At 41.2% G+C, this 144,179-nt stretch overlaps 1 protein-coding gene across 1 annotated transcript; it reads right to left on the reverse strand.

Annotated features, from left to right (window-relative positions):
* Positions 1 to 2,570: 2,570 nt before the first annotated feature.
* Positions 2,571 to 65,234, reverse strand: LOC134602489 (organic cation/carnitine transporter 2-like). Its single transcript, XM_063447415.1, has 10 exons — positions 64,487 to 65,234; positions 45,053 to 45,156; positions 42,537 to 42,691; positions 27,020 to 27,191; positions 23,569 to 23,692; positions 17,143 to 17,243; positions 14,449 to 14,663; positions 11,654 to 11,836; positions 4,501 to 4,636; positions 2,571 to 3,394 (listed from the first exon to the last, which is right to left on the reverse strand). Exons 1-10 carry the CDS (start codon positions 64,877 to 64,879, stop codon positions 3,304 to 3,306), a joined length of 1,674 nt encoding a protein of 557 aa, XP_063303485.1. The 5' UTR covers positions 64,880 to 65,234; the 3' UTR covers positions 2,571 to 3,303.
* Positions 65,235 to 144,179: the final 78,945 nt, after the last annotated feature.

The following is a 144,179-nucleotide window of genomic DNA, read 5'->3' on the forward strand; positions in this document are numbered from 1 at the left end:
GGAGGAGGGGACGAACAAAATATATATTAATAATAATAATGAAATTAAATAATAATAAAAAAATAATAATAATGAAATTAAATAAAAAATAATAATAAAAAAATAATAATAATGAAATTAAATAAAAAATAATAATAAATAATAATAAAAAAATTAAAATAATAAAAAAATGTAAATAATAAAAAAATTTTAAAAAATTGGCCATCCCACACCAAGGCTCTTCAACACACACACACACATACACACTGCATTCATACACACACTCCACTCGTACACACACGCTGCATTCATACACACGCTGCACTCATACACACACACTGCATTCATACACACTGCATTCATACACTCACACTGCATTCATACACTCACACTGCATTCATACACTCACACTGCATTCATTATACACACACTGCATTCATTATACACACACTGTAAATAAATATTAAATTAATATATTTTTTTTAGGATCTAATTTTATTTAGAAATTTACCAGTAGCTGCTGCATTTCCCACCCTAGTCTTATACTCGAGTCAATAAGTTTTCCCAGTTTTTTGGGGTAAAATTAGGGGCCTCGGCTTATATTCGGGTCGGCTTATACTCGAGTATATACGGTAATTGATTTTGGTAAACTAGGAAAATCGTCAGAGCTGCGGCAGCTGACATTTAATATGGATAAGTGCAAGATAATGCATCTTGGACGTAAAAACCCAAGTGCAGAGTATAGAATATTTGATTAGAGTCCTAACCTCAACATCCAAGGAAAGGGATTTAGGGGTTATTATTTTAGATGACTTAAAGGTTGGCAGACAATGTAATAAAGCAGCAGGAAATGCTAGCAGAACGCTTGGCTGTATATGAAGAGGTATTAGCAGTGGAAAGAGGAAAGTGCTCAAGCCATTGTACAGAGCAAGAGAGACCTTACTAGGATTATTGTACGCAGTACTGGAGGCTGTATCTCCAGAAGGATATTGACACTTTGGAGAGAGTTCAGAGAAGGGCTACTAAACTGGTTTATGGATTGCAGGGTAAAACCAGGAAAGGTTAAAGGATTTTAACGTGTATAGCTTGGAGGAAAGTCGAGATGGGGGGATATGATATAAACATTTAAATACATAAAGGGAATCAAGAGAGACATTGGTGCTAGGTTCATGTAAGTCACTTCAGCAACATGGGATGGGAGGTGGCAGGGAGGGGGGCACTGCAGGGTCCTGCAGTGCCAGGAAAACGTATATTTTTCCTGGCACTGGAGAATCCCTTTAAGGAAGTTATTACTTGTCATTCAAAAAATGTGATCTATATGATAACTTGTCCATGTTGACTCATTTACATAGGACGTACGACTCGTCCGCTCCAGTGAAGGTTACAGGAGCACATGAATGATCAAATATGGGTTGGTGAAACAGTTTGTCTCTTCATTTCAAATCTCAACATAATAGTGATCCCAGCCAATTAGATTTTATTAGGATACAACAAGTTCAAATGAATTGGAGGGGTGAAGACATTATTAGGAAAATAAATTTGAACTTAAACACCCTACAGCCACATGGATTAAATAGTGCTTTTGAACTCCCCCCTTTTTTTCATGGTAATTTACTTTAAATTCAATATAGTTTTACATGTCAGTATTTTTGTTCATTTATATATTTGTAATATACTTGGGATTTTGTTAATATTTTAAAATGAAAAAAAAAAACACAAAAGAAATGGCTGTGCCTCAGATATACAAAGATAGATTTAAAGGACCACTATAGTGCCAGGAAAACATACTCGTTTTCCTGGCACTATAGTGCCCTGAGAGTGCCCTCACCCTCAGGGACCCCCTCCCGCTGGGCTCTGGGATGAGGAAAGGGTTAAAACTTACCTTTATTCCAGCGCCGGGCGGGGAGCTCTCCTCCTCCTCTCCGATCCTCCCTTTCGTCTGAATGCACACGCGCGGCAAGAACAATGCTTTCCTAAGGACGCTTGCGTGCTCTCACTGTGATTTCCTGGCACTATAGTGCCCTGAGGGTGCCTCTTTTCTCCCCTCACCCCTCTATTTCCCCCCATCAGCCCTCTGTGTGTATTTTTGCCCCCTCAGCCCTCTGTGTGCCTCTTGTTCCCCCCATTACTCTGTGTGCCTCTATGTCCCCCCTACCCCCTTGTCGTTTCTCTCCCCCACCACTGTCCATTTATGGTATTTTCCCCTCTCCCCAATACATTCTTTGGGGCTACCAAAAGGCAGTTGGTGTTTTTGTCCAGTCGTCAGTTGATCAGGCTCTCTTTCTTAAGCAGATTGTTATCCTGCTTAGAAGGACCAGCTTGGGGATGTTTTCATCAATCGTTTGAGAGGGTTCCTACCACTCGTGGTCAAGGCCTAGTAGGCATTGTGGTGGGGAGAGACAGACAGACACGTGCTGCCTAATAGAACCTAAGCCCCGCAATCCCCCCTATGGACCAGTGGGGGTGATCCTGGTCCCGACCCCAAGGGCTACTTACCTTCGTGGGCAGCCTGCGATGCTGCCATAACAGTTATATTACATGCCATAGAGATAAAATGGTTACAGTGGCTAGTGTCCCTTTTAGAAAACAGGAAGTTAAATGACATTAAATTTGCTAACATGAATTAGTTATGCACCTCAATGGTGACCACGGTCTTCTTAGTATGGATTCTCTGTTATGAGGGAATTGGAAGATGAACAGAGGATGGCTGTTTATGTGCTTATGTAAGAAATTCATTTCGTGGCATGGGTTGTCCCAAAGCCCCAAATGTGTACTTGTCAAAACAACTGGGTTTTTCAAGTCCCATTCCACATGAGATTGTGATTAAATACCATACACAGGATAAATTTCCATAAAATATTTAATATTTACATTGCAGTTAATGACAACTGCTGTATAAAAATAGAGCAGCAATTATCTATAAAAAAAAATTGACATATTTGGTCAAAAGGATTTTAATAGAATTTTGCACGACTGTGTCTTAAAACTGCTTGTGAATAAAAAAAAAACCTACAGATAATAACAAAGTTTCATAAACGACAATAGAAAACCATTCACACAACCTTATATAATTAAGTTACTGTATTATGACTGTATTGTGCAAGTGTCACAATAAAGGCACATAAAAAAATTAGTACAGATGTTGTTTTTCTTTTTTTACTTCGTTATGGCATTGTTAGACTTGTTGTTCTCTTCTTAATAGCATTCTATTATTTTGCAATCATCGCTACGCCAGTCCAATTCAATTCACATGTTATTGAATATCTCTCAACTTGAGGACCAAAGATGCACAGAAACACAAACTAAATAGTAGAATTACTTATATCATAATTGTGAAGACATTAAAACAGAACCATTCTTGAATTCTTCTTTATGTACATGATTTTCTAGAGGGACATTTCTTTTACAGCAAATCCTAAAATAAAAAATAAAAATTAACATTTTTTATTTGAAGACAAAAATGTAAAATGTATCATTATAATATTAGTAAAGCCATCACATTCACCTTTAAAAATTGATTGCCTAAGCAAAGGCTTTGGGGCTTTGGTTTGCATACATGTAATAAATGCAGAATTTTAACTGTGATAGACATATTGCAGCCAAAAAAAAAAAGTGTCAGATCTGCTTTAAATAAAGATATTTGTACATCTTCCTGGGGAATTCTGTCCTATTTCACTTTATGAACAATTTCCTATAAGTGGACCGAACAGTTTGACAAGTGGGTAGTTTAACAACAGAATGCCAAGAGTGCCCTGGCCCCACTTTCCGGTAATGAGGCAGAGCGTTTTGCAATGGGTTGCCCTCTAAACTGTGTCCCTATTGCGAGCCGATGGTCAGTATAGCCATCTTGCAGGCCACTTATTGGCTGAGAGCATCTGCTGATTGCTCTTGCACAATGTATGCAACTCTGTGCAGAAAAATATGAACAGAATTGCCAATAACCATATCCTTATGCTTGTGGTCATTTTCTGTTCCAGACTCCACAGGCTTATAATCAACGTCTATGGTCCACAGTTTTTTTTCACTTTAGATGAGCCCCAGTGAACTACACCAGTACATCAATGTTAATTCAGTGAATCTCTCCTACTCCATGAATATTTTTCACCGTCCTGAGGTGGACTCATAACAAAACTTTGAAATTTGGGAGATTACGGCAGTTATTGTAATTCACAGATAATGGCCAATGTAGATATACCATGTACACTGAACTTTCCATTTAAAAAAAACTAAACAAAAAGCAGAACCTGCATTGCACTGCATTGCGGTAGAGAAATGGTGGGGGACGAGAGGGACCACAAGGCACCCTTAGTCTCATGGGTTTTGGACATAGACACATATAATAGGCTCCTAAAGCCTCTGATGATTAGGGTGAAAGAGGAGACTACAGGCAGCTAATTTTGAAACAAAGTGTGTAAATTATTCTATGTGTATATAATGGGGTATCTTCATATATGTGCTAGTACAAAACAAGCCAAAAAAATAAAGGGGCATGGATGGATTGTGAAAAGTTTAATACATTACCCCTTAATGTTTTGTGTTTGGTCAATAGTCTCTGGCAGAGGTCTGCCTAAAGTTTCTGGGAACAACAAAACTAGAATTCCCATGACTACAGTCAGACTCCCCATGAGGATGTAAGGCAATATCCTGTCATATGCACCTGGAAAAAAAGAAAGTGAAAAACATAAAAAAATTGCAGTAAAAAAACACACCAAAATTACAAAAAAGGTATATATATCTAGGGTGGGCCCTCTTCTGAGGTGGTGCTCTCATTGGCATTCCTGATGACGTAAGTGTTCGTTTTTGGTGAATAAACTAAAGAAACATTGCTGTCAACGCTGCCCTGTGATGCTCAACCCATGTGAGAGAGAGGACTCGCCTGCTGACTTTGTTTATAAATTTGGTTTAGACTCAAATGAGGCTATATCCCCAACCTACTCCAAGTTTACCCCTACATACCCCCACAAACGGTAACTTCACACACACTATATACGCACACGCACTCCAAGGATATGACAGACAAGATCCAGTAGACTGGAATATCATGCCACAAGTCTCCAGCTAAGTATAAGCCTCCAACTAGAGATACCACAGCTAAATAAGATATCACATCACTATTGTAAATTGTGGAGGACAGGCTGGACAGATGTATGTATTATTGGTAATACTATATATGAGTACCAATATGTATAAGGATTGGAGTCAACAACTGTAATTCTCAGAATCTCTGTAAAAGCATGTTGTACACCATGTGATGTTCTGCAAACAATTGCTGGATCATACTTAGAAGTGTATTTGGACTCAGACAATCGTTTCCCTCCCCTGTTAACCCTTCATTCTTTTTTTCTGTATCCCACAAAACTTAATAAAAATGGTCAAATTGAAAAAAAATTATTGCAGTCACATTTATTGTTTTTTTTTTAAATTTAAAATGTTAATTGATGAACATATTAAAGGGACACTATAGTCTCCCAGACCACTTCAGCTCAATGAAGTAGTCTGGGTGCCAGGTCCCCCAGGTTTTAACCCTTCAGATGTAAACATAGCAGTTTCAGAGAAACTGCTATGTTTACATTGCAGGGTTAATCCAGCCTCTAGCGGCTGTCTTCCTGAAAATGGCGTTCAGCGTGAACGTCCATAGGAAACTTCCATAGGAAAGCATTGTGAAAGAACGTCCATAGGAAAGCATTGAGAAATGCTTTTCTATGGACTGTTTGAATGTGTGCTCCATTCGGGAGCTGTCGTCGGCGGGGGAGGAGAGGTCACCAGCGCCGAGGGAGCCCGGCGCTGGATTAAAGTAAGTAACTGAAGGGGGTTTTAACCCCTTCAGCACCAAGGGAGGGGGGACCTAAGGGTTGTATAGTGTCAGGAAAACTATAGTGATTCTTTAACTATAGCACTAACAATTCTGTTTTCAGGGCTCATACTGACAACCATATTCAAGTTTCCATTTCACTTGTCATCATCTACCTGAATTAAATTAAAATTGTAATTTAACAAACCCTTTCCTTAGTCTTACATTTAAGCACTCAAAGCCAAACCTGAAAACAAATACAAAAAACATGCACATTTTTTCATTTAAATTACATTTTTTACATTTACAAAAATGTAAAAACATTTACATTACTCCTATGCCTGCAATGTTCAGTTGATAAATTCATTAAAACCATGCCTCGGGGGTAACTGCATACCGGGCGAGCAAGGCTTCTTTAACTGCGTGGTAATGATTTATCTCCTCGTCAGGTATGGCCCAGAAAGCTTCAGCTGCTCTGCCTGACAACTTGCCAGATAGAATGGTGACCCATTCGTCCGTGGGTACTTTGTGCAGCGCACACTGTCTCTCGAAATCTGCGAGATAATTATCTATTTCTCCCTCTGCTTCTTGAAACTGCTTGAATGCTGTGAGAGGCACCTTTTTCCGTTCTGCAGGGAGGGTAGTATTTGCCACAGCTGGGCTCTCTATTCGGTATTCCCAATTCTCCTGGGATTTGGCTTCAGCAGCCCTGAACACTTGGTTGATAAGATCCGTCGGAGGATTTGGCCCATACAACACCAATCTCAACCGAATGGACCACGGCTTTCCAATAAATCCTTTAATGTCAGTCTTTTCAGCTTTTCATAGTGATTCTTAATTTAGCATTTCATCTGGGGAAAAAGGACCATCTTACCGCTGCCACCAAATGTGGCGGCCACCCCGAGAGAAGAGGAGCTTCCGCCGCCAGAGATGTCCTTTCCCCCTAGTGTGAGTAATGCTGTAGTATTCCCAAGCAGTAATCCAAGCGGTAATGAAGCAGGTATAGCTGCTCCATACAATCATGAGATGAGGCTCTATGTTGAGTGTGAAGTGGAACTGTTTTAATGGAAACCACAACTGGCCTTATATACAAGTCCCCATGCAAGGGGTTTCTGATTACATATTCCAAGGGCATTCCCCACTGGACCTGAGAGGGGACTACAGTAAAAGTACACACATATGTACATTAACTCTCAGTTCCAGGACATGCATAACAAAAACACCCCAAAATACACACTTAACAAGTAGGTACCCCCTCAAGTCCTATATCCCCAGGTAACCTGGAACTGAGCGCCCAACATATCCAGAAAGCATTAACTGAGCTGAAACGCCACAGGGTCAGAGTTTAGACCGACCGCACCCGAGGCGCCTGCCCAAAAGAGTTCCATAGATTCAGGCTGAGTGGTCGGTCTCTGTCGGGAGTACAAAACACAATAAAATAATGAAAGTAACCTTTCACATATGAGTTAGTCATGTGCCCCTCGTTCAGCCGTTTGTTTCTACGTTTGATATTTGTTCGGGAGTTTGTTATTACTATGTTGCACTTATATGGTCAGTAGTGGGCACTATATCGATCTAATATACCAAATAGACACCTCAGTCAATCTCAGTCATAATAAAAAGTGCAAAGAAAAAAAGAAAGAAGGAAAAGGGAAAGAAAAAGAAAAAAGGAAAGCAATCCCCCTAAAATATAAACCAGTCTAAAGGAATGTGGATACACTTCAGTGTACACCAACTATACTGAGTTCTGCAGTGCTCTTATGGCTGTTCCCTAATCTTACATAATTGCAGAGAGAGGAAAAACTGCAAATCCCTACTTATTTGCCAGCCAGATAGTTGGTGTACCAAAAAGTAGAGAAATATAAATAATTAAATCAGACTGGGGAAGCGCAGCAACTAAGATGGCGGCCGCCGTGTGCATAAGAGGTAGAGGGACGACCTTCTCTCCTCACACGGCAACGGTAACCAGCGCGGCTCCCGGGCTTAAGCTCAGTGGACCCGCGACCTCCCGACCTCACCTATCCTGGCAGCTATCCAAACCGGCGGTGCACTGTGGGGGTGCTCCATCCACGCTGCCGACAATTGCTACGCCGAGGGGACGGAGCACAACACGGAGGACATTCACACCAGACATAACCGCTCTTGTCGACAAACAAGGTACTGCTGTACCGAAGCCAACCCCATACCCACCTTACACCCGGCTAAAATCACGGAGAACAAGACAAACCCAGCGTGGAGAAAAGCAGCAAGTCTTCACAGACACCATCCTGCACTATCCTTCAGACGCCAACCCCCTGCAACACCAATACTGTGGGGATATTTATGGGATAATAATAGTAAACAGTTGAGAATTGCCCACTATTTCAATTCTCAGATCCCAAAGATCGTTATCGTGTAAGTGAAATGTATTCCATATAAATAAAATCATAATTTGTTATAAAATTAGATACAATTTATTGTGACAATTTAAATAATAATAATATGTAACATGCGTGATAATAATCAATGAAAATTCAGTATAACATAGTATACAATACAATATGGTAATGTAAAAACATCTTCCAATGGCTAACAGCCTTAATTGTCAAGACAAGATTTATGACTGTCTTTCACAGAGACAAAGAAAAAGTTTCACACAGTTTGCAGCATAAAGCCATAAAACTTTAGCCGACAGTTAAAATAACCCTTTCAATGCTGGCTAGACCTCCTAAGTAATTAAGACCTATTCTCATGTGATTTTAAATAAAATAACATTTAAACCAGCTCATTTGTCATTTCCTGGAACCATCCAATAAGAGTAATCTACTATGTTCTATAAGCAGAATTTTAACTTGCCTAAACAGATATTTTATCTTATTTTAGAGCAAATCAATACACCTGGATAAATATCACAATATGCTAACATGTGATATGTCACATTAAATAAATAATTAATCTTTTCTATCTGCAGAATAGAATGTTTAATCATATACTTCTTGGTTAACTAAGATTTCTAAATATCAAAATCTGATCGTGATTTATCAAGTCATATATCATGCTATTAGAAAAGTTTAATTAATTTCGATTAATTAATTGAAGCCAGTATAATTACCAGTTGAGTAGATATTTTCATCAGATTAGTAGGTATTCTCAGGAATTTGAATGTCATGGGTCTCTTTCTCTGTCTCCTGACTTAGCCTGCTTCCAACTCTTTGCCCCCGACTGCTCACTCTCTTGCTTCCTTGCTTTGCTTTGCTTTCTCTGCCTTCTCTGCATACCTCTCTTCCCTTTGTCTTAACTTTTTTTTAAAGGGAGAATTCACTGTTCGTCACTAGGTGATAGACCAATAGAAAACTAGAGGTGTGGTTACCTTCCAGATAGCAATTTAAGTATTTGGTCTATAGAGGGCAGTCTCGTCCCACTAAACATTCCTATCCAGGAAAGAGTTAACTTTTCCTGGTGGCTATTTTGACGTAATTTACCTTATCTTTATAGTGGTCTATAACTTAAGTTTTCTGTCAGTTCAAACAGTTTCTTTGGGCTTTCTTCAGACTATGTGTCTCCAATTCCTGCTGTAATTTCTAAAACTGACAGTTTAAACTTAATTTCAACTTCTAAATTACAATGGGACGTTATACAATATTGAAAGTAAAATTAAATTATTTAATCTTCTCTGTCACAAATGTCTGGGTTTAGAATTTAGACAGTCTGTCCATCCCCCGTTCTCATTTCTTATCAAAAGGTTTGTATATACTAAGCATTCCTTTAGCTCTGGCAAAGTGGTTAGTTTTACAGAAAGGATAGAAATCTTGTCTCTTTTGTTAACTTGAAAATAACAAAATGGAGTCTGCTCTGTTTAGAGTGACTCAGAATATACACTTTTAATTTCTATCATAGCACAAAATGTCTGCCGATATAAATACCCTGACAATACAGCAGATCAGGCATCGGCTAACCAACAGACTGCTCCCTCCCGTGCGGCCTCGCGACTACCATGGTGCCGGCCCCTACCTGCCGTGGCAACGCCAGAAGCCTCGATCAAACAGGGTGATATTCTTATAGAAGAAACATACCTCACTTCAGCATGTACCTTATCATTCACTGTACTCTTATTCTAAGCCACAATAGCTATCACTGCAAACAAAAACGTTCTTAGCTACAGACTTAAGATCCACTAGTATTGTCATTGATGTGCATAGAATAGACGTGTAACCATAGACATACCCATGCCAGCTAGTCATATGTAGGTATACATCCTTAGACCAGCTAGCTGTAGCATTATCCAGACTAGCCATGCTATTAGAATAAGCTATATCTTCTACTAAGTGATGACCGCCTGAATGGTGCATAACATGTAGCACCTGTAACCAGCGTTGTGAAAGTGATGCTTTATTTTGCCTACTACACTAAAGCAGCATATCTATGAGTACTTAAATCGAGAGTGGTGGGCATGTTTAAGTACAAATCTGTATTACTCTTGACCTATAAAATGTGCCACTATCTCACATGTCACACATGTTCAACACTGTTTTTCTAAGCTTGCTAATGCTGTTGTGGCACTGCATGCATGTATGTTAATTCCTGCACAATAAAATAAAGAATAATAAAAAAAAAAAATTCAGACTGGGGAAATGGACAGTCAAACTCAGTCGAAATAAAAAGTATATATATATAAAGTAAAGCAATCCCCCTACAATGTTAACTAGACTAAAGGAATGTAAATAACGAGTGAACTTGTATATGACATTTTCCTAATCATCCCTAATTGCAAAGAGAGGAAAAACTGCATACCCTTACCTATTTAGTCTAGCTAATATAAATCAAGCTTTTTTTTCTCAAAATCCAGCTATTATAAATCAAGCTTTTTTCAAAATACAAAAGCTGTATAGAAAACAAATCAGCATGTGATGGGAGATTAAAAGCTTAGAGTCCTATTTGGATCAGAGACTGGCACCTAGGAGATTACGCCCCGATATCCCACCAGCCTGCCGTATTAAGAAAGAGGTGCATTTGGAAAAAAGGAATGGAATGTTCCTAGACTGTCCTTTTAAGCGTGGCCTTTCTGGTTACCAATTGAAAAGAAAAGTTGACAGAAACAAATGAGCTATTGGAAAAGAGGGGGTTGAAACTTTCAAGGAGGATTCTTAATTTGGCTCTATGGAATCTAAACTTAAATCAAATATTGAGAGACATAGAAGGTATTTAAAAGAATACAAAAATAGAACCTTCCAAAGAGATCATCAGGACTTTTAGGTCACTTGGTTATTACTATGAAATTTTGACTAACTCTAATGCAGGAATTTTTCCTGCATTATTTCAACAGGTGAACCGATCACAATTTCTAATTAATATTGAGTTTGCACACACACGAGTAAGTAATAAAAATGAAGTTTTAAAAGTTATTGTTCGTCATATTGTGTTCTTTTTGAGTTTTATATTTTGAGGGCGGAAACCCCTGAGTTGTGCTGACAACTCCTATGTACTTTAGGATTCTTTGTTTTTTCCTTTAACCCACATTCTAAATTTTAACTCTTGCTGCCTGTGACCTCTTAATGTCCGCTAAAAAGTTCATTAACTTTCAATGTTTACATCTCTATTAGCCAACATATAGCTGTCCAGCAACTCTAGAAGTACAATGTGAAGGGTCATTCACTAAAGCACAATTTTTAGTAGCCAAGTTAGAAAAGTTAGTGAATTTGATCATTTTCCTAACTGATATTTTGGCAGAAATGTTGTAATCTGGGTTTCCATTTGCCACAACTATTTAGTGGCACTAAAAAAATCTGCCAAAATGAGTTTCATAGTTCCGCAATAGCTGTATGTTACCGACCTATGATTTTGCTTGGTAATATGTTTGCTAGGTGTATTTAACTCTCATATTTAAGAAGTGAATTATTAATTTACCTAGGTAGACAAAAGAAGGTGAGATGACACTTCCAACTCGGGAAGACATGGAGCCCACTCCGACACCCATATTTCTGATCACTGTAGGATAAAGCTCCGCTGTGTAAACATAAACCATATTAAATGCTGCTGTAATTCCAAACTTTCCAATCATCACTAAAATTGTTGACACGATATGGAGATCTGTGAATTAAAAAAAAGAGAGAGAGAAATCGGTTACAGTCAATTTCTTGCTATTTTCTATTGTAGTATATGAATCTGAAAAGGCATCATGTTTAGAAGAGGCAATATTGTTCACATTCGAAGTAACATGTATATTCTTCCATAGGTTCTTTACATCTTGATCTACATAAGTCTCAAAGAGGTGATCCTTACATGTGCACGTGGTTTCTTCACTATGACACCAAGTACGAATGCGTCCGGTTTGTTAGGCTGTGCAAATGTTGCTTACTTTTTGATCAAAATGATATATTTTTTTAAATTATTATTTTTATGGACTTTGAGCAATGGTCCAAGTTTAGTATGTGAGCAATGGTCAAAACTTGGTTTCAATATTTTCACTATCATAACCTGAGAGTCATTAGGACAGGGATAGGCAACCTTTGGCATTCCAGATGTTGTGGACTACATTTCCCCTGTTGCCTTGCCAGCATTATGGCTGTAATAAAATGATGGGCGTTTTGGTCCATAACATCTGGAGTGCTAAAGGTTGCCTACCACTCCATTAGGACATGGGTCTAATTACGTTGTAGTGTGGAGAACTTTTATATGTAGAGGAATGTACAATCTATGTGCAGGGAGAACATACACAGGGTTATTTACTAAAGTTAAAATTCAAAGTAAGTTTTAAATTTGAGGTACAAAAAGAAAAATGAGTTGGCTACGGTTTCAGTTTTCCTACTCTGGCCTTAAATTTAAAATTCACTTTGAATTCCAGACAGTAACATACAGTAACATTTGTCAGAAATACATTTAACTTGCTGTTGTGCTTTGGGGCTAGACACATTAGTTGGAATTATATGAATTTGATAATTTTTTTTGTCGCTGTTTATTTGCTGTGTTACAGTTAACGAAAAGCATAGGACCTTTAAAACGATTACTAAATTTGTGCGATATCACTGCTGTCTAATAAGTCTTTCTGATACAGCTGTCCTCAATGACACTGTAACAAAGATTTAAGGGTTCCATGCATTTAGTTTAACTCGCGATCTCTATTTACTACCTTAGATATGGAGGAGATAAAGAAGACAAGACTTGTTGAAGAAACAACAAGTAGTCGAAATGTCCAATCCCTGATATTCCAAATGGGGTACTGAAATGTCCTACTAGAAGTCAGATATCTTGCCTAACAGATCTCTGTTCTCAGCTTTCTTTTACTCTCTCTACAGATTTATATAGAGAACCTGACATGTGATGTCATATCAGATCCATCCTGTGAACACAAAGATGAAACAGAAAAGATAGATCTATATAGTGGAGGCACACTTCTCCAGCTCAAAGTGCAACAACACCACGAGCAGAGATAAGAATTCAGCTTTCTCATGGATGCAGCTGTGCACTTTGCAATGACATCGGTTAACATTTCGACATCGAAATACCTTATAATGAAATCTTTGGTACACATTCACTTACATGTAACTCTTATAGGCATATGTAGGAAATAACCACCTTTCACCCCTGAGGCTCAGAAGACAATTCCCAGCTGTTAGAGGCTGAATAATACTTTTTTTTAGGAGGAGGGCATTTGTGATTATCATCAGTTTCAAAGTGAGACAGCCATGTGTACATTGTGACAACCAACCACTTTCTAAGTGGTTTGACCTACATTTATGTAGATTAAAATGGGACAGGAGTCAGATCTTGGTGGTCTTTCTAATTACCTATGTATACGTAAAGTAAGTAATAAGCAACGGTGGCTTTGGTTTACAGTTTAACAGACTGAATGAAACTATAACTTTATGTCCTTCTGCATTAAGCCTTCTTTTTTTAAAAAAAAAAAACAACACTATTGATTACATTTATGGCACGTTTTCTAGTATATATTAATGACTCTTCCCGGAATAGTTGGGATTTGATATGGAGGCTCTGGATTTGGTAGCTCACTGCCACTCGTCCAGGTCACACCACTTTATGCCACAAGTTGGCTTGTTTTACCCAATTTATGTTTTGTATTTTTTTTATTTTTGTCCATAGTACTATTATTTCAGTGTTGTAGTCTGTCTCATTTGTCCTAATTGGTACTTAATAAATTAGTTTATTGATTAAAAGTTAAGTTTTATTATGACTCTACCCTCTTAGTATTCCATTTTTCAACACCAGGTGTTGCATCCTCCTTTCTGTCTCTTGTTTGTTTAAAAGTTGACTTAGGCACCACACATTTAACGCATTGTTCCATCCTCATCTTTGCTAATCTAAAAGTGCTAAAAGGAGCCATCCTTTTCTGTTTGGTCACGGGCTTTCAGGACAGAGAAAATCACTGTACCTCCAAATTAGCAAAGTTCCCAGTCAGGCTAATGTCAGAATCAAAAGTATGAAATATAATGAAAAACGAAAACATGTTTCAAAATATTGTAGATGAGTTACTCTAATTTTAATTTATTCACATGGTTATGTAAAAGTATAAATAATGCTATTACATTACAAAATATTATCGTAATCTAACATACACTACAATCAATTGCAATATTATGCTGAAATCTGAACGTAGTCCACTACATTACAAATACCATCAATAATTGCCAGTGATAATGTTTAGGCTTTTGGGACGTGTGGGTATAAAATAAAAAAACACCTACCCGTAGGCACCAGCTGGATGAAAAGAAGAACAATTCCACCAAGAAGCATCGTGGAACACATTGAATACCGCCTGGCCACATTGCGCAGAAGCAACCACGCAAGTACGCATGATGGGACTTCAATAGCGGCCAGAAGGAAGCAATTTAAAAACGGATCACCATGTAAATTTGGGGTATTAAGGGAGACACCAAAATAACCAATGGAAATGGTCAACCTGTAAGAAATTGGAAGCAAGCACTGAATTGTTTGGAATATAAATCAATAACGTGAGAAGAAAATTATGACATTATGAAATCATGAACAAGGTGATGCCTGAATTTGTGGGAAGGGCTGTGAAAGTAAGATAGCTAGATATATATATTCCGGCTGAGATCTCAGGGGACAAGTTAACGCAGTGCTCTCAGCCAATTAATGTAGTTCCTATTGGATGAAATAGACATTGATAATACAGAAGTCTATCAATGTATACTGTGCACAAGATGGGGTCTATCACTGGGCCAGGGAAGACCCTCGACATGTTGATAATTTGGTGTGTACAATTTTAACTCTTCAAGGTACAACACAGACGTTTTGCGGAAATGGCAATGTTTAGCTTGAAGGGTTAAATATGTCTCTAGTTAAAAAACAATAAATTAGAGTGGCGCAAAAATTGCTGTCATACTGACTAGAGGCGCTTTGGCTCAATTATAAAACTCAGTCATGTGATGCGGAAGCTTATAGGAAAGCATTTAATTTCATATGAGAAGCATTCAATGGGGGAGCCTTAATATAATGAAGGTCAGGAGAATTATAGAGTTAGAAATACGGGTTTGTTTTTCTAACACTATAGTACTCCTTTACATAAAAACCCATTATTGTATTGAAAAAATTAATGGACTGAAAATCGGCAGCACCCCTCCCTGGTGGCACACCGCACTGCCTGTAACTATTTTTTCAGAAGCCAGATGCTGCCCGCAGGGGAGTTGACATCGGCACTGGAGGCTCACTTTGGGGTTAAACCGTTCGAGATCAGTTTAACCACTAGATGAAGTTGTTAAGGTGCTCAGAGTGCCCCTTTAAGAGTGCAAACTTAGGTACAGGACGTATGTAACCATTGCGCTACAGATCCCACACATTTTGTTCAAACATTACATGAAACAAGACTATATACCCGTATTTATCGGCGTATAACACGCACCGGCGTCGAACACGCACCTCATTTTTAGAAAGAAATTCCAGGAAATTTCCCCCCCTCCCATAGTATTCCCCCCCCTCATCCCATAGTATTCTCCCCCCTCCCCTCCCATAGTATTCTCCCCCCCTCCCCTCCCATAGTGTACTTCCCCCCCCTCCCATAGTGTACTTCCCCCCCCTCCCATAGTGTACTTCCCCCCCCCATAGTGTACTTCCCCCCCCTCCCATAGTGTACTTCCCCCCCCCATAGTGTACTTCCCCCCCCTCCCATAGTGTACTTCCCCCCCTCCCATAGTGTACTTCCCCCCCCCCTCCCATAGTGTACTTCCCCCCCCCCTCCCATAGTGTACTTCCCCCCCTCCCCTCCCATAGTGTACTTCCCCCCCTCCCCTCCCATAGTGTACTTCCCCCCCTCCCCTCCCATAGTGTACTTCCCCTCCCATAATTACTTACCTGTCCTGAAGCGTGGGCCGGCTTCACAGCTTGCACCGCGGTACAGGAACTTTAATTTCATGTTCCGGTTTTCGGCGGGACTGAAAGGAAGTGTGGAAACCGGAACATGAAATTAAAGTTCCTGTACCGCGGTGCAAGCTGTGAAGCCGGCCCACGCTTCAGGACAGGTAAGTAATTATGGGATATCGGCGTATAACACGCACCCACGATTTTTCCCCTATTTTCAGGGGAAAAAAGTGCGTGTTATACGCCGATAAATACGGTACATTAAATTAGATCCAAACTGATTTATGTGACAATATTAATTGAATCTTTTTTTCATTTTTTCATTTGTAATATCTATCAACCTATTTATCTACCTAACTACCACCTATCTACCCATTGTATAGTTGCTGCTGGTTTAAAATTAAAAAGTAGCTTTTAAAGTGTGACTGCCTTTACAGGAATGGTGTACTAGGACTGCATTAAAAACACTGCAGTGCCATTATATTACCATTTCTACTGATAACATGCATCAGAGCTCAGGGTGCATCGCTGTTCTATTGACACAGATTCAAAAGAACAGACAATGATTTGAGACTAAAGTAGTTGTTTATTTTACGCCAAAATTATTAGTTTAACACCCCATAGAGTAAAAATAAACTTCATAGAGTTATAGACCATTACAATTTACAAACTATGGAAATGGTAACTACCTCTAAATAATCTTTACTTTACTTGTACTTTACTCTTCACATCATTTGTTGCCAGTATTTTTCAAATGTGTTTTCCAATTCTTCACAATTCTAAGTTGAAGGCCTAAAAGCCGCACTTTTCCTTTAATGTACACTAGGGGTGCTTCAGCCATGTGTATTGCTGCACCTTTTCCTTATCACATTGACACTAGTTTGTTTCTCACAGATAATATTTTTTACGTAAATATCAAAAATTGGTGTTACTATGATTTGCTAAAATATATGAAATTAAAAAATTATCATTGTAACATTTTCTTTTTAATCCTTATAGATGATGAATGTGTTTCACATATGTATAACATATTCCACTACAAAATGTAATTCATAACTTACCAAATACATATAGTCAATATAGTGATGATGCGGACATTGCGAGTCTTCACAAGATCCAGAAAAGTGTGCCGTTTTATTGGGCCATTTTTAGAATCTTCCATCTGTACACAAGAGCAAACAGAGAGGAAATTGATATTTAGAAGGTCACTTATATGAATTACAGTATTTTTATAATGTTAATATTAAAACAACAAACATACATTAAAACAGCTTTGTAACCTTTGCATATTTAACAAAGACCCGCTGACATGGATATCCCTGCTCGGTCTCCGGTGGTCTGTGAGTGCAGATGGATAGAGTTTTACTTACCTGAAGCTCTCCCTTACCAGAAGATGCATCTCTGCTGTACTCTCGAACATGCAAGAAAATACAATATTCACTGAACTCTAGGCAGGATTTTCCATATAAGAAGTTTTTTCCCTACAGCCTTTCCAAGCATTGGATGAGTGAAATGGCAAAAGTTGAGGGTGAAAGCCCTACTTATTGTGAACTTTAGCTTTGCCTTAGCTATTACTGTCTTATGATATCCAAACACAGTCAACACAAGTATATCATAAAGATTTTATCTTTATGCAATACTCAAATAGTGACATGAAGTGACAAAGTAATTTATAAAAAAAAAAAAACAATGACATTTAAACCAAAACATTTTATTGAGGATTCAAGTTTGGTGCTCCAAAATTCAGGACTTGTGGATTACTGGAGTTGTACAACAAGAAATGACATTGTGGGGGCAGAGCCAGCGCACGCACAAGCTAAACGCACTTTGAGGCAGCTCTGCACGTTAATCCCGATTTGTCTGGCTTTTTACCTTACCTGGCACGTATACAGGGGACTGGAGGAGATAGCTGGGTACCAAAGCACCATGGGAAATAAAAATAAAAATAGCAAGCACACCTGGGCTCGGCTTCCCGAGATATCAGGGGAAGCCGAGCACAACCCCGCGGCTTGAAACCTCCAAGATTGCGCACAATGAGGCCTACACCTTGACAAAAGCATCTATGCCAACCCTCCAGCTCTATCTTGGCCACATCCAGTGCCACAGGCACATCCTCAGATCCAGGAGGCTCGGCTCCATGGTTAATGCCGATATGGCACCAGTCTGAGAAGAGGGCTCCAGTGGAGGAAAGCATGGAAGGCAGCAGACTAGCGCAAACGGCTAATGATGCTGCACTGGAATCACTACAAAAGCAATGTACCAAACAGCAAGCGCAAAAAGCCAATACGGTGGACAGGGCCAGGGCACGAAATCTGAGAGTGCAAGAAACGATCTCAGGAGCTGGACTCCCCCACTACTGTCAGGGGCTTATTGCCACTTTGCTGACACCCAAATGATGGTTGACTCCTGTTTCTAACTTACCAAGGCTACCACCGCACCCCAAGACGCACCCGAAGACATCCTGATAAATCTAGTGTGGGACTCTGGCTAGAAGTTACTCATGGGAGCCTCAAGAGGCTCCTCCACAATGTCCTTTGAGGTGCACAACTGGCATTATAAAGGGACTTTTCAAGGTATGTGGCGGAGGTCCCTCTGACAAGTTAACCAGCTGCTACAGGAGCAAGCAATTCCTTATAAGAGGTCCGCATCGAATGCTAGCTGATAAGGTCGGCAAGACTCACCTGCTGTCACACCTCTCTGGAGCACCAGCTTTTCTCCAGTCCATGGGCATACCGGTGGATAAAGCACTGGCAGCAGAGTGACCATCTTAAATTGTTGTGGATATTACATTTGTACCTGAGGAGAATCTCATGAAGTGCCTACCTTGCCTTATTGATACAGGCAGCTGCAGATCTCTGGGTCCCACATTCACTGTGTTACTCAATATATGTTCAAAGTGTTTATAGTATTGTAGTTTCTCTACCCGGGCTACCACTCCCCCTATTTTTGAACGTGTACAGTTGTTATTTGCAGTTTTTCCATGCAAGCTTCATATTGCACACTCGGCATATGACATTGGCTTTCCAATTAGGCATTGTTCTACAACTGATATAACCCTAAGCTCCTGAAGACGTCACAGATCTTTAATTACCCTATTTGCCTCAATATGCACACCTGGTAATAACCTGGTTATTACCTGTGATATTGTATCAGGTGTGGTTACATGCATTTACATTTTTGTTGTTTCAATATGCTTAAGCATTAGCTACAGTAATCATCAAACATGATTACTGTAGTGTTCAAAAATGGAGCTACATTCCAGGTACATAGGCACTTTTCCTTTTTGTTTGTTTGTGTTAAATAGGGTATTTACATCTTCCAATGCCAAATTTAGCCTGGGAAAAATACATTGCATTCTGTACTTTGGTGCAAGCTGATTCCTTCACATTGTCTGAGAAAATGTTTTAATTTCTTTAGTCAAGCAGCGTTATTTATTAAAGTTAGAATTGTTGGAACTTCGAATTAAATTCAAAGTTAATTTTAAATTTAAGGCCAAAGTAGTTGACTTGGAGAATATTTCCAGTTCAACAATTTTGGCCTAAATTGTGAAATATGCTCAGAATTCACTTTGAACTTGACATTTCCTAAGAAATAGTAGCAAATAGTAGTAAATGAGAACTAGTGTCACTATTTTCTAAGGAACTTTCCCACAGATTTACTGAAATAAGTAAGCTAGTACAGAACATCATGGGTGTAACTCAGTGATGATAGTTTTTTGCCAAGTCAGACTAGTAAATAATCCACCAGTGGTTTTTTAATTATTATTAGATTATGGTCTTGTGCATATTTAACAGGAAATCAGATTTAGTTTTCTTTTGTGTATGGTTACACAAGCGACTAAAGTCTCATGAATGGTGCAGTAATAAGTAAAATCATTTATAATTAGAGTGACTTTGGAATGCATTTGAGTACTTTCTTGTACATATTGTCATCAATGTCTTTAAGTATACAGTTTAAGAGTAACTGACATTTGACAAGTACTTATCCCCTCACCCCAATGGTTGGCGCAGCCCATCCGTACCCAAAGCAATGTCATTCCCCCATAATGCTCCCAGTGTGCATTGCACATTTGGCATTCTTCAAAAGTGCCACATGCTCTGCTAATGTTTATCCACATACGGCACAGTGAAAATTGAATTCATTTCCCTGAGATAGTTTTTCTAGGACAGACAGGCACACAATGCCAAATTAAAGGGACACTCTATGCACCAGAACCACTTAATGTAGTGTTTTTTGGGCAAAGTGATTGTATTCTGCTGTGCTTCTGAGAAAAGGCAGTGTTAAATTGCTGCCTAACTCCACGCTTAATGGCTGTCACTTGAACAGATACTAGAAAGTGATCATGATTGAGGTCCTGCAGTCTTTGTTAGACTGACATTCAGTTTGTCCATGCAGAGAGCAATGTACCTCTATGAGGAGATGTGAATGGTGCAGCATGGCGATTGCCACTCATGCACACATGGCTCCCAATGCTTCCCCATGGGGAAGCTTTGGATTGGCTGAGATCATCGGTGCCGTAGGATAAAAGTTAAGTGAAACTATTTTATTAAAGGCACACTGTAGTCACCCAGACAACTTAATCACAATTAATTGGTCTGGGTGCAATGCCCCTGTCCTTTTAACTTTACAGTGTAAAGCATTACAGTTTTTAAGAAACTGCAAAGTTTACTTCTAGTGGCTTTCAGTATGACAGTCAGGTCAGGATTAAGAACCAATTGGGCCTGGTGCTAACAATTATAATGGGCCTTATTGCAGAATCTTATCGACAGAAAACACTAAAACAGTTATACCTCATATATACATGTATCTGGTGGAGGTGGTGCTGGAGGGACACTCCTCTTTCAAGTAAATCCATACCCACTAACAGCAGTGTCCGGTAAAGCATGATTTCGGTGGGCGGGGTAAAAGGGTGGGCCACTGATGTGAATCACTTAACCTGAACCGCCCAAAGGGACAACAAAAATCAGGGGCGTGTCTGCACAAAGAATTAGACGGTCAGTGTGGCGTGAATGCATGTCAGGCTGCCTGCCAATCACGCAGAATGACCTACTAAGTACATACTGTGCAGACAGCACCCTGAGCTTGGCATAAATGTATCTAAAGATGCACTAGCTCTACGCTTTCTAAGTACTGTCGCCTAGCACTCGCTGGTCCACTCCTCTCCTTACCTTCTTACTAGCAGGCAGAAGCTCCTGGTATACAGTGTGGGACAGGGAAAAAGCGTATGTAGTGAGTGTAGAAGAAAAGGAACATATTAGAGAGACTGAAGCAGCAAGAGCATTTGCACAGTGCGCAAAGTAAACTTTACCTTAACTAATTTCATTGTCAGCCAGCCCACACCAGCTTTGTTCCCCTACATCCCTCTTAAGTTTCCATACTTAAAGGAAAACTATAGGGTCAGGAACACAAACATGTACTCCTGACCCTATACTGTTAAACCCACCATTTAGGTGGCTTTCCCCCCTCGCCCTTAGCCACCTTAAAAGTTAATAAAACTTCCCTTATTTCCAGAGCCGCGTGGGTTTGCTGGCGCTGGCCCTGCCCTCTTGCTGACATCATAAGAAATGCTGATTTTTAGCCAATCCAATGCTTTCCCACGGGGGAAAGCATTGGATTGGCTAAAATCTGCAAGGGGGCTGGCCAAACACCGTTTTGGCCAATCAGCACCTCCTCATAGAGATGCATTAAATCAATGTATCTATGAGGAAAATTCAGCATCCCCATGCAGAGCGTGGAGACACTTAACGGCACAGCTGCCTACTGTGCAGCACTGAGCCAGGAAGCACCTCCAGTGGCCATCTGAGGAGTGGCCACTTGGAGGTGTCTCTAGGGGCAATGTAAAGGTAGTGTTTGCATTACATTGCCTGCATATAATGATAATACTCACCAGAACAACTACATTAAGCTGTAGTGACTATAGTGTCCCTTTAAGCAAGAGCATGTGAAAAGTAGTAAAGAGAAAAAAAAAAAAAAAAATATATATATATATATATATTTTTTTTTTTTAAATCAATGGGCTTATTCCATAGACATGTGCCTGCAGCTGTAGCTCCATCAGCCCCTATGTTAATCCAGCCCTGATGACAGTAAAATGTGTCAAATGACGCAGATGCCCCATAAGAAATCAGTGATTTAATGCTTTGCTCTGCATGCATGGTTCTTGCCGAGCATGCGTATTAGGTCCCATACAGATTTGAATTCCTAACGCTATAGGGTTACTTTAATCCAGAGGGGCGGAATCTAAATCGCCACTACATCACTCTAGCCTTAGGAATTATTGTTTTAAAGTTGGCTTTTTTTTTTAACAATCAGTAGCTTGTTTAATAACTGGTAGTTAGCTATCAGGTTGTGCAAAAAATATGTATGTAACAGTGCTCCTTTAACATCGTACTTTTAGGGTACTGGTAGATAACCTTAACTGAAATCATTTAATTAAAGGGAAACTCCAGTGCCAGAAAAACGATCCGTTTTTCTGGCACTGGAGGGTCCCTCTCCCTCCCACCCACCAATCCCCGGTTACTGAAGGGGTGAAAACCCCTTCAGTCACTTACCAGGGGCAGCGACAGGTCCCACGTCGCTGCTTCCTCCTCCCCCGCCGCTCCTCCTTCTGGTTACGTCGGCCGGTGGGTGAGACTGATCTCGCCCGCCGGCCGAGGAGACCTAATGCGCATGCGCGGCAATGCCGCGCATGCGCATTAGCGCACCCCATAGGAAAGCATTGAAAATGAATTTCAATGCTTCCCTATGGGGAATAGAGCGACGCTGGAGGTCCTCACACAGCGTGAGGACGTCCAGCGACGCTCTAGCACAGAAAACCTGTGCTATGAAGCAGGAAGTGTCCTCTAGTGGCTGTCTAATAGACAGCCACTAGGGGAGGACTTAACCCTGCAAGGTAAATATTGCAGTTTTAAAAAAACTGCAATAATTACACTTGCAGGGTTAAGGGTAGTGGGAGTTGGCACCCAGACCACTCCAATGAGCTGAAGTGGTCTGGGTGCCTGGAGTGTCCCTTTAAAGTAAGTTCATTTTTACTTTTAGATTTTTTTTAAATTTTTGCTGGTCTGTTTCATTCCCTGTATTGATTTAGGTCATCTAATCTAAACCGAAACTAATCTTAAAAAGGCAGTAAAAAAACAATTTGAAGCTGCATGAGGGTGTGCCTGACATTTACATTATATTTCTGGTGTGATTGAACTTTCTTGTCAGAATTCTAAATACGTTTGCGAAATATTGTGAAATCAAAATTTACTTGCAAAGAGTAAATTTTCACTGCCCGCTGAATTGTAGTTAACTGAAATCCTGAAATGAAGTTGTGCCTATAGCTGTATCTGAGAATGTTTCCACATCAGAACTTTTTGGATACATTTTGCAATTCAGTTTTCAGCTGCAAATCAATGTTTAGTTAACAAATCTTATGTGTTGAATTTTCTATCCATACAAGGAGGCATGAAAAAACAAACAAAAAAACTGTGGTTTAAGCGGTTTACCTCCGTTTTAAATATAATCGATGGAGCCGTAACATGGTTCATCTTCGCTGCCTTTCGTATGATTTCTTCTGCCTCTTCTAATCTTCCCTGGCTGACTAGCCATTGTGGAGATTCTGGAATAATCCTGCAAAAGCAATAATGAGTTATGGAAAACCATTAGTGATATCAATTAAAAAAAAATCATTTTTTTTATATATAGTATGTTTTATTTTCACTTGACTATTAAAAGCTACTGTTTTACTGTATTCTTTAAACCATTATTTTACACACAAACATAATTTTTGTTCTTCAAAGGGTCACTCCACTGCTCTAAAAAAATTGTTAACATTTTTTTAAATATCACTGTTTATCCCCTTAGGGACGGTGTGCGACCTTGGGGACCCGGTCCTAAATGCAGGCGGGCGGCATAGTACGTCCCTGCCGTCCTATGAACTTACCTGCTCGCTGGCAGGGAATCCGGTACAGGTAAGTGCATAGGACGGCAGGGGGGGGACTTGATCCTGTGACTGATCCGGCCCTCCCAAACCATGTGATCGCGATGAGGTTGCGATCACATGGACGGAATAGCCATTCACGGCAGTGCCTGCCTGGAATTAAAGGCAGTCCCCATGATACCTGAAACAAAGTTCAATAAAGTTTAAACACAGTGAAAAGTAAATTATATATACTTAGGTCATGTGTATATATATATATATATATATATACACACACACACACATACATAAACATGCATACACTATGTCTCTAAGTGTATTTTAATATTAATATATATTATATATATTAATATTAAAATACACCTAGAATGACAATTTTACACATACATACATACATATATATATATAATATAAAATAAATAGAAAAAAATTGAAAAATGTAAAATAAAAAAATTAAATCTCTATACACACACACACACACACGTGTAATTTTGTTCTAACTGTATTTTGATAATATATATATATATACACACACACAGATATCAAAATACATGTATAACAAAATTATATATATATATATATTAATAAATATATGTATAATCTCTATATATCTATCTATACATAAATATATATTTTAAATTACATATATATATCTATACGATACCAGTAGAGAGCACTCAGGAGTCTTTCAAGGTAACATTTCATCTGTTGCTTTATTGAGCAATTACAAATTCACACAACGTTCCAGTCGACGTTTCAGTCTGTAAAAGACTTTTATCAAGACAATTGTGTATGTGAGATGGATACCTTATATACAAAAAATGCAGTGATCCTATTTGGAGGTGAACAGGTAAAATTTAACAACGGATCAGAGCGATATCATTAATGACTTAAACAATTGCGTAATAAATTGAAGTTAACCCTATGTGTAACCGGTACATAGTAAATATCGTCATTAGCTAAATATTTTTTTTTGTATATAAGGTATACATCTCACATACACAATTGTCTTGAAAAAAGTATTTTACAGACTGAAACGTCGACTGGAACGTTGTGTGAATTTGCAATTGCTCAATAAAGCAACAGATGAAATTTACCTTGAAAGACTCCTGAGTGCTCTCTACTGGTATCGTATACAATTTGGTTGGAGACAGCACCGGAGCATTAAAAGACCGGGAGCATTGGGTGCTGGGACGTATATATATATATATATATATATATATATATATATATATAATTGAAAAGCAGATGAAGGGAGCACACTAGGTCTTCAAATCAGTGAAACAAAGTTATTTCATGTATTATCAAAAATCGACGTTTCGACCCTTCTGACAAACCAGGCAGAAAGTCCACAGAATTTGGAATATTTAACCCTGTAACTTTCTAGGACACCATAAAACCTGTACATGGATGGTACTGTTTTACTCGGAAGACTTCGCTGAACACAAATATTAGTGTTTCAAAACAGTAAAATTTATCACAACGATGATATCGTCAGTGAAAATGCCATTTTTGGCATTTTTCACACACAATCAGCACTTTCACTGAAGATATTGTTGTGCTACGTTTTACGGTTTTGAAACACTAATATTTCTGTTCAGCGAAGTCTCCCGAGTATGTGCCCCCATGTACAGGTTTTATGGTGTTTTCAAAAGTTGCAGAGTCAAATAAAAGGCTTGCATTTCAGTTTTTTTCACATTGAAATTTGCCAGATTGGTTATGTTGCCTTTGAGACCATATGGTAACCCAGGAATGAGAATTACCCCCATGAATGCATACCATTTACAAAAGTAGGCAACCCAAGGTATTGCAAATAGGGTATGTCCAGTCTTTTTTAGTAGCCACTTAGTCACAAACACTAGCAAAAATTAGCGTTAAAATTAGTTTTTTTGCAGTCTTCACACACAAACAAATATGAACGCTAACTTTGACCAGTGTTTGTGACTAAGTGACTTCGAAAAATGACTGGACATATACCCCATTTGTAATACCTTGGGTTGTCTACTTTTGCAAATCTTATGGCATCCTGGGGGTAATTCTCATTCCTGGGCTACCATTTGGTCTCAAAGGCAACATAACCAGTCTGGCAAATTTCAATGTGTATAAACTGAAAAATGTAACGTGCTATATTTAACCCTGTAACTCTCCAAAACACCATAAAACCTGTACATTAGGGGAACTGTTTTACTCGTGAGACATCGCTGAATATAAATATGTGTATTATATTGCAGTAGCAGCTAAAAGTATTATGCTATTCACAGTTCAAATGCCATGCAGAACTAAAACAAATAACATTTCTTAATTTCTCAGTTTTATTCATATTATATTATGTTTCATAAAATATTTGGTATAACATGAAAGCCCTGTTTCTGCTGAACAAAATGATATATAATAAGTGTGGGCGCATTTTATATGAAAGAGGTTAATTATGGTTGAACAGACATATAGCGCAAATTCAAAGTTTTGTTTACGTTTTGTTTTGGTCACAACTTGTACAACAGCCTCAGTCCTTAAGGGGTTAGTAGATATGAATTGATTTATGTATTTTTACATTGGGTATATTTCAAAGCTGCTTGCAAAACCTGCCGACCTCTTGTCTGCAGCCTTTGCAAGCCGCCATCCCCTTTTTCACCTGCCTAGACTTTCTGTGGCTGTCCAATCACATACTTTCTAGGAAGGTGCTCTGGGCAATTGCTTCCTCTTTAGTTTAACTCCACTGAGCTAACCAAACCAGGAAACAAAAGGACATGTTGTCTGCTTGAAAGCCAGTGGGGTGTAACAAGGTTAATTTATAAAAGTGCTAATATCATTTGAAATCTGCACTTTTTGTAAAATGAAAAAATAAATAAATAAAAGAGGACACACTAGTCACTAGTCACTAGTCATAAAGCACATCAGCACACTGGAGTGTACCTTTATGGTTTGCATGACTAACGCAGACATGAAAGCTATAGTCCTGCAACATCTAGTGGACCTCAAATTGCTCAAGCTTATTTCACAGAATATGTAATACTCACCACCAAAGTGGAATACAGAAGAGTCCAGGTATGGTGAGTGCCAACAGTAATGTCCGCCATTCTCTGAGAAAGTAAGAAAAGAGTGGAAGGAGCATGTACCCTATAGCGAAGAATATACATGTTCCTAATGTAGAGAAAATGATGCGGGCAGATTTTCCAAGAATTTCAGATCCTGTTAAGAAAAAAAAAAAAACTGTAGAAATGAAAGAATGAAATACACAAAACATATTTTATAATTATATATTTTGCATGGTGACGTCACACATTTACTATACACAATACATTTCTGATACACATTATTCTGAAGCCTATATACACAAGGTGCAACATTTTACAAAGGTCCTATGTGAAGTAGGTATGTGATGTTCTAGATATCCACCAAAATAAAACAATTGCAAAGTGATTGTTGCGAAACGACCTCGCCACTGGGCATTGGAGAAGACTGATTGCCAGCCTCTTGCCCTGTGACTATGGCCCCTGAAATGTATTGCCCTTTAAGAAACTTATTTGGGCTTATTGGATTTTTAAACACCTTTTCTGCCCCTTTGAATACATGGGAAGGTGCGCCCCTCCCCCGTTTCCTGTCTATTGTTCTCCAGCACGGCGTTGTCCCAGGGACACTGCCAGACCAGTTGGAACTTGCTGTTTTGCCCCTTCTCTGTCTCTCATGAGCCCTTGCTATGGTTTAACCCCACGGCGATTTGACTGTGTTCGTGGGATCTGAGCGCTGTTCGGATATAGGGGGTTCTGTTCAGTATGTTCAGTATGATAGGAATTATGTATTTTTATGTGTTTTTACTGTTGTTGTAAATGGAGATATTTTCTGTATGCTGGAGATAATTGGCTTACCACACCCAAGCCATGCTTGCAGTTGGTCAAAAAGGGACTTCCAACTAACTTTTGACCTACTGGAACAATTTGTATGATTTTGACACATGTTTGTATTTGGAGTATGCTGAAAATGTAAGTTTTATGTGAATGTGATGTATACTTTTAAAGTTATCAATATTGTGCAAAACTGTGTATTTTCCTGCCTATGATAATTACGTTAGCCTATTGTGTTCAGTAACTGTATCACAGGAAGAGGGGAGGACTTCTGCTGGTATGAATGGGAGTGTTTAGCTGTGTTGTAATGTATTGATTGGTTTGTTCTTCAAAACCCTGTGGGCGGTACTATGTTTGTAAAATGGGCATAAAAGCAGAGTGTTTGATTAAAAGCTTCAGTTCTATTTCACCCTCAATTTGGAGTGCCGTCTCTTATTGGGGGAATCTGCTACAATTGCTATGCTAGTCATACTCCCTTGCTATATCACTACTAAGCTCTTGTAAGAGCTTGTTCCTGTCTTGCTCTCTGAATGAGTCTACGGTGGTTATGGTGTCGGCTGGAGTGCTTGGAGCCCTCAGGAAGCGCTAGGAGCATCCTTCAACGGAGGTACCCAGTCGGGGTGCCAGGTGATCCATTACAGTGATTATTCATAAACTTTGACTTTGTTAATTAAATCCACTATAGTCCCATGGCAACTGTAAATTTACTAAACACAACCAATATAGTGCCTCCAGAGTATGCTTCCTCACAATCATTTCTGAGATCTAGTGGAGCAGAACACTGGAATATGAATTTGTATCAAAGCACAGGACTACAATGTGTCATGTGAGAATTGTGTCATCTGATGACAAACACCTTTGGAGCTTTCCTAGAACACTAGGGATGAATACTCATTGGGAAAGGCTATGGCATTAAGGAATTTCCCAAACTTTTTTATTTTATTAAAATTTTGTAATAAATTCTTTATTTAACATCTTAAGGACGGAGGCAACTGTCCAAGTAAAACCTTGAATGTGTTTTTTACATAAAATAAAATATTTACAAAAATGTGAGGGGTGTGCTGACTTTTGTGCATTGGTACTTTTTCTGTGTATTTTCTATATCAAGGCATACATGAAAAACACGAGAGGAAGGGAAACTGCAAGCACCAAAACCACTTAATCTTAATGAAGCAGTTTCAGTGCAGCATTCATGTCAATGGCAATGTTTACAAGAGATTGCGATTGTCAGATTGACATTGTGAATGCTTCTCATAGAAAAGCACTGGATTCAATGCTCCTCTATGAGAAGTAGCCAATAGGCAAAGCGCATGCAGGGTCATCGCTCCCCAATGCTTCTCTGTGAGATGCTGTCAGATTGGATGGAAATCATCACAAACAATTTCAGAAGAGTTAGACTATAAGATATGAGGATTCTGCATTACAGGTTAGTATAAAGGTATGTTTTTAGAAAAAAAAAAGGAAAATGCTAAATTAAATAAATGTATATATTAATTTTTAACCTTAGAATATTCCTTTAAGTTACTGTAAAGTTAGACTTCAGAACCTTTTGCTGATGCAGGTCTATTCTGTACACTTAAATAAAACAATAAATCTAATTACAATGCTTGTAAACAAGAATTTAAGAATCACAGATCTCACTTCAGAAACATCTGTTTCCCTGTAAAAATCCTGGCAGTAGGTATGTGGGACATTGTGTTCTTACTAAAAATGTTTTGTGATCTAATTTTATCACTGCAATTTGTGAGTTTAGAAACATATCGCCAATTTCAAATAGAGCATGCAACTAGGTATTGGTAGATACACAAACATCTACCGTATATACTCGAGTATAAGCCGACCCGAATATAAGCCGAGGCCCCTAATTTTACCCCAAAAAACTGGGAAAACTTATTGACTCGAGTATAAGACTAGGGTGGGAAATGCAGCAGCTACTGGTAAATTTCTAAATAAAATTAGATCCTAAAAAAATTATATTAATTGAATATTTATTTACAATGTGTGTATATAATGAATGCAGTGTATGTGTATGAATGCAGTGTGTGCGTATGAGTGCAGTGTGTGTATGAATGCAGTGTGTGTGTATGTGTGCAGTGTGTGTGTATGTGTGCAGTGTGTGTGTATGAGTGCAGTGCGTGTGTGCATGAGTGCAGTGCGTGTGTGAATGAGTGCAGTGTGTGTGTATGAGTGCAGTGTGTGTGTATGAGTGCAGTGTGAGTGCAGTGTGTGTATCAGTGCAGTGTGTGTATGAGTGCAGTGTGTATGTATGAATGCAGTGTGTGTGTATGAATGCAGTGTGTGTGTATGAGTGCAGCTCATTCCCTGGTGGTCCAGTGGCATTGGCAGTTCAGTGGGGGGGAGGGGGCTGGCAGAGCTGTAACTTACCTCTCCTGCAGCTCCTGTCAGCTCCCTCCTCCTCCGTGCCGGTCCGGTCAGCTCCCCTGTCAGCTCACACTGTAAGTCTCGCGAGAGCCGCACTATGACCCCGCGTCTCTCGCGAGACTTACACTGTGGGCTGACAGAGGTGCTGAACGGACCGGCGCGGAGGAGAAGGGAGCTGACAGGAGCTGCAGGAAAGGTAAGTAAACGCTCTGCAGCCCCCACAGCCCCCAGTCTGTATTATGGCAATGTAAAGACTCGAGTATAAGCCGAGTTGGGGTTTTTCAGCACAAAAAATGTGCTGAAAAACTCGGCTTATACTCGAGTATATACGGTAAATGTTTGAAATGCAAGCTTACGTATGCTGAACTTTGGAAAACTATGTTATTACAGAAGCCTCAATTTAATATTTTTGGATAAGCTTTTCAAATGATTAAATACGTTTGGATGAACTTTTTTTTTTTTAAATTCTTTATTTTTGTGTGCAAGGTGTCACAAAAGGGCTGTGGTGCCACAACAGCAGTCACAAGCACAATGTTAACGTACATTTTACATATGGCACATAGATGGTCTGCACAATTGTTATATAATGATAATGTTTAAGTGTAATACAGATAATGTTCAAGTGTAATACAGGCATAGCTTGGAATTACTATTTGCTTCTTTGGTGTATGTCCAGCTTAGTCAAGTTAAGTGTTTGCAGGCTTAATCAAGGCTCAGTCAGCTTAATCAGGTTAAGTGTTTGCAGGCTATAGTCGCGTAAGTTTGGGCTGAACAGTTGGTTCCTAGCTTGGTCTGCCTCGGGCGCCACCTTGAAGTGTGTGGGGGTTTGTGAGGTTGGTCTGCTTCGGTCCCCTAAACAGGTCGGGGGTCTACATGGTTAGTTATAGGGGTGTTTGTCAGGGCATGTGTGCAGTAGGATCATCTGTGGTAGTATGTGTCTGCCTGGTGCTGTGTCATGTTATGCGGTTGTGAGTTACACTACCTCATGATTGTCAGGTGAGTCAGGGTGTATGTGGGTCTATGGTTCCATCTGTTTCTGTGTGTGTAATGTCCATCATAGAGTTCAGAGGTATCGTCCAGTGTTAGCCGTTGCCTCGGCTTGGAAGTGAGCATAGAGGGCTGCAGTAGACCCGGTGGCAGAGTTCTAGTAAGCCCTCCTCGGGGCCCTTGATCGTCTGCTTCGGTGGATCGTGGTGTCGGGTGCTTCTGACGAGGGTCGCGGTCTTTTCCGTGTAGGGGCTGCCGAAGGTCCCCGTGTGGAGTCTCCCTCTGTGCCCTTGGATGCTCCCCACCTGTGATTGACGTTTGGGGTAAAGACTTCTGGATGTCTCCGGTTTGAATGGGCTCGCATGGCGTGGTCGCGTGGTCCGTGCGTCCTGGGCACACGGGGGGAATCCCCTCTTTTCCCGCCTTTGGTCTCTCCGCTCGTGTTTCCTTGCCGGTGCTTGTAGCTGCTTAGGGTGTGTTGTTGGCTTGTCTTGGTGGCTTGTGAAGCCTGTAAGTTGGCTCTGCCGCCTGGGTAACCCCGCATATCGTGGTGAGTTGCTCTTTGTGTACCCATGTGGCTGCAGGCTATCCGCCATCTTGGAGTGCTTCCTCTGGGCTGTGTTCTGCCGCTTGGTTTGTGTTTGGGCTCGACAGATGTCTATTGTCTGCGGTGGTCGCCTGTGGGGACCGGGATAACCCCCACCGGTCCAAGGGGGGGGGGGGGACAGCAGGACGCCGTTCGGAGACCTGGGGGAGCGGCCGTCTCTCCCCGGCTCAAGCTCAAATAGGCCCCAGGCCTTAATCGGGTTACTCCAGTGCCGTACCGGGTCATGAGTGGTATCGCAGTGTGCACCTTCATCTTGTGGGCAGTTTGGGAGCCATATTGGGTCGGTGGTTGCTGGCAGCCCGGAGTTGGCTCCGATTCTCTGGCCCAGATCCCAGAGCTCAGACGACACACGTCTGATCTGTTCAGCGGTCAGGCTCCGCCCCCCTGGATGAACTTTTTAATGATATTTATGCACAAATTCCCTTAGATATTAATGGTAATTTCTGTAGATAAATAATTTCAAATGTTTTTCTAACAGATAGGAATTATCCAAAAAGTTTATTCAAAATGATTAAATCAAGGTACTGTTGTAGAATTATTAGGCCCCATAAATTTCTGTCTTAGGCCTCATAGTTCAAGTCTTACAAGAATGCTTTGTTAGTAGAAATTGTGTGTCAGCAGAAATGTTAGGTTCCTGTTGAGTGAAACATTGTAGCAGCTAGTCTTAATAAAATGTGAAGTTACTAAAAGCCTTGAGAACTAACCTTGAGACTAACGTGCCAACTGCTCAAAATGGCTGCCAAAGCACCCCTCCCATCGAGTGAACTCCTCGTGCTAACAAGATGGTGCTGGAATCCGGAGGAGAACTTCATGACGACAGTAATGACATAAGATGGCACACCCAGTAGGGAGGGCATTTGAATGAACCACTTAACACTTAACCAATTACTGATTTATAATTCTATGTTATCTTGAATTCTCCAGTGATGTAATAATGCCTTTATAAGGGTCTGCGCACCCATTTTCTGTGCTCTTGCCATTAAATTTCCTGAAGTTCTTTCATTAACCTGAACCCTGTGTCTCAGTGTGAATTTACTTCTGCGTGCACGCAACATTATTATTTTTAATTTCGACAGGAACAGATAGTCATTCAAACTTATTGGTTTGCATAAAAGAATCCACTACAATTTGGCGCATCAACGTGGGGCTCTGGGTTATGACCTATCGGACAGCTGTCCAAGAAGACGCTGGGGGGGTTAATCCTGGGGGACGGAAGGAGCCTGATCACCTCTGAAATACACGGTAGAGATTGCTGCAGCACCTAGCCGGTATGTTCGTACCCCTGTGATTTACCTGTCCCAGTGTCTGTGACTGCTTCCGAGGGGACATCAAAGTCAGGTAATTACTTGCCCAGATACCTTGTATTTTTAATTTGATACCTAGTTTACCTGCATATGTTGACTATCTGTTGCCTGGGTGTGTTTGTATTGGTTTGTCCTTAGCTTAGTGCCCGGGTAGCGTGATTGCCTGTTTGCCCCTTTTAGGTGCCACGTGGCTGTGGCAGTAAGGAAAGAGGGGGGTGGATCTGTGGAAGTTTTCCTGGGGGTCCTCTATTGCCTGTTTACCTCATTTAGGTGCCGAGTGGCTACGGCAGTAAGGAAAAAGAGGAGGGGGGGATCTGTGGAGGTCTGTGTAGACTCACTGCTTCCTGGGGGTTCCCATAGTGTCGCTTTGACAGCTTAGCTAGCCTCATTGGACACTTTACTCTGCTTGCAGAGAGGTGGAACACTTCAGCCTCGAGCGCTGAAGCTGGTAGTGTTCCGGTTTTCCTTTTGTGGCGTGTGTATTCGGGCAGGCATTGCTGTCTCCATCACCACGTGGTAGTGAGACTTGCGGGTGGGTCCGCAGGGACACTACGGGAGTGAGGGAAGAGGTGGTTACGGGTCCGAACCACTGTAACGAGGGAGGCGTACGGAACTTGGGCCGGTGTTTGCTGTGTCCTGTCGCCGCCAGGTAGTGCGGCTAAACTGCAGTCATTCCCCCGAGCTACACTACGAGGTTGAGGGAGGTGGCTTCTGTCACACGAGTAAAGGAAAGGGATTACTGTTGAACTTATTTGAACTGTGATGCATGCACTGTATTTACACTGAAATGTTGTCTTAATTGTCTGTCACACAGATTCCTGTGCTTACTTTTATCTTACTCTCTGTACTATTTACACTTTCCCCTCCTATTTCTCTTTGTTGAGAGAATTGATTGGTCACACACTTCTTGCCACGCTCCAATCCGCGGCTACCTTGGGTAGGCGGAATTAGTGACTAGTCTACGTTTTGGGAAGACGTACGTAGGAACCCACTCTTACGTAGCAGTCGAGCACTGTAGACCTTCTTTTCTGTTTTTTCTTTCCCTATATCTGGGACGCCTTATATAGGGAGGATGGGACAGAAGTTAGATAAACCCAATAAGGGTTGGTTAGCATGTGACTTGGTAGAAGATAGAGAAGGAGAAGAGATGGTTAAGAAAGTTGATAAAATTGCTAAAGTGTGTGGAATTGCCGTACCTCCGTGCGGTAGATTGCAGCCAGAGAGCGGGCGTAAGCTACTGACAGAAAAGAAAGGGAAGCTGTCGGACCATGATTTGCTCCGTACAGCAGAAGTCTGGTACCGAGTAGCAAGAGCTATTCAGCAAGAGGGATGGGTTGAGGAAGAGATTGATCACAAAGGTTTAAGACTGTATGTTTATTATAATAATTGTGTTACTGGGAAGTTCTCCCAGCCAGCGCCCTATTATTACATTATTATGTCCAGGAGGTGACCACGCCCAACATCCCGTCAGTAATGACCGAAATGTAGCTGACCACGGTCACCATCCCTGGTCCCCACCCTACCCCAATCTTAAATGCTGTGGGGTTTTTGTATTGTTTGTTGGCCGATTTAGGAGCCGGGTACCACCCTGATAGGTTGTTTTTTTTTATTGAGTTTCACTATGATTATTACTGTGTTATGATTGCCCTGACTGGATCAGGGATTATTTCAATTGTTGCTATAGTATGGGTACCCTAGGTGTGTGGTGTATTGTCTAAATGTTGTGTTTTTGTGTCTCTTTGCTCGCAATAATTGTAACGTAACTGTCCGGCACTGACATGGTTAACCTTGATGCCTGCAGTTTCTCTCGTTTCTCTCCCTCTCCCTCCCTCCCTCTCTTGCTGCGACGTACAGGTTTGGGGGGGAGGAGGGACATGCCTACATTCAGTGGAGAATGTGGCAGGTCTGTGTTCAATGAAGTTATTCAGAGCTACTGATAAGAGTTAGAAATGGGATTTTTGCTAGAAAACATTCTAATTGTGTATTTTGTTATTTACATAGAAGTTGATAGGATGGTTAAGGAGTGATGTGTCGTATAAGAGGTTTCTAGGGTTTGTATATTGTTATTGTTGTTGCCATTTATATGACGCCAACAGATTCCGTAGCGCTTTATATATATTGTGTTTTGTGATAAGGCAGAGAGTGGGGGTATGGCTCAGTGTTGATTAATGGCTGTTGGATGATAAGGTAAATTGGTTGAATTCCGTGAGTTTATTTTGCATCATGTTATCTTAAAGTACATGTTTCTAGAGACAGCTTTACGGGCTGTTAAATGCATAATGTTCTCAACTGTCTTATTTAACCTGCCAGGTTTGTTTATAGTTTAGTATTTCATTTTTTATTTTTTTTTGCGAAACAGAATGTTGCTTCTCTGACTTATTTTATTAGTTATAATATAGTGTAATGTTGAAAGTACGTCAGCCAACACCTTAAAAAATGGCTTCTAATACAGAAGGAGGTTGGCCCTGCCAGTCCCGTGACCTCCACCTAATTACCATTATCTACAGTCACGTACGCTCCTAAGGTGACGTCACTTCTGCCCTTACCCTGCCCTCACCTCCTGTCTCTTCCTTTCCCACACATGTCATGGTCGTCACTTCCACCCTTCCTTCCCCGCCCCTGTCATGGCTGCCTCCATCATGAAGCCTACCCCTATCATGCTCATCCTGTCTTAAGATACACTGTTTTCCTGGAACTCTACATATTATGAACAAGAAAGTTACAATTACTAAAACATTCCTGCTATTTGTTTCCCTGTATCAGAAATGTGTCTGTGACAGTGGTAGTTCATGATGAGGAATATATATATATATATATATATATATATACATATATATATATATATCGATTCACGTGTAAGTAACAAATGTGTTTTAACTTTGTGTACAAAAATTGATAACATGCTGGAAAAGGGTTATCTTAAAGAATATTTACTCAAATATATTTCTAATAAACAAAGACTTCTTGAACAAATGGTAATACAGTTAAAGGATTGGTCTCAAAATGTTTTGATCTAATTGAAAAGGAACCAGAAAACATTATAAGCCTAACTATTTACAAATAGAATAAGGATTTTGATACTAGCATAAACTATGAAGAATGGAAAAGGTGGGAGTGTGCTCTAATCTGTCTTTATTGGAAACTGATAGCCTCCAAGATTCAAAAAACTGTTTAACATAAATTTTGACGTAAGCCCAGATATTTTATTATTGCATATACCAATAAGTCAAGACTTTGGGCATTATAATGTATTGATTCCAGATCTGTTACTAGCAGCAAGTACATTAGCAGCCAGAAACTGGAAACCAAAAAAGGTAGATTAATTTATAGCTATTTATAAAGCTCAACAAAAATCCCCATTATCTTTTTCATTTATCTCGCAGAAAACAATGTTATTTGTCTATTTTGTATTTTTTAATACATTATCAGTGAAGAGTAAAATAAGTTGTATCCCTTTTGCGAGACATAAAATTGTGATAATGTATATTTGTGATGTATGTAGGAATTATATTTTGAGCTATGCTATATATAAAAATGAATAGGGGAAAAAGGAGAGAGTCAGGGATAGCGTCTGTCTCCACAGGCAAAGTCTGTTGTGGGAGATGTAGTGGGTTAGCCACTGCGGGATACCCACGGAGTGAAGCGTTCGAGGCCTGTTCAGACAGATGTGCTTGTTAGCCTTTTATTATTTTTCTAAAGGGAAAGCATAGGGTCAGTTAATAGTTGTTGTAAATGGGCTATTTGCAGCCTCCATAGCGGAAGAGAATCCTACCTGCCTCCTCATTTCTACCTGGTCTTGAATGCTGATGGATCCTTATTCCCCCCCCCCCCCCCCCATCAGTCCTATAGATCTCCTCACCCTCATCCTCTCCTTTACCACCCTCCCCCTCCAATCCATTTCTCCCGTCCGCTCTTCCTCCCTTCCGCCCTTCCACCACCCTGCCCACCTCCACTGCTACATCACCTGTCTGCTCCCTCACCTGCCCACCTCCTCTTACTCCTTCCACCGATCCCTCCCCTTTGTCTGTCTCCCCTCCTACTGCTCCTTCTTCTCCTCCTCCCTCATCTCCTGTCCTTCCTACTCCACCTTCTCCTCCTCCTCCCTTATCTCCTGTCCTTCCTACTCTACCTTCTCCTCCTCCTCCCTTATCTCCTGTCCTTCCTACTCCACCTTCTCCTCCTTCTCCCTCATCTCCTGTCCTTCCTACTCCACCTTCTCCTCCTCCTCCCTCATCTCCTGTCCTTCCTACTCCACCTTCTTCTCCTCCTCCCTCATCTCCTGTCCTTCCTACTTCACCTTCTCCTCCTCCTCCCTCATCTCCTGTCCTTCCCACTCCACCTTCTCCTCCTCCTACTCCTCCCGTCCCTCCTACTCCACCCGCTACTCATTCCTCCATCTCCCCACCACCATATCTATATCCTTTATATGCTTCCTCCCTTCTTAATCCCTACCCATCTCCTCCGCCCTACCCGTGCCCCGCCCTGGCATCTGCCCAAATGGCCTGGCCATTCTCCTACCCTTACCCCGCAACTCCGCCCTATTCAGCCACTTCCCATGTACCTTCCATTGCCACACCCCCTACCCCGATCATGCCTACCCTGCCTCAACCTGCTCAAGTCGTGCCCACATCCAATATGGCAGCCCCCAGTGGTGTGGCACCTCTAGTGCCGCTCCTAATAATTCTTGTTCTTGCTCCTCATGATATTAATTCTATTCTCTATTGTATCCAGCCAAAGCACCTTACTTCTCTAAGACATTTCCGCCCACAGACAACTCTGCCTCTACCTGACAACATCATATTTTGAAGAAATGTTACTCCGGCCACTCTTCTGCCACTTCCCAGGGGGCAATACCACACTACGAAAAAAAATTACTCAGACTGATGGAGGTACGCCTCATCCTGACAAACCTAGTTTAGGGACTCTCGAAGTAAGACACATGTATCATCACTGGGAGGTGGCTGTCCCTTATGTTTTCTTCACTAAGTCCCCAGAAATCAAATGAAAGGAACCTGGCTCATTAGAAACATGAAACACTAAAAATCGATATCAGCTCTCTACAGAGGGGGGTCAACAAGAGAACTGTAAATGAAAAGACAAATACCCTCAATCTCACACAGAAATAGGTGGGGATAACTCTCCTACTGCTCCTCATGGTTGCTTTGAACAGATGAAAGAGGAAACAAGACACCTCTCAACAGTGCATGCAGTAGCTTTGCCAGATCCTGACTCCACTCTGTTTGTGGATAGCTCTAGATTTGCGGATGAAAAGGGAAGGTACCATACTGGATTTGCTGTTGCTACAGAAGATCAGGTACGTCAAGCATCTTCACTTTCCTCACCAACATCTGCTCAAGACGCTGGATTGACAGCCTTCTCAGTGGCATGCAAAAATGTCTGAAGGAAGACGTGCTATTATCTACACTGACTCAAGATATGCCCTGACACGGCTATTAAGAAGTTGGTGGATGCCCTACTCCTGCTGAAGAAGTGGCCATACTGAAGGTGAAGGCCTACGGAAAACTGAATTTAGAAGAAGCACTACTCAGCCAACCAAACTGCCAAACAAGCCGCAAGTGCACCAAGGGAAGTGGACAGAAGGGTGTCCCCTAAAGAAACTTCTATATTCACCATGAAGATCCTATCTATAGATTTCAAGCTCCTAAAGGAATAAGCAGCTGCTGACCCTGAAGAAATACAAAGCTGGAAACAGAAAGGGGCAACCCTTAAAGACGGGCTGTACTCAAACACTCTCAAGTTCTGTTTAACCAAAAACATGTCCTGGGCAGTGGTCCAGTGGGCCCATGGAGTTTTATACCTATCCAAGACCCTCATGAACTCTTTGATCTAAAAATACTCTGAAGCACCTAGAATTACTCCTCTGATCAACAGTTACTGCCGATCCTGTGTCATTTGTGCCAAGGACAGCTCAGGCAGAAGAGGAGGAGAATCCTAAGCATCTAGCTAACTCTCACTATCCCTTTCAAGAATCCAAGTGACTATATCCAGGTGCCAGAGAGTTGCCGGTTCAAATATGCAATAGTTATAATAGACATTTTGTCAGGATGTCCAGAGGCCTAGCCGGTCATCAATGTGACAACCAAGACCATATACCCAGTAATGCATCGTGAAAGTTGCAGAGATCACTCAGTGGATTCACCATTCCAGATTCAAGACTATCTCTGCAACATGGGAAGTAACATTTGTTGATCTTGACAAACCCTTGACTCTAAAGGAAAAGTTACTTGTTAGGGAAGAAATTATCAACAAGTAGGTGTTTTGATGGCCATAATAACGCCTGACCACCTGCCATCGATGGAAAGCCGAGGACCCCAAAAAAGGAGACCTCGTGAAGCTAAAGAGATTCAGATGCCAAGCTTTTTCAGGATTATCTGCCCATCTTGAGTTTGTGGTGATATCAATATTGACTAAATGATTTAAGTCCACCTACACTGACATAGCATGGGACAGGTTTCATACTATGATGAATAAGTAAATGTGCCCTAGCCAAGGTTATTATGTCCATACACATAATACATGACAAGGTACTCTTGACACACCACATTCATGCTTCAGAACAAAAAGGAGCGCCCCTGTAAAAGACAGGTTGGCCTGTACATATATATATATATTGATGCCATAGGTGTGCCAAGGGGGGTACCAGATGATTTCACAGTAAAAGACGAGGGTTGAGTCCACAACCATCACTGCTAATGATATTTTGTACTATATTTATTACATCCGACTGCACTTTGCACTAACACCAAGCTAGCGGCCACAGGGTTTCTGTGTCTTTGGGCTAACAAGTCTTCCGGTATTAACAAATAAAGTTTTACCTTTTAGTAATTAACATTTTAAGGGGGGACTGTTGTAGAATTATTAGGCCCCATAAATTTCTGTCTTAGGCCTCATAGTTCAAGTCTTACAAGAATGCTTTGTTAGTAGAAATTGTGTGTCAGCAGAAATGTTAGGTTCCTGTTGAGTGAAACATTGTAGCAGCTAGTCTTAATAAAATGTGAAGTTACTAAAAGCCTTGAGAACTAACCTTGAGACTAACGTGCCAACTGCTCAAAATGGCTGCCAAAGCACCCCTCCCATCGAGTGAACTCCTCGTGCTAACAAGATGGTGCTGGAATCCGGAGGAGAACTTCATGACGACAGTAATGACATAAGATGGCACACCCAGTAGGGAGGGCATTTGAATGAACCACTTAACACTTAACCAATTACTGATTTATAATTCTATGTTATCTTGAATTCTGTAGTGATGTAATAATGCCTTTATAAGGGTCTGCGCACCCATTTTCTGTGCTCTTGCCATTAAATTTCCTGAAGTTCTTTCATTAACCTGAACCTCGTGTCTCAGTGTGAATTTACTTCTGCGTGCACACAACTTTATTATTTTTAATTTGGACAGGAACAGATAGTCATTCAAACTTATTGGTTTGCATAAAAGAATCCACTACAGTACCACCTATTGTTCCCCTACCTACGCCGATGGTCTGCCGACTTCTGGAATCGGGTGAAAAGGGACATATGAAGCATGATGGCCCACTGTGTCTGACCTAATAATATGCATAATGACCATGATTCTGCTTTAATGTTTGAATCGATTTTGACATACTGTCTTTTTTCTTTCTTCTCACCCCCAAAACGCCTACTTTTCCTAGCCTATAGCCCAGTCCCAGTGGTAAATTTTCACACATGTATGCACCATCATCCGGTAGACATTTTTACAACATCATACTTCTCCGATAATGCTGTGTATAGGTCACTATATCTGCTCTCTCTGTTGCACACTCCGCACAAGTCTACCCATCTCTGACTACCAAACCGCTTACGAATCAGTAGACATGTACATTCCTGCTTGTTCAAATATTCAGTACTAATGATAACCACGTCAGCTGGTATAGCCTGATTACTACTTGTTTAACCTACCTACTGACATTTATTATTGTGTTACTGTTCCTAGCCTGTCATCTCAATATAAAAAACAATCTGCAGTTTCTATGAATGCCATGCTAAGAATATCTTTTGCCTGTTTTTATTATGCATGTTAGTTTACACCTGTACAATAAAAATATATATATATATATATATTAAATCAAGGTCAAAATGAGCAAACCTCTGGTGTACCTTGATCAGGAGTGTCCAAAACATAGATTCAGAGCAGAACTACAAATCCCACTCACATGTGCTGCAACTGCTTAATATCTAGCTTATCGAGCTTCTGAACATACTTAAATCTGGGGTTAAAAATCTTAAAACTGATGATGTTGTGGACTACATCACCCATAATGCTCTTATACTCATACTGTTGGCAAAGCATCAAAGTTGCCTACCCGTCTCAGAAGATAACCAATATTTTAGTTTGTTGACAGGATATAAAATACAATCCACTCCTTTTAAACAGTTATTGCAGTAGTTTTGCTTTTTAGATTATAGCATTTTTAACCCCTTAAGGACACGACATGTGTGACATGTCATGATTCCCTTTTATTCCAGAAGTTTGGTCCTTAAGGGGTTAAGAGAAACATGCATTTACCAGTCCCGTGGTCTTTATGAATAAAGAGTGAGACTGTAGGTGTTGAAAACAGGATATAAAAAGAGGCTGTCATTTTTTTTGTTTTTGTTTCAGACTATGTTCCAAAAATCCTGGAGGCGTTTATAAATCTATATTGTGTTTTGCCTACAGCAGAAGTGTTACCTAACACTAATGTTAAATTAAGCAAGCTTGGATTCTTAAAATTAAATTCATAAATAATACATGTGAGACATCCAGACATCTTTTTAAAATGCAATTAAAAGGAGTGTCAAGAACACACTTATAGCCACAGATAATTTTATACAAATATTACGATGCACAAATTATTCACCCGAAAATAAATAAATTGATGACAATTACAGATGAGGGCGCTTAGATTATAATAGTGCCTGAAATATATGTTTTACATTGTAATAACTAATATACATTATACACAAGAACAAAAGAACACATGTCCATGGCTTTAAAATTTAAAGTCCTATTTCGCTAGCCATGCCTAAAAGTTGCTCACCATGGCAAACCTCCTACCACTAGATACATTATGGGAATAAATAGGGCAAGAACACAATTAAGTTATGGTGAGTAAACCATTACTAAGTTTTCTATGATTAACATTTAGCTTTATTTAAATGTCACTGCAAAACAATACGAGGAGAGAGGAACTTATTTGTGATCTATAAAACTATTTGAGGAACTTTGTTCCTGTTGTACAAACCCTATTCATATTTGTATATAAAAGGTCTCCTAGGACTAAAGATTAATGTTAATAGCAGAACCAACATAATCGGAATTTATTTTTAGTTTCCAAAGAGTATTTCACTCCAGAACGGTATCTGGCATATTCAAGAAACCTTGCTGAGGGAATACCTAATATGAAAGCAGCCACATAATTGGAGATCTGTCCCATGCCAACGATGAAGAAGAGTATAGCAAACATCTCCCAGCTAGTTGAGAAGACTTGGACAATGCTGAAACCAGTCTGCACAGCCATGGTAGCAAACAGCACCTTCTTCCTTCCAAAACTAAGTCCATAAAGTGGAGAAAAGAAAATTAGGTATGCATATATGTATATTGGTATAAATATAAGCGATTTAGACATTATTACTCTAGTAAATGCCATATATAACAAATAGGCTATCTTTATGGGATAAAATTTGTACATGCAAATTAACGAATACAATCACTGACCACTGCTACAGTCTCTATTTTACTTTTACCAGAATTAAATGCACGATCATACTCTACTATTGCCATTGCCTGATTTGGAGAAACCAGAGTTCATGTACTGTCTTTTAGAAGGGATAATATATGTTGTGGAACATTTGTATGTTATTTATTGGCTTTAAAATGGGTGCATCATATTTGTAACAACGGTTTAATGGTAATTCATGTCTAATGTATGATTTAAGATGGCATATGCAAACACAAATAAAGAATTGAAAAACAAACAAAATGGGTTCCACTGCTCAGTATTGGTGTCTGTGAATATCGAGTAGAAGGACGGTTCTGATTATTTAATAATCAATGGTTTATTTAAAGAATACAGCACGCTCACAGATTTTTACTACAAAGTGCATTATCACATAAGTAATGATGCGTAAAGATTAGGTGCCTGGTAATAGCTTCTGGCTGTTGGCTACTAATAAGGAGAAGACAGCAGTTGTCAAGGTAGAAAATAATGCGGGAACACATTGGGGGTTTGATGGTATCCTGAATAATAAAATGGTGGGTGGAGGTATAGTATTTATAAGGTGGAATCTGGGTAATTTTGAGGAAGCCAAGTGATAAAAGATTATGAATTCAGTTTTAGAGAAGTTAAGTTTAAGGCAACGGTGGGACATCCATAAAGAGAAGACAGGGGCAATTAGCATCTTGACATATAGCAAATGCTGAAAGCTAAGATGAGATGAGAAAGATCATAGTATGATCTGCATACAGGTGACATTGGAAACAGATGGACATTATTAGGTTGCCAGTATAAGGGGTAATGAGGGAGAAAAATAGAAGGCAAAAGACAGCTCATCAAGGGGCAAAAACCAGACACATTTAGACATTATTGCCATTGTAAATGCCATATATTACAATTATGCCATCTTTATGGGATACAATTCTGATATGCAAATTAGAGAATGTGATCACAATCCACTGCTACTGTCTCTTTTATAATTACCGAAAATAAAATGCACGATTATTTTCTACTATTCCCATCGCCTGATTTGGGGAAATTTAGAGTTTATGTACTGTCTTTTTAGAAGGGATAATATATGTTGTGGAAGCCTTAGAAGAGGGAAAGAGGGAAAACAGACAGATTTAGACATTATTGTAAGGAAAAATAATCACCTATTAGAGAAGAATAGATTGGATAGATAGTATGTGTATGTATGTGCAATATCACATCCGATGTCTGTCCGCAAAGTATCCAGCCATGTAATATGAAAAATAGAGACATTTAGTGAAGATGATACAAGAAACATTGTACATTGACAATGAAGCCTCAATCTCCTTCATAGTAGGCACCATTTGGGACCTCACACAGTTCTCCCAGCATCCCTTCTACTGGTAAAAACAAAATCCTTTGTTGTAATCGCCAAGAACTGCCTTGTCATATTTACCTGAATATCATAGATGGTCTAAAATCTCTTCCCTTTCAAAAGTGATTTAAGTTTTGTGAAAAGCCAGAAGTCGCATGGCGAAAAATCTGTCAACAGATTCTCGACCATCTTTGACGTTTGCGCCACACTTTTATTTGCGCTGCACTCATTGCATCGTCCCCGAAAGCCTTCTGAATCATCCAAATAGTTTCTGCAGAGTAATATTCAAGCTTAAAGCCTAAAATTTGATGCAGATTCGTAGCTCTACTTGGTCAGTCATTTTAAATGTGATGGCCACAGAGTACACATGCTCACTCAACGGCGTCTAGCGCCCCCACTGACTAATACTGTGAAGTTGTCATTGTTCACGCATGCGCATTCCAGTCCACTCTTCTTGACTGCCAGGTTACATTGATGTTGTGCAAACCGTTCTCGTTATATTAACAATGACTGGACTTTTTACGGACAGAATGAAATGAAAATGAAGTATGTTGTTGGATGTTCATTAGCAGGGCTAAAGTTAGGATATGAGTGAGGAGAGAGCATAAATATAGGTGTTATATGTGTTGTCTGAACAGTCAGAATAGTTAATATTGTTTCTGATGGTGTCATTCTCTTTCCGTTTGCTCAGAAAGCTTTGAACAGTTGATGAAAAAAGGGATAGAAAAAAATAGGAGTGTCAATTCAATTATATTTCTAAAAATGGATCACAGGATATTTTCTCATCTCATCAACATAATTTCTGGTACGATGTTATGCAAGAAATGGTGGCTTGTCCAAATGTAGCAATACCTGTCTGACAGCTGTCCGGAAACAAATGATCCAACAAGCACACCAGCAAAAAACAAAGATGTAGTCAATGGTCCCTTCCAATCATTTTCACACACTACATCAAACTATAAAATAAGAGAAAATTCTATTAACGTACTTAGCACCCACAGCAGCTATCCTCCAGGGTTAAAATATATATTACTATGGTGATTATTTAGATATCAGAAGCTAAATTATTAAAGCATAAAAAAATAAACATATTTAATTAATAGATGTGTAGAAATTTGGCTAATATATTGCATGGGTTAAACTGTATTCTATATTAAGTAGCACTACGCCATATGTGCATGACAGGCTTAATGGGACACTATAGTCCCCAAAACAACATTAGTTTAATGAAGCAGTTTTGTTGTATAGATTAGGGATTGACAAATTTCCTTAGAATCTAGGAGCCAGCAAAAAAATTTAGGAGCCACGTTTTTCAATGTAAAAAATAAAATTCTTAAAGGGACACTATAATCACCAGAACCACTACAGCTTAATGTAGTTGCGCTCGTGTCTATAACCTGTCCCTCCACACTTTTCATTGTAAACCCTGCCTTTTCAGAGAAAAAGGCCGTATTTACATTGTTGCCTAGTAACGCTTCTAGTGAAAGTCACTCAGATGGCCTCTAGAGTGCATCCTGGGCTAGTGCTGCACAGTACGCAGCACCTACGTTTAGTGTCTCCACACTCTGCATGGAGGCACTGAATGTTTCCCATAGAGATGCATTTGTTCAATTCATCTCTATGAGGAGATGCTGATGGTGCAGCATGGCATTTTGACACAAATGCGCAATAACCTCCCAATGCTTTCCTATGGGAAAGCATTGGATTGGCTGAGATCATCAAGATTGATGATCGCAGTCATGAGGCAGGGCCAGCTGCGGCGAGACCAGCACAGTGTGGGGGGGGGGGCAGGGGGGAAGATGAGTAAAAAACTCTTACCCATGTGATTGGAGGGGGACCGGTCGCCTAAACGCACACACTCACGCCTGACACACACTCACATTCACTGCAATAACAACACACATGCAGGTGACCACCCAGCCTCCCTACATGGAGCTGGGAGTGGTTCGGCTTTCCCTGGGATCCAGTGAGGCTTACAGCTCCCTCATGCGCCCGTCTGCCTTCATCTTTCAGGAGCCTCCCGCCTGTGCGCACACCCCACGCTCTCGATCAGCCGACCATCCGCAAATGCTCTCTCTTTAGCCGGGCAGCCGGCCACCTCAGGGGCTGAGTGGGCTAACAAATCCCAGACGCCAGGTCTAAAATCTTGGTCGCAATAGTGACCTGGCGCTTAGGCTTTTTCAAGCCCTGGTATAGATCACTACCCTGCAGTCTCACTGCTCATTTCTCTGCCATTTAGGAGATAAACCATTTTGTTTATTATTTACACAGATCCAGTAAATTCCGTAGCAGGAGTGGAATCATGGGGGGTGGGGAGGAAGGGAAGGGAGTTCCACAAAAAAGCTGCAGCTCTGGAGAAGTCTTGGAGGCGAGCATCAGATGTGGGAGTACGGACAGAGGAAAGACGGAGGTCTTCGGCAGAGCGTAGGGGCCTCAATGGGACATGCTTGTGTAGTAGGGAGGATAGGTAGGTTGGAACAGCATTATGTAGGGACTTGTAAGCAAGCACCAGAATCTTAAATTGAGCCTTATATCTAACTGGAAGCCAATGTAGGGACTGACAGATGGGGGAGGCATGGGAGGTGCGGGCAGACAGTAAAATGAGCGGTGCAATCTGGGAACACGCAAGACCACTGAGAAGAGGATTGCAGTAGTCAAGGTGAAAAAGAACAATGGCATGGACCAGCACCTTAGTCACGTCTGATGTTAAATAGGGGCAGGATTTGGACATAAGAGGTGAAGGGAGGTCGAAGTCAAAGAGAACACTCTGTTAATAGCTTGCTAGATCCTATAGGAGCCTTTTGTATGTGATTAAAGTTCAATTTAAACAGTAAGTTTAAAGTAAGTTGCTTTATAGACTGCATACTGATTTAACTCCTAAATTGCAGAGAATTGAGCAGTGTACCTTCAGAGGCATTATTTATACACAAAAACTGCTTCATTAAGCTAAAGTTGGTTTGGTGACTACAGTGTCCCTTTAACTTAAAGAGACAATATAGGCAACATAGCTACTACATGCTAATGCAGTGGCTATGGTGCTATTAGGCTGTGGGTGCCATAACTCAAACTGGTCAAATTGATTTCAAGCAAGGTTTTACGAAAACTAGGGGGAAAGCCCCTGCTTGGCTTTTGAAATATTAATTTTAACCGTAGCTGATCCATTCAGTCAACAAAAGGCTTACAAATATGGGCAAGATTAAAATTGCTAATGGAAAAGTGGTACCTCCTTCTTAGCAATAGAGAGAATTGGGCAAGGACACGGGTGACTCGGGTCCCCTAGTTTTAGGCAAACCCACAGCTTAATTGCACCTTAACAACAACATTAACATACAGTGGTTATAGTGCCTCTAAGAGAAACCTTTATTGCACCTATTCAAATCTAACCTTAATCAGTGTATTTTAACAGTAAACAATATTTTAACCATTATATATTTAAACAAATAAATAAACTATGCTCTGTATTGTTTTTTTTTTGTTTTGTTTTCTTTCACATTTCAATTGTTTGCGGCTTTTGGAAAAAGTACAATGGTTATTAAAGCAATATAACAGAAAGAAGAAATACAATAGGTCCTTAAAATAAAGTTGTGTTAAAAATATAAATGCAGTCTAAAATATTAACAACTAACACAGGCAAAAGTAATCAGTCAAATTACAGACTAGAGAAACCCCTCTCAAAACTGAAAAACTGAGAACTAATGCAAATGCCACCACAAAAAAAAGGCAAGAGAAACGATAAAAAGGGTAGGGGGAAAGAGGAGAGAATGGAAAGAATAAACAGTAAGCATACTGGAGGAACGCATGGATACTGTAGCTATTGTTGATATCTTAATGTATTGTAAATATTAGTGATGCGTGTGGTTTTGGCAAATACATGGGTAGAAAACCAGGATCAATCCAGGACATAAGGGCATCGTTTATGATGAACCCTTCCACCCATCAGTGTTTGTTCAGTTAAATTGACACTATAGTCACCCAGACCACTTCAGCTCAATGAAGTGGTCTGGGTGCCAGGCCCCCCAGGTTTTAACCCTTTAGATGCAAACATAGCAGTTTAAGAGAAACTGCTATGTTTACATTTGGGGTTAATCCAGCCTCTAGTGGCTGTCTTCCGGACAGCCACTAGAGGCGCATCTGCGACGCTGGAGGCACATTTCGCCTTCATCGCGCAGAGCGTCCGCTGATGTCGGACGGGGGAGCTGACGTCGGCGGGGGAGGAGAGGTCACCAGCGCCGAGGGAGCCCGGCGCTAGATTAAGGTAAGCTCCTGAAGGGGTTTTAACCCCTTCAGCGCCACGGGAGGGGGACCCTGAGGGTGGGGGCACCCTCAGGGCACTATAGTGTCAGGAAAACCGCTTTGTTTTCCTGACACTATAGTGATCCTTTAAGACAAGAAAAACACAGAAATAAATTGCATGCTCCTTTCTCAATGGTAAATGTTCTATAGTCGTATCTACAAGTGTTTTGGGCTGCTAACAGGGTTCCTGCCTTGTCTCACAGGTTTAAATGAAGCAGGCAAGCTCATTCAAAAGTGGAGGTATGTGTATGTGTATGTTATTCTATGGCATGAAGAACTGGACTGTGTACAAGTGTTTAATGCACTAAAACGCATGTTAATGATTTGAATTGGCAAAATAGTAGATGCTGAGCTTTCTGGGCTCTAGCCACTACCCATATACAACAGGACACAACAACATGGCTGGTAAGGTTCTTAGATGGTGGGGCGCAAGACTGCACCCCAGTAAATTTATCCCACCTCTCTCTATAAACTTTGCTCCCAATCTTGCCCCTAAACTTTTACTTTAATGTGCGAGTACCCATATTCTATCAATATTATAGTAAGGTTATTACTTACTTAAGTAACACTTAATGGCCAATTTGCCTTTTTTTTAATATATATATTGTATTATTTTATTGTCTTTTTATGCTTTTCGACCCTTATGCCTTACGAGTAACATGCCAGTTCAAGTACATTATATTTCTCAAGACACTTAGCCAGCTGAATGGCTAAGTCTCATGGCAAATGTAGGCAGCAAGAACTGCAGAGCTAAATGTAAAACATTAATATTTGTGGTCACTACTTAACAGTGTATTTCAATTTTTATATGCAGAGTATCAAACAAAGTTCTACCTGGACAGTGCTTTCAGTTCATGCCTGGATGAGACTGCAGTACAGAGCTATCTGCAGGGGAGAGAGTGATGAAGGAAGGGATTCAATGCATTTGGCCAGGGGATACACAAAGACTGCATGGGAGAAAGTGTAGGAATGTATTCAGAGCATAGAGCTGGCTGAGAGCAGTCAGTCACTGTCTCTTCACTTTTCACACTGTGCAGGAAAACCACCAGGCTTAAGGGGACAATATAGTCACCAGAACAACTACAGGGTAGCTGCTACCACATGGAGGCACAGGTGGCCAGCTTAGCGCACACACCGGCCATGGGGGTGCAAGATCCTTCTGACCGACACAGTGCTCCTCTCCAGCAAGTCACTTCTGTATAGTGTGGCCGACCAGCGGACCATTGGAGAGGAGCTTCAGTAACCTCTACCTCGCTCTGACAGGAAGTACACACAGGGCGTTTGGAACTGCTTCCTGTCAGACCGGGGAGAGGTTTCTGAAGCTCCTCTGGCCCGGTTCTACACATTAAATGAGACACAAGGGTGGGCTGGGGGAATGAGACACATGGGGGGGCTGGGTGAATAAGATATATGAATGGAGGGGTTGAGAGAGTAGATGACGCACATGGAAGGTCTGGGGGGGAATGAGATACATGGATGAATGAGATCCATGTAGGGGCTGGACACACACACAAAGAGACGGAGAGGCTGGGGGAGAAAATGACACACAAAAGAGGCAACAAAAAGACACAGTGGGGCTGGGTAAGGGGTAAAAGAGAAATACATGGGATAATGAAGTGAAGAAAGAGGAACAGAGGGGACGAGACACACATAAAGGCTGGGGAAGGGAAGAAAGAAACACACAAAGGGGCTGGAGGGACGCAAGAGGCTCAAAGGGATTGTAGGAAAGTAAGCGACACACAGGGGGCTGTAAGAGACACACAAAGGGAAAAAATCGGAAATAATTTCTTGACTACATAGTGTACAGCATTTATTCTATGCCAGTGGATTTACTAATGTTCCCACTAATCTGTTACTCAAGACATATTAGCCCAGCGGTTCCCAAACTGTGTGCTGCTGTGCCCTGGGGCGCCGCAACATGCATACATTACTGCTCAACAGGGACCCGGTCAAGTGCCGCGGTCCTTTAAGACAGGGAGGAGATAGTGACGGAGGGAGAGGAGGCAACCGCAGTGTGAGGGGAGAGAGGCATGAAGAGCTCAAGAATGCTCGCTCCCACAGCAGCAGGACTCCAAGTCACCTCCCTGGCACATAAGGCAAGCTAACAAGAGGGTATATAAAAAAAGAATCACTTGTGTGTGTGTGTGTGTGTATGTGTGTGAGTGAGTGTGTGTATGTGTATGAGTTTGAGTGTATGAGTATAAGTGTGTGAATGAGTAGGAGTGTGAGTGTATGTGTATTAGTGTTTGTATGTGTATAAGTGTGAATGTTTGTATGTGTATGAGTGTTTGTATGTGTATGAGTGTGAGTGTTTGTATGAATGTTTGTGTGTATGTGTATCAGTGTGTCAGGGTGTGCATCTGTGTGTGTATATGTATATGTCATTGTGCTTCTATCTGTGTGTCGCACACACATCTGTGTATGTGCATCTGTGTTTTAGAGTGTGGGTTTTTATGTCAATGTGTATCTGTGTCATGTGTGGGCATGTATCAATGTTTGTGAGTTTTAGGGTGCATGTGTGTATATGTCGGTGTGTATCTATGTGTGTGTATGTGTCAGTGCATATCTAAATGTGTGTATGTGTCGGTGACTATATGAATTTGTGTGTATGTGTCTGTGTATTTATATGCATCTGTGTGTTAATGTGTATGAATATATGTGTAAATATGTCTGTACCATATATACCCGAGTATAAGACAAGTTTGACAAGACATTTTTTGTGCTGAAAAACCCCCACTCGTCTTATACTCGAGTCAATGTCTGTATTATGGCAACTTACATTGCCATAATACAGACCAGGACCACTGGGCTCATTACAAGCCCGGCGGTCCTGTTGGGGGCTGGCAGAGAGCTGTAACTTACCTTCTCCTGCATTCCGGTCAGCTCCCCTGTCAGCTCCACTGGAAGTCTCGCGAGAGCCGCGGGGTCAGAGCTTTGCCACGGTAACCCCTGTGCAGCACTCACACCGCGAGACTTACAGTGGAGCTGACCGGAACGGAGGAGAAGGGAGCTGACAGGAGTTGCAGGAAAGGTAAGTTAAAGCTCTCTGCCAGTCCCCCTCCTACACAGCCCATCCACTGGACCACCAGGGAATGAGAGCCCCACTCCCTGGCCATGTATCAAGCAGGGAGGGGGGGCTAAAAAATAAATAAAAATTTAAATAATAATAAAATAAAAATAAAATATTAATAATATAAAAAAAATAATATTAAAATAATAATAATAATAATAATAATAATAATAAAAACAAAAACAAAATGCCCACCCCCCACCAAGGCTCTGCATCACATACACAAACACACTCTGCATCACACACACACACACTGCATTCATACACACACTGCACTCATACACACACACACTGCATTATATACACACACACACACACACACTGCATTCATACACACACACTGCATTCATACAAACACACTGCATTATATACACACACACTGCATTCATTATATACACACACTGTAAATAAATATTCAATTAATATAATTTTTGGGGGATATAATTTTATTTAGAAATTTACCAGTAGCTGCTGCATTTCCCACCCTAGTCTTATAGACAGTTTTTTTGGGTAAAATTAGGGGTCTCGACTTACGTATATTCGGGTCGAGTATATACGGTATGTATGTATGTGCATACATCCAAGCAGTCAAAAACCAGCACAACATACAAGCACACTCCTGTAAGCTAACACAAATATTACACACAAACACAACCCTGCATTAAAAAAATAAAATTAAATATATATATATATATATATATATATATATATACACACACAAATACTCACAAATGTACATCCACATTTAAAAGTGAACATTACATTCAGACACATCCCTGAAATCAAATGCAAACATCACATACAAACACATCCGTGTATTAAAACACAATAAATGTATACAAGCACCCCTTCAAACACCAACACTGTACATTACACTATAGCGTAAGTAAATGCGTCAGCGCAGTACAGATATACAACTTAGACATTTTGACTTGGGGTGCCTTGGAAAAATACTGAATATTAAGGGCGCCTTGAACCTAAAAAGTTTTGGAACCACTGTATTAGCCTATTTCTTGCAAAGTCTAATGTTTTTCTAAAAGTGTCTCCTCAATGGATCTATCTTCCATAGAAAAGTATGTTAAGCCTGTATGTTCCTTTTACACAAAAAAAGTGCAGCAAATCTTCTACCTATAAGTTGTTGTTATATCACTTGTCAACTGTCATTAAATAAAGATGTATGTGACACTGCGTTCCAAAAATAAAGAATGCCAAAAAAGAAAAATTGGGGAATAAGATATACTAAAGGGAAGTGCACAGGGGTAGGATACACTAAAGACATTCAAAAGAGAGGATAAGAAACACAAAAGTGGGTAAGAAATTCAAGATGGGAATTAAGGGACACACAGGTGAAGATTTTTTATTTTTTTGGAGGGAGGGGAAACAGGGGGTGTCAAAATGCACCTTTGCCTGTGTAGCCAAAAATCCTTGCACGGGCCTCTAGTGGCAGTCACTCAGATGGCCACTAGAGATGCGTCCTGGGTCAGTGCTGCACAATGTGCAACAGTGATGTTCAGCATCTTCACGCCCTGCATGGACACTGAACGCTCCTCATAGAGATGCATTGATTCAGTGCATCTCTGTGAGGCGATGCTGATTAGTGACTGATGATCTCCAAGAAGGCAGAGCATGGGTGGTATGTATACTACCTTTTTCATATTTATATTCTTGACACTATAGTGTTCCTTTAACTTCTAACCAGTCTAACAGGAAGCTGTATCTGAGAACATACTAAAGGGGGTTAAGTCGCTCAGCTGGTGGTTTTATATTTTTCCTCTAAAAAAGTTAAAATATATTCTGGTAAATTATTTTAAAAGTATATGGTGACTCACCAGAAACAAGCACAACTGTGCTAGATAGACAAAATACATTCTACAGCCTGTTGTAGTAGTTATGGTGTCAGGAGTCACCTGGAGTCCTGCAATGGTAAGTATGCAAACTATTTTTGGAAATGGAGTCCTCTGGCACCTGCCCTTAGCCAAAGCCTCCTTTCATATAAACACTAAGGCAGAAGTTACCCTTCCACATTAGTGACATAAATTCTATCCCTTAATGTTTATTATTAATTGGCTTAGAGCATCAGCTGACGCTCTCAGACGATGTATTTCATCCAAAATGTACGTAAATTATATGTTTGTTCTAGAAACAACAAATTTAAACAGGAATGTGGACCTAAATGGAAAAATGTGTGTGAGAAAAGCGACCATATTAGGCAAATAGTATTTTCAAACTTAAAGGACCACTCAATACCTATAAAGCACTTCAGCTTGCTGAACTGCTTTATGGGTGAGGAGTATCCCATTTCAATGGCACTTTCCTCACAATAAAAGTGCTGATTTCTCATAGATTATTATTATTAATTATATTGAATTTATGAAAGGCCTCTGTGGCAGTCAGACAGCCAGGGGGGGTTGCTTCCTTCTTCGATTAGCTCTACTTGAGAACCCCTACCTCCGCCCTTCATACATCCTTCTAAGACCTTATATCAGAATGTTGTGCAGTGCGCGCACGCACACACACACATACCGGTAGTTTCAGAGGCTTCTCAATGAAAAGCCTCTGATAGGCTATTTCTAAATAAAAAGACTCATAGTCTCTTTCAGGGAAAAGAGAGAGAGCTTGCAAAAACTGCAGTTCATAAGAACTGCAGCTTTTGCAAGCTCTTTTAAAGTGGTACTGTCATCTTTCCCTGAAAATTTTGCATTTCATTAAGATGGAAGCTTTATGAAATACTCATTATGACTGTGTTGGAATTTCACTGTAATTCCAACCCAGTCGAAAGATATCCAAGGACAAAGCAGGAACTGCTACGCCTCTGTAATTCTCCAAGGTGTCATCAGTGATGGCTGCAAGGAATTAGCTGTGTCTATGGAGGAATCCCCCATAGACATCAATGGTGTACTCTCATGCATGCATGACGTCATGCATGACGTCAATGCCACGGAGGACTGCAATGGACCAAGATGGTGGCATCCGCGAGGGACAGTTTCAGGTAAGTAAATTCACCTTTACCTGCCCTCGGCACCTAACTCCCAGCGGCGATGCCACCATCGGGGGACTGTAGCCAAAAGGTGACAGTGCCACTTACAGATATATCCTAAACTAATACATGCATGTAAAATGCATGGATGTATTCCCTGGAGGTAGATCTACTAAACGGTGGTTTATACTTTTTTTGTCCATTTGGGAATTAAAGTGTATCTTAAAGTCTACAAATGTATTTTGAGGGATATCCTAGCAGAGAAATTCAGATAATTTCAAACCACATAAATACACAGGATATATTTTTGTACAATTTAATCAGTTATGCATCAGTTAATTTCCCCTCTGTTTCAGCTAAAGCCTTCAACAAGTGGCACAAAACATTTCAGTGACCCTCCATAACACAGAAGGTCCGTAAATGCCAGAAGGTCCGTAAATGCCCCGTACTTCAATGGCTGGAAATTGCAGTGCTTCTGCAGTATGGAAACTATTAAAATGGCATGGGCACCCAATTTTGGGTTCTGTCCACTGGTTTACAAGATGAAGACTAGCAAGCAGAAAAAATATGGAATTCAGGCTTGTGTGTATCTTATGATAAGAGTTATAAAAAATACTTAAATTAGGTTTCATCTTGAACATTCATAAACAGTTAACCTTTCATTTTAACGGTGCATTGAACAGAATGACTGTTGCTCAAATGACATTTAATGTGAGCACTTTTAAAAGTCTTTAATAATGGTCTTAATATTTTGTCCATTAAATGGAGATATTTTCTAGCCGTATGTGTAGAGGTACAAGAAAGGGTTAAAGGACCAACATGTAATTATACAATTAGAAAAAAAAACTTGGCTTTAGTTTTGCTGCCCTGATTTTATACCCATTTCATAAACACTATGTGGAAAGAACTGCATAAATCATTAACAGAATAGTTGGTAGGAGGATATTTATAAAATCGTAAATATAAACCTCTTTGTGGGATCAGTGTGCAGCTTTTCTTTTATCTTTAAATAATGTTAAATATCGACTGGTTGTGTTTGAGGTGCCGAATGCCAGTTCTTGTAGCGATCTAAAATTTGATTTAATTGTAAACTTTCGGTAGAGTTGGCAGACTACTATTTAATTTAGGGATTACATTGAAAATGTACAATTCATCTTTAACTCATCTACTAATCTGACAACCCTAATTTCGTACACGGCGCAAAATATGAATGGACAGGTATGTTTATTTACTCCCGGCCCCGATTTTGGCATTTAAATCAAAGAAACTCACTTTTATTATAGCTCCAAGAGGAGTGATCGCTTCAGCTTTGATCTGCTTCCTATGCAGTCATAATTACTGATGAATTGTGTCCAAACGTCTAATATAGAAGCATTGGGACACAAAGAACAGTGGGTATTGAAAATAATGTTTCTCTGTGAGAAATACTCACTTTCTCTTTGAACTACAGTTCAATGCAAGTAAGGGAGGAAACTATCTTGGCTCTCTGCCTGATAGCCATGAGGTATCACTAAGAGGATAAGAAATGCTAATTTCTCTTGACTGTGGATTAGAAGTGTATACTATGATCATCACACAGTATAAGAGCAGTCTATGGAACATTGCTTTATATATACAACTTTTTAGCTGTAGGAGATAATGTGGGTTCTTTAAAATACTTTTATATGCTTTTTGCTTCTGAGAAATGTCCATGTGAATTGCTGTGTTTTTATTTTGTTTTAAAAGAATCTGTGTCTTTACACATGATTACATCTGTGCTGATTAAAGTTCAGTATAACCTGTTCTAACTTCTTATATTCCGTGCCGTTTGTGTATTTATCTGTTAACAAATTTTGAAAAAAAAAAGTAGGTTAAAAAAGTAAAATACTCACTTTTCTGCATGCTTTATTTATTTATTTATGTTTTTTTGCGTTCTGATCTAAACTGGCCCAACTGCCGGCATGGCTGTTAACAGGTAATATGCAATTCTCAAAATGAGTTTGTTAAATGTGGGTCAGCTTTAAAAGTGGGAATTAAAACTAATAAGGCAATTTGTATAGAGGTAAGCATATCTCTCTAAAGCAGTGGTTTCGTCAGTATCTCCATTGGAATAAAAAAGGGAAGTCACTACACAGACGGTGATACCTGTAGTCCTGAACCTCTTACTGCAAACACAAACTGGGAACCACAATATATATATATTAATGCTCGCAGTGGGGAGGATCGACCTACTTCTGTAACTGATTACCACCTGTGTAGTATGACTGTATGTTGTAATACTTTTGAGAACATTTCAATAAAAAAAAACTGATATTGTTTAAAAAAAAAAAAAAAAAAGTAACTAAATCCTGGATTGTTGGTGGGTCATGAGCACTGGTTTAAGGACCACTGTTCTAGTAAACGTAAGTGTAACATTTACAAGTTGCTAACAAGGATAAAAAATAAAAATGTACGTGTGCCTCTGAAATATTCAGGGCCGCAGTGGCCCATTGAGATAGTACATAGAATATGTAGGGAACTGCACTCACTCCCATCAGTCTGAGCCAGGGTACTTTAGCTGTACCGGAACCAAACACCAAATTCCAAATATTGTAAAGAAATAAAGGTCCAGGCCCTCCTTGGTTCAAAAGAATAGGCACTTTAATGGAATCACAGCAACGTTTCGACCATAAAGACTGCCTCACCATGATATTAATAAAGGCCAGAAGGATATCATGGCAATGCGACTGGAATTCAGCCTGCTACCTCAAGAATTCCACAATGAAGGGTGATTTTACTGACACTCTGCTTCCAGGTAGGAGTAATCTGTGATCTAAAGTGAGGTAAAATGTGGGGGAGGATTTTGGTTCTCTAGAATTCAGACTTTATTAAATAAACTCCTTTGTGAGAAAAGTGGTGACTCCTTAATTTTCCTTAATGTGTATCAGGGATATATAAAAGATAATCAGATATATATTTGTCCTTGAGTCAAATGATATCAGTACCAGGGATATTACTAGAGATGGGTGAGATGTGATTTTGGCACCCTTTTGTTGTTACCGTCTAATACTGAGAGAGAAATAACTTAGTTTATGACATTGTCGCTTTAATGGAACATATTTTGGAGTTCATTATATAACACTGTATGGGGTTACTGCTGTGGATATGGGGTGTATTATTCCAATGGGTGCCAGTTTAATGCTGTAAATTTGGGGTTATTGCTGGGGTTTGAAGAAGGTTTAGCCAGGTGGCTGCTGATGAGCTAAAAGTATCAGAATACACTCTCAGCCAATCACTGGGCTCCCACTGAGAGAAATAGTACATACGTTTCAGAATGCCCCTGACTCAAGTTCAACCTTCCTTAACCCCTTAAGGACACATGACATGTCATGATTCCCTTTTATTCCAGAGGTTTGGTCCTTAAGGGGTTAAACTGCAGCACAGAGAGGAAGGAAGTCAGAAACCAGAGGTGCCAGGCACCAAAACCCAAACTTCAGGGTTATACCATTACAAAACAGTTTAACCCCTGAAGATAAGACGGTGTCTGGACACTCCTGCCCCATGGAGAAACGCAGGTTATTATGGGGGGAGGAGTGTTCCTTTCAGAGAGTCCTGTCCCAAGGTTCACAGTAAGAGATACTAGTAGCTCTTTAGAGGTGTGTATCCAGAAGACTTGAGAATCAGCTTAAAGCGGCACTGTCATGTTTTGGGGACACTGCCGAATTCACAAAGTCCCACGAAAGGCAGTGTTTACATTGAAAAGGCTACAGGTACCAGAACAACTACATTAAGCTGTAGTGGTTCTGGTGACTATAGTGTCCCTTTAAGAACTGAATATTTCTCGTAAATTAAACTTCGCTAGTTTTAAAAAAAAAAAAATGGCTCCTAACTTTTTTGTCAAGCCCTGCACTAGAGGTTCTTCCTAGTGAAGACTTTAAATGAATTACCCCAACTATACACTACATCAATTGCAATATATTAGGCTGGAATCTGAACGTAGTTTACTACATTACAAATACCATAAATAATTGCCCGTGATAAACTCCCTTGAAATTGTAACTAGTGTGTTTAGTAACACAATTGCAAACAATAACACCATGTGATTGGAAAGTTATTTAAACTTGAAACTATGTTTTTTTTTTATTTCAAATTATTTATGCCTTCTCTAGGAAATGTTATTAGGAAATAAGGTGATGCAAAGTAGTTATTGCTACAATCTACTAAATATAGTCGAATGCCTGAGTCCTCCACAAAAAACAAAACAGAAAACAGACAATTGTTGATTGCTAGGGATAGGAATGATAACAAATGAAAGAAATAGTGATAGAGATAGTTAGGGAACACATACAAGGCGATTCAAAGTACATTTCAAATTTAAAGGGACACTATAGTCACCACAACAACTACAGCTTAATGTAGTTGTTCTGGTGAGTATAGTCAGTCCCTGCAGGCTTTTTTCCAGTAAACACTGTACTTTCAGAGAAAAGGCAGTGTTTACATTACTAAGTAAACAAGTATTTTCAAGTAAAAAAGCACTAAAAAAATAATTCAATAAAATACAGTCTCTTTGAAATGATTTGTGCAAAATATTTTTCTTGTGCAAGTATAGCAGCTCATATAAAGTGCCATAACCCATAAAAGTTACACTCAAATCCATAATATTTTTTTTTAAAGTTGCGCTGTGTCTTTAAGACGCCAATGTGACTTTATCACACAACATATATGACAGTGTAACAAAATAAAGTGCATACAACAAAGTGCAGCGAGCTGAAAAATGCTGGTGAAAAGTACTAGAATGTGTGCACAATCAGTCAAATCTGTGCAAAAATATGAAAAAAAAAGTGCCCTACGGTAAAAAGTATATGAAAGGACACCGTGCTGCCTCCTTGTGGATGACCATATTGGAGTCCTATTAAAAAGTATCTAAACGCTGACAGTTTGTGAGTCACTTTTTGTTTTATAACTCATTATACATATTTACTTGGCAATATTACACTATATATCTCTTCTCTATTAATTTTACACTGAGTGTAAATAGGTTTTATGCTGAGAGTTTCAAGTACATTTTTTGTAATATAAAGTAAGTGTCTTTCATATACTTTTCACTGTAAGGCACTGTTTTCGTATTTTTGCACAGATTTGACTGATGTGCACATATTCCAGTACTTTTCCGCAGCATTTTTTTTTAGCTCGATGCACTTTGTTGTATGCACTTTATTTTGTTACACTATTGTATATGTTGTGTGATAAAGTCACATTGTCATCTTAAAGACACAGCCCACCTTTTTAAACAATTTTATTAGTGTTTACATTACTGCCTAGAAACACCTCTAGAGGCAGACACTCAGACGGCCACTAGAGGTGCTTCCTGGGTCAGTGCTGCACAATGCATGGAGGAGATGCTGATTGACACAGCGCAGCGTTTTCCTATGGGAAAGAATTGTGGAGAGTCTGCTGGGCCATAATTTTAATTCACAGAAAGTCATACTGTCTTAAATGTGACTCAGGCCCAGAAATCAGATTGGCAAATTTCTATGTAGGAACGTTACATTGGACTGGCCTCATATTTGGCCCTGTAAATTCCAAAACCCTCATAAAACCTACACATGGGGGCAGAGCTGGTGCAAGGACTTTTGGCTACACAGGCAAATATGCATTTGCCTCCCTTCCCTGCAAAAAAAATGCTTCACCTGTATTTCTCTTAACCACCCACTTGAATTTCTTACCACCGTTTGTGTTTCTTACACCCTCTGTTGATTGTTTTACCTGCACTCATAACCCAATTTTCCCCCTTGTGTGTCTTACACCCTCTTGTGTGTCTCTTTCAACCCCCCTTGTGTGTCTTACTCCCCCCTTTGTGCAAGTCTGACATTCTCCCAGCCCCTTTGTGTGTCTAGTTTTTCCCTTCTCCAGCCCCTCTGTATATCTTCCCAAAGTCCCTTTGTTTATCTCTTTCTCCCCAGGGCCGGCGTGACCACTAGGCAAATTAGGCAGCCATCTATGGCGCCCCGGCCAGGAGCAACAGTGTCCGCACAGCACTTTCCTACTGCTGGTCACTGCATGCAGTGTGGCCAAGCCGTGGACCGCAGTAGAGGATCTTATGTATCCTCTACCTGGCCTAACAGGAAGTGACTGCTGAGAGCACTGGACAGCTTTCTGACAAGCCGAGTAGAAAAAACTGAAGATTCTCCACTGCAGTCCGCGACTTGGACACGCTACATGAAAAGAAGTGAGCTGGCACAGGGGGCAAAGAGTCACACTGGAGGCTAAGGGGGTTCAAAGAGGTGCACAGAAGAGTTGGGGGGCACAAAAAGACACACAGAGAGACATACAGAGAGCTGGGGGGGCAAAGAGACACATAAAAGGGCAGGGGGAGAGACACACAAAGGGGCTGGGGTGAGAAAGAGACTCACAACGGTCCTGGGGGCAAGTGACACACAGAGGTGCTGGGGAAGGGGAAGAATTGACACACAGAGGGGTGGAATGACACAGAGACACACAGAGGTGCTGGGGGCACAAAGAGACACACAGAGGGGCTGGGGAGACAAAGAGACACACAAAAGGGCTGTGGGGACAGTGGCTGGGGGGGAGAAAGAGACACACAATGCACCTGGGAGAGAGAGACACACACAAAAATGGGCTGAAAGGGAGAAAGAGACACACAGGGGAGAAAGAGATCCACAAAGCTGGGGGAAGAGACGCACATAGGGGCTTTGGCAGGGGCGGGCTAGGACGGGGAGCAGGGAGGCAACTGCCCCCTTGGCCGCCCTAAATCATTTTAAAAATGGCCGCTGCAGGGCACGAGGTGCACTGCGCCAGGAGCTGGAGGGCGCCGAGCTGAGCAGGTCGATGGCCTATCACAGCGAGCCCAGCAGGTGGCCAGCTGGCCACCTAAGGGCGCCCCCGTAGCAAGGCAGAGTAAATACCTGCTTATACCAGAGGGCAGGTGCCTACTCTGCAGCACTATACAGTACCAGAGTGTGGAAGGAGGCAGGCGGCAAGGGAGCGCTGTATGAGCTTATGATCGTCCTGCTCCCTCGCGCACCCTCTGTGGTGATGCCGGGGGCCGGAATATGACGTCATTCCAGCCCTGGATCACTAAACAGTGTGAGGGAGCAGAGAGGAGCAGGAAGATCATGAAAGCCACTGGATCCCGGAGAGAGGACCCAGAGGACTCCTAAAGGTAGGAGCAACAAGCAATAAAATGTATTTCTGAGTGTGTGTGCAAGACTGTGTAAGTCTCTGTGTGTCTGAAAATAAGTGTGTCTGTCAGTAAGTGTGTGTGTGTGTTAGTGAATGTGTGTGTCTGTCAGTAAGTGTGTGCGTGCGTGTGCGTGTATGTGTCTGTCAGTGAGTTTGTGTGTGCATGTGTCTGTGCATAAGTGTGCCTGTCATTGAGTGTGTATATGTCAGTGTTTGTGTGTGTCACCGAGTGTGTCTGTCAAGTAAGTGGTTGTCTGTCAGTGAATGTGTGTGTGTGTGTTATTGAGAGTGAGTGTGTCAGGACGAACCAGTGGCCCAACATGCAGAATTAAGTAAAACATGTAACACATACAAACAGTAACTACGTATTACCGGGCCTTAGATTGGCCGGAATGAACATAATAGAATAAACAGTAACGAGCTGAGGTCAGGAATACAGAAAGGAACAAATACGGAGAGAACAAAATCAAAGGGTCAGGGATACCAGAAATACGGGAAGTCAAGTCAAGCCAAGATCAAAAACCAAATATCAGAGTCAGAAACGCGCTCTCAGATAACCAACAGGGTGGAAACCACGACAGGGCACTGAACAACTGCTATTGGCTGATTTTGGTCCTATGACCTCAGAACATGCATGCGTGGTAAAAATGTGATGCCGTACGCACATTCACGTCACTAGTGACGTCATTGTGGGCGGCATCATTATATAGCGCCGCCTTGCAGCGGCCGGCAACCTTCCTAACACTGGACCCGGCCGCTAAATTACAAACTGCACGGAGGGAGAGGCTCTGGAGATAAAGTAAGTAACCTCTCCCTCCTTTAGTGTGACTGCACTGATCAGATGCGGTCACACTGAGGTGCCGATCAGGCACTGTGACAGAGTGCCAGTGTGTCTGTCAGCAGGGCCAGCCTTTGGGGTGTGAAAGCTGTGCGGTCATGCAGGGTGCCATGACAACAGAGGCGCCCGACAACAGAGCTTGCAAGTTGGGGAAACCAGCATATTCAATTTAAAGGACCCCTATAGTGTCAGGAAAAAAAACTCGCTTTCCTGGCACTATAGTGCCCCGAGGGTGCCCCTACCCTCAGGGTCCCACTCCCGCCGGGCAGGATGGAGAGAATGGGGTTAAACACTTACCTTTCTCCAGCCCCGGGCTCACTCGATGCTGGAGACTCTCCTCCTCCTTTCCCGGTAATTGGCTGAATGCGCATGCGCGGCAAGAGCCGCGCGCGCATTCAGCCAGTCTCATAGGAAAGCATTCTCAATGCTTTCCTATGGACGCTGGAGTCTTCTCACTGTGAAAATCACAGTGAGAAGCGCAAAAGCGCCTCTAGCGGCTGTCAATGAGACAGCCACTAGAGGCTGGATTAACCCTAAAGTAAACATAGCAGTTTCTCTGAAACTGCTATGTTTACAGCAAAAAGGGTTAATCCTAGGTGGACCTGGCACCCAGACCACTTCATTAAGCTGAAGTGGTCTGGGTGCCTATAGTGGTCCTTTAAACGATTCGCTGGTGGTATACTGGTGCGCACCAGCAGTAGGTGCAGTCAGATCATATCCTCTTTCTTGCGGTTCCGGCGCTCATTTAGTGAGTCAGAACACAGGCTCAGAGATTCTCAGCCTGCGCTCTGACAACATTGAAAGTCGGAGCCGCGAAGGAGTGGGTATGACAAAGACTACTGATTAGCATAACATCAATTTCCGTTATAAAACCAGGAAAAGGTGGGCATGGATGGTAAACTGATACGGTGGTGCAATGGGCCACTTGACTGGATTTTCCCTCCTAGGCCTAAGGCTGCCAGCCTTCCCCTGGACTGAGAAATGGGAAAAAGAGATACACCCCCTCCTTTTGTACTCCTCTCCTACCTTTTTGAAAATCAATTTGTCAAATTTCCACGTTATAAACACTGACAGGGTTATTTACTAGAGAGAATACAAAGTCAATTTCAAATGTAAGGCCAGAGTACCTGAACAAAGTATAACTTAATTAGAGATTTATTTATTTTTTTACTTTGTTTCGTTTACCCTTAAATTTAGAATTCACTTTGAATTCTCTCTTTAGTGAATAACCCCATGGGGCTCATATTTAGCCCTATAACGTACCGATAACTCGGCAAACCTGGAACATCAAAGAATACAAATATGTGTTTTATTACAATAAATCATATTCACGGTAAAAGAAGATGCCATGCCGAACTTAGAAACAAATACAATTCTTAATTTCTCACACTTATTTAGATAACTTACATTTCATATATACATATGTGATGTAAAAAGTAATCATTTTTTGTCCATAACAATGCGATATATAATACCTCTGGATGCACTTAATGTGTAAGAAGTAAATTATGATTGAATACACACATCTCTCAAATTCTTGGTTTTGTTTTGGTTCAGAACTTGGACAACTGCCAAGAACGTAAGGGGTTAAAGTTCTACCCATATCTGCCGGTATTGAATGCACATTTCCATGTGGCCATTTAACTAGTGATTCTGTGGTACAAGGATATGCCGTTGTCTTATAGGAACGTTATGAAACACCAAGGTTCTGAGTTACACAACCTAGCCCTCCTACAAAAAAAAAAAAAAAGAACTATCTATAGGAGGATCGGTCACTTATTCACTGAAAAGAACATGTATTCTTCTAGAAATAATTCTATAAACCAACAACTTCAACACTATCTATTTCCAACAGCCACAAATGACACTGTTGTAGCTTATATATGTAATAGGGTGTATTCACAGAGAGATATCTTGCTGTCACAGGAGCTGACCTCATGCACTCACCTCTGTTATGATGGTGGAGAGATAAAGCTCTTTGCTGTAGGTCCATCCATCCAGACACTTCTCCTGCTCTATGCCACTCACATTGACATCCCTCCCAGGGAGCAAGCCCTGAGCGGAGTACTCACTCAGGGTGTCCAGCCTGTACCTCCTGCATTTACTCAGCACCTGCTCCCCATTGTGCAGCTCCCAGGGGATGCTCACATTGCTCCAAGCCTGGCTCAGGTTGGCGGTGTCGGGGACCAGGCAGTGATGGTCGGGGGTGGCGGCCAAGAACATTACAGACATGCCATTGAAGCCATTGGGGATGATACTGGCACTGAGCATGAAGAAGATAACGTACTGGAAAGGACCCCATTCTCCCAGGAAGGAGGTCGCCTGGTCGTAGTCCAACATGGCTGCGCTGTCCCGCCAGCAGATTAATGGAACGTTACCCTGGGATACAGAAAATGTTTACCCGAGCCCTTCCACTCATTGGCACCACTACTGGACTCTCTTCATGTTGCTCGGAATTCTATCGTCCTCGCTGAGCAATTTATTAGGCAGGGGGTGGAGCCCAACGTGGGATTATCAAAGCATTCGCTTGATCTTCGATCGCTTCGTCACCGCCATCAAAACAACTGCGAGCCTTCTTCCTGCTGTGCAGACACCGGCACTGGCTGAATGACAAGCAAATCGGCATGTCCCAGGCACTGTTATAGGCGTCTGGCATAATGTCACCAGACCCGGGCTGCCCAATTTGCTGGGGCAGAAGCTGGATCCTCCTTTTGGCATTTTTCTCCACCCACTTTTCTTCAAGTGACACAGCATGTCAGTTATTGGTGTGAGGCTGGCACGTCCTGTGTGTTTCACCATAGAGGATGGTCCTTAGTCAAATTCAGCAGTTTATGTACTGTATGTAATTAAATGTTTTATATAGATGGATAGATCGGAAGGTAGTGAGCAGGTAGTGTATAGATACATACATACCTTAATGAATAGCTACATGCATGATAAATACAACATACATACATACATACATACATACATACATAGAAATAAATAAATGGGCCTGGAAATCAAATTTCCTTTTCATACTATATTTATCACATGGTGATAATCGTGCAGGGAGTGTTCCCAAGTACACCCTAATATCACCCTAATATCACCCTAAAAAAAAAAAAAAAACACTAAAGCTATAGTGTTCTCCTTTGCAATTAGATTCAGATCCAACCCCTCCCCCATAATCTAAATAAAAAATTAGGCTTTTTTTCACCAGTGCGGAGATCTAGTCCCTGCAGCAGCTCGATCTGCTTCTGGCATGTGCCAACTCTTCTTCTCATCCAAGCCAATGCCCAACATTGGGGAGGAAAGGTGCATGTGCGGCAATGCTCAACAATGCAGGGTTAAAGCTTGAGGACCACTGCACCATGACCACTTCATTGAGATGAAATAATCTAGGTTCCATTAGTGGTCCTTTAAGGCCTCTGAGGACACTTGTTTGGTTTAGCTTGTTATATTATTTTCTGAAGAAATTTCTGTATACACCTGGTTAACACTAGAGAAGGAATGTCTATTGTGAATGGTATGGTACTACTGGTCTGTCATCATGTCAGGCCTATGTTGTCCCTTGTTGTGCCAAAGATGCCAGGGACCATAAACGTGTTACTCTATTGCTTTATGTACAAAGCATAATTCTAAATGTAAAGCAGACTCTGCAGGATTGCATTGTGTCACAGCAAATGAAGCAGGGACAATGGTCGATGATTTATCCCCTCCAGTGCAGGCACATCCTCTGTACATTCTCGTAGAGAATTGTCAGTGGACTAGATAGATATAATGTCCTATATGAACCAGAGCTATCAGTGCAGTATGTAAATCCTGCATTGCTGGTGGATACACAACTCAAAATACCAGGTCTTAGTATAGCTACGCAGCTTAGCCAAAGAAGCCTACAGACAATAAGGTGCCTGACCTATTACACCTTGCGGAAAAAAAGTTCCCAAAAGAGGGAACCCAAGTTGTTGGATAGTCTTTTCATCACAGAGCTTAAAGAAAGTATTAGGCAAAAGGAAAAAGAAAAACCCAAAACGTAAATAAAATAAAGGGCCAAGCCTCCACCTATAACCAATGCTGGGGAAAAAATCAGTTAATAATTGCTAGGTATATATGAGCTGGGGCTTGTCCCCTAAATATCTCACAGTTGAGGCAGACTAATCTCTATATCAAAAGTGCATCAGATGAATCTACCTTAAGTCTCCTTATGTTACTTAGTAGGTAAAGGTACTGTACCCCAGCTGATTGCAAAAACTGCTTTGATTGCAAAGATATTTGAGATATAAATTAAGACCTAATCAAAGATAGGAAAAATAATCATGCACACAGCACATGTCTCCTTATGTAACTTATCCGGTAAAGGCACCTAAACCCAGTTAATTACAAAAGCTGCTTGGTTTAATCGGTGCACCGTACACACTCTGATGCAATGGAGATTTCATGCCCGTGTGACTGAAAAGAACTAACATAGACTAAAGATCCATCCGTAGCCACTAACGTCTAAATGCCTCCCACTGAAGATACTAAACTTCCACCAGTGCTGTCTAAAATCACCCCACACTACACCAAATTCAAATAATTCTTGGGAGTAATATCCTCACTGGAAAGTAAAAACACTTCTGATGCCGGATAAAAGGATGGTAGTAGTAAAAAAGTTAAATAATAATAGTAATAAAAAGTAAGATGGCTAACTCACAGTAAGAAAGTGGGCAAAATACCTTTATTTAAAACAACATAGTTTAAAAACCACAACGCGTTTCGCCCTTAGGCTTTATCAAGTGTAGATCAGCTTTTTTACTACTACCATCCTTTTATCCGGCACCAGAAGTGTTTTTACTTTCCAGTGAGGATATTACCCCCAAGAATCCTAGGTGGGGATTATACCACTCAAGCTGTATTCATTGAACAGTTAGTCTGTTCAACTAAATGTGAGTAACCACTTGGTTTTTTTATCTTCTCACCTCTGGCATTTTATACTTTGAGCACTATTGCTGATCCCGCTTTTATTTTCACATATGGTCCCCTAATCAAGAAAGAATACCAAGACCTCACGTATCCCATAAGTGGGGATTATACCACTGTACGTTAACCAAACTAGAGCTAAGTCCACAGCTCTTGAAAACGTGAGTAGGACCATATACTCTTTTATTGCTTCTACCCCTTTCGGGACATACTACACCATTAGTTGTTATATTGTTTTATTTCATATGATGTACAAAGACGTATCTACACCACTCTGAAGAAACCCCCACTACTAAAGACTGTATTCACCTCTACAAAGATATACCTCGCTGTTTGATTCATCTACCAGTCAGACTATTTATTCTGGACTTCTATTTTGCTTATTATCTATTATATATATTGCATTTTAGTCTGTCTATTCTATGCTCTTTTATTTTATGTGGTTTTTAGTGGCGCTGCCTTCCTTTCTTTTTTCTGTACCATTTCCGTTGTAAGGCCTGTGAGGGAGCCCTACTTTTTAGGTGTGCTGCCACTTTTTACTTATTTATTATTGTTTCTGTTGTATCTTGTATTCCGTTCATTACAAGAGCTTAGCAGTATTTTAGCAAGGGAATATGACAAGCATAGCAATTCCTTGTAGCAGATTTCCCCCAATAAGAGACGGCACTCCAAATTGAGGGTGAAGTAGAACTGAGGTTTAATGGCACACACTCTGCTTTTATGCAATTCTCCCCTGCAAGAGAGACGCCCACATACAATTATATTTGACCCAATCACACAATGGTTACATCCCACAGATTCCCTCCCCTTAGCCTGAGAGGTAACCCAATTATCCGTACAATTTAAACATACTTTTTACCCAACTTTCATAACTCTAAAACCATACATCCAATATTAATAACAGTTACATATTATTAATCAGCACATTCCAAATACAACCATACCCAAAAATCATTTGAATCCATCCAGCCGTTCGGGAGATAAGTATAAGTCACTTTTGACCGACCGCAAGCACATTTTCATTCTCAAAACAGTTCCATGGATTTGGGCTGTGCGGTCGGTCTATTTTACAACGAGAAAATGACTAAGTCCCATTCGAACAAGCGTTCGAATCTTTGAACGGGACTTAGTCTCCAGCCGTGGCGCCAAAGAAGGTACGGGTCAGCGGTGTTCCATAGATTTGGCCGCATACACCGCTGACCGCGTTCGAATAAGTTAAAAGGGCCGCCGCCACGTGTTCGTTTGTCGAATGGCTACCACTTCGACGACTTCGGCACTTCGACTGCATTCGAAGTGCCAGTTCGCTGCTCCAAAGTACTGCTGCTCACTGCTCCAAAGTATTTAAAGGGCCAGGAACAGCCTACAAAAACCCATTGTGCCCAAATCCAGTTCTTACAGAGTTCATATACCCCAGGGCCATAGTCGCAGGGCAGGAGGTTAGCAACCAGGCTTCTCCAGTGCACAGTGGCGAGGTTGGTTCCACCACAGAGTAATTTTAAGCAATTTTTTTACTTTTGCTTATAAACACTCTAATGTAATTTTCTGTGTACTCTATGCAACAGTGCCATATGTGCTTTATGCTTTAAAAGGAACAATACTGTTGTTCCTGGTTGGCATTGCGTGGGATGATAATCTGCCACTACAGGTTTGCAAAATAATGCACACCAACATGTCATTTGTTACTAGCATCCATTCACAGACTGACTCTGAATGCAATGCTAAATAACAGTGTCACGAACGCACCCTACTCCAAGAGTGTGCGTGACGTAGTTATGATGGTGAAAGGGTTAAAGTACACTATTTGTCTTCACTAGACCGGAAATAATAACAAAATCCCCCTTTTTTTTTTTTTTTTTTTATTCTTTATTTTATTGTGCAGATTCAACATAAGTGTCCACATTGCCACAACAGCTTTTGCAGGCACGTATATCAGCAAACATTAACATTGCAGTGGCATAGATAGGTCTAGCACATTTTAATTATTAAGGATATAGTCGTGTTGTCTATCAGTATGCCTGACATGTCCAAATCCTGAGGGGTCTGTGTGTGTGTGCCTCCTGTGTGCTCGTATCTGGGCATGCGTAGTGCTTAGTGGGTCTGCATTAAAATATGCGATAGAGGTGTACAATGATGTGTGTGGAGAAGTCCCACAGGCAGGGGAGGGCTGGCAGCCTTAGGCTTGGGGGGCAAATCCAGTCAAGTGGCCCATTGCACCAAGAGGAGAGTAAAAACAACTTTCCCATGTGATTAAAGAGGGGGGGCGGGGAGGAGCAGTCACCTAAACAGACACTCAATGACAGGCACACATACACACTTGCTGATTTGGCACACACTAAAAAACACACAGACACACACAGAAAGACACACTGTTACAGAAATATCAACTCAGATAGACAGACATACTGACACACACACACAGGCATACTGGCTGACACACACACAGAGACATACTTGCACACACACAGACAGACATACTGGCACACACACAGACAGACATACTGGCACACACACAGATAGACATACTGGCGCACACACACAGACATACTGACACACACACACACAGAGACATACTGACACACACAGACATACACCCAAACTTTACACTTTTAAAACCAGTTGACAGGGACTGAGTAAGGGAACAGGGTTGTAGTGGGGGAGGACAGGGGCTGTAGTGGAGGGTATAAGCTACAATTGGGGGTTTAGGAAATGTAGGGGGGATAGGGGCTGAAGCAGGTTGATGGCTACAATTTGGGAAAGGGGCTGTGGTGTGGGTGATATGGGTTGCAATTGGGGGAGAGGAGCTGTAGTGGGATGTTATGGGGCTGTGGTGGGGGCATGGGGCTGAGGAAGGGGGGCAGGAGCTGAGAGAGGTGAAAGGAGCAGGGAAAGGGTGGGACAGGGGCTGAAAGGGTGGGACAGGGGCTTAGGGGGGGGCAGGGGCTGAGGAAGGGGATAGGGGCTGAAGGAAAGGGACAGGGGCTGGGCAAAAGAGGACAGGGGTTGAGGAAGGAGGACAGGGGCTGAGGAAGGGGGACAGGGGTTGAGGAAGGGGATAGGGGCTGAGGAAAGGGACAGGGGCTGGGCAAAAGAGGACAGGGGCTGGGCAAAAGAGGACAGGGGTTGAGGAAGGAGGACAGGGGCTGAGGAAGGGGGACAGAGGCGAAGAAAGGGAAAGGGACAGGGGCTGAGCAAGGGGACAGGGGCTGAGCAAGGGGACAAGGGCTGAGGAAGGGTCAGGGGCTGACTAAGGGGGAAGGGCCTGAGGAGGGGGGGGCAGGTGCTGACTAAGGGGACAGGGCTGAGGAGAGGGGGACAGGGGCTGACTAAGGGGAGAGGGCTGAGAAGGGGGGACAGGGGCCGAGCAAGGGGACAATGGCTGAGGAGGGGACAGGGGCTGACTAAGGGGACAGGGCTGAGGAGGGGGGGGGACAGGGGCTGACTAAGGGGACAGGGCTGAGCAGGGGGGACAGGGGCTGAGCAAGGGGACAAGGGCTGACTAAGGGGACAAGGGCTGACTAAGGGGACAGGGCTGACGAGGGGGGACAGGGGCTGAGCAAGGGGACAAGGGCTGACTAAGGGGACAGGGCTGACGAGGGGGGGCAGGGGCTTAGCAAGGTGACAGAGGTTGAGCGGGGGGACAGGGGCTGAGGGGGGGGGTACAGGGACTGACTAAGGGGACAGGGCTGAGGAGGGGGGACAGAGGCTGACTAAGGGGACAGGGCTGAGGAGGGGGGACAGAAGCTGACTAAGGGGACAGGTCTGAGGAGGGGGAAAGGGGCTGACTAAGGGGACAGGGCTGAGGAGGGGGGGCAGGGGCTGAGCAATGGGACAAGGGCTGAGGAGGGGGGCCAGAGACTGACTAAGGGGACAGGGCTGAGGAGGGGGGACAGAAGCTGACTAAGGGGACAGGGCTGAGGAGGGGGAAAGGGGCTGACTAAGGGGACAGGGCTGAGGAGGGGGGCAGGGGGCTGAGCAATGGGACAAGGGCTGAGGAAGGGTGAAAGGGGCTGACTAAGGGGACAAGGGCTGAGGAATGGTGAAAGGGGCTGACTAAGGGGACAGGGGCTGAGGAAGGGGGGCAGGGGTTGGGGTAGGGGACAGGGGCTGACTAAGGGGACAGGGCTGAGGAGGGGGAAAGGGGCTGACTAAGGGGACAGGGCTGAGGAGGGGGGCAGGGGGCTGAGCAATGGGACAAGGGCCGAGGAAGGGTGAAAGGGGCTGACTAAAGGGACAAGGGCTGAGGAATGGTGAAAGGGGCTGACTAAGGGGACAGGGGCTGAGGAAGGGGGGCAGGGGCTGAGGTAGGGGACAGGGGCTGACTAAGGGGACAGGGTTGAGGAGGGGGAAAGGGGCTGACTAAGGGGACAGGGCTGAGAAGGGGGAAAGGGGCTGACTAAGGGGACAGGGCTGAGGAGGGGGGACAGGGGCTGACTAAGGGGACAGGGCTGAGGAGGGGGACAGGGGCTGAGGTAGGGGACAGGGGCTGACTAAGGGGACAGGGCTGAGGAGGGGGAAAGGGGCTGACTAAGGGGACAGGGCTGAGGAGGGGGGACAGGGGCTGACTAAGGGGACAGGGCTGAGGAAGGATGACAGGGGATGACTAAGGGGACAGGGCTGAGGAGGGGGAAAGGGGCTGACTAAGGGGACAGGGCTGAGGAGGGGGGACAGGGGCTGACTAAGGGGACAGGGCTGAGGAGGTGGGGCAGGGGCTGACTAAGGGAACAGGGCTGAGGAGGGGAATAAAAATAAAACTAAAGTGTATTTCCCCGCTCCCTGAGTCTTACCTTAGGCCAGGGAGGGGTGGGCAGCAGCCAGCAGGAGCAGCAACCAGCATACAGTAGCAGCCAGTGAAGTCAGCCTCTCCTGAAGATGTCAGGAGGAGGGGGCGTGACTTCCTCTGCTCTTCTCCCATACTCCCCAGCGGTCCTGTGAGAAATCAGTGAAAGTCACGCCCCTTCCTCCTGACATCATCAGGAGAGGCCGGCCGACTCCACTGGCTTCAGGGAGAGTGAGGTAAATTGAGAAATCTGAGTCCTCAGCCAGAGGCAGGAGATTCAGATTTTTCCTTTTTTTGCTGGGTGTGGGCGGCCCTGGGTTTAGGGCGGCCTGGGGGGCAATTGCCTCCCTGCCCCCCTTGCCAGCCCGCCCCTGCCCACAGGTCCCCTTAGTGTGTTCGTCTGTTCTGCCCCACGTGTGCGAGGGTGAGCTTTGTCTTGAGCAGGGTGCACCCTAAGCTGGTGCCTGATTCTCGCCTGGGGTTCTCCCCCTATCCCCATGTGTATATTGGTAGCTGCGTCTGCTGTCATCGGTTGAGGGGGCGAGTTAGGAGCAGGCACTGTTGGGAGTGCCTCTGGTCGTGGGTGTTAGCGTACCCCGATGGGGTGTACTGATTGTCGTTGCGTGGCTGTCTCGGGTGTGTGGGGGTTAAGCTGGGGGGACCTGTACGGACTGTTAGTGTCTAATAAAATGCAACTTAGATTAACCAAAAGTAATTGGGAGGAACTTGCAGGTTTATTTGTATAAAAGTTTGTGTCGGAACAGAGTGGGATCATCTTAGGTTGGAGGCCATTCTCTGAGGAGTGCGGTGTCAGCAGTCCCTGGGGTTGTAGCGGGAACCCTCCCTGCTTTTTTGGTCCTCAGGTTGTCTTTCGTTGGTGCGATGGTCGGGTGGGCGCCCCTGGGATGAAGTCAGCGACAGCGGCTGGGTCCAATCGGGCGAGGTCTGAGCTCTCTCTTCCAGGGGGTAACATCAGGTCTGCTGTGTGCAGGTGTGCGTCCAGTTCAGAGTAGCTCCGGGCTCGGTATGTTCTATCCTGGTGCGTGAAGGTGAGCATGTTTGGTGTCCCCCATTTGTACTGGACGTTTTTATTCCTGAGATGATGTAGAAGTGGTTGTAGGGTCTTGCGCCACTCTAAGGTGCTTTTAGTCAGATCCTGGAAGAGGGATATCATGGCACCTTCGAATGTCAGGGGGGTTTTCCCTCTCGTCACTGCCAACAGGTGGGCCCTATCTTGCAGGGATTGAAAGCGGAGTATCAGGTCTGTATGTGCTGTGGTTGGTGCCGTTGCGGGCTTAGGTAGCCGGAACATCCCGTCAAGGCGCACAGCTTTCGCCTGTTTGGGGGGTAATAGGGCGGCCAGCAGGCGCCTAATGAAGTGCGGCAGGTCTGTCTGGCCTATAGAATCTGCGATGCCTCGAATCTTTATGTTATAGCGCCGTCTTTGGTCTTCTAGCGTGTTAATCCGATCGTTTGAAACTCTTCGCTGTTTTTGCATTGCATCCAGCGCTTGTTCTAGGGATGCTATCCTTGTATCATGGGTGCAAGCTGAGGCCTCCAGCTTCGCGACTCTGGTGGTGACCCCCTCCACTGCTTTTTTTATGCAGGCCATTTTGGCCGCTATGTTTGTTCTTAGCTCCGCCAGCATGCTCTTAAGTAGGGAGGCGGTGACTGGCTCCTCTGCAGGCGTATGTGAGGGCTTCAGTTTGGGTGGTGGAGCAGGTGCCATACCTTCCGCGGGGTCTATGGAGAATTTGTCCGACGAGTATGAATAGCCGTCCTCTCCCGCCGCCATCTTGTCCCATGGGGACTTCTGCCAGCGCCGTAGAAGTTCCCCGATGTCGTGGGTGGCGGGGTCCCGATCGGCCCTGGATTTTTTTTTTTCCGACCCATGGTTATTCCCCGTGTCAGGTAAGGGTGGTTGAGCCCGGGTGACTGTGCGAAATCTCCTTTTAGGTCGTATTTTACGGTTTCTGGCCGGGAGCTCCTGGTGAGTGCGACCGCCCCGCTCTGTTGCTAGCTGCGCCCCCAAAATCCCCCTTTTTAACACCACCCACACTTAAACACAATAATATAACTATTACTATTTTAACGCTGCCACCACCAAGACAATTTATAAATGGGGTGCCTTGGTCCCCCAGGTAACTCAACAATAAATCCCACCAAATATTACTTAGTACAATATTTAAGGAATTAAAAAAATACTAACTAGTCTCTTCAGGTAACGTGATTCTTAACCAGACAAAGGCAGAACTTAATAAATGAATGTTTATTATGAACAAAGAATAGTCACAGTGCATATAACAATATATGATAAACAAGTTATTTACACCAACAACAGATAAAAACAAAAAGGATGAAATACAGAAGTCCTAATTACTCACTGTAGCGGAGTCGCAGTATAATCACGGTATCTCCGCTGGTAGTCCGGAAAAAACAGGTAAAACACCGGCAGCGTAATAATAATCCCTCTTCCCCAAGGACCAGACGACACCAAGTCTGGGAGTCAACTGTCAACTGTCAACTGACCTTTGTGGGGGTCCCAGCTTCAAAAGATGTAACCCCTGTTGACCTCAGGAATAACATCTCTGTAATTTGTGCCATTTACTACACAAATTACATTAAAGGATAATATTCCAAGGGTGTAATAATAAATTATACACCCTTGCCGTGACAAACAGTACAATACATTTCCATACCGTAGAGATATTTGTTAGTAAGAGATTGATTAAAGTCATGCATAATTTAGCAACGATAAAACAGGTCAACGCTACAAAAAACAAAATGCTGCAGGCCATTGCAACGATGTACTTATAGAAAATGTCATAGCTTGTTTATAACACCAAGTAAACATATGTATTTTGGTTAAAATCTTCTTAGCTAAAGTCCATAACTGAACTTGGCATGAATTTACATTTTACTTAGCAACCTCGAGTTCCCTGCAGAACAAGATAGCACTAAAACACAAACTGACTTCTTCACACTTCACACTAGAGAACCTGCAGGAAAAGGCAGAAATTTTAAATAACTATTTTTCTTCAGTATATAATAATGAGGATCCTATGGTCAGAGATATGCAAATGATTACTGCAACAAACTTGCAGATAACTTGTGATTGGATAACTCGAGACAAGGTGCTACAGCTATTAAAGAAAATTTATGTAAATAAAGCTCCGGGGCCTGACGGTATCCACCCACGAGTACTTAAGGAGCTAAGTGGGGAAATAAGTGAACGTCTGTATTTAATTTTTCAAGATTCTTTTGTTTCAGGTATTGTACCGGAGGATTGGAGGAAGGCAGATGTTGTTCCTATATTTAAAAAGGGTTCAAAATCCTTGCCTGTAAATTATAGACATGTGAGCTTAACGTCTGTGACTGGGAAATTATTTGAACGGCTATTAAGGGATAATATTCAGGAATTCATTGGGATTCACTGTTATTAGCAATAATCAGCATGGTTTTATGAAACATAGGTCATGTCAAACTAACCTAATTGCATTCTACGAAGAAGTAAGTAGAAATATAGATAAGGGTGTTGCAGTGGATGTGATCTACTTGGATTTTGCCAAGGCATTTGATACGGTTCCTCACAATAGGTTAGTCTTCAAACTAAAATAAATTGGTCTAGATTAATATTCTTGTTCTTGGGTAGAACCATGGCTTAAGGATAGAGTACAACGAGTTGTCATAAATGGTACATTTTCAAGCTGGACAAAAGTGGTAAGTGGTGTCCCTCAGGGTTCTGTTTTGGGACCGCTTCTATTTAACATATTTATAAATGATCTTGAAATGGGCATTGAAAGCCATGTATCAGTGTATCAGTGCAGATGACACAAAACTTTGTAAAGTAATAAAATGTGAGCAGGATATTGCCTTGCTGCAGAGTGATTTGGATAGATTGGGGGACTGGGCACTAAAATGGCAGATGAAATTTAACGTGGAAAAATGCAAAGTTATGCACTTCGGGGTTAAGAATGCACAAGCAATTTACACCCTAAATGGTAGTGAACTATGGATAACCACACACAAGAAGGATTTGGGAATTGTTATAAACAACAAATTAGGTAGCAATATGCAATGTCAATCTGCCGTTGCTAAGGCCAGTGTGGTTTTGTCATGTATAAATAGGGGCATAAATTCTCGAGATGAAAATATAATTTTGCCTCTTTATAAATCGCTGGTAAGACCACACCTTGAATATGCTGTGCAATTTTGGGCACCTGTTCTAAAGAAAGATATCATGGCACTAGAAAAAGTGCAGAGACGAGCTACAAAATTGATAAAAGGAATGGAGCATTTTAGTTATGAAGAAAGGTTAAAAAATGTAAATCTCTTTAGTTTGAAAAAACGGTGCCTGAGAGGGGATATGATAACATTATACAAATATATTCGGGGCCAGTACAAACCATTATCTGGAAATCTATTCATAAACAGGGCTATACATAGGACACGAGGTCACACATTTAGGCTTGAAGAAAGGAGATTTCATCTAAGGCAAAGAAAAGGGTTTTTTTTACAGTAAGATAATAAGGATATGGAATTCTTTGCCTGAAGAGGTGGTTTTGTCAGAGTCTATACAGATGTTTAAACTGCAATTGGATAAATACTTGCAAAAACATAACATACAGGGATATAATTTCTAATTAGTGGGGCAATAGCTGCTTGATCCAAGGAGACATCTGACTGCTATTTTGGAGTCAAGAAGGAATTTTTTCCTAGTTTGTTGCAAAATTGGAAGCGCTTCAGACTGGGTTTTTTGCCTTCTTTTGGATCAACACCAAAAGCATATGTGAGGAAGGCTGAACTTGATGGATGCAAGTCTCTTTTCAGCTATGTAACTATGTAACTACGTAACCAAATATCACCGAAGACACGAAGAAATCAGAACAACATTTATGCAAATCTTATCTCTTGAGAAGAAAACATTCCAAATTTGAGACATTCTAGGCTCCAGTATCCTTTCCTCATGTGGTTTTTTTTATCTATCCAACTCCATAACTAACTTACTCTCCAACTCCATAAATTACAGGTAGAGGGGAGCACATCAACGCTCACATGCTTTGAATACGTATGTTCAGAAGCACGCATTGAGTTGGGTAAGAAATCCTTCAATTATCACTTATTGTTTAATCATTTTCACAATCTTATTTAGATTACGTAACAACTTAGGTAAAATGTTTAAAATAGACTATGGGCTAATATCTCTAACTTCATATTTGCCAAGTTACATCTAAATTAGATGGCATCTCCCACCAGGTAAGTTCTAAAGCTCTATGCGATGAGCAAATTGTCTAATTGTCTATTAAATGACGATAATCTTGATTTTGTTGATTTATACATGCATGGTAGACATGCTCTAAGGTCAAACAATCCTGGAAAGACGCAGTCTATTTAGTTTCCAGAATTTGAGGGATAGGACAAAAATTGGACCCTTTCTACTTCATAGATGTCACAATAAACTCACTAGAGATGAGAATAAACTCAAAACCAGAATTCCTCTCTCATCTTGTCAATCCATGGAAAATCACAGAGCTATACACCCCCAATTATCTTTTGGTTTGATGCAAAATTCTTTATTAATAAATTAACTGTGGCTCTTATATAAGTCTAGGCTTCCAATTAGTTAAGGAAGGCATAAGTTAGCCATGGGTCTTTGATGGTTTTTTTTGGAATGACTTCAGAAAGTCATTGAATGAATAGTAGTTAACTTCGCTTGAACCATAAACAAAGTGGTGATGGGTGGAGCACTCACTCTAGACCTCACACATTTCAATGGTTATTGGACTTAGTGTTGCAATTTAAAACATTGCAGTTCCATCAGCACTGGATTTAGGTAAATTTTACAGAGTTCAAACTTAAAGCACCTAAAAGCACCTTAAGTGCAAGATGGACCCTTACTTTTAACACAGAACATTACTTGGGTGGGTCTTAAAATAATTTATTGGCTAAAATAAGCAACAACAAGGAGGGGAGGAGCCTGACACGTAGGCTTTCTAAACACAGGGTGCATGAGCTTCTGTCTATTTGGCCGATTGGGGTGTTAATGCTGGCAATCAAGCTACCACATCGAGTAAGGTGCTCTACTCAGGTTGTGGGTTCCTGGGCAAGCAAACAGAGATTATTCCTGAGTTTTTACATCACTGGAAGCCCGAGAAAATCTGCTGCGGCATGCTGGAGACAGAGTTAGGGAAAAGCAGCCAACCTCCTTGCTCTTAAGTTTATCCCGGCAATGGATAACCCGGTCCCCACTGGACTGTTTTAAGCTGTCTCAGCTGTAATTATGACTCACCTAGAGTTGTAATCTAACTGCTCTCCAACATTTCAAGATGGAAGGTGCCATGAGTTCATCCCAGAGGACTTACTGCGGCTCCACTGAGTACTCCCTGCTGCGGCTAGATGAGGTCTTTAGTAACTTCTGGATAACAATTCAAGAACGTGAAGAAAACAACCTGCCTTAGCTACGGGAAGGAGAAAGGAGATATGTGCACCTGGAGATGGAAAGGTACCCCTCTGGGCAATACAACAATGAAGAATCCTAATCACTCTTTTGCTCGCCTTCCTAGGCAGAGAGACACTTGAGGCTTGGCCTCCTTGCATTGTCCTCACAGGCAGAAGATTACCCGCGAAAAAAGGTGATCGTCACCTAAATCCCCTGATAGAATTGGTCACCAGGAGTATCCAATCTCTGGAATACTGATGCCAGCCAGCCTTCGTAGGGGCCTGGGGCTGGTTGGACACCACTTTCCAGTACAAAGACTTTACTAGATGTGTATCAACCTTGACACTAATGGGAGTTGGCTGATCTTAATAACAGGCCTACTGCCTAAGATACACCTCTACCTGATGTTGGCGGACGCCATCTTATGTGCTTTAAATGCCATATGACTCATTTTTATTTACTTTCTCTGTTTCTTAATTATAACTAATGTGGTACAGTGACACAGTAATTTCCCACCTCCAGGGGTTTTATTTTCTGCAAGTTAAATCAGCGTGTTATTTAGCATCTTTAATTATATAGTACTCATAATGTCTAGCATTTCTTCTATAACTAAGTTTTTTATCCATGTTATGCAAGTAGACATGTTTGCCTAGGCTGATTCTCACTTTATATAATTCAATTGTGCTGTAGCTTCGTATTGCCACACACCGTTGAGTTACACAATTGCTATAAAGCATTAGAGTATGTCATGCAATTCGTTTTTTAATGTTAACTAACTAATGCACTTGTGGATGTTGCTGTGGCATTGCAAGATTATTTGTATTTATATGCACAGCAAAAATAAAGAATAGAAAAATAGTAAAAGCAAACAAATCTTGAATCCCCACACCTCCTGTGGTTTATTCATATGAGGATATGGAAATTACTATTTAGCTTGTCTTAAATCCATGACTACATTTAGGGGCTATCTATTTGCATATAAGCTTTAGTTTCTCTTAAATGATATCATGCCATTTACAGTGTATCGTGGTAAGAAGAACAAGCACACATTCACACAAACAGACACAGTTAAACTCTGCCAGCCCTTACATACAAGGACATTCAGCCAGCCCCCCACACACAATCACACTCTAACTTCACACTCAGCCAATTCTACATTCAATTACACTGAGCAACTGAACGCACAATTACACTCAGACAGCCTCACACACACAATCACACTCAGTTTGCTGATAATAATTTCTACACAGCCTGATGCAAAAAAAAAAAATAATCCAAATACTGTAGAATAATTTATTAGTCCTCATTGTTAAAATGCCACATGCATCGAATATCTCAATTATGTTGTGGACTTTAAAGGATAAATATTGTGAGAAGTGAATTAGGGTCTTAAAGCTAAATCTTTGCAAAATATGCATCATGGGGGCTGTAACCCTCTGGTAACGGCCCTGAAAACAACCATTCGACTTCTATTTGCTGAGTGCTAACAACTTTATTTATCTGCAGCACTGAAGACATTTGGGGAAACTAGAACATCACCTATGGCACAAGTGCCTTTACTTGGAGTAGGTCAGGAGTGCTCCATACCACTTTGTATGTTTGTGTCAGAGAATGCCTGTGTGATTAGTGAATAATATAAAATATATATATATTTTTTTTATCTAATAAATATTATCAATGCATATAGTTATAGGACACACTTTTACCACACATATATATTTAGAAATATTTAGATGTGTTGGTACCTAATTGAGAATCTATTTTTTAAAAATGTTTTTATTTATTTATTGTCATGTTTAATAGGTAAGACTTGCACATTTTTATGGTATTATAAGTAAAAAATATATTCAGAAGAGGGACAGTAATAGAAAAACATATGGAGTAGAAGCTGGATCGCTTGGTTATGTGACTATAAGATATACAAAGGAACGGTTGTAAAGTTTGTCAATCATCTGAAATGTGTGTCACTGGGTACTAAGTCAGAGTGGTTGATGCAGGCAGGGAGTAATGGAACTCTGTAGTGCCAGGCAGCAAAGGTGTCCTCCAGGATCTTTCAGCCCACACCGCCTGGGGGCTTTGGCGGCTTTGGAGGAAAGTCCTTCCCTGAGGCAAACAGGGTGCCCTGGTCTTCCACCTCAGGACCCAACCAGGAATGTAGGTATTTCTGACAGGTAGTTCATTGTGGGGGTAGGTGTCGCGTTCGTGCAGCTCCTCAAATTCGAGCTGTGATAGGAGCCGCTGTCTTGCATCCATGGGTCCCCCTGCTTCATGCGGTAGGATCGCCCTTGGGTCGACCGGGGTTCGGAGTCGCCCTTGGGTGTATTGAACGGTGGGTGGTAGGAAATACCTTTTGGGCTTTCTGCCCAAAGGAACAGTCTGCATTCTCATCGGCAACCTGTGTCCCAGGTTTAGCCTATGTGGGAGCCCTGTTAGGTCGGCTAGGTCTGAGCTGGGTTTTCAGTTTGGCCTTCTGGGTGCTGTTTGCTGGCTCTGTTTCTGTGCACCCTGGCTGTCATGCGTTACGTGTTGGTGCTTGTTGTGAGCCAGTTTGCAACAAAACGCTGCAAATACTGTATCCAGCCTGGTTTCAAGGTCCGGTAGGGTGCGTGGTGGTTTGGGTCTTCACCGTGTCGTGGGTGCCACGGGGCCTTCATTAGTGAAGCGCCTTGCTGCAAGGCTGTCTACTGAGGGTGGTAGGTGGCTTTCCCCATCGGGGACCGGGATATCCCCCATCAGTCCAAAGGGGGGGCTGCAAGGCTATCTTAGGCACTGTTTGCACACTGCGACCCGAGGTAGGGGATTGGCTGCCTCCCCCAGGCCACGAGGCGCGCTGGGCCGCATGGTCAGATTGCCAGACTTCACCGACTAACGGCACGTTTCGGGTATGCACGTGTGCTTGTTATTTGTCCCTAAGTGCCGGAGCTGTTAAGAGAGTGCGTCCATCCATCTTGGCGTCATGCTCCGCACCACCTAAAATCTTTTTAATGAGTGACATGTCATATGTTTTAAGGTCATTTATGTTGTAAACCTTGGAACCAAGACATGGTCAATATACCATGGATTATATACTCAAACAAACTAAATTTAGTTATTTGCCATACTGTTTGGTATAAGGATCATAGGATTAAACTTATCTATATGTCTAAAGACAAATTTAAATACCTAATCTGTAAGATCAATGGTTCTGTTACTGGTCTGTCATCATGTCAGGACTATGTTGTCCCTTTTTTGCCAATGATGCCAGGGACCATAACTATGTTCCCCTATTTCTTTATGTACAAAGCATAATTCTAAAGATAAAGCAGCTCTGGAGGATTACCTTGTGTCACAGTAAATATATTAGGGACAATGGTTGACAGTGTCCTCTGAACACAATTAGGGAGTTATAACAAAAATATATATAGAAATGGCACTTGAGGATTTAAATAGTGGATGGTGCTGCTATACCCAAGTATATCGCCACTACATATACTTAGAAAAGATACAATAAAACACAAAAAGGTAAAAGCACACACAGACGAAAGGAGGTATTTAGTGTATTAGCATGTTATATATTCACAAATGGCTCTCAGACATTGTAGTAAAATAAACTTCTCTTTACTTCAGTACACACACATAATGACATAACACCAAAGAGACTAAACACAATAGAACAAGTGCATAACTTCACTATGCTGCCATCTACTGGAAGGTGGACTGCATAAACCTCAATACATAACACTCCTCCCCCCTAGACCTCAAAGTCTTTGAGATAACTGGGAGGTTTAATATTTCGTCTTGGGCGCCCCAAAACCGTGTTTGGAACTGCTTCACCTGGACCTTCAGTTGTGCCCATCCCTTCTTCCTGTGCTCTGTCAGATGGACCGCACAGAACTGGTTCTTCAATAACAACTCCTGGAGAACTGAGACCTGTATCATCCAGTGGTTCCACATCATTTGGTATCACAGAAAACCCAGTATGACTGGGACCGGCAGCAGGCACAATCTCATCACTCCGTTCCCGAATCTGATCGACATGCCTTCGTAATATTCTACCATCAGGAATTCGTACTTTGTATGACAAAGGTCCTGTGGCCATAAGTACTTTTGCAGGTATCCATTTAGGCCCAGACACATAGTTCCTGACATAGACATCACTGTCAGGTGCAAATACTCTGACAGTAGAAGCATTATAGTTCTTATTGAATTGCAATTCTTGCTTCTCTTGTAACTCAGTTGTCAAATCAGGATGTAAACGATCCAAACAAGTTTTAAGACGCCGGTTCATAAGGAGCTCTGCTGGACTACTACCGGTGCTTGAGCAAGGTGTCACATGTTGTTGCAGAAGGAAATTTGCAAGTCTACGATTCCAATCTCCTTCAATAATTCTCTTTAATGAGTCTTTGGTAGTCTGAACCATACGCTCAGCTTGACCATTTGATGATGGGTGAAATGGTGCAATAGTAACATGTCGAATAAGATTACTTGCCATGAACATTTTGAATTCTGATGAGGTAAATTGTGTTCCATTATCAGACACAATTGTATCTGGCAACCCATGTGTAGCAAACAACCTCCTTAGAATCTTTATGACTGTGACTGAGGTAGCAGATGTAACTGGAACAACTTCTAACCATTTTGAAAAGGAGTCAACAACTAAAAAAAACATCTGTCCGTGAAAAGGGCCAGCAAAATCTATATGTAAACGGGACCAAGGTGACCTAGTCACTTCCCAAGGATGTACTGAGGCTTTAGGTGGAGCATGACGAGTAGATTGGCATGGTACACAGTTCTTCACCCACTTTTTAATAACTTCATCCATTTTAGGCCACCAAACATAACTTCTGGCTAAAGCTTTCATGCGAACTATTCCAGGATGTCCTTCATGAAGAGCATGCAATACTCAAGCTTGTCCTGCATTTGGAATTACCACTCTGTTTCCCCATAATAGGCACCCTTTATAGGCAGATAGTTCATGTTGGCGCACTACAAATGGTTTGAACTTGTCTTCCACTTTTGATTTTGGCCACCCCCTCCAAACCCAGTTGAGCACACGGGACAGCAAAGGATCCTTGGCAGACATACAAGCAATGTCACTTGCATGTAACGGAGGGTTTGGAATGGATTCCAACATGAGGACCTCAGACATAGGAGGAACAAGGAAGTCAGGAGAAGGCAAAGGTAATCGGCTTAATCCATCAGCATGTGTGATATCCTTGCCAGGACGATACTTGAACTCACAATCATAGGCATTCAGCAAAAGGGACCACCTGAGCATGCGTGGTGAAATTATTTGAGGAGTGGGAGTATTGCTGGTGAACAGACCCAGTAAAGGTTTATGATCTGTTATAATAGTAAACCTCCGCCCATACAAATAGTCATGAAACTTTTTTACACCGGACACAATAGCTAAAGCCTCCTTGTCAATTTGGGCGTAATTCCTCTCTGTAGTAGATAAAGTCCGTGAATAAAATGCAATAGGAGCCTCAACCCCATTTCTCAAAGTGTGGCTCAATACAGCCCCTATGCCATACGGAGAAGCATCGCAGGTGAGGTTGAGCGGTTTCTCCAAATCATAGTGTACAAGCAAACTGTCAGAAGACAACAGTTTTTTAGCAGCGCTGAAAGCGGTAGTATGAACGTCAGTCCACTTCCATGGAGCATCTTTATCTAGTAGACGATGCAGAGGTTCAGCAACAGTGGCTTTATCAGGCAGAAAAGAATGGTAAAAATTAAGCAACCCTAGGAAAGCTTGCAGTTCTTGTTTGTTTGTTGGAACCGGAGCTCTATGGATAGCTTCAACCTTAGAATCAGTTGGATGAATGCCCTGTGCGTCAACTCGGTAACCAAGGAAATCCACGCTGCTTACACCAAAAACACACTTTTCTTTTTTAAGTTTTAGACCAGCATCAAGAAAACGTTGTAAAACAAGTTGTAACTGTGCAGCCAATGACTGTATAGAATCTGCTCCAATAAGAACGTCATCAAAATAAGGCACTACACCTGGAAGTCCAGATAAGAGGTCCTCCATTAAATTCGGGAATATGCCAGGAGCAATGGAAACTCCAAACTGCAAACGTCTTGCTCGGAAAGCTCCTTTGTGTGTTATTATCGTTTGTGCATCAGCAGCCTCATCATCCACAGGTAACTGCTGGTAGGCTTGAGCCATATCCAACTTGGCAAATACTTTTCCTTTTGCCAAAGTAGTAAGAATTTGATTAACAGCTGGAATTTGATAGGGATGCTCTTGCAACGCTTTATTTATTGTACATTTGTAGTCAGCACAGATTCTGACATCCCCATTTGGTTTCATGACCGGAACTATGGGTGTACACCACTTTGGGTGTGTTATGGGTTCAAGTATGCCTTGTTCCACAAGACGTGTAATCTCAGCATCTATTTTTGGTCTGAGAGCTAATGCAATTTTGCGAGGCTTCATACGAATTGGGGGTACTTTTGAATCTAATACAAAATAAACAGGAGGGCCTTTAAACATGCCAAGACCTTCTTCAAAGACTGCACTAAATTTATCAATCACATTCTGTAGAATATCTGTGGATACATTATTAACTCCAGTTAATGAAATTCCTAAGGGTTCAAACCACTCTCTACCTAGCAAACTTGCTCTTTGTCCCTTAGTAATTATTAAACGTAAATGTCCTCTGAATTTACCATATTTTACTGGTATAAAACAAACCCCTTTAACATCCACAGCCTGTTTGTTGTAGTCCACGAGATGAATATCACAAGGTACTATTGAAGGAGAATTATGAGGCCATAACAATGTAAATGTCTCTTCTGAAATCAAAGAATATGCGCACCCAGAATCTACTTCCATTTTGCACGGAACATCTTGAAGCACAATTTCAGTGTAAATCTTCAGTCCTGATGGTGAATTTTCCACTTTATTCACATAGTCATTTGAGTAAACACCTGCAGTCATTTCACTATCTGAAACGGTTTGTGGAGTATTAAAAGAGTGCGCTGTGGTTTGTATTTTTTTCACATTCTTATATTTGGTCTGAATTCCACTGGCTTGACTTTGGCAAACTGTCTGTATGTGACCTGTACGTTTACATGTGTGGCAAACTGCATTTCGAAAACGACATGTATTACGCCTGTGTTTTCCACCGCAACTATAACAAGTTCCTTTAAATGGAGCTGTGACATCAGTCTTCTTCACTAGATTTATTTCAGGTGAGTTATCTTTGCTGGAGGAGGATTGTATCTCTTTTGAATGGACATATGCAGCCTCATTTGCGAGCGCTTCCTCTTGTGCAATAATAAAAGTTAAATTCTGTCTTGCAAGCAGTCTCCTCTGCAGTGCTTCATCTTGCACCCCACACACAAGCCTGTCCCTTAACAAGGATTCTAAGCTGGTACCAAAATTGCAATTTTCAGACAGCCTGCGCAGTTCTGCAATGTATGCTGCAATGCTTTCACCTGGTTTCTGATTTCTTCTATTGAAATGGAAACGCCTCACTGTTTCAGATGGGGTGGGTGCTAAATGATGTTTTAACAGTGCCAGTATTTCTTCAAATGAGTAGTCTTGTGGTTTAGCAGGAGATATCAGTGAGCGGACAGTATCAAATGTTTTGGACCCAATAACACTCAGTAACACAGCTCTCTTATGAATAGCATCCACCACCTTATTAGCTTCCAGGAAAAACACTAACCTGTCAGCATATGAGTCCCATGAGGCTGGATTAGCCAGATCAAATTCCTCCATGTGTCCCAGAGAAGCCATGCTGGAAATATTTGTAGATAAAAGAATTCCAAAAAAAGTTTTACTTCCTCACTCAGGCTGATTTAATTTCCTTTATATATATTCTGCAGTGTCCATTTATTGAAATCCCATCCTCGTCGCCAGTTTAGTGTATTAGCATGTTATATATTCACAAATGGCTCTCAGACATTGTAGTAAAATAAACTTCTCTTTACTTCAGTACACACACATAATGACATAACACCAAAGAGACTAAACACAATAGAACAAGTGCATAACTTCACTATGCTGCCATCTACTGGAAGGTGGACTGCATAAACCTCAATACATAACAAGGTATTTACCTGACGTGTTATATAATGTTTGGTAACTGATGATAAATATCCCCTCCTTTTATACAGCGAATATATTCAATATTGTGTTGAAACAATATGCCTATACAAAAAATATAAACACAGAACAAAACATAGTGTACTCTGTATATAATACACAATAAAGTGGGAATTTTGAACTGAAATCACACACACTTTTCTGAGCCGTTTAGAAGTAGGCTCGGGACTTATGCAGCTTTTATGTCACTTATTGGGACATAAGAATTTCCTCCTCCCTTCAAGCGAATTCTCCAATTATCGGAATAACCATCTGGTGGAAAGTTGGAGTCAGGAGCCAGGAGTATTAAGATATAAATAAAGAATTTATTTTCCATAAAACAAAGGTAAAAAAATTGCACAACGCATTTCAACCATCTACTAGTGGTCTTCCTCAGGTGCTGATCCTTTTTTTACAATTAGGGAGTTGTGTTGGGGTCTGTTAATTGGATTTACCCCCTCCTCTGGAATTATTTGTACCTGATGTCTTCTGTTAATTAGCATTTAATATTTTAAAAATCATTACCTGTAGTCTGGTGTACCTCTACTTGAATTACTTGTTTTAAATTAGGCTTTCAATTGTTTGAGATTCACCATGTAATAATTAGTTTACTTTTCCCCTGGACCTCTCATGTCCCTGGTGGGTCACTGTTGTCTATGTGTTATTTGGAGAACTGCTATGTATTCTGTCTATAAACTAGAATAAAGGTCTTCATGATTTACCAAGAAGGAGTTTGTGTGTCTCTTGAATCATCTAGGTATATTGTTGTTTGTCGTTCACTATAGAGTATTGTCAGTGGGCTAGATAGTTGGAATGTCATATACGAACCAGAATATTTCCTGCATTTCCAGTGGATACAGTGCTTAGCGTAGTGATTAGCTTATATTACGTTGTCTCTCCTTGCTGCCACCATCTTCTTAATCTGCTATGACCCGTCATCACCACTGCACTTTCGAACATGTGCAACACCCCAAAATGAGGTCTATCTAGGATCCAGCAAGACAGCAGGATCCTATATAGATTATGTCGTACATGTGCAATAAGGTGGCAATTACATAAGACAAAGTAGTCAGTCATTTGTCTCATGTATATCTTTTGATTGCATTGTAATTTTAAATTCATTCCTACACGGTCAAAAAGAGCATTTCATAACGATTCTATCTTTCTGAAAAGCTTGAAAGTGACAGAGTTGCGTAAATCGTCTAATCGAAATGTTAGGTAATGTTTGAAGTGTCAATGAAGAATGTGAGATTTCAAACCTCAAAGTTGATTACTGGCTACATTTTCACAGTTTCTGTATTAAAATATGTTGCTGATAAAGCCTGGGGGTGTTTCACAGCAGTTAAATTGCACCATTGTAGAACATCTCTGTTCTCAGAGTCTACTTAACCCCTTAAGGACCAAACTTCTGGAATAAAAGGGAATCATGACATGTCACACATGTCATGTGTCCTTAAGGGTTTAATCTAGTAATAATTTCTCTATCTTTGAGACAACCATTGTTCTCAAACAATGCATATTCTATTTGATAACTCTGTTGCTTAGGAACAATAGGTGAGTCTGCCACCATTTTATCATTATATATTTTAATGAGTCCTAACCTGAGCACCACCTCCAAATCATAGATAACAAAACAAAGTTCTAAGGACTCAAAAATAGGTGAATAACATGGAGATACTTTAATATAGTTCAAGAGGGGCTACGTTTCGGCACCTGAAATTGACTTATGTGAAGCTAAGAAAATGAATAGAAAAAATATTGTACCATTCGGATGCCTAGAACTGAAATATCACCTGGAACTTCTGTATCTCCACGGTCTGGATCTCCCAATGGAGAAAAGTCCTGCAGGTCTGATGTCAAACTGTCCTCCCAGGACATAATTAAAAACAAGAGAAATCTCAATGTATCTTTCCTGGTAAAATATTTTATAAAAAAATAAATATTTGCACTGGACATATTTGTGTTGCAGAAGCTAGCTTTTCCTATCCCAGTCCTACTGAAAGCTCTGTTACATGAAATCTCTAATGAGGCACTAGCATAACTCCTTCACTCTTTGATAAAATTATCCTTGAAAAGAAAAAAGCAAATCGTTTTACTGCTCTGGTTTATAAAGACCCATGTGAAGCATTTAGGCCCAATTTTAGGCCTACAAGACATAATGCTGTTTGAAATCCATCTTTGAGTGAAATTGGTAGATGGCTTGAATTAGGAGATTGCACACTGTACTGCTATAAAAACCTAGTTAATGGCAATGTTTACACTGGTTATTTTTACAAGAAACTCTAGCATTCCACCAAGTCTAGAGACGTGAGTTTCTAATGTCTGCCATGTTTCTTGAGTGGCAACTGTTGACTAAGGACCAGGAAAAAAAAAATTAAGGTAAAAAATGGTTAGAAATATAAAAAACAAAATGGGGGTAAAGAACTAGGACACAGTTAACAATATACAAAATGTGCAATGATCAACAGATACGAGAAAATTAATTAAAATGAATAATAACAAACCTTTATAAAGTAAAAAATAAAATAAATATCAATAATGGGTGGCAGGGCCTGGCAGTCAACTGAGACAGACGCATGGTGCTTGAGCTCCTCAGGGAAAATCTTTTACTTAGCCTAAAATTTACTTTATTGTATTCTTTTCGGTGAAAATCTTGTTCCCAACCCTGAGGGATACCCTCTTAATCTATTGGCACTCTCTTGTCTGTGGCAATCTTACCTGCGGCCTACAAAACCATTCGAGAACGTATAGGCAGCCATCCTTGGCCTTGACCTGGAGTTTGCTTGTCTTGTGCCCTGTTCCCTCCCCGCTCTGGACCGTTACGGGTTATCCCGGGCTCCACTGGAAATCTTGGCACAATTATCTAACCATAATCTACTATTCAATAGCAATAGCAAGGTGAGTGTGGCCTAACAGTTAAAATGGCCGTACCACCAAGGCCTGCAAATAAAAACGCCTCCCAGCAGTCCCCTACACCTGTGGACCTGCTCCTCCTGAAGTTTGACCACATCTGTGCCTTATTTTGGGCAAAGCTGCATGCTAGGAGGCTTTCCTCTACTCCTGGAGCCCAGAACACGGCACCCATGAGCCGTCCTGCGGGCCGTCAACATCTGCCTAAGCATCCCCCTCGGATCTCCAAAGAAATGCAGCACATTGGGGCTTAAATGTGTGTGCTATGTCTATTAAAGTTAGTTGCTGTATAACCTTCACGAAGTGTCGTCTGGTGGTTGGTCCAGGGTGGTAAAGGCCCTCAGTGATCCCAGTCAAGCCTCGGCAGCTGGGTCTGAAGTGTTACAGGGTCCCTGATAGCTACGAGGAAGCAGACTTGGCAGAGGTACTCGGTCGGAGTACTGAAACTCTGTCACAAGTGGACATTATAAATATGCTGTTATTTACAGATGAAAATGAAGGAAAGGGACCTCAGTTAAGAAAAAGGATAAATGAGTCATTTATTACACGTGAGTTTAGAGAGGAAGAGGTTCTATTTCAACTCTCAAAAGTAAAGACAAATAAGTAAATGGGACCTGATGGAATACACCAAAAGCTATTAAAAGAGCTTAGTGGTGTACTAGCAAAACCATTAACAGATTTATTTAACCAATCATTGATAACAGGAGTAGTCACAGAAGATTGGAAGTTAGCGAATGTTGTGCCCATTCACAAGAATAGGGAGGAGTCGGGCAACTATAGGCCAGTAAGCCTTACTTCAGTAGTGGGGAAAGTGATGGAAACCATGTTAAACGATAGGATTGTTGAACATCTAAAAACACATGTATTTCAAGATCAGAGGCAACATGGGTTTACTTCAGGGAGATCATGCCAAACTAATCTTATTGATTTTTTTGATTGGGTAACTAAAATTATAGATCAGGGTGGTGCAGTAGACATTGCTTACCTAGATTTCAGTAAGGCTTTTGACACTGTTGCACATAGAAGGCTTATCAATAAACTACAATCTTTGAGTTTGGATTCCAATATTGTTGAATGGGTAAGGCAGTGGCTGAGTGACAGGCAACAGAGGGTTGTAGTCAATGGAGTATATTCGAAGCTTGGGCTTGTCACCAGTGGGGTACCTCAGGGATCTGTACTTGGACCCATTCTCTTTAATATTTTCATTAGTGATATTGCAGAAGGTCTTGATGGTAAGGTGTGTCTTTTTGCGGATGATACTAAGATATGTAACAGGGTTGATGTTCCAGGAGGGATAAGCCAAATGGAAAATGATTTAGGTAAACTAGAAAAATGGTCAGAGTTGTGGCAACTGACATTTAATGTGGATAAGTGCAAGATAATGCATCTTGGACATAAAAACCCAAGGGCAGAGTACAGAATATTTGATAGAGTCCTAACCTCAACATCTGAGGAAAGGGATTTAGGGGTGATTATTTCTGAGGACTTAAAGGTAGGCAGACAATGTAATAGAGCAGCAGGAAATGCTAGCAGAATGCTTGGTTGTATAGGGAGAGGTATTAGTAGAAAGTAGAAAGAGGGAAGTGCTCATGCCATTGTACAGAACACTGGTGAGACCTCACTTGGAGTACTGTACACAGTACTGGAGACCCTATCTTCAGAAGGATATTGATACCTTAGAGAGAGTTCAAAGAAGGGCTACTAAACTGGTTCATGGATTGCAGGATAAAACTTACCAGGAAAGGTTAAAGGATCTTAACATGTATAGCTTGGAGGAAAGACCAGACAGGGGGGATATGATAGAAACATTTAAATACATAAAGGGAATCAACACAGTAAAGGAGGAGACTATATTTAAAAGAAGAAAAACTACCACAACAAGAGGACATAGTCTTAAATTAGAGGGACAAAGGTTTAAAAATAATATCAGGAAGTATTACTTTACTGAGAGGGTAGTGGATGCATGGAATAGCCTTCCAGCTGAAGTGGTAGAGGTTAACACAGTAAAGGAGTTTAAGCATGCGTGGGATAGGCATAAGGCTATCCTAACTATAAGATAAGGCCAGGGACTAATGAAAGTATTTAGAAAACTGGGCAGACTAGATGGGCCGAATCACATTCTATGTTTCTATGTTTCTATGTTTCATATATATATATATAGGCAGATCTGCAGGCTGCTATTGTGGCCATGTGATGGCTCTTTGAGAGCAATTACATGGCCGATTTGTCGCTGTCATGCAGTCCTCCTGAAGCAGAGCACCGGGAAGGTAAGTATCCCGGGTGCTCCAGGGCTCAAAGCCGTTGCGACGTTCTGTGTCGCCTTAACAGCTTTAAAGCCCATTTAAAGTGGGACGGCATAGAACGCCGTAACAGCGTTAAGTGGTTAATCATCTGACATGTTTGCTATATTTGTCTATTATTATTTATCAAAGTTGTGATGTAAATCTAATGCCAGGCTTTTGTTATACTTTGATTGACACTAATATTGTTTGCATTAGTTGTTGTGGTACTGCAGGCGCCTCTTTCCTTTTTTGCACAAGAAAAATAAAGAATTAAAAAATAAATAAATAACACCTACACAGGAAAAATTTTATATCATCCCAAATGAATAGAATATACTGATTCATAGAGGTGAAAAGAAGTAAGAATGTTGGAGTAAAAAATGCATAGGCAGCTGAGGGTTGGTAAAGAAAGAGTGAAACATTACCGTAACCTCAATGTAATGGAATAAACTCCTGTTACAGTTTGGGCGATTGCTTATGTTTTATTTCCATTTTCGTATAATATTCTTAGGAGTTATTGGGCGATTTATTCTTGATTTTGCTACATTAGCAGGCCCTTTAACTGATCTCACAAAAGGAAAAGCCCCACTAATGGTGAAGTGGTCATTAGAGACAGAACAATAATTTGTAAATTTGAAAGAGGCTTTGTGCACCCAACCAGTTATGGTAACCAGTTTTGGACACTCAACCAGTTTATTGTGCAAACCGATGCATCAGAAATTGGGTTTGGGGCAGTTCTGTCTCTGGAAATTCAGGGTGAAGAACACCCAGTATTTTATATAAGTAGGAAGCTGACTGAAAAAGTATTCTATAGTGGAGAAATTGCCATAAAACGGGCCTTAGACTCACTAAAATATTATCTGCTGGGCAGAAAATTTAGGTTGGTCACAGACCATGCTCCCTTAACCTGGATGAGTCGAAACAAAAATAATAATGCCAGGGTGACAAGGTGGTTCCTCAGTTTGCAACCATTTCATTTTACAGTTGAACATAGGCCTGGCTCTAAACATGGAAACGCTGACAGTTTGTCATGAGTAAATTTGTTATCTGTGGTCGTGTAGGGGATGGTGGTCATTGGTGTATATCTGGCACCCAGACTTTTGCGCAGCCACTATCCTGACATGTGGGTAAGCACATGCGGCCCCAGGGAAAGTTAATTTTAAATTTAGTTTTTTTTTCTATGTTGTTATTTGGGTCGCTGGGGTGGAGTATTCGGAAGAGCATGGTGGGCCGATTCTCTACCCACTGTCAGAGTCGCTGTGCATGAGTCCAGCCCAGGTTTTCTGAGGAGTTCTGGCTCACTGCCTAACGAGGTAATTAGCCTCACCTGTAGGGGCTTCGAGTAGCTTTATAACTGCTGTTAAAGCAGGGTGGAGTGAGGGAAGTGTTTTGTGGAGAAATATATATATATATCCAAAGAAGGTAATAGGTGCACTCATGGGTCTTGTTCCAATGTTTCGTTTATTTAGTGTTGCAAATTACATGTGCAAAAATCAAATAATTTTGATCAACGTTTCGACCCCTCCAGGGTCTTTCTCAGGATTTTGCATGAACCATGTCAGAAGTCCAGGAATTCGTACTAAAAAGGAGCAAAAGACAAACTCAGGCGGTGACCATAGTGCCAGAGGGTAAGTCCAAAATACCCTATGATGCTTTTAAGAACTTTGTGGAGGCAGAGGAGGATATTGATGCCTTCCTTCAAGACTTTGAGAGACAGTGTGCATTGCATCGGATCAGTCCAGAAGACTGGGTTCCACTGTTAGCTAGCAGGCTGGCAGGGAGGGCAGTAGAAGCCTACAGAACCATCCCAGATGAGGATATTCGGGACTGTAATACTAGTCAGGTGTGCCATCATCCCGGAAGCATACCGCAGGCGGTTCAGAGACTTAAAAAAAGTGACAAAGACTCTCATGCAGAATGGGCATACCGGCTACACAGAGCCACCCTGGGATGGATGCTAGCTTAACAAGTAAGCACGATGGAGGAACTGTTACAGCTGATGCTATTAGAACAGTTTTCTAATGGGCTGGCTCCAGAGATCCAGGAGGGATCTGCAACCCCACCCCCACCCTCGTCAAGCGACACCTGGTGCCTGAAGCCGCAAAAACAGGGAATTCTTTGGTAGTCCGGGTAACCAGGGGAGCGGTTTGCCGGTTGCCCACTGCCCGGGTACATTTACATTGGGGAGTGGGGTCTGGAATGGTTGAAGTTGGGCTGATGCCCGAGCTGCCGGCAGAGGGGTTATTGGGGAACAACCTGTGGAGGTTCACTTCCACCTTTGAACCCCAGGAGCAGCCGGATGAACTATACCCTGTGGTTACCAGGCAACAGACCCGCACCAAGGACCACAGCTCACACCCAGAGGCTCAGATGAGAGACCCGTCCCAACCCCTAGAGTGTTTGCCATGGGATGCCCCACCAAGTTTGGGAAAGAGGTGACCACTGACCCCACGCTACAAGTATACAGGGACCGGGTCACCTCCAGTCAGGGTTAGAGTGGGAGAGGTATGTGTGGGACTTCTCTATCGGGAATCAGAGAGGATAGTGGTTGTGTCGGAACCGATCCCTACCAAGCAGTTATTGGTGCCTCAGAGGTATAGGCAGGAACTGCTCCGGATAGATTACGACATTCCGCTATCTGGACATTTAGGGATTGGTCGAACCAGGTATTGGCTTACCCAAAATTTATTTTGGCTTGGTATTTCTCAGGATATTAGGAGTTATTGCCAGACGTGTGATACTTGCTAGAGAATAGGTAAGAGGGGAGATCGCTAGGGATGTGTATGGACAATAAAAATTGGGTTCGGTTCGGTTCAGAAATTAAGTAAAGTAAGTAAAAAAATGTGTCTGCTTTGGTAATTCGGACCAATGGCATTTGGTTAGGTTCGGCACTTCCAAACTACCGAACTTCGGCAATTCGGCACTTCGGTAATTTGGCACTTCAGGAATTCGTAAGCATCTAAATGTCCGAATTGCATGAAACGAATTGCACATGTCTAGTAAGTGGTTGTGGTGGCAGTCCAAGCACTGGGAGCCCTACAGTTGTGTAAGTGGTTGTGGTGGCATTCCTGGCACTGGGAGCCCTACAGATGTGTAAGTGGTTGTGGTAGCAGTCCTGGCACCAAGAGCCCTATAGATGTGTAAGTGGTTGTGGTGGCAGTCCTGGCACTGTGAACCCTACAGATGTGTAGGTGGTTGTGGTGGCAGTCCTGGCACTGAGAGTCTCATGCCCATTAGAGTAAGAAGAAATATCTAGTATACTAATTATATTAAAATTGACTTTCACGGTATAAAAATATATAATAGTTACATTTTAGACTATTTTAGGGAAGTCAGGTAGGCATCTGTTTTATTGGGTAATATATCCAGATTTATTTATTTATTTTAGTACTTAGTGCAGACGGTGTAGATAATCTATTTTATGGTTAACATTTCAGTCTATGTATGAATATTTTAGATTTTTCAATTATATAGTTTTGTGTTCAAACCAAGCAAATTTAAATGAAAGTCATCAGAGAATGTAGAGCCTCATTTAATAGTTTTGGATAAGCTTTTCAAATGATTTAATGTTTTTTTTGGTAAACTTTAATGATTTATTCAAAATATAACAATACCAGAAAATAAATAATATATAAAAATATATCAACATATAAAACTATTAAACTATTTTAGCAAATATTAAAAGACCAATAAAGTAATCCAGACTGCTTAATCTCAACGAGCTGGTTTGGGTGCAGTGGTCCTGTCCAAAATATGTGTCCAAAATTTATGGAAAGTACCTTCAAAGCCACCATTATTGGAAAGTTGGTAGCCCAATTTCGCCTCTTTTCCATTGAATTAAGAGGAAAATATTTTGGGAGTCGAACAGGTTGGCAGTAGCTATGTGCACTTGGGACTATGACTGTTGAGAGTTTGGCAAGGGCATGAGTGGATATAGGCAGATGAACTAAGGGGGACATGTCTTGGAGAGGTGGATTTTGGGTGAATTTACTTGGTGCTGTGTGGACTAGAATGTGCTTTGTTTGCATTATTATTGTATATTTAACATGTTTATCCTAATAGCTTGCAAACAATACTACTGTTAGCATAAGCAATAAAAGTACAATACACCTTTGCTATATGTGCAATGTGTATGCAAATATGTACAAGGAAACAGAGTTATAAAGAAACCAGCTTCGGCAGCTCACATATTGGTTAGTCATGGTAAACTGATAAAACGCTATTGTAGTTTGCTGTTAAGTAACAAAGACCTCTTGTAAGGTATATAAGGGTTTTGTGTCTCTAGACTTCCTTGTGATACAGACATGATAACTAAATCTATAATTGATTTAGTTTAATTTTTCCCCAAATCAAAACCAAATTCAGACCGTATAACTCCCACAACACAGAAATCATCCTTGTGTTCAAACTCCCACTACTCTTGGGCGGTAGCAATGGTTATGGTATACATCAGTCCTACAATATTAGGAACTTCCCGTTCTCCAGGGTTAGTATTGGAGGTGGGGATTGGTGCCCCAAGAACTGCAGGTAATAACTCAAATTGTTCAAAAATGGTTTGACTACTTACAATGGGGGGGTCGGGGTGGGAGGGTTTCAGGGCACTTCTGGCACCATAAACAGTACAGCGAACTGTAGTGGGTTATATATTGCTTGGAATGCTCCTTTAAATGTACAGCAGGGTTTGGGGTAGTCTTTTTTTTGGTGGAATTCATGAAATGCACTACAGAATATGTTGGTGCTTTATAGATGATGTATAATAATAATAATAATAATAATAATAATAATGTTTGGCTTGTTTTATTTTTTGTAAGTACATTTCCACTTGGAGTTCGGTAATTCGATGGATCACCCAACTGGCCCAATCCAGACAAGTTACATTTCGTATCGAAATCAACCTGCTAGTCTACAGATTATAATTATACCTCATTATATATCTGAATGTACATCGTTTCTTTTATATATAAATATCTTGTGGCCTATGATTAACCCAGCACCTCTGAGGATGTTGAAATGAGCAGAAATGGGGAAGTTGATGACCCCTCACTTTAGTGGCACTGCACACAATGCCTTTCCACCATCAGTGGATACATGTTTTCTGATTACATTATGTGATTTTCAGAAAGTAATTGTAGAGACAAGTCATGCAAATATGAAGAAAACATGTGTGAACTATTTAAATGATGTGTTAATGTTTTGTAAATAGGTCAGCATTTCTAAGTAATGTTTAGCAACCATATTGCACTAATGTTACCCAGCTCTTAGGTTCATAGATTAATGTTTACCAGTTTCTCTTCCTGTTTGGCTCACACATTCCACCTGTTAAAATTGTTGTACTCTTCATTAGAAATATTACATGTACAAAATCAATACATAACCTTACTTTATGGAGTAATGGAGCAAATTAAACTGCTGACCATTTCAATTGCTATTGTAGATGACTAACTGACCAGCTAATCTTTACTTACCTTCCCATTTAGGACATACAGCCTACTATGTCAGGAGAGACAATTTAACAAGTGTATTTTCCATTTTAAAAAAATACATAAATCATATTTTAGACGTGACAAGTGTTTTATCTGAATAATAATATTTTAATTGTATCTGTCCATATTATCTATTTAAATTTAAGCTATTTCATGTATTATAACTATAATATTTTATCTATTAAAGAGCATATATGAGCTTTATCACAGATATAAAGGCTTAGTCTTGGTTTTTATTAATTAATAAAAAACATTTACAAATAGGTATCTCTCGCTCCGCAGCCTACAACTTAGCTCTTTCAATGCAACAGATGGCATGAGAATCATGGGAGTTGTAGTTCAGCAAACATCTGGGGGGGGGGGGGACAGAGTTTGATACACCTGATTTAATAGGTGCTACTAGGATCTGGCAACTAGAATTGAAGAGATCGCTTAAAGCTGACATATTTTGCAAAGACTACTTAAGGCAGCATTTCCCAATTGGTGTTCCGCGGAACCCTAGTGTTCTGCAAGAAAAATATTGGGGTTCCGCGGAAATTTGCCACATCCAAGATGGCCGCCGCTACCTGCTGTTCCCGGAAGGTCGGAAAAAGCAGAGATCGCGCACTCGCAATCTCATAATATATCGCGGGAGTGCGATCTTAAGCCTGCCCTGCTGTCAGCCCACCTTGCCGTCAGCCCGCCCTGCCGTCAGAGCACACCCTGCCGTCAGTCAGCCAGCCCGGCTGTCAGAGAGCCCGCCCAGCCGTCAGTCAGCCCGTCCTGCCATAAGCCTGCCCGCCCAGCCGTCAGTCAGCCCGCCCTGCCTCAGCCTGCCCGCCCTGCCGACAGCCATTTTTCTATCACTCGTGGTAGAGGAGTGATAGAGAGTGGGCCTGAAAGTTGAAGCCTTGTTATTGTTATTGAAATTGTTTGTTAGGGACATAGAACGCTCTGTTAGGTAGGGACATAGAAATTCTCTGTCAGTGACATTAAAAAGCTCTGTCAGGGGCATTGAAAGGCTCTGCCAGGGACATTGAAAGACTCTGGGAGGGGTATTGAAAGGCTCTGTGATGGGCATTGAAAGACTCTGTCAGGAACATTTAAAGGCTCTGTCAGGGACATTGAAACACTCTGTGATGGGCATTGAAACACTCTGTCAGGGGCAAAAAAATGTTAACTGAAAAAAAGTTACTTGGGTTCATAAATCTCTCACCAACCCGCCGGGGAGACCCATCATTTCATCTATTGGTTCTCTGACTGCACCACTCTCAAAATGGGTAGACACTCACCTGCAAAAAATTATGATTCACCTCCCCTCCTACATTAAAGATACAGGACACGTGTTGTCTCTGATGCAGGAGGTTGTGTGGCAGGAGAACTTCTGCTGGCTAACGATTGACGTGGCGGCCTTATACTCCAACATTGACCACCAGTTAGGTTTGAAAGCGGTCAAACATTTCCTTTTGGAAGACCCCCTTCTTCCACGATTTCAAGTGGAAGCCATTGTTGAAAGTATATCCTTCATTTTAACCCACAACTATTTTAGTTTCAATGGGCAATTTTATTTACAGAAGAAAGGGACAGCAATGGGGGCGAGCTTTGCCCCAGCATACGCCAACATCTTTATGGGTTTATGGGAGCATTCCAACATCTACCATAACCCTATCTGGAAGAGGCACCTGAAATTCTACAAACGCTTCATTGATGACATCCTGATCATTTGGGAAGGTGATCTAAATGAAGCTGAGGAGTTCGTTCAAAGTCTCAATAACAACGAGTGGGGGCTCTCCTTCACGAGCAACAAAAATAGATCTACTATTGAATTTCTGGATTTAATCCTGAGTGGGAAACCTGGTTATGTCCACACCAGAACATATAAAAAACAGGTGGATGTCAATGGTTTTTTACACTCCACGAGTGGTCATCATCCTACGTGGATTAATAATATCCCGTTTAGCCAGTTCACCAGGCTCCGACGCAATTGTTCCTTTTTGGAGAATTTTGAAGAGGAGTCGTTGGACCTTTGCCAGCGATTTCTGGATAAGAATTATGACCCTAGCATCATTGGTCGGGCGTACCAGAAGGCTAGAGGGCTCAATAGAGATTCCCTTATCAACCAGCGTAAAATTGGAATGGACAGAAAGAACCCTATAATTATCCCTGGGTTTGCAGCTGATATACTGATTTCATCACCTTCCCCCTCAGTCAAACATAGGGAGATTCTATCTCTATTGGAGAATCATCCGATAATAAGGAGACCTAAACCGAGGATAGACTTTCACATCAGTACTAGAGAGGTGGGTCAGAATAAAGGTCCCATCTTCTCGACAACGTACAATAGGGCGTACAACCAGATCATTCGTATCCTAAACAATCATTGGTCTATTCTGCGGTTGGATCCATGGCTTCGTTTTAGTATCCCTGAAGTACCCAGAGTAACATTCCGTAAAAATAGGAATCTAAAGAACCTATTGGCCCCTTCCAAATTTCCGACTGCAAAAACTAATCAAACATCGATATTATGTGAAGCAGGAAATTTCAAATGTGGTGCCACCCGATGCTTAACCTGCCAACACATATGTCACGGAAAAAATAATTTTCCCCCTTCCTCTAAAGATGAGAACTTCCATACAACTACTAGAATCTCGTGCAATACCTCATTTGTGGTATATCTGTTGATATGTACTTGTGACTTGCTATATGTAGGTCAGACTTCGAGACCATTAAAAGCCAGGTTCAGGGAACACAGACGAGCCATCAGCAACCGTGATAAAAAATCTCCAGTAGCCAGACACTTCCAAATGGCCCATGACAGTAACCCTTCACAGCTTTTAGTAATGGGCATCGAGCATATTGCAGAGAATATACCCAATAGAAAATTAGCCTTAATTACAGCAGAAACTAAATGGATCTTTAGACTCAACACACTTACTCCTAATGGGTTAAATGAAGAAGTGGAATGTAACATTTAAAATTTGGAAGACATACTTATTTGTCCCTGTGAGTGAAAGATCTTTCACTGTCTCTATATGTGGGAGAGGATCAATCGGGATCCACATATATATTACGATTCACCTTAGACCCCATGGTCTCTTTAACACTTATATGAATCCTATATGAGTGTTCAGCATTTTTTTTCCAATGTTCTTTTTCTTAATTATACATATAAATATATATACAAAAATATAGTGCTCAACATTTATTTTAATGTTCTTGTTCCTAATCTAATATATATAAACAATAGATTTTTATAAAACAATTGAACTATATTATCATTATTATTATTTTTAAAAAAAGGCTCACAAATCAAGATTGATTAATTATCTCTGTTAAACTTGAGATTGAAATACTTTATTAGTAAAAATAAAAGTAAAAATAAAAATATATTTTTAATCTTTATTTTATGTCTATATATATATAATTTTTCGATGTTAATAATATGAGATTGTCCTAATAAGGATATATGTTTTCATTTATTATATTTTGTGTTTTTCTATCCACTTGCAGCATATTTTATTTTAGATCTGTAATGATCTCAGTTTATCAATTAACAATTATGACCATTTACTTTAGATCTGTAATGATCTCAGTTTATCAATTAACAATCATGACCATTTTATGAATCAATTAAGAGTGGGTATATAAACCCGGCTCTTAGACAGCAGACATTGTCTTGAAAAAGTCCTCCAGCTAGGACGAAACGCGTAGACGTGCTGTCTGCTACCTCACCACACCGCCGACGGATTTGAACTTCCCAGCCGATTCGTCCTTTACGACCCGCCATTGATTTTCGGCAAGCGACCTGGCGAGAACGGCCTTTTTCCTGCAGCCCTCACGGTTTGGAGTTTATGTGCTCCCAGTTTCTCACCCGATGGTCGGACGGATAGGGTAAGTTGCTGAAGTGATATCCCCATAGTTTTCCATATCTGGATGTGATTTTTTCACCTTTGGGGCCATCCCTATCGCTTCCCTCTTAGTCTTGACCAGGGTGTTTGGCTGGTGTTTGAGCTCCCTCTCCGTAAGACGGCTTGGTCGTCTGGGCATTATCCGTTTATCCACTTATATATTTTTTCACGGACTGTACTGGAGCCTACTGCTTGAACTTTTTTGAGTTCACATATAGTTTTTATGCTAATGTGCACATCTCTGATTTTTTACATCAGTCCTTTGTCGACAAGAATATGAATAAGGGGCCCCTTACTATTCATCACGTTTACATCTGATACTGGACGTTTTGAGATGTTGTTTCATTTTTTATGATTGGTTTACTATACAATAAATGATATTTTGTTATACTCTTATATATATGTGTAGAGTATTCTGATTCAGATAAGACTCACCCAGTACATTCAATTGTGGTTTATGGTGGTCATTGTGGTGATCTCGGCGAGATTGGTCATTTTTAAGTTTATTGATATTTTCATCTTGATTTTTATGTAGATCTGCATAATTAATTGGAGCGCTCACATACCAGTTATATCTTTTCGGTTTCATTTAATAAGTCGCTCCCTTGTATGTGACGCAGCCCTACTGTTATTTCATCCCATTGGGTATATTTATTTCTCACTGTCAGTCCATATTACATTTACATTTTGTTTTCTGTGTTCTGAGCGCCGTTTTGGTCTGACATTGAGTATACCGATTAGCCTTTCCATTCCCTGTTTAGATTTCAATAGTTTATTTCCACTCAGTCACGATTATGCCCCTCCTTAGCCTTACAGAAAGGAATAGCAGAAGGTTAAATTTATTAATAGAAAAAGATAAAGATGAGAACTTTTCCTCCCACATATCAGAACCTTCCCTAAAATCCATCTTTTTCGAGTTAGAGAAACAACTTAAAACTGAGATGAGGGATTGGTGGGATCATGCATTGTTAGAAAAATATCTTGATCAAAAACTGATCCCAAGAGGCCTGAGGTTTGACAAGAAACCTTTTTTTACGGACCATTCTGAATTGGAAAATGAATGGTTGGTAGCCTTAGATAACTGCTCTATGATACTCATGAGAATTCTGGTTAGGTATAGAGAATACAGATTGAAAAAGACTGAAAAGGAGATTGAAATAATTCATTCAAAGATCAATACCACTGACCAACCCGACTCAATAACAGAGTTGGATACTACTATGAACAATAGGATTATTAGATTTGAGAAAGACCTGGTCACCAAAAAGAACACCAAATACACAAGGGACCTAAAGGACTATGCAAGTGGCTGCATCAGAAATTGGCAAAGAAAGACCTTGAGATCGAAAAGGGACACAACTACTCCTTTTCCGAGGAAGGATTCTAGAAGTCAATACCCTGACCATTTCCAGCCAACTAAAGGAAAAAGGAGTACCAACTATGCTAATCGCTCCTATGGATCCAAGAGGACTCCCCAATGGAGCCCGAAGACCTATGCTGAAGCTGTCCAATCCAAACCATACAATTCCTTCAATCAGAACCACCGTACCAGAAATAATCACTATCAGAAAGAGAAAGGTACTCATTATACCGCCAATACACCTCATCGTGATCGATGGAGGAGACAGGACAACCCCAACTTTATCCCCTTATTGGAGACCACAGACCGAGGTTCCATGGAGGGGTCAGGTCCCCGGACCAAGCATGAGGAACTAGGAGCGCGTCCCAAACCCCCCAGAGTTCTCCACCGGGATAATCCAGTTGAGGCTCATTTTTTAGAAGAGAGCCCTGTGGATCGACCCAAAACGTTCCCACTTTTTTCCAAAATAGGGAGCAAGAAAAGAGATGCACCCACAGGGGAACGAGAGGAAAGGGAAACAAACCCCAACAAGATGAGATGCCTCCCATAACTGGAATTTTCAACCTATCCACCCATGTATTGACCGCACCTGAGATCTCCTTACTCAACAAGGGTCTGAGTTTTGCTCCGTTTAGGAATCCGGATATCCTAGATCTATTTCGAGATCTTAACCAATTTATTAGAAAATTAACCTTAACCAGGTCGTTTAATATCAAGGATGCCAATAGCGTTCACACGGCTTCGTTCTTTCTAAATGATCCACAAGATAAAATCATTCTGAAGAACCTGATGAGCCTACTAAATGATCAAACTGAAGCCCTTGGGGAAGTTGATGCCCTGGAGGTGTTGGAGGCTAGTGTATCTACAGGACTTAAAACTCGTTCTACATACTATCCTCTAGCCGACAAAGGAGGGTTCATTCCTATCTTCTATGAATTGGTTATGAAGGATTTTAAACACCTGGTCCTGGATCTTGAGAAGCAACAGAAAGATCGTAAATTGGAACACAATCTTACTAATCTCGAAATGTCAGCCCTAAAGGGCCTTAAAAAGGATAATAACATCATCATAAAGGGAGCAGACAAGGGAGGAGGGATTGTCCTTCTCAATAGAGAGGACTACTTGGGTGAAGCCAATCGAATTCTTGGAGACCAAGAATACTATCAAGTTCTTACCTTCAACCCCTCAACCCGCTTTACCAAAGAATTACGGATTTGGGTAAATAAGATGTTTGACATGAAGGTTATTGACAAAATGGAGAAAGGTTTCCTCCTCTCTGGTGAAGGCAATATCCCCATTTTTTATTTTCTCCCCAAGATTCATAAATCTCTCACCAACCCGCCGGGGAGACCCATCATTTCATCTATTGGTTCTCTGACTGCACCACTCTCAAAATGGGTAGACACTCACCTGCAAAAAATTATGATTCACCTCCCCTCCTACATTAAAGATACAGGACACGTGTTGTCTCTGATGCAGGAGGTTGTGTGGCAGGAGAACTTCTGCTGGCTAACGATTGACGTGGCGGCCTTATACTCCAACATTGACCACCAGTTAGGTTTGAAAGCGGTCAAACATTTCCTTTTGGAAGACCCCCTTCTTCCACGATTTCAAGTGGAAGCCATTGTTGAAAGTATATCCTTCATTTTAACCCACAACTATTTTAGTTTCAATGGGCAATTTTATTTACAGAAGAAAGGGACAGCAATGGGGGCGAGCTTTGCCCCAGCATACGCCAACATCTTTATGGGTTTATGGGAGCATTCCAACATCTACCATAACCCTATCTGGAAGAGGCACCTGAAATTCTACAAACGCTTCATTGATGACATCCTGATCATTTGGGAAGGTGATCTAAATGAAGCTGAGGAGTTCGTTCAAAGTCTCAATAACAACGAGTGGGGGCTCTCCTTCACGAGCAACAAAAATAGATCTACTATTGAATTTCTGGATTTAATCCTGAGTGGGAAACCTGGTTATGTCCACACCAGAACATATAAAAAACAGGTGGATGTCAATGGTTTTTTACACTCCACGAGTGGTCATCATCCTACGTGGATTAATAATATCCCGTTTAGCCAGTTCACCAGGCTCCGACGCAATTGTTCCTTTTTGGAGAATTTTGAAGAGGAGTCGTTGGACCTTTGCCAGCGATTTCTGGATAAGAATTATGACCCTAGCATCATTGGTCGGGCGTACCAGAAGGCTAGAGGGCTCAATAGAGATTCCCTTATCAACCAGCGTAAAATTGGAATGGACAGAAAGAACCCTATAATTATCCCTGGGTTTGCAGCTGATATACTGATTTCATCACCTTCCCCCTCAGTCAAACATAGGGAGATTCTATCTCTATTGGAGAATCATCCGATAATAAGGAGACCTAAACCGAGGATAGACTTTCACATCAGTACTAGAGAGGTGGGTCAGAATAAAGGTCCCATCTTCTCGACAACGTACAATAGGGCGTACAACCAGATCATTCGTATCCTAAACAATCATTGGTCTATTCTGCGGTTGGATCCATGGCTTCGTTTTAGTATCCCTGAAGTACCCAGAGTAACATTCCGTAAAAATAGGAATCTAAAGAACCTATTGGCCCCTTCCAAATTTCCGACTGCAAAAACTAATCAAACATCGATATTATGTGAAGCAGGAAATTTCAAATGTGGTGCCACCCGATGCTTAACCTGCCAACACATATGTCACGGAAAAAATAATTTTCCCCCTTCCTCTAAAGATGAGAACTTCCATACAACTACTAGAATCTCGTGCAATACCTCATTTGTGGTATATCTGTTGATATGTACTTGTGACTTGCTATATGTAGGTCAGACTTCGAGACCATTAAAAGCCAGGTTCAGGGAACACAGACGAGCCATCAGCAACCGTGATAAAAAATCTCCAGTAGCCAGACACTTCCAAATGGCCCATGACAGTAACCCTTCACAGCTTTTAGTAATGGGCATCGAGCATATTGCAGAGAATATACCCAATAGAAAATTAGCCTTAATTACAGCAGAAACTAAATGGATCTTTAGACTCAACACACTTACTCCTAATGGGTTAAATGAAGAAGTGGAATGTAACATTTAAAATTTGGAAGACATACTTATTTGTCCCTGTGAGTGAAAGATCTTTCACTGTCTCTATATGTGGGAGAGGATCAATCGGGATCCACATATATATTACGATTCACCTTAGACCCCATGGTCTCTTTAACACTTATATGAATCCTATATGAGTGTTCAGCATTTTTTTTCCAATGTTCTTTTTCTTAATTATACATATAAATATATATACAAAAATATAGTGCTCAACATTTATTTTAATGTTCTTGTTCCTAATCTAATATATATAAACAATAGATTTTTATAAAACAATTGAACTATATTATCATTATTATTATTTTTAAAAAAAGGCTCACAAATCAAGATTGATTAATTATCTCTGTTAAACTTGAGATTGAAATACTTTATTAGTAAAAATAAAAGTAAAAATAAAAATATATTTTTAATCTTTATTTTATGTCTATATATATATAATTTTTCGATGTTAATAATATGAGATTGTCCTAATAAGGATATATGTTTTCATTTATTATATTTTGTGTTTTTCTATCCACTTGCAGCATATTTTATTTTAGATCTGTAATGATCTCAGTTTATCAATTAACAATTATGACCATTTACTTTAGATCTGTAATGATCTCAGTTTATCAATTAACAATCATGACCATTCTATGAATCAATTAAGAGTGGGTATATAAACCCGGCTCTTAGACAGCAGACATTGTCTTGAAAAAGTCCTCCAGCTAGGACGAAACGCGTAGACGTGCTGTCTGCTACCTCACCACACCGCCGACGGATTTGAACTTCCCAGCCGATTCGTCCTTTACGACCCGCCATTGATTTTCGGCAAGCGACCTGGCGAGAACGGCCTTTTTCCTGCAGCCCTCACGGTTTGGAGTTTATGTGCTCCCAGTTTCTCACCCGATGGTCGGACGGATAGGGTAAGTTGCTGAAGTGATATCCCCATAGTTTTCCATATCTGGATGTGATTTTTTCACCTTTGGGGCCATCCCTATCGCTTCCCTCTTAGTCTTGACCAGGGTGTTTGGCTGGTGTTTGAGCTCCCTCTCCGTAAGACGGCTTGGTCGTCTGGGCATTATCCGTTTATCCACTTATATATTTTTTCACGGACTGTACTGGAGCCTACTGCTTGAACTTTTTTGAGTTCACATATAGTTTTTATGCTAATGTGCACATCTCTGATTTTTTACATCAGTCCTTTGTCGACAAGAATATGAATAAGGGGCCCCTTACTATTCATCACGTTTACATCTGATACTGGACGTTTTGAGATGTTGTTTCATTTTTTATGATTGGTTTACTATACAATAAATGATATTTTGTTATACTCTTATATATATGTGTAGAGTATTCTGATTCAGATAAGACTCACCCAGTACATTCAATTGTGGTTTATGGTGGTCATTGTGGTGATCTCGGCGAGATTGGTCATTTTTAAGTTTATTGATATTTTCATCTTGATTTTTATGTAGATCTGCATAATTAATTGGAGCGCTCACATACCAGTTATATCTTTTCGGTTTCATTTAATAAGTCGCTCCCTTGTATGTGACGCAGCCCTACTGTTATTTCATCCCATTGGGTATATTTATTTCTCACTGTCAGTCCATATTACATTTACATTTTGTTTTCTGTGTTCTGAGCGCCGTTTTGGTCTGACATTGAGTATACCGATTAGCCTTTCCATTCCCTGTTTAGATTTCAATAGTTTATTTCCACTCAGTCACGATTATGCCCCTCCTTAGCCTTACAGAAAGGAATAGCAGAAGGTTAAATTTATTAATAGAAAAAGATAAAGATGAGAACTTTTCCTCCCACATATCAGAACCTTCCCTAAAATCCCTCTTTTTCGAGTTAGAGAAACAACTTAAAACTGAGATGAGGGATTGGTGGGATCATGCATTGTTAGAAAAATATCTTGATCAAAAACTGATCCCAAGAGGCCTGAGGTTTGACAAGAAACCTTTTTTTACGGACCATTCTGAATTGGAAAATGAATGGTTGGTAGCCTTAGATAACTGCTCTATGATACTCATGAGAATTCTGGTTAGGTATAGAGAATACAGATTGAAAAAGACTGAAAAGGAGATTGAAATAATTCATTCAAAGATCAATACCACTGACCAACCCGACTCAATAACAGAGTTGGATACTACTATGAACAATAGGATTATTAGATTTGAGAAAGACCTGGTCACCAAAAAGAACACCAAATACACAAGGGACCTAAAGGACTATGCAAGTGGCTGCATCAGAAATTGGCAAAGAAAGACCTTGAGATCGAAAAGGGACACAACTACTCCTTTTCCGAGGAAGGATTCTAGAAGTCAATACCCTGACCATTTCCAGCCAACTAAAGGAAAAAGGAGTACCAACTATGCTAATCGCTCCTATGGATCCAAGAGGACTCCCCAATGGAGCCCGAAGACCTATGCTGAAGCTGTCCAATCCAAACCATACAATTCCTTCAATCAGAACCACCGTACCAGAAATAATCACTATCAGAAAGAGAAAGGTACTCATTATACCGCCAATACACCTCATCGTGATCGATGGAGGAGACAGGACAACCCCAACTTTATCCCCTTATTGGAGACCACAGACCGAGGTTCCATGGAGGGGTCAGGTCCCCGGACCAAGCATGAGGAACTAGGAGCGCGTCCCAAACCCCCCAGAGTTCTCCACCGGGATAATCCAGTTGAGGCTCATTTTTTAGAAGAGAGCCCTGTGGATCGACCCAAAACGTTCCCACTTTTTTCCAAAATAGGGAGCAAGAAAAGAGATGCACCCACAGGGGAACGAGAGGAAAGGGAAACAAACCCCAACAAGATGAGATGCCTCCCATAACTGGAATTTTCAACCTATCCACCCATGTATTGACCGCACCTGAGATCTCCTTACTCAACAAGGGTCTGAGTTTTGCTCCGTTTAGGAATCCGGATATCCTAGATCTATTTCGAGATCTTAACCAATTTATTAGAAAATTAACCTTAACCAGGTCGTTTAATATCAAGGATGCCAATAGCGTTCACACGGCTTCGTTCTTTCTAAATGATCCACAAGATAAAATCATTCTGAAGAACCTGATGAGCCTACTAAATGATCAAACTGAAGCCCTTGGGGAAGTTGATGCCCTGGAGGTGTTGGAGGCTAGTGTATCTACAGGACTTAAAACTCGTTCTACATACTATCCTCTAGCCGACAAAGGAGGGTTCATTCCTATCTTCTATGAATTGGTTATGAAGGATTTTAAACACCTGGTCCTGGATCTTGAGAAGCAACAGAAAGATCGTAAATTGGAACACAATCTTACTAATCTCGAAATGTCAGCCCTAAAGGGCCTTAAAAAGGATAATAACATCATCATAAAGGGAGCAGACAAGGGAGGAGGGATTGTCCTTCTCAATAGAGAGGACTACTTGGGTGAAGCCAATCGAATTCTTGGAGACCAAGAATACTATCAAGTTCTTACCTTCAACCCCTCAACCCGCTTTACCAAAGAATTACGGATTTGGGTAAATAAGATGTTTGACATGAAGGTTATTGACAAAATGGAGAAAGGTTTCCTCCTCTCTGGTGAAGGCAATATCCCCATTTTTTATTTTCTCCCCAAGATTCATAAATCTCTCACCAACCCGCCGGGGAGACCCATCATTTCATCTATTGGTTCTCTGACTGCACCACTCTCAAAATGGGTAGACACTCACCTGCAAAAAATTATGATTCACCTCCCCTCCTACATTAAAGATACAGGACACGTGTTGTCTCTGATGCAGGAGGTTGTGTGGCAGGAGAACTTCTGCTGGCTAACGATTGACGTGGCGGCCTTATACTCCAACATTGACCACCAGTTAGGTTTGAAAGCGGTCAAACATTTCCTTTTGGAAGACCCCCTTCTTCCACGATTTCAAGTGGAAGCCATTGTTGAAAGTATATCCTTCATTTTAACCCACAACTATTTTAGTTTCAATGGGCAATTTTATTTACAGAAGAAAGGGACAGCAATGGGGGCGAGCTTTGCCCCAGCATACGCCAACATCTTTATGGGTTTATGGGAGCATTCCAACATCTACCATAACCCTATCTGGAAGAGGCACCTGAAATTCTACAAACGCTTCATTGATGACATCCTGATCATTTGGGAAGGTGATCTAAATGAAGCTGAGGAGTTCGTTCAAAGTCTCAATAACAACGAGTGGGGGCTCTCCTTCACGAGCAACAAAAATAGATCTACTATTGAATTTCTGGATTTAATCCTGAGTGGGAAACCTGGTTATGTCCACACCAGAACATATAAAAAACAGGTGGATGTTAATGGTTTTTTACACTCCACGAGTGGTTATCATCCTACGTGGATTAATAATATCCCGTTTAGCCAGTTCACCAGGCTCCGACGCAATTGTTCCTTTTTGGAGAATTTTGAAGAGGAGTCGTTGGACCTTTGCCAGCGATTTCTGGATAAGAATTATGACCCTAGCATCATTGGTCGGGCGTACCAGAAGGCTAGAGGGCTCAATAGAGATTCCCTTATCAACCAGCGTAAAATTGGAATGGACAGAAAGAACCCTATAATTATCCCTGGGTTTGCAGCTGATATACTGATTTCATCACCTTCCCCCTCAGTCAAACATAGGGAGATTCTATCTCTATTGGAGAATCATCCGATAATAAGGAGACCTAAACCGAGGATAGACTTTCACATCAGTACTAGAGAGGTGGGTCAGAATAAAGGTCCCATCTTCTCGACAACGTACAATAGGGCGTACAACCAGATCATTCGTATCCTAAACAATCATTGGTCTATTCTGCGGTTGGATCCATGGCTTCGTTTTAGTATCCCTGAAGTACCCAGAGTAACATTCCGTAAAAATAGGAATCTAAAGAACCTATTGGCCCCTTCCAAATTTCCGACTGCAAAAACTAATCAAACATCGATATTATGTGAAGCAGGAAATTTCAAATGTGGTGCCACCCGATGCTTAACCTGCCAACACATATGTCACGGAAAAAAGAATTTTCCCCCTTCCTCTAAAGATGAGAACTTCCATACAACTACTTGAATCTCGTGCAATACCTCATTTGTGGTATATCTGTTGATATGTACTTGTGACTTGCTATATGTAGGTCAGACTTCGAGACCATTAAAAGCCAGGTTCAGGGAACACAGACGAGCCATCAGCAACCGTGATAAAAAATCTCCAGTAGCCAGACACTTCCAAATGGCCCATGACAGTAACCCTTCACAGCTTTTAGTAATGGGCATCGAGCATATTGCAGAGAATATACCCAATAGAAAATTAGCCTTAATTACAGCAGAAACTAAATGGATCTTTAGACTCAACACACTTACTCCTAATGGGTTAAATGAAGAAGTGGAATGTAACATTTAAAATTTGGAAGACATACTTATTTGTCCCTGTGAGTGAAAGATCTTTCACTGTCTCTATATGTGGGAGAGGATCAATCGGGATCCACATATATATTACGATTCACCTTAGACCCCATGGTCTCTTTAACACTTATATGAATCCTATATGAGTGTTCAGCATTTTTTTTCCAATGTTCTTTTTCTTAATTATACATATAAATATATATACAAAAATATAGTGCTCAACATTTATTTTAATGTTCTTGTTCCTAATCTAATATATATAAACAATAGATTTTTATAAAACAATTGAACTATATTATCATTATTATTATTTTTTAAAAAAGGCTCACAAATCAAGATTGATTAATTATCTCTGTTAAACTTGAGATTGAAATACTTTATTAGTAAAAATAAAAGTAAAAATAAAAATATATTTTTAATCTTTATTTTATGTCTATATATATATAATTTTTCGATGTTAATAATATGAGATTGTCCTAATAAGGATATATGTTTTCATTTATTATATTTTGTGTTTTTCTATCCACTTGCAGCATATTTTATTTTAGATCTGTAATGATCTCAGTTTATCAATTAACAATTATGACCATTTACTTTAGATCTGTAATGATCTCAGTTTATCAATTAACAATCATGACCATTCTATGAATCAATTAAGAGTGGGTATATAAACCCGGCTCTTAGACAGCAGACATTGTCTTGAAAAAGTCCTCCAGCTAGGACGAAACGCGTAGACGTGCTGTCTGCTACCTCACCACACCGCCGACGGATTTGAACTTCCCAGCCGATTCGTCCTTTACGACCCGCCATTGATTTTCGGCAAGCGACCTGGCGAGAACGGCCTTTTTCCTGCAGCCCTCACGGTTTGGAGTTTATGTGCTCCCAGTTTCTCACCCGATGGTCGGACGGATAGGGTAAGTTGCTGAAGTGATATCCCCATAGTTTTCCATATCTGGATGTGATTTTTTCACCTTTGGGGCCATCCCTATCGCTTCCCTCTTAGTCTTGACCAGGGTGTTTGGCTGGTGTTTGAGCTCCCTCTCCGTAAGACGGCTTGGTCGTCTGGGCATTATCCGTTTATCCACTTATATATTTTTTCACGGACTGTACTGGAGCCTACTGCTTGAACTTTTTTGAGTTCACATATAGTTTTTATGCTAATGTGCACATCTCTGATTTTTTACATCAGTCCTTTGTCGACAAGAATATGAATAAGGGGCCCCTTACTATTCATCACGTTTACATCTGATACTGGACGTTTTGAGATGTTGTTTCATTTTTTATGATTGGTTTACTATACAATAAATGATATTTTGTTATACTCTTATATATATGTGTAGAGTATTCTGATTCAGATAAGACTCACCCAGTACATTCAATTGTGGTTTATGGTGGTCATTGTGGTGATCTCGGCGAGATTGGTCATTTTTAAGTTTATTGATATTTTCATCTTGATTTTTATGTAGATCTGCATAATTAATTGGAGCGCTCACATACCAGTTATATCTTTTCGGTTTCATTTAATAAGTCGCTCCCTTGTATGTGACGCAGCCCTACTGTTATTTCATCCCATTGGGTATATTTATTTCTCACTGTCAGTCCATATTACATTTACATTTTGTTTTACTTGGGTTATATATATATATATATATATATATATTTGTAGTCGGGGACATAAGCCATAATAGTAAGATAAAACAATAAAAGTGAGCACCAGCCAGTTGTGGTGTGCCGGAACGGACGTATGGGGTAGGCCTGTAATAAAAGAGGGCCTACCCATTAAATTGTAAAAGGGGGAGAGGTGGGAGGGATGAACCTTGCGGTGACGGTTCTAACATGGAGGGGGTAGAGCTTTTATAGTCAGGTAACCCCTCCCACAATTACAGGCTACAACTTCTTTTTGTAGTCAGGGACATAAGCCGTTATAGTAAGATAATAACAATAAAAGTGAGCACCAGTCGGTTGTGGTGTGCCGGAACCGATGTAAGGGGTAGGCCAGTAATAAAAGTGGGCAAAAAGTTGATTTATACAAATAAACTGTATTATACACGTTACACAGCTAAACCTGTGCTATTCTCAATTCCTGTTCTGGTTGTGGAATATAACTGGTATATGCTGCTGATTTCCACCGTCCCAGTCTTTTAATTATATGAGCAGGGACATGGTGGCTTGAAGCCGCTGAAGCGGCTCCAATTCTGAATGAGTGGCCAGAAAAAGCCGAGGGGTCAAGACCGAGTCTAATAAACAGAGTTCTGATGTAGTATATGAACTGTGTAGTGGTCAGAGGTTTGCCATGTAATGGAAGTAGGTACCAGTGTAACTGAATCCCCCGTACTCCGACTGAGTACCTTCTGTTGATGGACGCTTCCTAGCTGGCGCCGAGGACCACAAGCACCACACCAGACACCACAACCACTGTAGACTCCACAACCGACGTAGCTTAACTGGAGTCTCGCTGTCTTCCTCCCACCCTGGATCAGCCTCTGTCCTCCAGAACCGTGCGGGAAAGACCTCTCCTCCAGGAGAGCGTAACAGGAACAGCTCTCCTGGAGGAGTTGCAAAAGTTGCAACTCCTCCAGGAGTTGCAAAGAAAGTAATTATAATACAGTGTAGCAACATGTAATACGTGTTATAGTCTAAACGCATATCACAGGGTTTCTACAATGGGTATATTCTAGAGATCCCCACTTCGGGATGTCTTAAGCAGAGCAAATGTAAGCATATAGGCATATATTTAATCATACATAAAGCAAATTATAGTCTCTTCATCTTCTTTCAAGGAACAGTATAAGGAGTTTTTTTCATTAAGTCCGTGCGGAGATAAAGTATCCAGAGTGTGTATCCAAAAGGCTTAACGCCTAAGGAGGAGAATGTCCCGGTTGCCACCTCTCAAAGGGGTAGGTACATGATCAATTCCCCTGAATCGCAATGAGGAGAGGTTGTGACCCACTTATCAGAAATGGCGGGCGACAGGGGTGCTAGCTGTGTCACTTTGTAATGCAATACGTTTTACAGATTACTGTCCCTGCATCTGCTCTCTGAGGTTGTTTGAAGTTTTCCCCACCTAGGTCATGCCACATGGGCAATATCTGATAGCCCTGATCTGGGTTACCAACATATCTAAAAATCACCCAGATCAGTTAAAGGGTTCAGGAATGTTATGGAAGTGACATTTTGACCAACCGCAGGCATGGTTCCATGTGCAAAACAGTTCCAGAGAATCAAGGCTTGCGGTCGGTCTAGTTCTGTAGTTTGAAAACGAACCAACTACCGAACAGAGTCAATAGTCTTACCCCAGACGAATGATCCCACCGTACAGTTAAATACAACCGATCGCAGGCGATGATGGAAGTCCAGCGGTGTTCGGGAGTTTCTGTATCCGAGTTTAGTTTCATGAGATTTGTGCCAAAACACCACTGCCTGCGTTCATGCGAACAAGTTGTCCATAGGAATTGAGCAGAGATTAACAAGCGGCCTGCATCGCAACAATAGCAATTACAGGCTGTGTAATGCATACAAGATCATGACATGTAATATTACTGCACAATTTTAAAGTTAACAAAACATTTTTATGCAGGGTATGTCAGTAGGTGGGTAAGTGTTCATAGCTATAAAATATGGTACACAAACTGACAGTTTTAGTGACGTGAGAAAGAGCTTATAGTAAAACATGCTTATGCAGGGTATGTCAGTGGATTGGTAAGTACTCATAGCAATAAAACAGGGTGTTCAGACTGACAGATTAGTTACGAGAGACATAGCTTAGATCATGGTTCCTTAAACTACGGCCCCCCAGATGTTGCTGAAGTACAACTCCCATGATACTCTGGCTATCTATATAATTCAAAGAATCATGAGAGTTGTAGTTCAGCAACATCTGGGGTGCCGGAGTTTGAGGACCCATGATCTAAGCTATGTCTCTCGTAACTAATCTGTCAGTCTGAACACCCTGTTTTATTGCTATGAGTACTTACCAATCCACTGACATACCCTGGCTTAGATCAGGCATAGGCAACCTTCGGCACTGCAGACGTTTTGGACTACACCTCCCTTGATGCTTTGCCAGCATTATGGGTGTAAGAGCATTATGGGGGATGTAGTCCACAACATCTGGAGTGCCGAAGGTTGCCTACCCCTGGCTTAGATAAATGAACAGCAAATTGTATGTTAGACAATGCTTTGGAATAAGATAGGCTTAGTGGCAAACTGATCAACGGAAAAGCAGGGTAGTAAACAGTACGAGCTGCTGGTGGCGGTATGCTGTCACCTGTCACGCCTGTTGGAACTCCCCAGCTTGTGGCTTTTCTGCCTCCGACCTAGTTGTGGCTTGAGCTGATGAAAGGATGAGTACGGTGAGTGCCACTCTGCCAGCCCCGGGCTCTGCATGAGCCGACAACTTGTACCCTCGGTTCCGGTACCATGTATAGCCGGCAACAGGATTCCCGGCAAGTGTGTTTCATCCAGGTGCAGGGCTGCGGTTCAACGGATGTCCTCTAGAAGCTCAAGGCCCAGGAAGGCTATCATGGAGCCCTGGCCCAATCTCTGGGTACGGAGGCTGGGCAAACCAGGATTACTGCATTGAATGTTGGAGGAGTTCCAGCAATAGTCCCAGGAGTCGAGGTGAGGTGCCCCTAATTACAGTGCTGTCTGCAAAGTCTTTGTTCTGATGAAAGTTCCTGCGAACTGAAACGTTGACTGTTGGGGATCTTCAATAAAGAATTTCTACTTTTCTAAAGACCTAGAGTGTTGACTATCTTCTACACCCTTGTTATAAGCAGTGCAGTCGAGCACCGGGTGATAAAGACATGAAGCAGGAGTGCTAAGGTTACAAACTGTATATATATATATATATATATATATATATATATATATATATATATATATATATCTTTATTAAAGGGAAACTCCAGTGCCAGGAAAACAATCAGTTTTCCTGGCACTGCAGGTCCCCTCTCCCTCCCTCCCCCACTCCCCGGTTGCTGAAGAGGTGCAAACCCCTTCAGTGACTTACCAGAGGCAGCGACATGTCCCACGTCGCTGCTTCTCCCTCCGCCGCCGCTCCTCCTCTGCATTACATTGGCGGGTGGGCGAGACTGACCCCGCCCACGGGCCGTGGAGACCTAATGCGCATGCGCGGCAATGCCGCACATGCTCATTAGAGCTCCCAATAGGAAAGCATTGAAAATGCTTTTCAATGCTTTCCTATGGAGAATTGAGCGCGCTGGAGGTCCTCACACAGTGTGAGGACGTCCAGCGATGCTCTTTCTGTGCTATGAAGGGGGAAGTGCCCTATAGTTGCTGTCTAGTAGACAGCCACTAGAGGTGGAGTTAACCCTGCAAGGTAATTATTGAAGTTTATTAAAAACTGCAATAATTCCCTCTTGGATTGGTAGAATAAATATGGTCAAAGCATTTTTGATACCGAAACTTCTATATCTATTCAGGGCAATTCCATTTAGAATTAAGATAGAAATGCTTAACCGGTTTCAGAGTTTCTTTTCTAACTATATATGGGCTAACAAACCCCCTAGGATTGCATTTGAAGTACTGCGTAGAAGCTATTCGAAAGGGGGTATAGCCTTTCCGGATGTATTTAGGATTCATGAAGCTTGCAAAGCTTCTCGTCTATTATTGTGGATGAATTTGAATCAAAATATTTCACCATGGTTTAGTATAGAACAAGAAAACAGTCCCAGGTATAAATTGCCTATTCTTATATGGATAAGCCTTTTAAACTTAGTTGCATTGGAGAAAAATATTTTTTCTAATAACATTCTGAATGATATGGTTATAACTTCAAAAATACTTATGAAAAAGTTAAACTTGAAGGATAGAATATTCTATGATACCCCATTAGAAGTAATGCGATATATATTGATAGATTTTGATATTAAACCCTGGTCCCAATTAGGAATAAATAAGATCTCAGACTTATGTGAAGGAGATAAATTGATCACATTTAACCAATTACAATTAAAATACAATATACCTAATAGGGATATATTCAAATATCTAAGACTAAAGAATTTTTTAATGTCTAAATAAATATGTAAAGAACATTATATAACCTTCCAAATTACTAATAGTCAAAAAAAAGGGAGTATTGCTAGATACTCCAAATCCCTTCTTTTAATAAATGGGAAATGGATATTGGTAAATCTATACCCTTTATAGAATGGACTAGAGCTTCTCAATTAGTAAAACAATCTATTCATAATGTAACTTTAATGGAAACCCACTTTAAATTAATCTATAGGTGGTATCTAGTCCCAGTTAGACTACATAAGATCGATCCTACCCATACTAAAATATGTTGGAGATGTGTAGTGATGTCGCGAACATAAAATTTTCCGTTCGCGAACGGCAAACGCGAACTTCCGCAAATGTTCGCGAACGGGCGAACCGGGCGAACCGCCATAGACTTCAATAGGCAGGCGAATTTTAAAACCCACAGGGACTCTTTCTGGCCACAATAGTGATGGAAAAGTTGTTTCAAGGGGACTAACACCTGGACTGTGGCATGCCGGAGGGGGATCCATAGCAAAACTCCCATGGAAAATTACATAGTTGATGCAGAGTCTGGTTTTAATCCATAAAGGGCATAAATCACCTAACATTCCTAAATTGTTTGGAATAACGTGCTTTAAAACATCAGGTATTATGTTGTATCGATCAGGTAGTGTAAGGGTTGCGCCCGCTTCACAGTGACAGACCAAACTCCCCGTTTAACGCACCGCAAACAACCACAAACAGTCCATTTGCACAACCGCAAACTCCCCATTTGCACAAGTTTGGATACCAAGCTAGCCATGTCCCGTTCCTTGTCCTCACTGATGTCATTGAAGGTCTCTTCCTCCACCCAGCCACGTACAACACCAAGGGTCCCCGAAAGGTGACAACAAGCCCCCTGTATTTTTTTTTAATGTACACTACTGTTACACCAGATATGAGTTGAACTGGTGTGACACTGTGCCCTGGCAGGCCCTGAAACGCACATGAGTGAAGGAAACTGACTGCCATTATATTACAGTCAAAAACTTTTTGTTTTTTTTAAATGCAAGCTATTGTGACACCAGATGTGAGTGGTGGCACTGGGACCACCTTAAAAATATTGGATATCGCTAAAAATCATGATCACTATATACTTTCTCTACAAACCTCTAAAACAAACCAAACTACTCATCCATCCGCTATACCACTTTATCCCACCTAGAACTAGTACCCAGTTAAAATACTTGACTCTTACTTACCCACACTCAGTCATGTCACACACATTTCACCACTACTCTCACTGAATCCCTCTGACTACGGCTAAATTCATCTTCTACATCAGAACACTACTCCTAAAATTGGGTTGTATCCATGTCTCGGGTCTTTCATTTAGAATAGGGGCAGCTTCAGTCTCCTTCAACACTGACACTCCAGTGCATATTATTAAAAGATTGGACAGATGGAAATCCTCAGTCTACAACCGATATATTCCTCATCCCGAGAAAGAAATGAGGAAGCTTTTAAAAGTTTGGCTTTGTAAATTTGGTGCAATAAGTGTGTTTTTCTTTAACACCTTTTCACCCTCTTTGCATGAACCCGATTTACATATATTACTAATATGTTTCTGAGCATATATATTATATTATTCACTCACTCACTCACTCTCTGGGCCGGCCTAAGACATCATGCTGCCTAGGTCCAACGATAAATGACTATGGGGGATAATGTATAATAAACACAGGTTACTGGCTATGGGGGGGATAATGTATAATAAACACAGGTTACTGGCTATGGGAGGATAATGTATAATAAGCACAGGATACTGGCTATGGGGGGATAATGTATAATAAACACAGGTTACTGGCTATAGGAGGGATAATGTATAATAAACACAGGTTACTGGCTATGGGAGGATAATGTATAATAAGCACAGGTTACTGGCTATAAGAGGATAATGTATAATAAACACAGGTTACTGGCTATGGGAGGGATAATGTATAATAAACACAGGTTACTGGCTAAGGGAGGATAATGTATAATAAACACAGGTTACTGGCTATGGGGGGATAATGTATAATAAAGACAGGTTACTGACTATGGGGGATAGTGTATAATAAGCACAGGTTACTGGCTATGGGAGGATAATGTATAATAAACACAGGTTACTGGCTATGGGGGGATAATGTATAATAAACACAGGTTACTGGCTATGGGGGGATAATGTATAATAAACACAGGTTACTGGCTATGGGAGGATAATGTATAATAAACACAGGTTACTGGCTATGGGGGGGATAATGTATAAAAAACACAGGTTACTGGCTATGGGATGGATAATGTATAATAAACACAGGTTACTGGCTATGGGGGATAATGTATAATAAACACAGGTTACTGGCTATGGGAGGAAAATGTATAATAAGCACAGGTTACTGGCTTTGGGAGGGACAATGTATAATAAACACAGGTTATTGGTTATGGGGGATAATGTATAATAAACACAGGTTACTGGCTATGGGGGGATAATGTATAAAAAACACAGGTTACTGGCTATGGGATGGATAATGTATAATAAACACAGGTTATTGGCTATGGGGGATAATGTATAATAAACACAGGTTACTGGCTATGGGAGGGATAATGTATAATAAACACAGGTTACTGGCTATGGGAGGATAATGTATAATAAGCACAGGTTACTGGCTTTGGGAGGGACAATGTATAATAAACACAGGTTACTGGCTATGGCGGGATAATGTATAATAAACACAGGTTACTGGCTATGGGGGATAATGTATAATAAACACAGGTTACTGGCTATGGAGGATAATGTATAATAAACACAGGTTACTGGCTATGGTGGATGATGTATATTATAAACACAGGTTACTGGCTATGGAGGATAATGTATAATAAACACAAACACAAAAAAAATATTTGTGGCTATGGGGGATAATGTATAATAAACACAGGTTACTGGCTATGGGGGGATAATGTATAATAAACACAGGTTACTGGCTATGGGGGGATAATGTATAATAAACACAGGTTACTGGCTATGGGGGATAATGTATAATAAACACAGGTTACTGGCTATGGGAGGGATAATGTATAATAAACACAGGTTACTGGCTATGGAGGGTAATGTATAATAAACACAGGTTACTGGCTATGGAGGATAATGTATAATAAACACAGGTTACTGGCTATGGAGGATAATGTATAATAAACACAGGTTACTGGCTATGGTGGATAATGTATAATAAACACAGGTTACTGGCTATGGTGGATAATGTATAATAAACACAGGTTACTGGCTATGGAGGATAATGTATAATAAACACAGGTTACTGGCTATGGGGGATAATGTATAATAAACACAGGTTACTGGCTATGGGGGGATAATGTATAAAAAACACAGGTTACTGGCTATGGGATGGATAATGTATAATAAACACAGGTTACTGGCTATGGGGGATAATGTATAATAAACACAGGTTACTGGCTATGGGAGGGATAATGTATAATAAACACAGGTTACTGGCTATGGGAGGATAATGTATAATAAGCACAGGTTACTGGCTTTGGGAGGGACAATGTATAATAAACACAGGTTATTGGCTATGGGGGATAATGTATAATAAACACAGGTTACTGGCTATGGGGGGATAATGTATAAAAAACACAGGTTACTGGCTATGGGATGGATAATGTATAATAAACACAGGTTACTGGCTATGGGGATAATGTATAATAAACACAGGTTACTGGCTATGGGAGGGATAATGTATAATAAACACAGGTTACTGGCTATGGGAGGATAATGTATAATAAGCACAGGTTACTGGCTTTGGGAGGGACAATGTATAATAAACACAGGTTATTGGCTATGGGGGATAATGTATAATAAACACAGGTTACTGGCTATGGGGGGATAATGTATAAAAACACAGGTTACTGGCTATGGGATGGATAATGTATAATAAACACAGGTTACTGGCTATGGGGGATAATGTATAATAAACACAGGTTACTGGCTATGGGGGATAATGTATAATAAACACAGGTTACTGGCTATGGAGGATAATGTATAATAAACACAGGTTACTGGCTATGGTGGATGATGTATATTATAAACACAGGTTACTGGCTATGGAGGATAATGTATAATAAACACAAACACAAAAAAAATATTTGTGGCTATGGGGGATAATGTATAATAAACACAGGTTACTGGCTATGGGGGGATAATGTATAATAAACACAGGTTACTGGCTATGGGGGGATAATGTATAATAAACACAGGTTACTGGCTATGGGGGATAATGTATAATAAACACAGGTTACTGGCTATGGGAGGGATAATGTATAATAAACACAGGTTACTGGCTATGGGGGGTAATGTATAATAAACACAGGTTACTGGCTATGGTGGATAATGTATAATAAACACAGGTTACTGGCTATGGTGGATAATGTATAATAAACACAGGTTACTGGCTATGGAGGATAATGTATAATAAGCACAAACACACAAAAAAAAAATGAATGCAGCTTCAGAATTAATCTAAATTGTATGCTGTCTAGGAGGTGGGAGGGTCTGGGAGGGAGGGTCTGCTGCTGATTTGTCTCCTGACTGTGAGGTACAGGGTCAAAGTTTACTCAATGATGACGAATAGGGGGCGGACCGAACATCGCATATGTTCGCCGTCCGTGGCGAACGCGAACACACTATGTTCGCCAGGAACTATTCGCCAGCGAACCATTCGGGACATCACTAGAGATGTGGATTAGAAGATGGGACTATATATCATATTTGGTGGGAATGTTCTAGTCTAAACAACCTAAAACTGCAGATGTTTGAATTGGTAAAATCTATATATGATGATATAAATGAAATTAGTCCACAAATGTTCCTATTCAGTATTGGTCTTCCTACACAAGATAGTAATCTAAGAAAATTATTGACTCATATATTTCTGGCAGTTAAAATCAATATTGCTAGATGTTGGAAATCCCCTACTCCTCCTAAGTGGCTAGAAATTTTGACTCAAATTGAATTTCAATATAAAATGGAAACAACTATTTTCTTAAACCCTTCCCAAGGAAAATGGATAAAATTTGGTCTGCCTGGACTTCCATATTTTCTAATACTAACTAGATACAACACCAAAAGGAGGAGTACAGATCAAAGGAGGAGGTAGCTAATGAATACAAAAACAATACAACCTGTCTGACAGGGGATATTCTTGAAACAATAAGAGCCACTGGTGATCTGCGCTTATCTCCCCTGAATATTCCACGGGGTGTCTTTAAGAAGAATCTGTCTTTCTTGTCACAGGTACTGTATACATGTCAGATCCTCAGAATGGAAGAAAACCCATATAGGGCAATATTGTAAAAACAGAAAACAATTTATTACACTGATTGCACTTACATACACACTGCAGTCAGTCAGCATATATCCACTAACAAGTGAAACCATGAAGTGTCCTTAAGACCAGGAAACAGAATGATGATCACAACGCAGCCAAGAAGATATTTGCAAACAATAAAAAAATAATAAAACTGGAAACAAGGAGTCCTTGTTTCCAGTTTTATTATTATTTTTTTTATTGTTTGCAAATATCTTCTTGGCTGCGCTGTGATCATCATTCTGTTTCCTGGTCTTAAGGACACCAATGGGCAGTAGTCGTCTGGGTGCCTGGAGTGTCCCTTTAATCAGTTCTATACACACACAAAAAATATTGCTTTTGCTACAAAAATCTGAGCTGTTAACAAAACAGTGCAGTCAGGTAGTGAGATCTGTATTAAAGTGTTTGTTTTACTCCAAGACTTAGGCATTTACGTTAAATTAAAACGTTAAACACAGCATCCTTTAAATTAAACCCTTAAAACACAGTGAGTTACTGCGATCTGTTTCAAAGTGTTCCAATCTTTTTGCTCCAAGTGTGACTCAAAAATCCAGCTTAAGTTCAGTTCTTTCTAAGAGCGTTATCAAAATCAGCATCCTTTACAGTCATGTAGTGAGATCTGTATTTTTCAAAGGGTTTTTTTTTTTTTTTTTACCAATAAACAACCATGAATTTGGACAGCTGGTTAAAGCTGGTTAAACTCTTCAGAGAAAAATTATTACTACTTCTACCTGTTCGGCACTTATAGAAACTGAGAAAGAAGATACAAGTAAATATACAGAAAACATGCCCGAAATAATTGAATTTACTGTTCCTCAAATAGCAGAGAAAAGTGACAAGTCAATGAAAAAAGAAAAGCACACAATGCTACCCAATCTTCTTCTCAAACAAAGAAAATAAAATATGATGATAGCTACTTGTCATTTGGATCCACAAGTGGCAGAAATGAAGATTGTCCTGAAGCACAATGCTTACTTTGCAATAAAATATTGCCAAACACTTCATTAGCACCTGCTAAATTACGTCGTAATTTTTTAGCAAAACCATGCAGAGTACAAAGATAAAGACATTTACTTTTTTAAGCGAAAGCTAAAGGAGTATCAGAAGACTAAACAGTTTATGAGAAAAAAAATTCAAAATGCTAATGAAAAAAGCCGCAGAGGCTTCTTACAGAGCGAGTTACCGCATAACACTTGCCGGAGAAGCACACAATTGGTAAATCCCTAATGAAACCATGTGAAAAAGAAATAGTGTCATGTATTTATTTTATTTTTTTTATTTCGTATGCAAAATGTAGTCAGACATAGAACGGGTTTGAAAAATGAGTGCACTGTTGCCTACGCAGAGGCACAGAATGTCAAACAAAGGTAAGGCATATTACATATTTCACATCAATTTCCGACCTGGGTAATGATGGGCAATTCATAACATCTGATAGGGAACAGTTTAACCACGCAGAGGTAGTAATGTATATTTGGTAGGTGGCTTGAACTGCAGGGTTGGTACATCAGTAGCCTTGCAACATTAGCCTACGCAGAGGCTTATAATGTATGATCCCTGTTATTATTGAGACCGGCATTTTTTATTTTTTATTATACCTTTTTTTAATTTATTTTTATTTAGAGCATAGTGTATGTAGTCTCATAGGGCATAACAGCTGTGGTGATATTGCTTTACAATACATTGCATAGTGGTCGCTATTGCGTACATTACAAAGGGAATTGGTTAGCAGATGTTAGAGTGCAATATAATGCATCTAGGTCAGTTTTCGTAGAGGTTTGAAGTAATTCATCTCTGTTAGTTGCCTTGTAGGAGCATCCGTGCTCAAAACCCGTGTCGTGGTGCCCTCGTGTTATTCCTCTCGGTTCGAGGCTGTCACAGGGTTGGGGGTCAGTTGGGCTATCTGTGTGCCTTTGTGTGGTTGTGGGCACGGGGGGTGTGTTCTTGTGTGTGTGCCGCTAGTGGTGTTTGTTTAGTAGTTTGGGGGTTAATGGCTTATGGTCCCGGTGGGTGGGTAGACACGTTTGGCATGTTTCTATGGGTAGTGTCAGCCCTCCTTTATCTGGTGTGGTGTCCTGGTCCTTGAGTCTGGTCTCGTTCCCCCCCCCCCGGATCTTGGTCCCTTCCTTCCCATATCCACTTTCGGGGTTTAGTGTTGTCTCAGGGCAGGTTTGGGTCCCGTCTCATTGGACAGTGTGTGCGCTGGGGGTGCTGAGGTGGTGTGTGGTTGTGTGGGGGGGGGGGGGTCTTGGGTGTCCTCCCTCCTCCTCTCCGCTTAAGCGCGGTGTTGTCTTTTATGTCTTGTGGAGGTTAGGTCGGTGGGGATGGATCGGGTCTTCTATCCGGGTGTTGTTGGGCCCGTTATACGCTGGACTGGTCATTATAGTTGGATCAGGGCTTGTCAGTGGTGCATCATGGTGATGGGTCCGTGTGGTGGGGTGCGTCTGGTGGGGGCAGTGAGTGGTCCAGATGTTAGGCGTGTATGGTTGGTTAAGGGTGTGGTGGGGTGGGTGTCTTGCGTCATGCGATGTCCTGGTCTGGCTTCTCAGTTCGGTCCTATTTGGGTTTTTGTGTCCCCCATTGGTGTCTGCCTGTCTTGGATGTCTTCGTGAGTGTGATGGGGTAGGTGGGGTCAGCCTTGTGGTATGTGGGGGACCCTGGCGGAGCCCCCTAGTGTGTCTTAATACCCTCTCTGTCTTGGGTGGTATAGCGTAGTCCTGTGGTGGTATGTCTACTGTGTTTGTTCTTTCTTTGTGTTTTGTGGAGGTGTGTGTCACGTTCCTGGGGAGGGGGGGTTTAGGGATGGGGCTTTATTAGGGGGCTTAAGCCCCTGCGCCTCACCAGCACCTGGGCCCCTCCTCGGTTTAATCTTTTGCAGGTTCTTCTGTTGCTTTCTTCGTGTGTCGCTGTCTTGGTCCTCAGGTGTCCTGTCCCCAGGTGTGTGTGCAGTGGTCTCCTGGTCTGCAGGGTGTGTCACTCCGTGATCTGTTGGCCCTCAACCGTCATTTTCTGTCCTTCGTGGGCGTGGTCCTGGGTTTTGTCTAGTTGTTAGCCATTGCAGCCAGTGGAACCATGTCTTCAGGTACGTCTGGGGTCTTCCTTTTGCTGTGAAGATCATTTCCTCTATGGTCCTTATGTCTTCTACCCTCGTTAACCAGTCCGTCAGGGTTGGTGTTGTGGGTTTTTTCCAGAATGTTGGGATCAGGCTACGTGCCGCATTCACTTGGTACGGGGTGATCGTCTTTTTATAGGCGGGGGGCTGTAGGGGTGTCAGGTGTAGTAGGTAGTTTTCTGGTGTGAATTCTATGGCGTTGTCTGTGAGCGTTGTAACCACCTGGTGTATTTCGTGCCAGAAAGGTTTGATCCAAAAGCATGTCCACCAGATGTGGTATAACGTGCCCATTTCCGTTCCGCATCTCCAGCATTCTGGTGTGCTTGTGTTATACATAGTAGCCAGTTTCTCTGGTGTTTTATACCAGTGTGATATCATATTGTATCCCGATTCTTAGTATCTGGTGCTTATGGAGATTTTGTGTGTCATCGTGAATGCAGTGGTCCATTGGTCTTGGGTCAGTGGATGTCCAAGGTCTCTTTCCCAATACCTGGTAAAGTAGGGAAGACGAGTGTCTCCTTGTGGCGCGTTTAACAGTCGGTACAGGAGTGATATGGCGTGTGGCATAGGGGCGTCTTGCATACAAATGGCCTCAAATGTGGTCAGGGGTCTGGGTGCCTAGGGTAGGTTAGGAATTCGCTTCAGTGCGCTCACCAATTGGAGATATCGGAATTTAGTCATTTGGTCTGGAGTGGTGGGTGTGGGCATTTCTGTTAACGGGGATGGTCCCGTTCACTAGGATGTGTTGTAGCCTGCACGGGGATGGTAGGTTAGTCATGGTCTGGGTGTTGTTGATCATGTGGAATTGCGTTGTACACTAAATATGTCTGGTAGAACCGGCCAGGATAAAGTACGACATCCTTACAAAAGCCAAACCGCAGGGCGAACTGGGACTCCCAGACTTGACTAAGTACCACCAGACCACCCATCTACAATGCATAGCCGAATGGACCCTGGGGACAAAAGACAAACTCTGGATAGCAATAGAAGCCAGCTTTTCACAAGACCCGCTATGCTCGCTCCCGTGGCAACTCCCAGGCCAGACGAGAAGATTTGACATTAGACACCCCACGATAGCGGCCACACTGAGGGTATGGAGCAGGATGGCAGGAAATCCTTGTGAAAGTCCCCAACACATTTGAATGGCCTTTTCCTGACAATCCTCTCCAGACTGCAGTCATCCCTGCTGCTTGTGCACCTTTTTCTTCCACACTTTTCCCTTCCACATAACTTTCTATTAATGTGCTTTGATACAGCACTTTGGGAACATCCAACCTCCTTAGCAATTACGTTTTGAGGCTTTCCCTCCTTATGGAGGGTGTCAATCATGATTTTCTGCACAACTGTCAGGTCAGCAGTCTTCCCAATGATTGTTTTTCCTACTGAACCAGACTGAGAGACCATTTAAAAGCTCAGAAACCCTTTGCAGGTGTTATGGCTTGCTTAGCTGATTAGAGTGGGACACTGTGAGCCTAGAATATTGCACCTTTTCACAATATTCTAATTTACTGAGATTGTGGATTTGGGGTTTTCATGAGCTGTAAGCCATAATCATCGCACTTATGACAAATCACGGCTTGAACTATCTTGCTTTGCATGTACTGCACTTTGCACACTTTGCACATTGAAGTGTGCATTAGGGTAGTGCAGGTTCCCTGTAAGTGAGGTTATCCACAAAAAAGACTTATCCTTAAGTCTCTAGGACTTCCTAAACCCAGTCACTACTCTAACAAATTGCACAAAGGGTGTGAATAACTATTGTGCAAATGGGAATATCAATAGCTAGCCTAAGAATAATCTTCATGTTTGCAGGGTATAGGGTATCACATTAAAAGTGCATTGTCACTTCTCGGTATTCAATAAAGATATAGTTTTTATGAAATACTCATGCTGACTGCATTTTAATTAAATCCCCATGCAATCCATATATACCATGACATAAAGCCTGGTTCAATGACCGTGGGATTACTGTGCTTGATTGGCCAGCAAACTCTCCTGACCTGAACCCCATATAGAATCTATGGGGCATTGCCAAGAGAAAGATGAGAGACATGAGACAGAACAATGCAGAAGAGCTGAAGGCCGCTATTGAAGCATCCTGGTCTTCCATAACACCTCAGCAGTGCCACAGGCTGATAGATTCCATGCCACGCCACATTGAGGCAGTAATTGCTGCAAAAGGGGCCCAAACCAAGTACTTAGTCCATATGCATGCTTATACTTTTCAGAGGTCCGATATTGTTCTATGTACCCTCCTTGTTTTATTGATTGCATGTCATATTCTAATTTACTGAGATTGTGGATTTGGGGTTTTCATGAGCTGTAAGCCATAATCATCGCACTTATGACAAATCACGGCTTGAACTATCTTGCTTTGCATGTAATGCGTCCATCTCATATATTAGTTTCCTCTTTTACGTTGCATTACTGAAATAAATGAACTTTTGTACGATATTCTAATTTATCGAGTATCACCTGTATTTATTTCATTAATTAATTAATTTAGATGTTGTACCCCTCACACCAGACACTGGGTCGATGATTTAGTTTTGTCAGCTGGACTAGGCCAGAACAGCAACAAAAAATGGGACTGTGCTGACGTGCATAAATAGCTACAATTTTGCTTTGCTTAATGACTGTGCAATATCGCCATTTTTGCAATGACAATTCTCAGTTGCCATAATGTTATTATTTATATCTGGATTTTAAATAAAAATTAATGATTGTTTGTAATATTTGGCCTTCTGCTATCATGTATGAAAAATGGGGAGCAGGAGTCATTTCAAGTTCAAAATAGGGGATTTACCCATATGGAAAACATCAGCGGGCGATTGACCACCATCTGAACCTTTTCCACCCTGACAAGAACAAAGCAGCTTTCCTCATTCAATCTGTAGAGTCAGTAACTGTCCTTTAGTGTAACACTTTAGTGTTGATACAGTAGCAGCAGTAGGAATCACTTATTTTGAAAACTCACTTTTTTGTGTAAAATATTTTATTAAATATCACCTATTTTCAAATTAAATCACTTCCGCTGCTGCTCCACATTTTTCAAATTAATTTCATTGCTGTGGCTTCGCCCGGCCTGGGTGATTCTTGCGATGTGGCTACGCCTGCTACCTACGCAGACGCAGTTAGGAGAAGCTGATAAGGCAATGTGTTTTTTTTCCCACACTGATAGACATTCACTGACGGTATGAACGAGATGTGTGAAAGTTTTCTTCTTCTCAGGGTGGAAAGGATCAGTGGGTGGTCAATTTCCCAGTGCCCACTCAATTTTTCCTTAGTTAAAGAAGTGACCATCCTTCAGTGTGAAAAAACAGTGCCCTATCAGCTTCTCCCAACTGTGTCTATAGAGGTAACGGACAGCACAACAAGGCTATGTCAGACAGATCAATAAAAGGCATTTAAAAAATAAGCATCAGGAGTCATTTAATTGATTCATTTATTTATTTATTTTACAAGGGCAAACAAACTTCACCAGCACCACCACATTTTAGAATACTTTTTTTTTCTACAAACAATAAAAAAGATTCAGATTCAGTGTAGGCAGGGTTCACTTGTGCAATAAACTGCAGCCACACACTGTATACTATACGGAGGGAGCAGTGACACATAAGCTTATAGCAAATCAAATAATCTGTCTCTTACACTTAAAGGGACACTGTATGCACCCAGACCATTTCAGATCATTGAAGTAGTCTGGGTGCTGTGACCTTTTTGCACTTAGTGCTGCAATGTAAAACAGAGAACTGCAATGTTTACATTGCAGCTCTAAGTCTGCCTTCTGTGGCTGTCTAACAGACACTAGAGGGCTTCCGGAATCCAAACTGACTTTTGTTCCATTATCTGATGCTGGGCATCCTCACGGACCTCCAGCATCAGATTTTCACCATAGGAAAGCATTGAATAATGCTTTCCTATGGGGAGGTCTAATGCATGCGCGGTCATTGCTGCGCATGCACATTAGGTTTCCCCCGCTGGCTGATGTCGATGGTGGAGGAGCGTGGGCGGAGCCTGACCCAGCACTAGAGGACATCGGCACTGGCTTCAGGTAAGTGGCAGGAGGCAGGAGGGGAGCCCCGAGGGAAGGGGGCACCCCAGGAGCCTATAGTGCCAGGAAAACGGGTTTGTTTTCCTGGCTACTATAGGATCTCTTTAAAATGAAAAAATAAATCACAAATTCATTAAACAATTCCAAATCATTGATTCAAAGTGGGTGTAAATGGCACTGGCAGTAGCATCTAGGTAAAATTAACTTTTTTGTGTGTTCACAGGTTAATGCGGGCTGCAACTGTTTCTGTCCAAACTGCCCCATGTCGACTACTGGTACTATCCTCACCATCCCTCCTGCTCTGCCTTAGGGTAGTGGTAGTTGAGGGGTTGCACTGGTGGTAGCTTGTGATAACTGTTCAGCATCAAATACAGCACCAGTTCTAGGGCTACCAACCCTCATACTTTCTACTTCTTCCCTTAATAATAAAGACGTAGCATATCTTTGCAGATGTTGCTTCATTCTAGCACTAGTGAGATAACCCTTCACTTGTCCCCTACTCACTACTTGATACACTATTTGTACTCAACATAATCCTAAACTTTGCTTTGCTGCAATTTATTAGCCTCAAGCCCTTGCCTTGAAGAAGTTGCAGTACTCGTCTGTACACTCGCACATAGTTGATTAATGCTAATGGATATGTGCAGGTACAGGTGATAGACAGTGTCGCAGATATTATTGGAGATGGTGGAGAAGATGCAGGAGGTGAGTGCACACTAGCTGCTAGAGAAAATACTGGGCTGCTGCCTGTCCTCTCCACACTCTACTCTTCTACTTCATCTGGCTCATCATACTGATAGTTGAGTAGCTCCTGGGCCAGAGGTAAAACTGATATGTCTGCAGTTGTATGAGAAGAGAGAATTCTCATCATTGGATTAATCACTGCCAACAACACCAGACATTGGGGGCACTACTTTGGGACTCTTCTATAAGTCCTCCTTAATGAGTGGCTCTGATTAACTCCACAAAGCAGACTATGTTGTGCTTTCCCTTAATTGCTTCTTGGGGGAAAGGGAGGGGCACCATGAAGATATAATGCTTGAACTAGCTATGGTAGAAGGAGATGTGGTGCCAGTGGAAGTGGCAGCACGAGTTGTTACAGCATCGAGGATGGGAAAATATTACCCCCTGGGTGTTGTATCAGACATAATGGACTTGCTGATAATACCTCAATCCCCAAGTTGTATACTACTAATAGTTGTGTTGGCACCAGTAGTGGTGGAGGCAGCATTTGCACAGGTGTCAGCAGTCCTCGTGGCAGAGGAAGAGGTGTACCAACTCTCAGAGACCATGGAAGGACTGCTGATTGTGGTTTGGGGAACAAAACCTTACCCTCCCTTTTGGTTTCTTTCTGTCTTAGAATAAATTCAGTAAGATATATGAATGATTGAGTATTGTGTAAAGTAACAGAACCTATTTATGCAAATATAGGTGTTTTTATTGCAAAATAAGTTAGTGATTGGTGGATCTTGGGTAGGGGTACAGTAAGTGGTTGCCATAATTTAAATTAGACTGTGTTACACTAGCTGTAACGGAACCGCTGGCACCCTGACCGGGTACCTTTCGCTGACGGATGCTCCTAGTGCTTTCCGAGGACTCCAAGCACTCTGCCTGACACCATAACCACTGCAGACCCCACGAACGGCCGCAGCTTGGTTGGGGTCTCGCCGTCTCCACCCACTCTGGAGCTTAGTGATTATACCCTGGGGAGTATAGTGATTATAGCAATCCCCAGAGTGTAGTTCTCCAACCGCCCAAACATGAGCCGAAACTTCATGAAGGTCCAAGATGATCTGAACTTTTAATGACCACACACTCGCTTTTATGCAAGTCCCCGTGCAAGGGGACATCCCACAGGGTGGGACACAGTACAACCAATCATTTACAGGAACACCGTAAAACACACCCAGCACAAACATACAATCCCTCCCCTCTGCCTGTGATATAATTACTGAACACAATGGGTTAATGTAATTTATCACAGGCAGGAAAAATACACTTTTTATACATACACTGTAACTTTAAAAATATATATCATATTCAGAATCAGCATACTTTAAATATAAACATAACCAAAAATCAGACAAATCCATCCAGTACATAAAAGTGTAGGTGGAAGTCCTTTATGACCTGCCCAAAACAGTTCCATAGATTTGGGCTGTGCGGTCGGTCAATTTCATGCAGAAAAATGACTAAGTCCCATTCAAATGCACGAACGGGGCCGTTCGTGAATTTAGCTTAGTATAGCAGTGAGTTCAAACTGCCGAACGGGACTTAGTCCGCAGCTGAAAATTCAGTGTAGGAGAAGGTAAGGGTCAGCGGTGTTCGTTGAAATGTGTAGCCGATTTCAGTTCCATGGATTTGGCTACACAGACCGCTGACCTCGTTCGAATGAACAAAGATGGCCGCCGCCACATGTTGGTTTGTCGAATGGCTGCCACTTCGACTACTTCGGCACTTCGGCTGCATCCGAAGTGCCAATTTAAAGCTGCAGAACTGCTCCAATACAATTTAAAGGGGCAGCAAGTCTTTTAAAATCCAATCTGCTAAAATAGTCTTTAACAGGCAATATCTTCCAGGGGCCATAGTCTTAAAGGGGCATTGTTCCCAAAAGTCACAGTATGTCCCCAGATGTTTTTTAAAGGGCCAGCAGCAGCATAATAAAAATCCATTTGCCCAAATAATGTTTGTAAAGGGCCATACAACCCAGGGCCATAGTCATGAGGCAGGAGGCTGGCAATCAGGTTCCTCCAACAGCCAGGGGAAAAGGGCAGCTTGTCACCTAAAAATCCGTTGACAAAAGGAGTTTCGTCACACTAGCAAGTTAGAGTTTCATTTAACATGGCATCGTGACAAACTCACTACTTCGCAACATCTATGAACAGTTCGCTATAGTTCGTGTTTACAGTTTCCCCGTACCCAAGTACTTTTCTCCATTCAGTATTTTGTAACATACCGAACACTGACCACTCCCCCCCACTCGTTAACTACAAAGTAACTACAAACTTAAGTGCTCTCGCTGTGTGGCCGCCGTTCATATAACCTAACAAGACGTGCTCTGGAAAACGGCAGCCATCTTGCCTACCGAACGCAGGCAGCGGCACTTGGTTGTTGAGCGTCTGGAACTCGAAGTCGGATACCCACACGTGTGAACCTCTGTGAGTTTGTGTCGACGCCTGCTTCCATCGTCAATGGTTTTCTGTTCAGTCACACTGTGTTTATTTAACATCTTTACCATTTAACATAAACAATAGTTAAAACTATGCTGCTTAGTATGTCTGTCCCCGTACAATAGGCAGGCCTTCCGCCCGTGTAGTCTGTGTCATATTGTTCCCACAGATCCCACACCTTGTAGAAGGACTTAGAAGAGTTGCGAACCATTGAGGTTAGCCTATCCATTAGGATTAGGCAATTGTCCCTGATCTTGTGTAGGACTAGTGAGAGAGGGGGCACTTCCGGGCACATCCATTTTTGTGCTAGTGCTCTGCGGGCAGCTAAATAGATCATATTAAGTAAGATTTGTTCGTGCCTGGTCAGGCCGTCTATGGGTCTGGAAAGGAGACATGCCTACGGGTTGTGTTCAACCCGTCTCTGCAAGATTTTGGAGCTCAGGTCTACCACTCCTTCCCAGAACTCCCTGACCCTGGGACAGTGCCATCACATGTGGATGTAACTTCCTCTGTTTCCACACTGGCGCCAGCATACGTTCATTGTTTCATGTGGTATTGTTTTACTGGTGTGGTATACCACCTGAAAAGTGTTTTAAAAGATTGTTCTTGCATAGTCACATATACAGAGGATTGTACGCTAGCCTCCCATATGGCAAATCTTTTTTAGGTTCCTAAACTACAACTGAGTGCCCAAACTGCAACATGAAATCAAGTTATATCGTAAAGTGCCACCACTGCAAATAAACCTGAAAACCGAGACTTTATTAAAAAAAAAAAATGTGACCATTTCCCTCACATGAGGAATCTGCCCTCCTGTCTATGCTACCTATCACTCCCTACCCTCCGTCCCTGGATCAGTGTGATTCTGTGTGATTCTGCCACATGGTGATTTGAAAATCAGGAATTCTTCCAAATTTGTCTGAATTGCAGTTTGGTCCAAAATGAATCTCCACAATCCCCAACAAAAGCTACCAGACATACCCCACAGACCTGGCAGCCACCTAACTCATCTTAGGGCAGACTGATCTATCAGGCCATTGCTCTGTGACCGATGGCCTAACACTGAGAAAGGGCCAGGAGGTTTGCCTCATAGGTTGCCTGTTGCGGGGGCCCCCTCACTCCACTCCAGTTTGCATATAGAGGGACAGAGAGCCCACTGCCTCCGGACTGCAGGTCCCCTGGGTGCAGAGTTGCAAACCTTGAAGTAGCTATCAGAGAGCTCACAAGACAATTACCTCATGGTCTGTCTGCACATGGCAAAACTGCAGACCAGATAGCTATCCCAATAGACCAACAGATAACTGATTGCTGTCCCCTCAAAAAAGGTATTTCAGTGTGTGGAGGGTGGTCACTGAAACACAACCTCACCACACACTGTCACCCCCGCACACTGTCATCCCCAAACACACTGCCACTATCCTAGACACTGTCACCCCCAGAAGCTAACACCACACACACAGTCACTCTAGCACACACTGTCACTCTACACACACTGTCACCATCCCACAAACTGTCACACCCCTTAACCAAACTTCCACCAACTGTGCCACACTCACCTCTCTGCCACACTTACTACATATCACATTATGCCCCCTAATCCTGTCATATTCATCTGCTCTCACACTGTCACACTCACCCCCTTCACCCTGCCACACTCACTCTACCACATTGACTCCTCCAATAATACTCACATTAATGCATCTTTAAACTACAATAAACAGTCTTTGTAAATAAGATACAATGTTATTGTGTAAAATTACATATAAGTTGCATAAATAGTTATTAGTAAGTAGCATCACTCACGTCATCCCCACCCCTGGCAACATCCTCAGACATACCCGATAAATTGGGAAAAAGTGTCCCTCTTTGCCCATTTGAAATATTGAGAGGTATGGTTGTGTGTCTGAGCATCTTGTCTGGTCTTACTGGGCTGGAGAAAGGAGGAATAGTGGGAGCCTCAATCCCCTAAAGCGTGGGGTTTCTGAAGACCTTTAAAAGATTCAGCCATACTCAATAGCTCCCTCTTGGGTCCTCCTTCAATGCTCAAAATGGCAATATCCAAAAATTGGCAGTCCAAGCTGGCATAGTGGTAGTTACTATCCAGAGACCAGTGGTTTGGGGCTACAGACATATATTGGAATTGGATATATGATCCATCCTAACCAAATAAATAAACAGGCTGGGGCCGGTGGGGGAAATCCTGGTCCCCGATGGGGAAATCCACTTTTCTGTAGAATCTAACTCGACTTGTGCTGACTCTTAGACTGCATGGTGGATTAAGATGCCCACCTTACCACAACTTCTAACAAGCCAAACAGGCCCACAGTGTCTGCTTTGGAGGGAATGTTTCGAGGCCAGTTTCATACAGCTGTGCCTGGAGTTTTGGCTTTGTGCATTACATCCAATTAGCCAGAGTTTTAGCAGATTCCTGGTCTTGAGCATTCAGGTGTGTGTTAACACAATACCAAGGAGGAAAGACATCAGCAATGACCTTAGAGAAGCAATTGATGCTGCCCCAAAAAACTGGGAAGGTAATAGTAAATCATTCTACAGTGGGCAATCTTCCCTGGAGTAGACATCCCAGCAAATACACCACAAGGTCACACTGCGCAATGCTCAGGGAAATTGACACTAGTTTCCACTATAGTGTATAAACATCCTGCCGTTGGAAAACATAACATTCTCTCTAACCACCTGAATATTTTAATTGGGTTCCTAAATCAAAGACTGTCATGTACATCAGTTATTACCTTATTTAAGTCTTTCTACGTCTGCAGGTGTTAAAAGCAAGAATTTTCTCTCTCCTGTTTGCAGTTAGTTACAGTTTCACACATACTACCTTTTTTTCTCTCACAAGATAACCCTGCAGAGTTTCGGGAAGACGTGCGCAGTTGAATAACTGTAATATGTAATGTTATATGAGAAATTATACCTTTTGCACTGAACGTCTATGATTGGTTGATTTTGTCATCTGTTGCATACACCCCTATGAAAACTGTGTTTGTTTCATATATACGCTGTACCCGCATTAAAAAAGGCACTTCTTTCTTAAACTTCATAATGACTGGTCTGCTTTAACCCCTTAAGGACAGAGCTTTGGAAGCTTGTCTTTCACTTTGTGACAACGGCATTTTTTTCATTTTTTGCTCTTTGCGTTCAACTGCAATTTGCATTTGACTAATTTATTGCACCGACGCATATTATATACCGTTTTTTAAAGGACAGAAAGGGCTTTCATTTGATGTAACATATATATATATATATATATATATATATATATATACATGCTTATTTATTATAAAAAAATACAGAAAAATGCAAAAAAAATTAAAAATTGGGATTTTTTTTTACAGTTTTTGCAATAATAATGTGTGCCTAATTAGTGCAGGTTAAGGAAAGTAATTAAAAATAAATTCATTTAGTTGTTCTGATTTACAGAATATATAATGTGTCTGGGATTTTCAGTTTTTTTTGGTAGTTACAGGTCACAAAGCACAAGGAGTAAAATAAACTTTTAATATGGAGCGATTTTAGAATTTGGTATGTTTGTCTTGTAAGCTTTATAGCCATAAAAGAAAACAAAATTGCCACACAAAAGTATATATTTATATAAAGTAGACACCACAGGCTATTTACCTAAGGCTGTTTTGACACTTTCTACGTAGCCATTTTACCGCCAACCTCTGCTAAATATTGGAGTAAAATTGTGTTTTTTGGGGGTTTTCGCACACAAACTTATAACAAAGAACTTCTCATGTGTATTTTGTAAAGTTGGTGTGTGCTATTTCTGTACAAAGTTTTATTATGTGTTCAGTTACTTCTGCTGAGTACAACGGTACCCCCATTGTATGTCTTTGGCACTATTTCGTGAAGCTACAGTGCCATATAGGAGACCTGTCCTTTTCAGTATTCAGAGTACAATTTTGAGAGACGGATTTAATGAGCCTATGCTTCCATTTGGGATACTATAACAGTTTGACTGTTCAAAAAAACCCCACAAAGGCCTACCATTTGTAAAAGTAGACACCCCAGGGTATCTCATAAGGTGCATATTGTGCCTTAACATGCCCCCATTTTTTTACCATTACATGCCAAAGTATGTGGAAAAAATAATTTTGTGCATTTTTTACATACGGATTGCATTTTTGCTGGGCATTTTGTATATTTCATATGTGCCACTAAGTTCAAACCCCCCAAATTATGCTCAGCTAAGTCTTCTGAGTAAAAGGACACCCCCATTGTATGTCTATGGCACTATTTCGTGAAGCTACAGTGCCATATAGGAGACCAAGCCATATCAGTTTTTACCGAACTTTGAATTTTGACGTCGGGCCTAAGTTCAATTTCCAAGCATCTTCGCAGGTTTTAAATTCAAACTACCCCACAAAGGCCTACCATTTCTTAAAGTAGACACCCCAGGGTATTTCAAAAGGCATATTTTGAACCTTAGCGTGGGATCATTTTTCCGCTAGCGTGTACCAGGTGTAGTGGTAATAAGCGTTTTTTTCTGCCTTTTTGACACACAAAGTGAGTTTGCACAGTATATTTTGCAAACCATATGTGTACTACCACTGTATAATACTTCATATGTTGCTCAGCTATGTCTGCTGAGTACAAAAATACCCCCGTATGTGCCTTTGCCAGGTATATGTGGACATCGGAGGGGCACATTTGGGACACAGCCATTCCATTTTTTTTTTCCAACTTTCAATTTTTACGCCGTGCCCATGTCCTATTTTAGAGTATTTTACCAGGCTATATAATCCAAATACCCCATAAAGCCATACCATTTCTTAAAGAAGACATCCCAGGGTATTTCAAAAGGCATATTTTGAACCTTAGCGTGGGATCATTTTTCCGCTAGCTTGTACCAGGTGTAGTGGTAAGAAGCGTTTTTTCTGCCTTTTTGACACACAAAGTGAGTTTGCACAGTATATTTTGCAAACCTTATGTGTACTACCACTGTATAATACTTCATATGTTGCTCAGCTATGTCTGCTGAGTACAAAAATACCCCCGTATGTACCTTTGCCAGGTATATGTGGACATCGGAGGGGCACATTTGGGACACAGCCATTCCATTTTTTTTCAAACTTTAAATTTTTACGCTGTGCCCATGTCCCATTTTAGAGTATTTTACCAGGCTATATAAACCAAATACCCCATAAAGCCATACCATTTCTTAAAGAAGACATCCCAAGGTATTTTAAAAGGCATATTTTGAACCTTAGCGTGGGATCATTTTTCCGCTAGCTTGTACCAGGTGTAGTGGTAATAAGCGTTTTTTCTGCCTTTTTGACACACAAAGTGAGTTTGCACAGTATATTTGGCAAACCTTATGTGTACTACCACTGTATAATACTTCATATGTTGCTCAACTATGTCTGCTGAGTACAAAAATACCCCCGTATGTACCTTTGCCAGGTATATGTGGACATCGGAGGGGCACATTTGGGACACAGCCATTCCATTTTTTTTAAACTTTTGTTTTGCTTATTAATTTTTTTAACCCCTTAAGGACGCAAGACGGTTCAGGACCGTCATCTGCATTTTTCCCTTGCCGACCGACGACGGTCCTGAACCGTCCTAAATTTAAAATGTACTTACCCGATCGCCGTCGTTCCCCCGGCGGCGATCGGCGTTGCTCCCGGTGTGGGGAGACTGCCTGCAGCCCAGACAATCTCCCCATGGCGGATTAGGACCCCTGGGGCCATGTGATCGCCCAACAGGGCGACCACATGGTCACAATAGGTGTCCTAGTCTCTGCCTGCAGGGGGACTGTCTGTGCTGACAGGCAGTCTCCCTGCCAGTGTAAAATCATAAAAAAATTTAAAGTGAAAGTTAATAAAAAAAATATATATTATTATATATGTGTATATATATGATATATAGACATATATTATACCTATATAATATATGTCTATATATCATATATATAATGTCATGCTAAGTGTATTTTTATATTAATATGTACATATATTAATATAAAAATACACTTATAATTAATTTACACACGTATATATATAATATATATAATAACTATATATATATTGTATATATATATATTATTATAAAATACGAATAATAAATAATTTAAATTAAATTAAAAAAATTAAAAATAATAATAAAAATTAAAAAAAAATTATATATCTATACGAAATGTTATTCTAACTGTATTTTGATATTAATATATATATATATTTATATCAAAATACACTTAGAATGAAATTGTATATGTATCTATGTATATATAAATAAATAAAAAGAATACGAACTATTCATATGTCCATATACAAAATTACATAAATAATTATATAAATATACACGTAGACTTCAAATATATAAATATGCACATATATTTAAATTCTACGTGCGTATTTATGTAATATTTTTACATAATTAAGTTATTTTATTGATTGCAATTTAAGGGACCTGCCTGCCAACCCAGGCCGAAAGTCCAGAGAATTTAATTTGCTAGCACTGTATTTTACCCTGTAACGTTCTACGACACCCTAAAACCTGTACATGGGGGGTACTGTTTTACTCGGGAGACTTTGCTGAACACAAATATTAGTGATTCAAAACAGTAAAACATATCACAGCGATGATATTGTCAGTGAAAGTGACTTTTTTTGCATTTTTCACACATAAACAGCACGTTTACTGATGATATAATTGTTGTGATACATTTTCCAGTTTTGAAACACTAATATTTGTGTTCAGCAAAGTCTCCTGAGTATAACAGTACCCCCCATGTACAGGTTTTATAGCGTTTTTGAAAGTTACAGGGTCAAATATATGGGTCAAATATTTTTACATTGAAAATGGCCAGGTTGGTTACGTTGCCTTTGAGAGCGTATGGTAGCCCAGGAATGAGAATTACCCCCATGATGGCATACCATTTGCGAAAGAAGACAACCCAAGGTATTGCAAATGGGGTATGTCCAGTCTTTTTTAGTAACCACTTGGTCACAAACACTGGCCAAAATTAGCGTTCAATTTAGTTTTTTACTTTTTTCACACACAAACAAATATGAACGCTAACTTTGGCCAGTGTTTGCGACTAAGTGGCTACTAAAAAAGTCTGGACATACCCCATATTGAATACCCTGGGTTGTCTACTTTAAAAAAAATATGTACATGTGGGGTGTTATTCAGCGATTTATGACAGATAATAGTGTTACAATGTTACTATTGATACATTTTAAAAATATATGTTTTGAAACCGCAATATCCTACTTGTACTTATAGCCCTATAACATGCAAAAAAATAGCAAAAAGCATGTAAACACTGGGTATTTTTAAACTCAGGACAAAATTTTGAATCTATTTAGCAGTTTTTTTCATTCGCTTTTGTAGATGAATAAAAGATTTTTCACATAAAAGTCAAAAAACATGTATTTTTTAAAAATTTTCATCATATTTTTTCATTTTTTTAAAATTAAATTACATGAGATTATATAAATAATGGTATGTAAAGAAAGCCCCTTTTGTCCTGAAAAAAACAATATATAATTTGTATAGGAACAGTAAATGAGAGAGCGGAAAATTACAGCTAAACACAAACACCACAAAAGTGTAAAAAGATGCCTGGTCGCAAATGTACAACATCGCAAAAAAAGTCCAGTCCTTAAGGGGTTAAAGTTTCCTAAACTTTCGTAAAACTTTTTTTTACAGATTTAACATTTTTCTAAGCTTTTTTTTTACGTTAACCCAGGGGTAGGCAACCTTTTAGCAGCACTGTGCCTATATAGGATTGTGATGTCCCGTAGCGTGCCGGTCCTATTTTTTTTTTAAATTAAAATGCTATGCAATTTTGGGCACCTGTTCTAAAGAAGGATATCATGGCACTAGAAAAAGGGCAGAGACGAGCTACAAAATTGATAAAAGGAATGGAGCATTTTAGTTATGAAGAAAGGTTAAAAAATTTAAATATCTTCAGTTTGGAAAAACGGCGCCTTAGAGGGGATATAATAACATTATACAAATATATTCGGGGCCAGTACAAACCATTATCTGGAAATCTATTCATAAACAGGGCTATACATAGGACACAAGGTCACACATTTAGGCTTGAAGAAAGGAGATTTCATCTAAGGCAAAGAAAAGTTTTTTTTTTACAGTAAGAGCAATAAGGATATGGAATTCATTGCCGGAAGAGGTGGTTTTGTCAGAGTCTATACAGATGTTTAAACTGCAATTGGATAAATACTTGCAAAAACATAACATACAGGGATACAATTTCTAATTAGTGGGCTAATAGCTGCTTGATTCAAGGAGACATCTGACTGCTATTTTGGGGTCAAGAAGGAATTTTTTCCTAGTTTGTTGCAAAATTGGAAGCGCTTCAGACTGGGTTTTTTGCCTTCTTTTGGATCAACAGCAAAAGCATATGTGAGGAAGGCTGAACTTGATGGACGCAAGTCTCTTTTCAGCTATGTAATTATGTAACTATGTAAGGTGTGTATGCTGCCGTATTCTGCTTGTGTTATTTTTACTGTAATTGCTTTGTATCGTTGTGCGTATATGCAGGGCCGTCTTTAATAGTGACTGGACCCTGCGCAAAGCATTTGCTTAGGGCCCCCTGGACCCTGCCCCCCCCTTCCCAGGCATGTAATCACATCCTCCACCTCAATGCAGTGGCGGACCTAAAGTAGAGAGGTGCAAGAATTTTTGGGGGTCTCCCTGTTGCACGGGTGATTAAAAGGTAGATCCCCATCTGTCGTGCAACTCCAGAAATGCATTGATAGCTGGGGCTCTACCATTTACCCATGTTTGTAGGTCTGTATTTAGCACTAAGCAGTTTTTGTTTGTTTGACTGTAAACAGGTTTTTGTATGGAATTTGTTTGTACGTGGTGTTGGCGTGATTGCAAGCATCTATTTGTGTAGTGTTGGTTTTTGAATGCAGGGGTGTATTTACATATAATTTTGGTGTGTAACACAGACATGTGTTTGTACGTAGTGTTGTAGGTGTATTTGTGTGTAGTGTTAGTGTGTGAATGCTGAGATGTATGCACATTTACACACACAGAGATATATACACACTGAAATGCGCGCACACACACACAGATACACACACAGACATACTGACACACTCAAAGAAATACTGACACACACAAAGACATACCGACACACACAAAGACATACCGACACACACAAAGACATACTGACACATACTGACACACAGACATGCTGACACTCAGACATGCTGACACACAAAGACATACGGATATGACTCACACAGATATGACTCACACAGATATGACACACACAGATATGACACACACAGATATGACACACACAGATATGACACACACACACAGACACACACACACAGACACACACACACAGACACACACTGACACACATACTGACACAGACATACACTTTAAAACCCACCATCCAGTTTCCTACCTTTCCTGCTGGTGGTTGAAGGTGTTGGAAGTTGGGGTCTAGCGCTCTCGGTCAGCCCCCCTCCAATCTGCCTACTCTTCTTTCCCGCACGCTCCTCTCTTTGTGGGAGGAAGTGATGCGCGGCCGTCACTTCCTCCCAGCCTGCTGCCGAAAAGCAAGGGGCCCGCTCACGCTGTTAAAGCGCCTCAGCGTGCGACCGGGCCCCTGCTGACAGAAGCCCACCACGTGGTCCTTTTTGCATGGGCCACCCGGTGGGCCTCCTTAGTGTGCAAATTACGGCCAGAGGGTTAGAAATAGTTGAGGCCAGCAGGGCTGCCCAGTTTGCCCCGCGTTAAAGACAGCCCTGCGTATATGAGCTATTATATTGTTTATGTTCATGAGTAGTTTATGGTATTGTGTATGATACATATGAATGTGGGCTGTGTATGGGGGGCGCTTGTGCAATTGTGTGTCTGTGTGGATGGATATGTCACAGTGTGTGTTTGGTAGTGTGTGGGGGCTATTTGTGGTATTGCATGTGGGGTTGTGTGCATGTATCTGGATTGTTAGTGGTGTTTCGTTTTCACAATTTTGTGCGGATTGTGTGTATGTTTGTGTGTGGGCTGTCCGTATTATTTGTATGAGGGGAGGGTTATTCTGCATTTCTGTGTATATCTAGCAGTGTGGGTGGCTTCCCTGGGTTCCAGTGGGGACCAGGCTGGCCAGGTACAGGTCAAGGACAGGAGCTGCAACAGCAGCTGCAGGCTGCTCTACTACAGTGTGGATTCCTATTCACAAGTGCTGGGAGGAAGTGCTCTGAGATCACTACCTCTACGTGCTGCAATGCATACATTGAGGATTGTTCTTCACCACCTTTTCGGATTAGCAGATATCTGAAGTTTTACTGGGACTCCTGATAGGCCAGAGCCTGTTTGGCTCTAGCAGCCTTGAGTGCCGGGCAAAGACACCTCGAGTGCCGTGCATGGCACTAGTGCCGTAGGTTGCCTACCCCTGCGTTAACCCCTAACTAGCAGTAAGCAGCACTAACAGTAAATTCCCCATTTTCCCATAACTCCCACCCACCCCAGCTAGCAAAATATTTAATTATACAATATTTAAATTAGTTAATTAAATAAATTTAACCCCTGAGGGTTAAAAAATAAATAAAAGTTAATCGTCAGGGGTTAAAAAAAAATTAGATCACAGTATAATACTGTAATCTGCATTTTGATCACTGTAGGCAGTGATCGACTGGCAGGGAAAGGGTTAATTTTTATTTGGACTGGGTAAAGGTTTTATTTTTTTAAATTTTTTACTTAAACGTTATTAAAACTTTTTTTTAAACTTAATTTTTTTACTTTTTAAAGCTTATTTTTAAACTTTTTTTAACGTTAACCCCTAGTTAGCCTAATACTAAATCCCCCAATTCCCCACTAACTTCCACCCTCCCCAGCTAGCTAAATTTATAACTTTAAAATATTTAAATTAATTAATAAAATAAATTTAACCCCTGAGGGTAAAAAAAATAATAATTAACCCTCAGGGGTTAAAAAAAAAAAAAATCAGATCATAGTAAAATGTAATCCCTGCCAATTGATCACTGTAGTCAGTGATCAATTGGCAGAGAAGGGGTTATTTTTTATTAAAATGGGTAAAGGGGGGGTAAAGGGGGGTGGGATTTTAATTAAACTTTATTGTTTTGTCACCAGGGGGCAGGATCAACACTAATCCGTCTCCCTGCACTTCACACTGAACCCGGAAGTGCAGGGAGGTGGAGGTGAGTATAGAGAGCACATGTGCCCGCTCTGGCATGCTGTCAGAGCGGGCACATGTACTGGGACAGCCGGATCCGGTGCTCCCGGTCTGCCTCT

Source organism: Pelobates fuscus, chromosome 3, assembly GCF_036172605.1.
Source record: "Pelobates fuscus isolate aPelFus1 chromosome 3, aPelFus1.pri, whole genome shotgun sequence".
NCBI classification, from domain to species: Eukaryota; Metazoa; Chordata; class Amphibia; order Anura; family Pelobatidae; genus Pelobates; species Pelobates fuscus.

Excerpts from the sequence above, each read along its gene's own strand:
- LOC134602489 (XM_063447415.1), bottom strand. The coding sequence starts at position 64,879 with ATGTTGGACTACGACCAGGCGACCTCCTTCCTGGGAGAATGGGGTCCT. Across the intron at positions 45,157-64,486 it reads TCTCCACCATCATAACAGAG|TTTGATGTAGTGTGTGAAAA; the intron begins GTGAGTGCATGA and ends CTTATTTTATAG. Across the intron at positions 3,395-4,500 it reads CAAACACAAAACATTAAGGG|GATTTGCTGTAAAAGAAATG; the intron begins GTAATGTATTAA and ends TTTTTATTTTAG.